This window comes from Mercenaria mercenaria, chromosome 1, assembly GCF_021730395.1.
Source record: "Mercenaria mercenaria strain notata chromosome 1, MADL_Memer_1, whole genome shotgun sequence".
In the NCBI taxonomy this organism is placed as follows: Eukaryota; Metazoa; Mollusca; class Bivalvia; order Venerida; family Veneridae; genus Mercenaria; species Mercenaria mercenaria.
Genome location: NC_069361.1, coordinates 111,153,987 through 111,259,680, shown reverse-complemented (window position 1 = coordinate 111,259,680; position 105,694 = coordinate 111,153,987). Strand labels below are relative to the sequence as shown.

The following is a 105,694-nucleotide window of genomic DNA, read 5'->3' as shown; positions in this document are numbered from 1 at the left end:
AAAATTCATCTATAAATATGTTTATCATTTGCTAAAAAAATGCCAATAATCAAAATGGTGGGCTAGCTGTTTGTGTCAATTTATACTTATAATAAACGCATAATCGCTCTCATCGGAAAAACATTTCCCACTTCATCGTCGTAATTACTATCTTATCAGACTGTTTCATTCGTAATATGTGAAATAATCATCATAATAATCAAGTTTTATTTAAATAGTTATTAACTTTATTAAAACATAACTGTACCAAATAAAAAAGAAAACATTATCTAAATATGAAATACAATGTACATACAATCATTAAGTGTACATTAATGAAACAAATCAGGAAAAATTGTTCTAGAGAATTGTTGATTTCACAAAAAAGATGTCTCCCCAAAACACTAGTCAAAATCTCTCACGAGGTCCCAATATTTGGAACTAACAACATTTGCACCAGAGAAGACAGGAGTACTGGATTTTTGGATCAAATGGAGACCGCGAATACCATGCATTGTATGGACAGGTGGGTCGATGGTCTAGTGGTAACACGCTTGATTGTCAATCCAGAGGTCCGGGGTTCGAATCCCGGTCCAGACACTGAAAATTTCAGAGATGCTCTTGAGTGTCCCCCACCTAACTAAAAGGTCTGTACTGGTTCTTTCTAGGAAAGACGGCTTCGCGTATATCGATGATATACATCGGGAACGTTAAAGAACCAGATTGTCTATTTGAGCTAGGCTAAGTTAGCCGGACATGCCTGTACCTAAAAAGGATTTATCTCTATCTGTTCTGGGGACTCTGTGTCTGTACTAGCAGTGGATGAATTTCGCGCCCTGCGCCCTGTGTGGCTGCGTTTGCTATATGTAAAGCATATTTGAACGTGTTTATCATAAGAAGGGGCTATATTAATCTGGTATAATAATAATTACACAACTGTTCTATTGTTCTCTGCGGGTTAATAACCAAAATGAATATCTACATACCATACCTGCGCACGTGCATAAGTATCATATCATACCTGCGCTCGTGCACAGGTACCATACCATACCTGAGCACGTGAAAAGAATGTAAGATGAGTTCAAACTGTAATGTTTATTTAATGCCATGTTATTGTCCGTAAGTATTGACCTGACACTCAAGAATATTCCGTATATTTTCCGTAAATTGATTCTCGGTGTCTGAAGTTAAATAGCGATATAAATATTGCGTATATATTACTTTATAATTTTCATGTCACATGTGCAAATAGCTGTGCCGACAAGACGTTTAGCTGCTAAACTGCATTTCGGTTCAACTCCTGCATACTGACCATTTCCCCCCAAATTTTATGGGTAGAAATATTGCCATATTTATTGGATCAAACATTATGGTCTATAAACGTTATGGAAAATGCTGAATAAAACATATTTAAAAGTATCTTAGATAAAGACAAAGTATTTCTCACCAGCGTTTCCTGAAAATGAATACTAGATCTACAAGAGAAAAGAATCAGATTTCGTGAAATATGTTACACAGATAGTGTAAGAGTAAAAGTAATATCAATAACAACATTACATTGAACTAAAATAAAATGGTCTGAGGGGATTTTGAACTCGTGGTATCGTGCGTGGCAGTCAGATAGCTACCACTATGCCACCGTACCATTGGTTATTTAAATTGGTTATTTTAGGATACAAATATTTCGTAAAATAATGGAAACCTCCGAAAATACTGGTGAAGATTAATGAGTGCCAGGTCAATACTTACGGAAAATAGACAATACCTGCGTCAAGTAGCATTTACAAATGTATACTTCTTTTTTAAATATTGACCTTTGAATCACGATCGTCATGTTTTCATCTACAAGATACATTCACGGCTCAGTACTTAACAGGGAGGAGTAGAAGAAGAAGATAATCATTTTAATTATTGTTGTTCGATGATGATGATGATGATGATGATGATGATGATGATAACGACAACGACCACGACGAAACCGTAAATGCAGAGTCCGAAACTAAGTTTATCATGAAAATGTTTTATAAGCATGCAACCGAAGTGTGAAGTTGTGCATTAAAAGATACAAAAAAAAACTCCCAACAAATAATTGGTAAACAAAAATGCATTTACATTGGCGAATTAGCAGAACTTTCATAAACTTTTTAAATATCATTTTACGTATTTCTATTTACCTGCTGAAGTTAAAGTAATTCCAAATATAATTTATTTTCTGACTGGGAGAAGGAAAGACTTATAAATAAATGAATAAATAAACAAAAACTAACAAATTAAAATGACGTTGTGTAAGTCAGTTATTTACCTCTTAGATCGGTGTTCATGAAATGAAAATACCCTCGCTCGTGCGGTAACACCTCGAGCGCTACACGCTCTCGGTGTCACGATTCGCACGAGCGCGGGTATTTTCATTTCATGAACACCTCCTACTCGGTTAGTAACCTACACTCATTGTTTTGCATTTTTGTTTAACAGCTTTCAGTACTTTGTCCCTATAACACTTCCAAGAGACTGACATTAAATTTACTAGAGGTGTAAGCCTTTGTACAACAGTACTCTTTGAGTTAAAGAAAACGGAATACAAAACCTTTTTGACACTTTTTAGTAGTTTTGTTTTGCAATTATTGGCCTATGGTCACTTTTCGCAGTCACTGTCTGTTGCTACACTGTGGCACATAAAAGTACACGTATATCCAGGTCTCATCTCCTTTTTGGAGTTGTGACATATACGGTCGTCTAAATTTGAAACTCTTGGTGAGAATCGTATAAGGTCTCAACGTTGGCATGCCAAGAGAAGACGCTATCTCGGACACCATGTACCTGTCGTATTCATCAGTAAGGCGTACAGCAGCAGTGGTCTTTGATGTTACCGCCGTTTTGGGCCTGTAAGGACGAGCCCTGTCCTTGAGAACTGCCTGACCATTTTTTTTTTTAAAAAATACGTAACCTCTTGTAAATAGTTTTCTCTGATACTCCAAACTTCCCATAATGAAGTATGCAGTTCACCATTCAGTTCACTGAGTATCTGCGTTCCAGGAATTTCTAAAGAACAACGTAATTTAAGGCCGTATGCTAGAATTCGGGGCAAAATTTTCCCCAATAACAGAATTTCTTCAAATTTTAGATATTGAAGGACAATCATCTAGGAAACAAAAATCTGCAATAAAAATCATAGGTCACCGTTATTGAAAAAGTGTTATCTGCCTTTGAAATTCTATTTCATTGTACTGGGAAAAAGTTTGCCCATCTCATATACAGGAAATTCTAACATACGTCTTTAAAGTACGTGCTCTAATTTCAGGTTTTTGTTCGCTTTTCATATATCAATGTATTTTGCTTAGAGTACATTTGTACAAGTATATGATTTCAACTGATACAAAACTATATATCTCAGAAATGATAAAACAGTTTTCAACAAAACTTTTCAGGATTATAAATGAATCATTCATGTATCATCCATACAAAACACGGGTTTCTTGAGTGTCAAACTTCCAAGGAAATGCGCGATATTCATTATTTTTAGAATGGCCCTCGTAATATTGTTAAATATTTATCCTGGTGTGGATTGTTCTTTACAAGCTGACGATTTTGTAACTTGACACCGTTCAAAAATTATGAAAATCATTGAAAGGCAACTGCAACAATATCTAAATAAACTTCAGACATAAATATTATTTTGAATTTTCAGAGAATCAAACTAATTGTGTAAACCTCAAGATGACCCAAACTTCAGAATCAGATGGGACACTTGGAAGTGACGAATTGATTTCAAATTTATAAGCCATATTCTCTACAAGGAATGCAGTTGATTCAGTAGCTTCTTGAAAATATGTTCAAAACAAAACGGTCGTTTCACTGGCACCAGATCAGAAAGAATATGCCTCTGTACATGTTATACCCTACCCCAAGGTATTCTATAAGAACTGTGGTTATGAACGGGAAAATATACTAACCCATTTCAATCGCGCATTTCATACCTAAAACACGTAGTTCGGTAAATGTATACTATGGATATTAAACAAGCGGTAATTTATCTTCTATTGTGTACCGGTCACATTTCTTCGATACTTCAAATCTTATAAAAACAACGCATAGATTATAGTTTTTTCAACGTTACACAAAAAACTTGTTTGAACTTCCCTGGTGAAGTTCCGGTATAGATTACAACATCATTCTGATTGGCTGATGTGAAAATGTATGTCAGTCGTCATTTTACTACATGTGTACGCTAAAATAAGCAGCATAATGTGCAAAATGAATTAAATAAACATAACACATGTATACCAATGTATGATTTCAAATTCAAAGTCATATCCAAGATGAATTTCATTCATCACTTCGAGTTTAATTATAAAACTGTGAATATTTTGCATTCTGTTTTTGTTTGTTTACATTTCGCCTAAAATGTGGCCCCAAAGTACAATTAATTTCCCATAGGGTTACATACAAATATATCAATGCAAGGCTTTGACACAATGTTCTGAAGACAAATGCAAATACCTTCTCTTTAGAAATCTATCCAAGAGAAACACAAAAATCACTTTGAAGTGACCTGTTGACCTGCTACTTTTCTCCTCACATCTGTCAGAATGAATACTGTATTGCATTTTTACAAAGTGAAGCGGTCCAGCCTACTTTTGTACAAATCCGCAGACAGTCATTTGCACAAGAAACCATGATTTTCCAGATTTTTTTACCCCTTTCACTTCATTTACATCAGATCTATAAAATTTGGCTACTTTCAGAAGCTCAGAATATCTATTTACAATCAAATCCATCATGAAATGAGGGACCTCTTTTCTCTCGGATACACTTCCTTTAGTTGGGTAACGAAGGGCAGGTAACTATACCTTGTTACCTATTTAGACCTATATGTCTCTTCAAACTAAAAAATATTTTACCAGTACAATCTCAGATGTATAGCAAATTAAATCTGAAAGTTACACATTTGTTGAGCTATGCACTAAAATTTGACTGCTTCCAATGTTACACATGGTATCGGTCAAATCTGAGCCAAAAAAATTTCGCATACTTTTCAGATGAAAAAAAACAACGCAAAATACTATAACTTTTTTGTTTGATGAGATTTTCACCCAAAATAAAAAAACAGCATGTTTCCTTATTATACATCTATCCAAATTAAGAGCCACTTCAAGTCTGATTACAATATCACTGTTCCAATTTTAAGGAAAACTATTCATATTACAAAAAGCACGTCAAAACGCATAGTCTACTCACACGAAAAAGTAAAATGTGAACTAAGAAAAATCCTGTAGCTGTCAAATTTGCCCTTTTAAAGCAGCCCAGCATGTGGCAAATATGAGAATGAATAGCTTTTGTACATATATGTGTCATATACTTTTCAGTGATCATTCATTTATGGCTACCCTAGGTAAAATGAGCCAAACAGCTCTGAAAAGTCCAATATGTGAGCTTACTAAAAAGCTTAGGAGTCTTTCTGGAATTAATATTTCACTCAAATCTTACAGTTTATTGGCATTCAGTGCACTCTCTACATGAAACATACACACCATGACCATTTACACTACACAAAATCTTACATTGTGTATCACAGCTGAGCTTTCTGACAAAAACAGCCCCTATCTCTATAAAGAATGATTTTAGAGTACATCACTGCCTGCTGAATGTTCCAAACTGGCTAAATTTCTGCAAAAACCTTAATAAATATCAGCCTGAGAAACTACAACTGGTGCTCCTAATTTTTCCGGTGAATAATATCAATGGAAGTGACCCTTCGTGTGGTCGAACCAGGATCTTCGGTGTGACTGGAAGGCCTGCGGCCGAACAACATCTGAAATATGAGTCAAGCTAGTCATAATTTCTTAGAATGAATACTTAATCAGTTTACATGATTGTATGTATGTGCAAACTATAATTTCAAAACAATCTGACTGCAAAGAAAGTGAGAAATGCGAAAGAAGTGCCCATCAAAGCAACTTTTCTATGGATATTTATATCACAATCTCCTTTCCCCATACTGAAACTGTCATAATCACATGATAATGTAATATAAAACCTCAAATTCAAGTCTTATACATGTAAAATGTGTCATAACAAACAATCTGAATAACAAAACTATCAATCACAAAGCAGTCTGTCCAGTCTCCTTGCTTTACTGACTGCTAGATCTGAAACAATGTTTACTGTTTTCAGATAAAATTGGCTACAATCTGAACTGAGTATTCACACTGGGAATACAGCTTACTGCATCAACTACCATGTACAAATTCCTGTCCAATTTCATGGTAACTGATTATAAATGTGATCTCACTACCACACATGGTGTACAAAGTAGTCATTATGGCAAAACTGGCTGAGATAATGTTATTCCAGTACATTTCTATTTTCTAGCTTTTTTTTCGCTTGCGGGTGCAATTAAACGAAGTCTATTAAATTTTACAAAATCTCAGAAAGTACCTGATCTAAATTAAAAGCATCTAAAAAGGAATTATTTACCTATTCACAACACCGAACAATTGTCTTCGGTCAAATCTGAGAAGCTGTAGACATATATGTACAAAGGCGGTCAATCCCCGTCTATGCGACAAACTTCACATTGTCCGAGCGCTCTCATTTCAGGTTTTTAGGTACTAAAAGTGTAAGAAATCCAACAAAATAAGTAAATATACAATCCAGAGATATCATGATTTATGCTCAATTAAGCATTGAGGAAACCAATATGCAAGTCTAGTGTGTGAAAATCTGCCTGTTTTCCTTCAAAATCAGTTAAAATATGCCAATTTCAGGCCTAATCTGCTCAATTTTCAAGTCCTTGAACTGATTTTTCTTGCACATATCATGATTACACATATTTTTCTATTCAGACTGTGTGTACTGTGTAAATTCAAGTGACCAAATGAGCAATTTAATGTAAACAAGAATAGAAAAAATACATATCTGACTTTAAGTCAGATTTCCTCGGCCGCAGCTCAAATTTCTAAAAAATCAAGAAAATATCACATCGCGGCTTTTGTAATACCCCATTCTGTTTTACGCATACCGGTTTAAAACAAAGAACTTATAAAAATGCATTTCATGCATGAAAACCCACAAAATTAGAAAATATCCAGAAATATGTAAACTGAAAGTAGGATTTTTCACATTTTTCAAGTACATGTATACTTTTCACCCAAACTGAAGCAATTTCAGCAAATGTAATGATTAATCTAAATATTTACCAGATTTCTATGCTTACCAGCCATTTACTGTCAAAATTTTAGCCTTGTATAATGAAAAATGACAAAAATATTGACAATTTACTTTCTGACAGTTTCCATCATATCAGGCCCCAAAGTACAATTAATTTCCCATAGGGTTACATACAAATATATCAATGCAAGGCTTTGACACAATGTTCTGAAGACAAATGCAAATACCTTCTCTTTAGAAATCTATCCAAGAGAAACACAAAAATCACTTTGAAGTGACCTGTTGACCTGCTACTTTTCTCCTCACATCTGTCAGAATGAATACTGTATTGCATTTTTACAAAGTGAAGCGGTCCAGCCTACTTTTTGTACAAATCCGCAGACAGTCATTTGCACAAGAAACCATGATTTTCCAGATTTTTTTACCCCTTTCACTTCATTTACATCAGATTTATAAAATTTGGCTACTTTCAGAAGCTCAGAATATCTATTTACAATCAAATCCATCATGAAATGAGGGACCTCTTTTCTCTCGGATACACTTCCTTTAGTTGGGTAACGAAGGGCAGGTAACTGTACCTTGTTACCTATTTAGACCTATTTGTCTCTTCAAAACTAAAAAATATTTTACCAGTACAATCTCAGATGTATAGCAAATTAAATCTGAAAGTTACACATTTGTTGAGCTATGCACTAAAATTTGACTGCTTCCAATGTTACACATGGCATCGGTCAAATCTGAGCCAAAAAAATTTCGCATACTTTTCAGATGAAAAAAAAACGCAAAATACTATAACTTTTTTGTTTGATGAGATTTTCACCCAAAATAAAAAAACAGCATGTTTCCTTATTATACATCTATCCAAATTAAGAGCCACTTCAAGTCTGATTACAATATCACTGTTCCAATTTTAAGGAAAACTATTCATATTACAAAAAGCACGTCAAAACGCATAGTCTACTCACACGAAAAAGTAAAATGTGAACTAAGAAAAATCCTGTAGCTGTCAAATTTGCCCTTTTAAAGCAGCCCAGCATGTGGCAAATATGAGAATGAATAGCTTTTGTACATATATGTGTCATATACTTTTCAGTGATCATTCATTTATGGCTACCCTAGGTAAAATGAGCCAAACAGCTCTGAAAAGTCCAATATGTGAGCTTACTAAAAAGCTTATGAGTCTTTCTGGAATTAATATTTCACTCAAATCTTACAGTTTATTGGCATTCAGTGCACTCTCTACATGAAACATACACACCATGACCATTTACACTACACAAAATCTTACATTGTGTATCACAGCTGAGCTTTCTGACAAAAACAGCCCCTATCTCTATAAAGAATGATTTTAGAGTACATCACTGCCTGCTGAATGTTCCAAACTGGCTAAATTTCTGCAAAAACCTTAATAAATATAAGCCTGAGAAACTACAACTGGTGCTCCTAATTTTTCCGGTGAATAATATCAATGGAAGTGACCCTTCGTGTGATCGAACCAGGATCTTCGGTGTGACTGGGTAACGAAGGGCAGGTAACTGTACCTTGTTACCATGTGCACACTGTCGTGACCTCTAGACCGGATGTTCATTAGGGAAGTTCACGCAAGTTTTTTCTGTAACGTTGACGAAAGCATAAAATATGTGGAGCATCTCTGCAATATGGAATATTGAGACAGTCAGACTGGTGCACGATGGAAGATAAATTATCGCTTGTTCAATATACTAGGTACTCATTCACCGAACTGCACGTTTTAGGTGAGAAATATACGATTGAATTGGGTTAGTGCACTTGACCATGGTTCTTATAGAATACCTAGGGGTAGGGTATAACATGTACAGAGTCGTTTTCTTTCTGCTCTGGTGCCACACTGGGTCGTTCAATATTATTATTATCATAGGCCAAATAAAAACTGATTATTCAAATCAGTTTATTTCAAAGCATACAGATATGTCAAGATTTTCTATTCTTAAAGGTCACCATAACAATAGTTGAATTAATTTCTTCTCTGCATAAATCTTAGCACAAGTACCAGTAGTCCCGCAATAATCAGCTCTGATCCGGCAACTACAAATGTGACGTCATAATTCCCGGTCTTGTCGAATAGGAGCCCTGAAAATAATATTGCACAGTTCATTCCTTTTCACATTAATGTCAGATTTCTTAATCCCTTTTAAGTTATGTTCGTCGGAACAGTATGCTTTGATTATTAGACTTTATGAGACTAGGGGGCGTGATAGGTGTTGTACATTTTATTACCTCTCATGAACAGACTCATTCAAACCGAGTCTGCTATTATTGGTGGCATTCTATGCTTCCAAGGGATCTTTTCACAGATTTTATTATTTATATTACCTAACTTGCAAAGAAGGCACGAAATTTTATTAACCAGTTTCGTGTTTTAACCGTTGAATCCAATCACTGATGTTTTTACAAGTAGACTTTACCAGCCTTATTTGGTGACCGATGTACCCTTTCGTATATCCAGCTTTAAAATTCTAAATTTTACACTTGTAACATTTCATATAAAACAAGAAATACTTTGTTTGTAAGATCTAACTAAATCACTCGTTTTTACGCACTCGGTCGTGATTTAGTTATTATGCCTCCGAACTCCTGTCTATATTTTATTAACAGATCAAATTTGGGAACATAATTGTTATTTCGTAAATAAAAAAGTCGTCATAAATTTATCAAACTTATACAAACCTCCTATAGGAGTTGATGCTACTGTAGAAAGGCCAAGTGCAAACAGATATAAACCTAACGATTTGGCAATCAGCTCAGGCGAGAACATGTCAGCAAGTACAAGAGGACACATTGCAATATAGCCACCTAAAATACAATATAGAATAAGAGTTTAAAAATAATAATTTGGGCCGCGCCATAAGAAAACCAACATGGTGTATTTGCGATCAGCATGGATCCAGACCATCCTGCACATCCGCGCAGTCTGCTCAGGATCCATGCTGTTCGCTTTCAAAGCCTATTGCAATTAGAGAAACTGTTAGCGAACAGCATGGATCCTGACCAGACTGTGCGGATGCGCAGGCTGGTCTGGATCCATGCTGGTCGCAAATGCACTATGTTGGTTTTCTCATGGCGTAAATCGGGGGCCAAATGGGCATTATTTCACTGGTGGAATGTTTTTTACATAAAATAAGATACTTTTTTATGCTTATATTCGCATGTTTTAGAGTGGTTTACTTGAAAACGAAAGTAGGGTGTTTATTCTGCGGACCGCTTTCTGAAATGCGGCAATATGAAGGTACCTAACTTCAGTTGACTTGCATTTCATTTATTGGTATATAAGGCTATATACCAATAAAAGAAATTGTTCTTTGTTTCATATAAAATTCAGCTACTTCAGAACAATTTTGTTACAGTTTCTAGTTTTCCACTCCGTCGTATACCTATTTTTCACAAGATATCCATACATTTGCTTCAAGAAAACGAAAAGAGAAAGGGGTGTTAAATAGTGTGTGGTGAAATGCAAGTCAGATACCCTCATATTGCCGCATTTCAGAAAGCGGCCAGCAGAATAAACACCCGACTTTCGTTTTCAAGTAAACAACTCGAAATCATGCGAATATTAGCATGAAAAGTGTCCTATTTTATGTAAAATTCATTCCACAAGTGAAATAATGTCCATTTGGCCCCTAATTTACGCGCAAATGCGCGAAAATGGAAAAATGAGGATCTATTTATTCGGGACTTCTTCACCACAGAAGCACATTTTTGACAGCAATATAACCTGAAGTCCCTCATTCGTAGCGTCCGTATCAGTCAGAAATAAATTATGTCATAACTATCCTATCTGTTGTTATACTGACATAAATCTCCACTCAACAATAAACCTCAATTTTACCAATGCAGAATCCGTAAAGTGACGTTCCTACAATTCTTGTGGAAAATGTCTTTAGCAGATACGACAACGCCGTAGATACTCCAGCCAGAAGCAATAGCAGAGACGCCATAACTATTCTACTCATAAATCTCCGATCTGCTAACCAACCGAAACAAATTCGACTCGCAGTATTTGCTATCCCTGAAGAAAGCAAGCACTTATATAATTATTTTGTGCATAATGCATACGGGTGAATAATATTTACATAACATCTGTTACTTTTTGCATAGGGCAAAATGTTTATAGAGAGTCTGCTGAATTAAAGAGTCTAGTGAATTAGAGGACACGAAATGCCATTGAAAGTTTGTCTCTCGTAGATTGTGAACGTATTGAAATTTAGGTCGTACATAGAAGATGCTGAGGGTCTGATTTCTTTGTATTTTATTACAGTTAGGCATTTGCTATTTATCATAACTATCTGCTTTGCGTTATGGTTTTTGTTTTTTGTTAAAGACATTATGAAGGCACACAACTTAAACACCATCACACATACATATTCAATACAATTTACAAATTACAGCTTTTTCCAGTTTAGTGAAAATTACTTGCCTATTGAAGATGCTAGCCAAGATGCCTCGTATTTCGTCATTCCTAATTCCATAGCCCGATCTGCTGTCATAGTAATGACAACCGAAAATGCAAGATGAACCACCACCGTGGAGAGCAGAAATATCCAGAATCTAAGATCAGCTAGAAGTGATGTATCAAATATTGACTGGAACATTTGTTTAAGTAGGACACTGTCAGGTGATTTGTAAATTTCCCTTTTGCCCGTATCACGTTTGATAGCGGACTCTTCTGGTTCCGTTTCCATTTCAAAATTGTTTTTATCAACGCTTTTGCCAATTTTTACTTCTCCGGTATTTTGGGTAAATGGTATGTGTTCGCAATTATGAGCATTTGGAAAATTGTCAGGTTTTATGGTACTAACAGTTTCTTCTTTAAAACATGTGTTTGGACGGCCTGTTTTCTCTTGGAAAGGAGCCAACAGAAAAAGGCTGAATACAACACACTGAAGGCACATGCCTGCTTCAATTAGTATAGTACCTCTCCATCCATATTCTGCTATCAAGACACGCGTGAACTGATTAAAAGCAAAAGTCCCGACTCCTACAATAATCATTGATAGACCGTTGACAAATTGATAACAGTGTTTCATATTCATAAACTATTTTAACATCTTTAAGGGACTTATCAAAACACTTTCGGCGAACAATAATTTCTCTCAAAAATCCATAAAAATTGAGTACTTTCAAAGTGACTAGTGGTACAGACTTATTGACATAGGATATTTGCAAGATATTCTTATATATAACCAAAAATATTGTGCTAAAGGCAGTAAACCGTTGCAACGCTTTTGAAATAATGCAGAAGGTTAACATTCCTTTTGCATTTTTACTAATAAGTAACTTTTATTTTCACCCACTTTATCATTTTTCAGTGTCTTATATACATTCTATTCCTAACATGGTGGAAATGAACATGTTGAAAAGTTTCAACCAAACTAGGGGCGAGTAGCTTTAAAGTGTTACCTACTATATAGGTCTGGTATAAAATATCAAAAAATAAAACATGTTACGTTAATAGTTTTAATGTGCAGCAGAGGTACTTTCAGATTCAGAAAGTATGCGATATGGCCACTTGAAATCATTATCCACCTATTTAAGTAGTTTGTAGATAAAAATTCAACATACCAGACCCACACAATGTTATTCCACATGCCAGACCACGCCGTTTGGAAAAATGTTGTACAGTTATGATATTCCCTGTTAGATAAATGCATCCTAATCCTACACCTGAAAGATACAATTTTCAAATAAATTTACGACCAAGATGCCCAGACTTGTGTCAGTATAACTGTCACTGAATATAATTGTCTTATATGCTTATATCATAGCTAGTATAGTGATCAAATTAAATATCTTAGACATATAATGAAAATATATGTCTATGTATATTACAGAGCTTTCCAAAATTTAACTAAGATATTCGACTTCTGTTTAAAATAATAACATATTATGAAAAAAGGTTCAAAATGAAGTAGAGTGTATGAGACGTTCTTGAAATTACGAGCAAAATAAATATCTTGCACGGGTTTTACATGTTTCTAGTATCGATTATCATTTGTATAATTTGTTATCTCGATATCAACTGAACTATATTGTGTTAAAAATAATGATGATATTCAGTAGCATACCAAACCTGCAAACGGCGAAGTTTAGAATTCGCTCACAGACATTTCACTTACCACCAATACAGCCGTAGAAAATGTACAGGAAGTAGATGCTTGTAGCGAATGTACTGATCAAAAGTCCTACGCAGGATAAAATAGATCCAACCACAGCAATAACGCGGCATCCATACATGCCACAAAGACCTCCACAGAAAGGTCCTGAAATAAAATCGTTATCAAATAAAACATACTAGATCCTTTGGAAGCAAAGAGCGCAAGTAAGAAAATTGATAGCGAAGTGTTTATTAATGAAAACTAGGTCAGTTTTTAACAATTAATCTGTTTTAAGTGCTGAATGATGACGTGCATGTAACCCAATGTTCTCCTGAAACAATCATATACCGCGATATACATTTATACGAACCGATAAGACCAGATATCCCAATTAAAATTGATGCGACCAAAGCCGTTGTTGCCCGATCATTGTTGAACTCTTCTATCAGCTCTACCATCAAGTTGCCAAATGAAAAAAGTATACCGTCTGTGATCACGATGAGACAGAAAGATGACAAAACAATAATTGGACCATATCCACCATCTACACGTCTGTCTGAAAGGTCCCACTTCATCCCTCTAAGGGTAAATATATAATAATTTTATCATTTAGTCTTAATTAAAACTACATTTAAGTGTAATGAGAAAACTTTCTAAAAACATCAAATTTCAAATGAGAGCTTTATGAAAAATATTTAGAATAGAATATTTAGGCTGTCATACAGCTCAGAATATCCCTTCATAATTCATCAAAATAAACGTTGTATTAAATCAGAATATTTAATCATTCGCTATAAATAAATGATTCAAGATGGTCTTAAACATGATAATGATTTTGTTTGAATGCATAAGTATAATTCGAGGAAGCGCTATAAGCTGGGGTCGATGCAACGTGTTTTGGTCCGTTTAAATTTTAGGCGAAAGCAAAAGGTTAGATTAGACAAAATGGCTGACATCAGTACCCGAACAAGATACATGGTTAGTATTTTTTAATTATGTAATTTCAACATTATTGCGGTTATTTAATCTATGCATCGGGTGGACACATGTTTCAGCTGTGTGATGCCGTTTCTACAAGGAAGAACTATGTCGTATAAATAAAGTTATTGAGTGTAAACCGACAACGTTCGCTTTCTCGCCAACGAAATGTTTATCAAACAAGAGGGCCAAGATGGCCCTAGGTCGTTCACCTGAGAAACACACCATAATACACCATAACAGTGTAAACATGTCTGACCTAGTGATTTCATGGAAAAAAATATTCTGACCAATTATCATTAAAATTGGAGCAAAAACAAATATTTTCTTTGATTTGACATAGTGACCTAGTTTTTGACCCTAGATGGCCCATATTCAAACTTGACCTAGATTTCATCAAGGCTATCATTGTGACTAAATTTCATGAAGATCAATTGAAAAATACAGCCTCTATCGCATACACAAGGTTTTTCTTAGATTTGACCTAGTGACCTAGTTTTTGAACCCAGATAACCCATATTCGAACTTGACCTAGATTCTATCAAGGCTATCATTCTGACAAAATTTCATGAAGATCAATTGAAAAATACAGCCTCTATCACATACACGAGGTTTTTGTTTGATTTAACCTAGTGACCTACTTTTTGACTACAGATTACCAATATTCAAATTCTACCTAGATTTCATCAAGGCAATCATTCTGACTTACTTTCAGGAAGATCAATTGAAAAAAACCAGCCTCTATCGCATATACAGGGTTTTCCTTTGCTTAGTCCTGGCTTCCAAAACTCTAAATGCCGCTTTTTTATATTTTGTTTTTTTTATAGTTGCGGCTTTAGAGTTTTAGACCAGGCCTACTATGAAACCATACCAAAATAAAAAGTTGTCCAACTTTTCGTCGCAAACGTAGTCAGCTGAAATTTTGAACGGAGACGTATGGGTATCTTGATAAAGTAATCACTTCTACATCAGTTAACACCATCAAATTCTGCAAGCAAATCTTACAATAAAATCGCCGATTTTTACAAGTCACTGTTAGATCAGCATCATTTCGGCGGCCATTGTTGTTGCTACATCGAGATTCTCGCATGACGTAACCGCGCGAGCCGCTAAAAATATACATGTAGAGCACCTTGTAAACAAAAGAAATGATTTATACATACAAGTTTTCTTAAGGATTTATCTATGAAAGTAATAATTCAAATCAATTTCAATAAAAAATAACCATTTTTCCAAGTTTTTTTTTGCCACCGGGATGCTGATGCAACTACAAATACGAAGCGGCACATGTGAGTGCTCTCTTAGCGGTTCGCGCGGGTGAAAGGTCAGTCTCGTATTTCAAAGGAGCAAGATGGCGGCGTAGAGTAAACGTTTCAGACCAGTTTGAAATTGTCAGGTAGTTCTGCCATCAATTACGGGTTTTAAAACGTAAACTTTGTCACAATGGTAGATTTTACTATATATTAACTGATCAGAAAGTGCTGCTGCCGATTTCTTTTAAAATGTACAAACGCGAGCGTGTCAGATTTCTAGCACGATTATTGGTATGATTTCCCTACGGAGTACACTTCAGCACTCCCGTCCAAATCCAGTATATAAACCGAGAGCGCTGAAGATCTTAAGCTATCCTTTGATTTGACCTAGTGACCTACTTTTTGACCTCAGATGATCCATATTCAAACTTGACCTAGATTTCATCAAGGCAATCATTCTGACCAAATTTCATAAAAAATACAGCCTCTATTGCTTATACAAGGGTTTTCTTTGATTTGACCTAGTGATCTACTTTTTGACCCTAGATGACCAATAATCAACCTCAACCTAGATTTTATCAAGGCAATCATTCTGACCAAATTTCAAAAAGATCAAATGAAAAATACAGCCTCTATCGCATACACAAGGGTTTTCTTTGATTTGACCTAGTGACCTAATTTTTGAAACAAGGTAATCCATATTCAAATTTGACATAGATTTTATCAAGGCAATCATTCTGACTTAATTTCATGAAGATCAATTGAAAAATGTAGCCTCTATCGCATACACAATGTTTTTCTTTGATTTGACCTAATGACCTACTTTTTAATCCCAGATAATCCATATTCAAATTTGACCTAGATTTCATCAAGACAATCATCCTGACCAAAATTCATGAAGATTAATTGAAAAATACAGCCTCTATCGCATACACAATGTTTTTCTTTGATTTGACCTAGTGACGTAGTTTTTGACCCCAGATGACCCATTTTCAAATTCTTTCTAGATTTTATCAAAGTAATCATTCTGACTAAATGCATGAAGATTAATTGAAAAATACAGCTTCTATTGCATACTCAAGGTTTTTGTTTGATTTGACCTAGTGACCTAGTTTTTGACTCCAGATAATCTGTTTTCAAACTCTCTTTAGATTTCATCAAGGTAATCATTCTGACCAAAATTTCTGAAGATTAATTGAAAAATACAGCCCATATCGCATACACAAGGTTTTTCTTTGATTTGACCTAGTGACCTAGTTTTTGACCCCAGATAACCCATTTTCAAACTCGACCTAGAATTCATCAAGGTAATCATTCTGACCAAAATGCTTGAAGATTAATTGAAAAATACAGCCTCTATCGCATACACAAGGTTTTTCTTTGATTTGACCTAGTGACCTAGGTTTTGACCCCAGATAATCCATTTTCGAACTCGACCTAGAATTCATCAAGGTAATTATTCTGACAAAATTTCACGAAGATCAGTTGAAAAATACAGCCTGTATCGCATACACAAGCTAAATGTTGACAAACAGACGACAGACGACGGACGACGGACATCAAGCGATCACAAAAACTCACCTGAGCATTGCTCAGGTGAGCTAAGACTCCATCAATTTGGATCTATTTTGGTCAGGTAATCTTTGCTTTTTATAGTTTACATCATGTATTACATGACTAGAAGCGTCAGATCTTATTTTATTAGCCATAGATGCATTAAGCCGCATCGCCAAAAATGTGGCGTACGAATGCAAAAAATGTTGGTTAAGCTTGATGTACGCTAAAAATGGTTGATTTTAGATTAGTTGTGTACATATATTTTGCACTACAAGGGTTATTTTATGTATTGAGAATAAAAATTTGTTAAGACCTAGGGGATTTCAAAACATATATTGGAAGTTGAATGATACACTATATATTGCGTCAGCTTCGATTATGTTCCATTGTTACATGTATTCCATTGTGTTTTAGTTTTGCCTTTTAGTTTTTTTGTAATTTATTTTGTATGTTTTTTTGTTTTAAATTCAAATATGCAACGTTACAAGAAAAAGTCTAGACTAACACTATACTTGAAAGGTCAACGGAAACGAAAGACTTATCATCTTCACCTTCAAAAACTTCTCCATTTAAACTAACATACGTCTGTGCCAAAACAAAGTACGGGAGCTGGATATAAAATTTAGTTTTTTTGTAAGTTCTGCATCAGTATTTAAGGTAGTTCTGCACGTTTGGATCAACATTTTTTCTACAATGTAGAATTTGATTAAACTCTGATTTTTCAAAACTTTAGAATATACCTAGAAAATTCAGCAAATAAAAGAGATAGGGTCGTGTGCTTGATATTTTGCTAGACTGATTTGAAATAATTGAGCCGGGGCCTCTGTGGCCGAGTGGTTAAGGTCGCTGACTTCAAATCACTTCCCCCCCCCCCATCGATGAGGGTTCGAGCCTCACTCGGGGCGTTGAATTCTTCATGTGAGGAAGCCATCCAGCTGGCTTACGGAAGGTCGGTGGTTCTACCCAGGTGCCCGCTCGTGATGAAATAATGCACGGAGGGGCACTTGGGATCTTCCCCCACCATCAAAGCTGGAAAGTCGCCATATGACCTAAAATTGTGTCGGTACGACGTAAAACCCAAGCAAAAAAAATGAACCTCATGCAATATTTCATAAAGGGAGTCTAATGGAAAATCATAACTTTCATAACATTATCACAAATAAATTTTTTCTACAATGTAGATTTTGATGAAACTTCTCACAGTTACAAGTAAACTCATTGCCTATCATTTGATGAAATAAAATGTATAGGTCTGTGTGCTTGTTTTTATGATATTTCACAATGATTAAAGTGGACCTGACATTTCACGCAAATATTAAGACATTATTTTGAATCGTTTAACGTGTCATATGTTTTAATATCATATTTTGACTTTAAAGATATAGCAACAGTGCCATTGTAATAATTTTATCCACAGGTTTCGATTAATTCATAAAATTATTTTCATTTCCGTACGCGAATCCAGACTTTATTCTATGTTTTCTGGATAAAAGACTTTACGCCATCACTTCCGGTTTATCAAACGTGCAAAACTACCATAAAACGGTAAACGATAGTACTGGATACATGTATGTGTTGAAATGTAAACTATTTGCTTGTTATTCCTACCGCTTATTCACACTTTATTTGCCTAAAAAACATATTTTAGGCGTACAGTTATGTTATGGAACCAGTAATCGTACTTACACTTTGTGAATGCGTTTTCTGGATATACTGCACAAATGAGTGTCACATTTTTGTAATTCATTTTGTCAAATAGCTTGTTTGCAGCATTCTTCACTAATCATAATTCATATGTCAAAGGTCAAAGGTCAATTAAATGTGGTGGTCGTTTTAAAAATCGCCCTCGACCAAATTTCAATTTTTTGGATTTTAAAGTGTCAAACAAAAGCAAAAATGGATTTATAACATTTAATAAGTATAACCGAGATGTGTACATATGTCCTCAATGGCAAATCATAATAAACGTGACAAAAACGGAAGAAAAGCAGTCAAGATAGTATCCCCGATTCAAACACCGCGCGTAATGGCGGATCACTACCTGATCAGTCTGATCAATATTCGTCTGTGGCAATTAGTGACCATATAAGAGACGCTAATTCTGTTCTTTCTGGAAAATGGAGATACAAGTGACTTAAATCCAAACATATTGAACAATTCAGTTTTTGAGAGTGAATCTGGACTTACGGGGAGTTCACAAAGTTCTACGGAGATGGAGTGAAGCCATAATAATAAGATTAGCAATTCACAAGGTTCACAAAGCACTGATACGGCAGTCCCATCTAATTTTGACATAATAATCTATTTGAAACGCATTGAAGGTAGAATTTTTCATGTTGAGAAAAATTTAGAGACGCTTGAGTCCAAAGTTTCAAAATTTGACGTCGAACTGAAAAAAACTATGGAGTTACATACAAGACAATATAAAAGAACATGATGAAAAAATAAACAAAGTTTCCGATAGCGTCGAAAATCTGTTGTTAGCGTTGGGACAAGCCAATGATCACATTGAGTTCTTGGATGCGGAGAAGTCAAAAATTCGAAGACAGGTTAACATATCTCACTTCTCAGTCCATGCGTAACAATTTAGTGTTTAGTAACATCGCTGAGCAGAGAAATGAAAAACCTCAGACAACGGAGACAAGAGTGCGATCCTTCTTCTTAATTGACAACATGGGTCTAGAAGAATATTACGTTAAACAAATCCCCATAGAACGTGCACACAGAATGGGTGGTCCAAAGTCTGAATCAGATAACCCTGGAGATAGGCCGTTATACGCCTCCGTTGTTGGTCAACCTAGCCCACCACGTAACGGTCCGGCCATTTGGTTCACGTGCTCCTAAACCACGGAATATCGTTGTTAAATTTACGTATTTCAAGGACCAGAAACAATTCGTCGTGCTAAATCCACACTCACAAACACTATTTTCCATGTTTTTGAACAATTTCCTAAGGAGGTTGCTGACGAACAGCGGAAATTGGTCCAACATATGAAACATGCTCAGAGCCAAAACAAGAAATCCTGGATAAGTTATGATTCTCTCTACGTGGACGGTTAGACTGTCACTGATTTGACTGCTCTTGAGCAATCTATGAAGGCTATAGGTACAGGTCCTAGATCAGCTGTGCAATTGGCTCTACGCGTCGTACGAGTCGATAGGGTGACGCGAGGGCGGATCTTCGGGTCCCCTCTTGGAATGTCCACGGGTTCAGCAGTGATAAACTGGAAGACAATGAATTCATCAGTAAAATCAGTAATTATAACATTGCGTTTATATATGAGGCATGGACTAATAAGAGCTCTTGTATTGTTATAAGTGGTTATAATTGCTTCAATTTTTATCGAAAGTTTCAGCACAGACGGGCTTAACGTTGCAATGGTGGCATAGCAGTATATATTAACGAGCAGATATTTACGAAAGACCGGTAGTGACTTCACACTTCAAACTTCACACTTCACACTTCAAACTTCAGACTTCACACTTCATACCTCACACTTCAAACTTCAGACTTCACACTTTACACTTCATACTTCACACTTCAAACTTCAGACTTCATACTTCTCACTTCAAACTTCATTCTTCAGACTTTACACTTCACACTTCGCACTTCGTAGATTAAACTTCACGTGACTTGACGTCATCTGCTTATTGTGTATTGGCATAAATGTGTATGCCATTTCTTATTTGAGTTTTAAGTATTATTGATTGTGCACATTTTGAATGTTCTAAGAAAATAAACGACTTGTCGAGTTTAGATTATATCACTTGTTGATATTCGAAAAATAAGGAGAAATTCACTGTCTGTCGTCCGTCCGTTCAAAATCTTCTTGAGAAAAACTATTGGGATAATTTTTAAACAATCTCACGGGAATGATACATGGGTGACGCACATACAAATTGCTAAAACAATTTCATTCAATGCAGAAATGTGGTTGCCATAGTAAACGAATGGAAATATATGTTTAAAAATCTTCATGTGTAAAACAGAAAGGCATAGAAATTAGATATATGGTGTGTGGCATTACCTAGCGGTCGTCTAGTATTAAAGGTATTCAAATTATGCCACTGGATTCAAAATTATCCCATCCGAGGGCCAGTACTTTTAAACGGACTTATAAAGGAAAACCTTTTTAATATCTTCTTCTCTTACAGTATATTATACTCTATGATATTCATTCAAATTACGCCTCTGGAGTCAGAAGTACCTCAGCCATAATCATTATTCTACTTCATTATGCCAAATCTCGGTAATTCCAGGTTATTTTAAAAATAGAAAAAAACGCCCGAAAAAGACTTCACTCTTCAAACTTCAGACTTCACACTTCAAACTTCACATTTCAAACTTCAGACTTCACACTTCAAACTTCAGACTTTCTACTTCACACTTCATACTTCACACTTCAAACTTCACACTTCAGACTTCAAATTTCACACTTCAGACTTTGCTATTATTTGTATGTATATTAAGCATTATATATATGAAGTGTGAAGTGTGAAGTTTGAACTGTGAAGTATGAAGTTCGATATCACCACCGGTCTTTCGTAGATATTCGATGATATTTCAATAGAACGGAACCATCACGACATTGTTATCTGGCTTAAGCTAGATAAAATATTCTTGAATCTTGAGGAAGATATTTACTTAGCTGGGGCTTACATTTGAGTAGAATATTCTCCGGCATATAATGTTATAAACGTTGACTTTTTTATTTGATTCAGTCAGACATATACGAGTTTGATGCTGCGATTTTAACGTTAGAGTAGGCAATTGTTCCAGGCATGACTATATTGTATGTGGCAGAGTGGTAGAATTTTTAGATGATAGTGACTTTACTCCTGATATACCTATGCCAGAACCTCAACACAACATGCAATACACATGGATTAAAACTTCTCGACCTGTGCAAATCTACGTCATTGAGAATTACTAATGGCCGGTTACACGGTGATATAAATGGTGTTTTTACATATGCAAGCACAATGAGTCAAGGTGTTATAGATTATGTATTGTTGAATGCAAATGATTTTAACTTATCGATTCTTTTCAAGAACACCCATTTACAGAGTGGTCTGATGACTCACCACTTTCCTTTATAATTAAGTGTAATCATACTAGATTTACAGTAAATGGATACAATTGGAATCCATTGTTAGCAGAGCAGATTAGAAGTAATTTATTTGCATAACTACCCGAATTTAACCGAATTGTAAACAGCTTAGATATAAGTACACATGAAACTATTTACTCATGTGTACAAGAATTTTTGAATATTAGTAGTATATAACAATCGGTTGGGGAATTTGCCTGCGAGGCTGCGAGGCTATCACGTGACCCTATGACGTCATCGCGTGGGTGCGGGGCCAATGCGGGAAAAACCCGTGACGTCATAGCCCAACCCTAATATAGAACAATAAGGGCAGCCGCACCTTCCGATGAGTCATCGGGTCAAGGTCACCCGGTCAATGCCCTAGAACAATGGGGAGTCGCACCCAACATTCCAAAATAACAATAGAGAGTAGGTAATTTCCATAACGTCATAGGTCGCACCCAACATTCCAAATAACAATAGAAAGTAATTAATTTCCATGACGTCATAGGCCGTACCCAGCATTCCCATAACAATAGAAACTAGGTGAGTCAATCGAAAATTCCCATGACTATACCTTCCCAAAACAATAGAAACTAGGTGAGTCAATCGAAAATTCCCATGACGTCACGGCCGCATCCAACATTCAAGGCTCCGAATAACAAAATGACTCACGCCACTCCCCGTTTTTTCCCCGTGACGTAATGTAATTTTAGCAATGACTCACGCCATTCCCCGTTTTCCACACGATTCATCAGACACTCCTTAATTTTGTCATGACACATTCCGGACTTATTATAATTTCTTAATCTATTTTCTATTGTCCTATCATAATGGAATTCTTAATCGTATACAATAATACTTTATATAAAACGAAATATGAAATGTAAACAAATATCTAACCCAATAATTGTTATATCAATACCCGCGGATCAAATAACGGAATATTAACGATCTTATCGTGTTCCGTAATTGACTGTGTAAGAAATTTCAGCCCGTGTCAATTACATTGTAAGCGATGAGGCAAATCAAGCCCTCTCTAGTATATATAAACATTAAATTACAATAGTAAAAAGCTCGAAATAAAAAACCAGTTAATTTAATAAAACGGTATAAGAACCACGATATTATTGAACTCATTTAGAAAATGTTTTTAAAATTTTTATTTCCCATGATATCTCAAATACCAGATAATTATAGGTAAATTTAAATTTTGACACGCACTTAGTGTCCTTTTAATTACCGGATATTTTGTGGCTATTGAGAGATCAAAGATGTGATAACCTACCTTAAGAAGTATAAGTCAAGTTACACCGTGTGCGCGAGGCGTGAACATGGTATCGATGATCAAAAACTTGATATACTAGCAAAACAGTCAACGACCTTGTAGTTTTTATATTACTTTATTTTTAAACATTTTAAGGCAAAGTTTCAGTCTATTCATAAAACACGGTGGTATAAATATAAATGCTTTCTATGCTGTCCAATTTATTTTTTTCATATTTTACATTAAAATTCACTTTTAATTTTTCTATTACACATAATAGCGTTTGTTATTTTCATTTTATTTTGTCTTTATAATTTGGTCAATATTAATAGCTGATCTAGATCAAAGTCACGCCTACAATTTCATGAGTTTAGCAAAAACTAGAATGTGTCTGTAGGACACAGGGTGTGCCCCCCACTGGTACATTTGTCACAAATAAGGGGAAATCATTCAAATGTTTGCAGTCTTATTGGGGTATAGCCTCAAAAAAATATTTATGAAATGGATTCATTATTCTATGAGCATCACAAACAAAAAATCCACTATTTTGGCTATTTCAAGGGCCATAACTCTGTAATAAATGCTAAAATTCTCAAGAAGAATGCCAAGTATGCAAGGTCACATTATGATAAAGACTCAAGCAAGGTTTCATGAATTTACATTAAATACTTTTTGAGTGAGGCACATAATTAGGTGAAAATGTGCATTTATTTGACTATTTCAGGGGCCATAACTCTGAAAATAGGTGGCGGACCCAGATGAAAAATAGGAGGTGCTCAAGTTCATATCATGATAAAGATTTAAGCAAGGTTTCATCAATTTATATCAAATACTTTTTGAGCTAGGCGGGTCACAAGGGGAAAATGTGCATTTTTAACTATTTCAGGGGCCATAACTCTAAAAATAGGGGGCGGAGAAAGACGAAAAGTAAGAGGTGCGCAAGTTCATACCATGATAAAGACTCATGCAAGGTTTCATCAATTAATATCAAATACTTTTTGAGCTAGGCGTGTCAAAAGGGGAAAATATGCATTTTGACTATTTCAGGGGCCATAACTCTAGAAATAGGGGGCGGACCCAGATGAAAAATAGGAGGTGCGCAACTTCATATCATGATTAAGACTCATGCAAGGTTTCCTGAATCTATATCAAATAATTTTTGAGCTAGGCATGTCACAAGGTGAAAATGTGCATTTTTGACTATTTCAGGGGCCATAACTCTAAAATTAGGGGGCGGAGCCAGACAAAAAATAGAAGGTGCGCAAGTTCATATCATGATAAAGTCTCATGCAAGGTTTCATTAATTTATATCAAATACTTTTGAGCTAGGCGTGTCACGAACTTCGGACGGACTCACGGACACACGGACGGAAGGACGGACGCACGGACAAGAGCAAATCTAAATGCCCCCACCACTCATGGGGTGGGGGGGGCACAAAAACGGATATCGTTTTAAGTGAAGTGTCAGGCGCACAGGTTTCACTAAATGCGACGCGTTTGTTTCATCTTCCTGCTTTATATGTATTTCCAATTCACGAATTTCTTTTCTTCTCACAGGTAGGTAGTAAGGAGCGTCAAGTTTGTAATCCCACCCATTTTTCTTGTTTTTCTCAAGTCGTCGCAGCAAAGGACTAGCTGTTCCTTTCACGATACTTTCGTCACAAATATTTGAATACACGTAAAGTCCGTCACTAGATTTCGATCTCACTTTTTCCGTTGCGTGAAACTCTATTAAAGCCATTTTCCATATACCTTCTAAGTATATAGGCTCATTCAATTGTATTTTGAAATGGCTAGTATCGTTGTTTACAAACGTCACTTTGTAGATAGATGTAAATGTCACTCATCATGTTGACTTCCTCCCAATGGAACTCCTTCAAGAAAATGATACCGTTCTATAAAAAATGGTACAATGTAAAGAATAAATGCATTTACTAGTCTTATAGGATATAGTATATGGTTCAAACCTATTGATTATAAGGTAAAACACGCGACAAGTTCTATAATATTGATGTTTAATCCTCAAGCTCAGTAGACTGTAAAATAGTATCTGCTTTAATAACGTCAATAGGAATTATACCTGGTATAATATTAACCCCTTTGTCGTCTGCTTCTTTATCAATCAATCAATGAATGCAATCCATTCGCTTCAGCTGTCTAAGGTATTATGATTATCAAATATACAATTTAAGCGTTATGAGATATGTCCATATTTTCCTAAACACTTGTGTACTCTTTTTTCACCAAGCAGTCACTGACCTAAACCAACTATCCAACGGTATTTATATTCAATCTTATAGGTAATTCTGTGACAGATATTGACTAAAACCCTTTACAAAGTACTTCAAAGACAACTGTGATAACTGTGTAATTTCAGTCCATTTCGTCGTCAGTTTCTTCGTCAGTTTCATTTTCACTGTTTTCACTCTCAACGTCATCGTTATTATTATCTGCCCTTTCGTTATCTTTTATAAGGTGTTCATCCAAGAATTCTTCAAAATAATGTTTAAATCTCTTCAATGCCAGATGAATGGCACGTTCTAGATCCAATTCTCGCTCGAGGTATTTTTCGACAGTTACCGTAATTTTGTTATGGAGATAACCGTCTCTCAATTTAAATATATAGGAGAGTAAAACGCCATATTTCAGCATAAACACCTGTATGTCTTCTTCTCGCAGGGTTTTATTAGCCTTTGCTTTAGCTTTTGTAACGGAAAGTCTTTGCTTTACGTATTTTTCCACTTTTTCTCGCCATTCATTTTCATTATGTTGCCTGGTAAACTTTAAGATTTTTGTAAACTTCGTTTTCATAAACCAGGTATTCGACGGAGTCGTTGCTGTCCTCGGAATCGTATTTCATCCTTTTAGTGGGTAAATAATCTTTGTCAGGGAATGGCCGCTTCATTGGTTGACCTTCCTGGCACCAACATTTCACGTGATTTTGAAGATCGTGTACAGAGTCAAACAGCAGTCCGCCATCGTCGCAAGCTTTTGCTTTGTTCGCCATATCTTCCGAGTTATTTACAATCAGCACGGGTGGAGATTCTATTGAAGAATGGTTTAATTCGTGTACCTTTCCTTCTTTTATAGTTTTCTGTAAAGACTCTGACAAGAGATTGGCTAATTCAGGTTGTGTTGAAACTCGGTCTAGCCATGTTACATCGTGTCTCAATCGATCATCTTCTTTTGTGAAAGGCTTAAGAGCCACACGGATGTTTAGTTGCCTTTTCAAAGCTTTTCATGAACCTGTCTGTATGGCCCGGGTACATTTGTCTATCCAATGCCATGATCGATTGTCGGTCTACGGGGTTGCTAAACAGTAAGATATAATGACAATTTCTTCGTTGTATAGGATCTTTGTTTCCAAACAAATTCTGATTGATAGAAATCACTGATAACGATCTATGATGCGACCCTTCTGTGAACAAGTCCGTGATTCGTTTATCTTTGCCCGCTACTGAGAATAAGTCGTCCAAAATAAGCAAGTTATTGAGTCTAGGATCAAAGAAATCGACATCATCTTGGCCTGTAAAAATGCCCTGAATAAACTTTACTCGTGGTAAAACTGAGCTTTGAATTATTGAATACAATGGCTGCCATCGTTTATACAACCACACTATTCTTTGTATTGTTGGCTGAATTCTAGCTGTATGGTTGTGCAGCAAATCTTTGACCGTTGATGTCTTCCCACATGCTAATATATATATACATTTGTGAATACAAAACTATCCTTTGCAATTGTTTGTGTTTATACATAAAATTAAAATAAGAGAAACTAATGCGGTTTTGGTATATAAATTTATGTAACATTCGTACCTGTTGGACCAGGGATAAACATGGTAAATGGATGTTGTAACAATGTCATAGGAGGATCCTATAGTTTCTCACCTAGACTCATCTAGTTTCTATTGTTTTGGGAATGCTGCGTGCGGCCTATGACGTCATAGAAATTAATTAATTTCTATTGATATTTGGAATGTTGGGTGCGACCTATGACGTTATGGAAATTACCTACTCTCTATTGTTATTTTGAAATGTTGGGTGCGGCTTCCCATTGTTCTAGGTCATTGACCGGGTGACCTTGACCCGATGACTCATCGGAAGGTGCGGCTGCCCTTATTGTTCTATATTAGGGTTGGGCTATGACGTCACGGTTTTTTTCCCGCAATGGCCCCGCTCCTACCCGATGACGTCATAGGGTCACGTGATAGCCTCGCAGCCTCGCAGGCAAATTCCCCAACTGACTGTTAACTACTACTATCATTATTAAGAATATAGCTGAGCCATTATCACTAAGTCATTAAATCATTAAGTAGAAATAAAGCTAGTGGTATGGACACCTTTTTAAATGAGTACTTTATTGATTCCTTTAACATTTTAGCAAGTCATCTTGCAGGTATATTTAATGCTATCCCAAATACTGGATGTTTCCCACAACAATGATCTGAGGGTGTAATTGTTCCATTATTTAAGAAAAAATACCCAAACGATGTTAACAATTACAGGGGCATTACACTAGTAAGTTTTTTTTTGCAAAAGTTTCTCAGGTGTACTAGATAACAGATTAAGTTCTTGGATAGAAAGAACATGTACTAAGTGATAGCAAATTTGGCTTTAGGTCTGGAAGGTCCACTATAAATGCAATATTTGTCCTAAATGCTGTAACACAGAAGGTCTTACATGAAAAAGGTCTTCGACAGCGTATACCTTAACGGTTTATGGTTCGTTATTCAAACCTGGTGTAAAGGGGAAAATGTTAAATGTTAGAAGAAGCATGCACAATAATGTGAAGTGCTTATACATTTTCAGGATTTTTTGAATGCGCAGTTGGGCTCAAACAAGGGGAAGTAATGTTCCCTTTATTATTGTACTGTTTGTAGAAGACTTAGAGCTATTTCTTCAGAGAGACCAAACAAGTGGCTTGACAATAGATGATATTACTTTTATTCTAATTCTATTTGCTAATGACATGGTAGTATTTGGTAATACTCCACAAGACCTTCAAAGTAACCTTGACAGATGAAAATGTATTGTGATAAATGGGGATAGTAAACTAAGGCAATGGTGTTCGGAAAACGTGGTAATTTGAGAGGTGATGAAAAATGGTATTATGATGGCAATAATCTTGAAGTGGTAAATGATTTTAACTATTTGGGTACTGTTTTCAATTACACTGGAAACTTTGCACCGACCTCAGAAAATTTAGCTGGACAGGGACTAAAAGCCCTAAATGTACTTCTTAATAATGTAAAGAAAAATAAACTAACACCCAAAATCATACCAGTATGTCAGTCGTGCGACGCATTTGTTTGATCTATACTTAGTTACGCAAGTGAGGTCTTGGGTTTCTCAAAGTCAAAAGAAATAGAATGTATACACCTAAATAAAAGCCTATTAAGAGTTAAGTCCTCAAGTAAAAACATGGGCGTGTATGGTGAACCAGATTTCCTTTGTATGTAAATAGATATGCAAGAATAATCAAGTACTGGTGTAAAGTTATAAACTTAGAAATTATTACTGTAACTACATTATATACTGTATTAGTGGGGCAAGCACAACAAGATAATGCATAATGCAAAAAAAAAAACAACTGGGCTAACAGTGTAAAAAACGTTATTTGACAACTGTGGTTTAAACTGAGGGTCTTGCATGTTTTTGTACAAAAATGGAAAAATGAAATTGATAATTCTAGTAGTCTTAGTCTTTACAAGCATTTTAAGAAATATGTTATATTGGAATCATATTTAGAACAGTCTTGTAAATTCCGCATTCCGCTGTGCAGGTTGAGACTTAAAGCCCACAATCTAAGAATTGAAACTGGTCGTTATGGACAAAACAGGATTGAAAGACACCAGCGTTATTGTACGATCTGCAATTCGTTAGATTTAGAGGGTGAATACCATTTCATTCTAATTGCTCTGCATATCAACAGTTAAGAACACAATATATAAATGTAAATGTTTATAGAAATCCTTGTGTCATGAAGTTTACTGAACATATGGAAAGTACAGACAGAAATACTATTAAGAAATTGAGTCAGTTTGTCTATCATGCTTTTCTTCTTAGAAATACATAACAAAATATTCAACACCAATGCCATGTCAATATCTATAGGTATATAGTTTATAATTCTTTAGAGAAACAAAGTGTATATTATTATTTGTATCATTTCATACAGTGCAGCAGTGTGTGCATACCATGTTGATTTATAACTTATAGTTACCTACTATTAAATTGTATACTACTGTAAAAATTCTGGAAACAATCAACGGCAATATTAATAACTACAAATTATTATAGTACTTTAGACCTGCTGATAACAATACTTACAGTAACCTAATCTTTTTCACGTACTTCGCCTTTCAACTGTATACATGTATCCGTAATACATAGCAAGATAAAAATTGTTTTTAAATGTGCACTTTATCAATTTGTCTTGATGATATTATACTGTGAACATATGAATTATATTATTGTATGTTTATATTTATGTAATAAATCTACTCTTCGTTGGATGTATGGTTCAACCAAGAATCAAATCTGGTGCATACAGTACGGCAATAAGTTACATAACTGTCAACGCCTATAAGAATACAAAATGCGGGCCATGTGACATTTTATTTCTCATTTACTACAACTCTTTCGTAGCAAACCTAGCTAAAATCTTAACAAATCGTAGCATATATATATTGTTGCAACATAAAAATTACATTTATGACAAAAATCCCATATATAACATGTAAGTAATAAACAAGTTTACCTGTTCTCGATAATTCCGTTGTCAAATGGTCCCATGTTAAGTGTGCTGATCGTGGCCAGGTAGATAGATAGATTTATTTCTGCATACAATGTAAAATTTCATGGCACCATATAAAACATACAAACAAAAATGAACAAAATGTATGTTAAATACAATCATGTCATCAACATTATATAGCAAAGGATGACACAAAAAAGAGATAGAAGAATCCCTTATTTCCATTGTGGTCCTTGGCATATAATAGGGTATGACATAGGAAGACATATCACAGGCAAATAAGAAAGACTAAAACTTATAACAAAAATATTGAAAAACTGGGTAATATCAAGCAATCATTGCAAAAAAATGACAACTAGAGGATTTATATTAAGTCTCTTAAAGCTTAATATAACAATAAATTGGTAATAAAAATGTATCTACAAATGAGGTTGCAAGTTAATCACCTAATCTCATAAAAGTACATAAAAAATGCCATGACTAAACCAAAATTGACTAGAATGAAATTTAAGACTAGCAGAACGCGCAATGCTCCGCTAGCCAAAGCAGGAAATAAACCTATCAAATAGTATACAATAGTAATACTGAAACTTAGAAATGATACTTCTACATTAAAAACTTAAAAAAACAAAACAACTTTACATTACATTGAACATGTGCTCCCTTAGTTTTAGTTTGAAACTCGACAAAGATGTGCAGTCCCTCAAACACTGAGGCAAACTGTTCCACAAGATACAGCCAATGTAACTGGGTCAACACTTCACCTTGCCATTGATTGGTCATCCAATTATACTTACAACACAACATCGTAGTACAGTTTCCAAATATGGTCATCAATCTCAGTCAATGAAATAATCAGTCACGGCCGACCATGGTTCGTGGTTGTTAGTTCTTGAGCATGCGTTAAACACTGGTGGGAGGGTCAGCTGTTGGATTAAAGCCCTGCTCCGCAGCTATTCAAATTCTATTGTGTGTATGCAACCCATGATTACAATAGGTAACAATTAACGGCCACACTTTAGCACGCAAAACCACAGATATTTTATATAGAATTTTATATAAAATAGATTCTATTTTGACAGGTGTCACTGTTCATAGTCAGGATTTTCATGTTTTTTTCAGTGACAATTTAAGGTTAAAAGGTAGGACTGGAGCAGGTCTTTAATTCGAAATCTAATTTACACCAACGTAACACAGGGGGTCGAACGGGTTCGGATAAGTTGACGTTTTAAGCGAGAGCTAAAGGTTAGTTTACTCAAAATGGCGGATATAAGCACGTAAACAAGATACAAGGTCAGTATTTTTTTAAGAAATTATATTATTTGAACATTATTGCGGTTATTTAAACTGTGCACCCAGTAGACAAATGTTTCAGGTGTGCAATGCCGTTTCTACATGGAAGAACTATTTCGTATGTAAAAAGTTATTGAGTGTAAATTTACAACTTTCGCTTTCTCGCTAAGGAAATGTTTATCGAAAAACCCATCGATTTAGATCTCTATTTTCGTCAGGTAATCTTAGCTACTTATATTTTACATCATTTAATACTTAATTGGAAGCGTGTGACCTTTATTAGTCATAGATGCATTACGCAGCCGCATCGCCAAAAAAACAAAATTGGTGTACGAATGCAGAAACGTTTGTTAAACTTAATGTACGCTCATAATGGTTAGTTTTATATTAATTGTGTATATGTATTTGGTACTACCGGGATTATTCTTCGTATTGAGAATATATATATTTGTGGAGATTCATGTATAATACCTTGTTGACCTTGACATCGGGTATAATGGGTCAGGCCCCTGCACATACTTTGTTTGCATACTGAGCTATGTTAATATTAAGTTACAGTAAAATATAAGCAATAGGTACAAAGAAAAACAAAAGGTTTCCGAAAAACTTTAAACAAGAAAGCTCACGCCCACGCCGGAAGGAGTAAAATAGCACCCCTTTTTCTGAATAGTGGAGTTATAAATGGAGAAAAAAGCAGTTACTATAATGAATTTACTGTAACTCATTTTTGCACGGCGCATAAGTTAATGAGTAAATTTTCAATAATTAAATCATATGTAATACAAGTATACGAATGAATACTAGAAACTTAAAAAAGAAACATTTACTCAATCTACTCAGTAATCATTTATGAAAACGGTGATATAAGTAAAATTAATACATTTCACCAAACGTTCATCAAATCAATGGCTTTCTTCCACTATAACATTCATCAATTAATGTATTAACTTCACATGTTGAAAATCCCCATCAAATATATTTAAGAAATGATTAATAGCAAAACAGTGTTCGCACATTATTTTTACCCGATGGATGCTTATACCCGTAATAATTTCACAAGGGCGGAGCCAGATTTTAAATATTTTTAACTGCGTCAACGTAATATTGTTGTGAGTATTTAAGCATCGCTGGTCATAATAAGACTTTATCATATGTTTGACGTCGCAGGAGTATAAAAAAAATCATTACATAACAAACGCTCATAGAACATGAAATGCCCACCCCGCCTTGATGCATTCAATTAACTGCACGAGGAACAAAAATTATTTGGTCACTGTTTGATGGATATTTGACAAACTGACAAACTTACCAGTCATAAGTGACTTTCGTAACAAATTTAATCTTAAACCAAAGCATTCTCTAGTTATTTTGCAAAAAAAAATACTATTCTGGTTCAATGTGACCTCGACATGTGACATACTGACCTAAAAATCAGCAGGTGCCATCAGCCGGTAAAGTTCAACGTATCTATTAAATTTCGTCATCCTAGACCCAAGCGTTCTCAAGTTATCGTCCGGAGACGGTTTAACTATTCCGGGTTACTATGAACTTGACCTTTCACCTAATGACCTAAAAATTAATAGGACTCATTTGCTGGTCATGTTCAACCTCCCTATTAAATGTCCTGATCCTAGACCCAAGCGTTTAAAATTATCATCCGAAAATTGTTTAACTGTTCCGGGTTACTGTGTTCTTGACCGTTGACCTATTGTTCTGAAAAATAATACGTATCATCTGCTGGTCAACATACCTATCAACTATCATGGTCGTAGGCCCAAACGTTCTCGAGTTATCATCGGGAAACCGTTTAACTGTTCTAGGTCAATGTGACCTTGACCTTTGACCTACTAACTTCAAAATGATTATGGGTCATTTCCTGGTCATGACCAACCTACCTATTAACTTTCATGATCTATGCCCAAGCGTTCTTGAGTTATCGTGCAGAAACCGTTTAACTGTTACGGGCCACTTTTTACTTTTTTCACTTTTGTGACCTTGATCTTTGACCTACTAAAAGAGTCATCTGTTGGTCATGACCAATCTTCTTATCAACTTTCATGATCCTATGCTCAAGCGTTCTTAAGGAATCATCCAGAAACCGATTTGTGTACATACGGACCGACATACTGACCGACCTAGCCTTCTTCGAGGCTAGGTGGGGGGACATAAAATTGATAATATACTTATGTAATAAACTTTTCACGTCGACGTCATTTAAAGTATATAAAACGTAATGGTCAAATTAACTTGTTTTAAATACCAAAGAAAGAAAACTTTCGGCAGGAAAAACTAGCATGTGATAAAAAGAATATTACATTTGTGAATTTCCGCATTGCATTTTTAAAACTTGTTGAATAAAACTGATAAAATGCTCCACAGAATCTCGCATTTGATTCAACTCGGTTAAAAAAATCAATATGAAAATACACTCTATATAACTAAATGCAATGCAGAAATATATATTAAGTTTAGCTTTTTCTTGAGAAGTGCGGGAGCTAGATATAAAATTCAGTTTTTTATATAAATTCTCCTTCAGTATTTAAAACGTTAATTGATATTACCAGATATGTGTTGAAATGGAAATTATTTGCTAGTTATTCCTACAGATTATTCACAATTTATCTGTCTTAACAAACGATATTTTACGTGTACAATTACGTAATGTATCCAAAAAACGTACTTACACTTTGTGAATGCGTTTTCTTGATATAATCCACACGTATATGTCATTTTTTTTTGTAATTCTCTTGCCATATAGCTTGTTTGCAACATATCTTGACTAAAGTATAATCTCTATGCGTCATTTAACGGTAATATTTCATGATTTCAGATGGCGTGTCCACGTGTTGTTTGTAAACACAACAACTTTGGCATTCAATAAATTTTTAACACGCTTTATCGCGCGTTGTTATAACCTGTAACATTCTCTCCAATGTAGTAGTCACACGATGCACGGACGACTTTATTATTTGAATTAGCACGCTTGACAAAAATATGTAAAATGAGCACTTACCTACTTCCACCTTTCTGTATCGGCTATTTTAAGTCAACTAGCCTTTAGCTCTCGCTTAAAACCTCAACTTGCCCAAACACGTTCGACCCCCCGTAACAATAGACCTATTTCCGTGCGACCAGATGTACCAAGCTCCCATTTCTTTACGTTTGTACTCTTTGTAAGAATTCCGATTAGCGGTAAACATTTAACACGTCCTAGTAGAAATCGTGCGAGAAGCTTGGCTCATTTATCTTATGAGCAATATATCTGTAAAGTAAGACATCGGAATAAGTATGTACATTGCCGAACACTGAAGAAGTTTAGTTGGTGCAGCGTTAATCTGGTCGGACAATATCAGAAAAGAATTACATTAGTATTATTAAGTTTATTATTCATATTATCATGTTATGAGCGAAGCTACTGTATATGTATTGTGCTTTATCTTTTATGTGTCAGATTTGCATACATTATACGCTCTGTGCATTTGATATTATAAAATTCGGCCAAACTTCGGTGCTATCCGTATGTTTTACGGAAATAAATTTTGGTTAAGTGTCTAAATATCATTGTTAGTATTGTAAGTGAGACCCGTACCAGTCGTTCGTGTCGGTGGCTCGGTGGTTACAACATATGGCTAGTGTGCGGGAAATCGCTGGTTCGAGTCCATAAGCGAGAACATTTTTTATTTTCATTTTAGTTGTCTAATGTAATATACTGAAATAAACCGTGAATAAAAGTAATAAAAAGAATAGAAATTTAAAAATAGTGATAAAAAATAATCGTAAAATACAATGGAAGAAATATTGGATAAAAATGTATATGTACCAAGTGTTTGTAAAAAAAGCCCAGACACTACACGGTTTCGATCTTAAGACCTCGAGGTTTCAAGCTATTGACAGTGACCACTGAGCTATCGTGACTTTCGTACCTCCGTATACACGCTTTAAATTTAAACCATTTTAATTGCAGGTTACTTTCCGTATACTGTACGGAATGTACCGAAAATCAACCGAAGATTAAAATATTCTGTGCACCGACCATGTAATCAATATGCATTTTGACAGGTCAATAAAATAGTAGAATATATAGGAGAAACTGTTTTAAGAAACCAGACGTTGATCCACCCTCATTTATATAGATAGTTAATCTTTGATTGAACTTTATCTATGGCTGTATATATGATTGTATATTGTTATAGACCAGAAACTGTAACGTTTAGAGTCTCGTAAAACATTCTTCTTCTTCTGCTTCTTCTGTGTCATTTAACGGTATCATTTCATGATTTCAGACGGCATGTTCACGTGTTGTTTACAATCACAACGACTTATGCATTCAAACACTTTTTTAACTAGCTTCATCGCGCGTTGTTAAAACTTGTAACATACTCACCAATGTAGTCTTCACACGTTGTGCGGACGATTTTATTCTTTAAATTAGCAGACTTGAGATAAAATAGGTAAAATGTGTACTTACCTACTTTCACTTTCGCCTATTTCCGCCATTTTGTCTTAACTAACCTTTTGCTCTCGCTTAAAAATTCAACGCACCCAAACACGTTCGACCCCCTGGACACGTAATGACAATTGGTCGTTCGTATCAACTGCAATCCGGAGAATGTCGAAATCGCATTCGAAGAAAATGTTACCGTACGGAATCTGCCAAATGTCATTACTTTAAACGTAAAGTAAAGTCAAACAGCCGCGCTGTAAACATGTACTCATATTTACTCATATTGGCACCTATAGTAAAACCTAGCGCAATTCGACCACAAACATTGCTAGTAACTTGGTGTTACATTGTGAAACATATGAGGAAGGGTAAAACAGATTCGAATAAGTAAGCATTTAAAGAAATAAAACTACATCTGACAGTTTTCTGAAGTAACTGAGAAAAGTGCTTAGAACTGTTGGAAAATGAATATTGGGAGCACATCTTGCGCTGTATGTCGTCACGGACACTAATTTTTTGAAAATGGTTTCTTATCCAAAATTACCAAATCCGCATATTTGATCCGAGATCATACGATACTGATCCAGTTTCTCAATTGAACAATTGTAAGTGGTGTTGCCTGGTGTCGGGAAGAGAAGATGGGTTGCTTAAGGTTATGATATGAGGCGGTATTTGTTGGAAAAGTATGGACACTCTTGCCAAAGTAAATGGAGAGAAAAATACGAAAAGCTAGAAGGCAATTTTTAATTGCACGACAATTTCCTAATAATTATCGGATTAATCTAATCGGAGAGAGATGAAAATCGGACCGATTAATCGATTCCGCTTCAGCCGTTCAATTCTTATCACTAATATTTAACAATTAAGATATTAACTTCACATGTAGAAAATCCTCATCAAATGTATGTCTTTACACTATTTTACATGATGAGCGGTTATACGCTGGGTGTAATAATTTCATGTGGGCGCAGCCCAATTGAAAGTATTTCGAACTATGTATATACGCCCGAGTGTATATTTCTTGATGTATACAATATGGCGCTAAATATCACGTCGACATGACGTCAACATAAAAATGTTGTGATTATTTAGCATTGCTAATCATATCAGAATTGTAATTTGAGTAATGCAGAAATGGTATTTTGTTTCAAAAACTTCCGCTTTTTATTAGGAGTGCACACTTAACTTGTGTTTTGCTATATAGGTTTAAGAGTGTCAACTTTTTTAAACCTAATTCATAACAACGTAAATTGCATAAACATTATGTAGTAAGTTTCCATATTTTCAAATCTAGTATACCTTTAAAGGTAGAAATAAAATTTCCAAAATCAACTGTCCTTTTTGGAAAAAGATTAACCTAAATACAAATGACAAAGAAAATGAAGGCCTTAATATTAAATACAAATTGACACCTTTAAATTTACAAACAATGTCTTATCATGTAGTAATCATATAGATTTCTAAATTGAAATTCTAAAAGGCACGACACAAAAAAGAAACACAAAACACACACACACACATTTAAGTTTTAAAAGCCCGCCGAGTGTGCAGACTTGAAATATGATTGCAGTCTGATTAATATATATATATATATATATATATATATATATATATATATGCAACAGTTTGGCGGGTTGATAACCTAACCAGTCTTTCTGGATTTAGTTCTACCTGCTCTCTGCACGTAACTGTCAACACGGGAGCTAAATATAAAATTTAGTTGTTTATTGTTGTTTTATTTTATATTAAATTCGACATCAGAAACGATATTACCAGATATGTGTTGAAATATAAATGAATTGCTTGTTATTCGTATAGCTTTATTCCCACTTGATCGGCCTAAACAAACCATATTTTATGCGTACAGTTATGTTTAGAACCAATAAAGTTAATACTTATACTGTGTGAATGCGTTTTCTGGATATAATTCGCGAGTGAGTGTCACCTTTTTATAATTCATTTTGTCCTAGACTTTGTTTGCATTTGTCTTCATTTTAACATGGCTCGATTTGATTTACAGTTAAAGAAAGAAGGAAATCAAGCTCTGTACATTTAACAAATAATCAAGGCCTTCGAGTTGTTTATCTTCTGATTTACCACGGTTCAGAATTCAGATGCGTAGGAATTGAACCACGAGGGCGTTAGCCCGAGTGGTTAAATACCGAAGCATCTGAACGATGAACCGTGGTAGATTAGACGATAAATAACAAGAAGGCCTTGATTGTTTTCATTCTGACATGCTCATTGATATTTTTTAATAGATATTATACTGGACTTCGTTTACGCGCGGAGTAATGTATCGAACGTTATGCGGCAATATGACGTCATAATTGACGTCATAATGCTCTTTTACCAGTCCGCGCGTCAACAGTTGTTTATATTGCAGAATATATAGAGCTTGATGTTCTTCTTTGCTTAATTGGAAATCAAATCGAGTCATGTTAGAATGTGCGATAAACAACGGTTGACACGTGCACTGGTAAGAGAACATTATGACGTCAATTATGACGTCACATTGCCGCATGACGTCGATATATTATTCCTCGAAAACAATCAAGGTCATCGTGTGATTTATCGTCTAATTTACCACTGTTCATCGTTCAGATGTTTCTGTATTTAACCACTCGGTCGTACGCATCTGAACCCTGAACCATGGTAAATTACACAATAAACCACTTGAAGGCCTTGATTTTTTGTTAAATAAATCATAATCTAATGTCATTTAACGGTATTATTTCATGATTTTAGATGGCGTGTACGCGAGTTGTTTACAAACATAACAACTTATGCATTCAATAACTTTTCTCGCATTGTTAAAACTTGTAACATACTCACCAATGTAGTGGTCACATGATGTGCGAACATCTTATTCTTTAAATCAGCAAACTTGAGATAAATTAGGTAAAATGTGTATTTACTTACTTTCACTTTCGCTGATATCCGCCATTTAAGGTTAAATAACCTTTCTTTAACGAGCCCAAATACGTTCGATCCCTGCTCTGGTATGCATCTTTTGTATTTTCAATAAATTATTTCTATATTTTGACAGACACATACATTATCGATATTGCAATCGTATTGACAACAGATATAAAATTGCAAAAAGAATTTATATCTTAACTATTACGTCGATAGCACATGTTTACAATACCGATTACCAACTATTTTTTCCATTACAAATTCTTCACTGAAAGTCCGAACTTTCACTATCTTTTTTTAATAAATATTAACCACATAACTCGTAAATTCTTACAATTAAATTGTAGAGTTATTTAGAATTTCTTACCTTAAATCAACAAAACGCGTATCTATAAATGCACCGTAAGTTATAAATAACCACCAGATTATATTACACTTTAGGTTGATATAGTCATTAATACATATGCGTTTCATAAGCGGTGTAATGTTATTCAAAGGCAGACGTGTGTACAATTTAAGGTAGTTCTGCACGTTTGGATACAAAAAATCTTCTACAATGTAGAATTTATTTAAACCTTGATTTTTCATCACATCTGAATATACTTTAAAAGAAAATAAGCAAATAAAAAGATAGGGTCGTTTGCTCGATTTTTGGCCAGACTCATCAAAATATTTTGGACTCAAATAAGTTTTCATAATGGAAGAATACTGGAAAATTACAACTTGATAACGTTTCCGTACACTGACACTGTCAGTCGTAATAAACATATTGCCAATAATATTCCGCGTGCTTGATTTTAAGATAATTTCCCAGTAAAATGAATATATGTCTCAATAAGTGACCTCTACTTGAAAAGGAAGATACACCAAGGGACATAATTCTGTCAAGAACACATATTAGAGTCATTGGGATTGTTACTAGACATACAGATGATGATGGTAAAGATATATTTTGAGTTTCAAGTCATTATCTTGTATAGTACCAAAGTTATGTCCAGAAAACGAAGTTTGTCAAAACATATACGTATGAAAGGAGCAAAATTTGGTGAAAAATACAAATCAGAGTTATTGGGATTGTTACCACATATGTAGATGATGATGATAAAGATACATTTTAAGTTTCAAGTCTTTATCTTATATTGTACTAAAGTTATATCCAGAGAGCGAAAATTGCCAAAAAACTTAAAGAATGAAAGGGGCATAATTCTATCAAGTATACATTTACAGTTATTGGGATTGTAACCGCACATGCAGATGTCGATTATGAAGAAATATTTTTAATTTCAAGTCATTATCTTTTAAAGTACCAAAGTTTAGTCTATTTACGAAGCTTTCGAAAACAATTAACATGAAACTATTTCCAAGTATAACAACTTTGTGACCTTGGCCTTGGGTGGAATGGGCTCAGCCCCTGCATATACTTTGTTTGTATGCTGGACAATGTTTATATGAACATACAGTAGGATATAAGCAATAGTAACTATGATATGACAGAAAAACAAATGTTGCCGAAAAAGTTTAACATTAAAAATAATAGAAGTATAACATCGAGGCGACCTTGACCTTATGTGTAATGGGCAAAGCCCCTGCCCATATTTTGCTTGTATGCTGGACAATGTTTATATGAAGTTACAGTAAGATATAAGCAATAGTAACAAAGATATGACAGAAAAACAAATGTTGCCAAAAACTTTAACCTTAAAAATCATTTAAGTATAAGCAGTCATGAAGGCCGTCTCACTGGCTGAATACTCGGCAGAAGAAAACTCCTAAGTCGTCTTTCTCACAGATGCACTGTCTGTCATGGAAGCTCTGATCAACAATAAAGCTCCGCAGCTAGCCAGGAGAATGCAGAGCTTGAGTATAACCTGCAAAGTAGCACTTCAGTGGATTCCATCCCATTGTGGACTTGCAGGCAATGAAGAGGCAGACAAACTTGCTAAGCAAGGAGCTCAGTCAGAACAACCAACAAAACCTGTGAGTTACAAGGAGAAAGTCACCGCCATCAAGGCACTAATGAGACCAATGATAGAGGAAAATGCTTTTCATCTCCTTGGTCGGTCTGAACAAGTGATGCTGGTCAGGCTTCGCTCAGGGCACAACAAGCTCAATGCTCACATGTTCAAAAAATAAGACGGGCATCATCGCAAGCCTGTCAATGTGGTGAGGAAGATCAGACTTCAGAGCATATACGTCAGAGATGTAAAAGGCATGACCAGGAACGAGCTGCGACTTGGCTGATAGATAACTCAATCCACCAGAAACTGTATGGAGGCACTGAGGATCTGCGGCAAACCACAAGTTTCATCGAGGCTACTGGTCTGACAGTGTAGTATAGTCGCGAACGAGAAGAAGAAGAAGATTCAAGTATAACACCTTGGTATCCTTGACCTTAGGTATAATGAGCCCAGCCCCTGCACATACTTTGTGTGTATGCTAGACAATGTTTATGTGAACTTACAGTAAGATATATTCAAAAGTAACAAAGGTATGAAAGAAAAACAAAGGTTGCCGAAAAACTTTAACATTAGAAATAATATAAGTATAACACCTTGGTCACCTTGAACTTGGGTATAATGGGTCCAGGCCCTGCACATACTTTGTATGTATGCTGGACAATAATTATGTAGAGTTACAGTAAGATATAAGCAATAGTAACAAAGATATGAAAGAAAAACAAAGGTTGCCGAAAAACCTTAACATTAGAAATAATATAACACCTTGGTCACCTTGAACTTGGGTATAATGGGTCCAGCCCCTGTACATACTTTGTATGTATGCTGGACAATGATTATATAGAGTTACAGTAAGATATAAGCAATAGTAACAAAGATATGACAGAAAAACAAATGTTGCCAAAAACTTTGACCTTAAAAATCATTTAAGTATAAGCACTCATGAAGGCCGTCTCACTGGTTGAAGACTCGGTAGAAGAAAGCTCCTCAGTCGTCTTTCTCACAGATGCACTCTCTGTCATGGAAGCTCTGATCACCAATAAAGCTCCGCAGCTAGCCAGGAGAATGCAAAGCCTGAGTATAACCTGCAAAGTAGCACTTCAGTGGATTCCATTCCATTGTGGACTTGCAGGCAATGAAGAGGCAGACAAACTTGCTAAGCAAGGAGCTCAGTCAGAACAACCCAAAAAACCTGTGAGTTACAAGAAAAAAGTCACCACCATCAAGGCACTAACGAGACCAATGATGGGGGAAGATGCTTTTCATCTCCTTGATCGGTCTGAGCAAGTGATGCTGGTCAGGCTTCGCTCAGGTCACAACAAGCTCAATGCTCACATGTTCAAAAAATACAGACTGGCATCATCACCAGCCTATCCATATGGTGAGGAAGATCAGACTTCAGAGCATATACGTCAGAGATGTAAAAGGCATGACCAGGAGCGAGATGCGACTTGGCCGATAGATAACTCAATCCACCGGAAACTGTATGGAGGCACTGAGGATCTGCGGCAAACCACAAGTTTCATCGAGGCTGCTGGTCTGACAGTGTAGTGTAGTCGCGAACGAGAAGAAGAAGAAGACCTTGGTATCCTTGACCTTAGGTATAATGAGTCCAGCCCCTGCACATACTTTGTTTGTATACTGGAATGTTTATGTGAACTTACAGTAAGATATACTTAATAGTAACAAAGATATGAAAGAAAAACAAAGGTTGCCGAAACACTTTAACCTTAAAAATAACCTCAGTATAACACATTGTTCACCTTGAACTTGGGTGTAATGGGTCCAGCCCCTGCATAAACTTTGTATGTATGCTGGACAATGATTATATGAAGTCACAGTAAAATATAAGCAATAATAACAAAGATATGATAGACAAAATCTTTAACCCTAAATATAATCTTAGTATAACACCTTGGTGACCTTGACCTCATACATAATGAGCCCATCCCATGAACAGACTTAGTTTGTATAATGGACAATGTTTATGTGAAGTAGGATATAAGCAATAGTAACAAAAATATAATTCTCTGAATAGTGGAGCTAAAACAAATAACGCTGTCGTTGTAATTACCTTCCCCGATCATTTTTGATCTCCTTTATCAGCAATACCATCAAGTTGCCAAACGAGAAAAGTATGTCGTCTGTGATCACGATGGCAAGACTATAGTTAAACCATATCTCCCATCTACATGTCTGTCTGAAAGGTAGCACTTCAACCCTCTCACGATAAAAATAAAGCAAGAGCGCAGCAATGCGGAGCAATCTTTGATAGTTGACTGGGACCAGCTAACGATGTTGCTAGTAAGCACTGGTTATAGTTTAATATTTGTCACGGCTAAAATAGCCGGACACGAAGTAAGTCATATGATCTTTGACCGCTAAGTGTGACCTTGCCCTTGAACTGAGTGATCCGAAGCATGCACTCTGTACGTCGTCTCGATGTGGCGAACATTTGTGTAAAGCTTCTTTGATATCATTCCAGGGGTTGAAGTGTCACAGAGTGGTCACGAAATTGCTAATGGACGTTCGGACAGACGGACACTGGCGTCATAACATGCGAGGAAGCTACTATTACCGTTTTTTCACATCTGGTATGACGCGACTGGGGACAAACCCACGACCTCCGACACTCATAGCGAGCACACTACCACTAGGCTACCAGGCCGGCGCATGACCTTTGAAAACTATTACAAGCGTTGTCCGGATAGCAGACAACAAAGAAATTGTAAATTTTCAAAAGGCCAGAACTCCATGGGCATGTTAAATGTATGTAAGATGCGGAGTGATCTGGACAAGTCTTTCGTTATTGAGATAAAACTTCAAGCTTTCAAAGAATTTAAGATAAAAACCTCGAATTTTTAAAGATAGAACATATTAAACAATTTATAAATATGAATTCTGTGAAATTTTTTTCAGTTCGCAAATAATGTCAACTCTTGCCTCCGTTAAAGGATTTTTTTTACTTAAAGCTCTTGTACTATCAAGACTTTAAGACGATAAGGATACTTTTATTGTGTGTGCACTAGCTTATATATTTAAAAACGTTTAACAATTTGATAAAGTGAAATATCTCTCTGTATTTTATAGCGAATATCAAATGACATAATCACATTGATCTGTAGTACCAATGACTTTTCATTAGTGTTACACAACTACTTATTTTGTAGAAAGATAATCTTAATACATCGATGTCCTTACAATATGCACAAGTTCAATTCATAGAGATTCGTTTGTTTTGGGTTTAACGCCGTTTTTCAACAGCATTTCAGTTATGTAACGGCAGGCAGTTAACTTAACCGACGTTCAGTACGTAATAGATACCGACCGAAGTGGAGGTATGCGAAGCCGCGAGGTATTTACACTTTGCACGGGCTCAGGTTAGTATGGCGATGCATACCGACACTGAGGCTCGGATATCTGATTTACCGCATGATCGTATACAGTACATATGTATAATATAGAACAGCAGTCGATGGTTATGACATGCATAAGTAAAAAAAGCTTTGGACATTATCATTCACACTAATCAGGTTGATAAATTACTATGCATGCTTAATCTTTACCGAAGTGCTTGCTGCTAACTATTATTTCGTATTTTCCTGACAACATACAATTCGTTAATAATGCAAATCTACACGAACATGTGAACGCAAAGCAATCTCTGTTTCTTACTCAACAGCCAGTCCGCCTTCTTAATTCAGTATGCTGACCACAAGACTTTGAAAAATATGTCACAAGTTCGTTACACCATGCGTGACTTGTGTTCTCCTTAATTATTTATCATAAAACAGGTGTGCTTGGAATTGTTCGTTCTAGTATCTATCATGTGGAGAAAATGTCAGTTGCATACGGAGAACAATTCAATACTGGAGCAGAATCCATAATAATGTGTTACGGGGTAACTGACTGCCGTTCCATGAAACTTAAAAGCCCGCCCGCTTAGCTCAATAGGGAGAGAGCAGACGTACAGATCGCGGGCAGGTCGTGAGTTCATGCGTATGTTCTCTGTGACGATTGATAAAAGACATTGTATCTGATTTTTTTTTTCCTCCACCCGTCATTCATGTGAGGAAGTTGGCAGTAACAAAACTGAAAAACTTTTGAATAACGGCGCTAAACCCAAAACAAACAAAGCATAACCGTTACAGATGAAAAAAAAGATATTGTGTTTAAAGTGTAACAAATCTGCTAAACAATCACCTTTCCTGTAAGTTATCGTTTGCTTAAGAAATAAGGCTGGGAGTATCTTCAAAGCAGAATTATGTTGCTCAGTAGATTTTTTAAAAACAAAATCTCTCAATATTCAGCATTAGGGGACATGCCTTCAGAAATTTTGACCAAAGTATTTAAAACACATGTCAAAATCTAGCAAATTTGCCGACAATACCAAAATATATAGTATGATATAAATAAAAAAAAATATGTTTACATAAAATGTGTACCGCGTTTCCATCGTAATAGAGACTTTGACTTCGCTTTTAGCTCCACTAGGAGAGGGGGAGGTGGGGTGGGGGGGGGGGGATGGCTATTCTACCCGCCCCGGCGTCGGTGTCGGCGTGACCTTTCTTGGTTAAAGTTTTTCGGCAACCTTTGTTTTTCACATAACTATGTAACTTCACATAAACTTTGTCCAGTACACAGACAAAGTAAGTGTAGTGGCTGAGCCCATTATACCCAAAGTCAAGGTCACCAAGGTGTAATATTTAGGTTATTTTTAAGGTTAAAGTTTTTGGCAACCTTTTTTTTTTGTCATAGCTTTGTTACTATTGCTTATATCGTACTGTAACTTTACATAAACATTGCCCAGCATACAAACAAAGTATGGACAGGGACAAGGTCACCAAGGCGTTATACTTAGGTTATTTTTAAGGTTAAAGTTTTTCAGCAACCTTTGTTTCTCTGTCATATCTTTGTTACTATCGCGTATATCTTACTGTAAATTCACATAAACATTGTTCAGCATACAAAGTATGTGCAGGGGCTGGGCCAATTATACCAAAGGTCAATGTCACAAAGTTGTTTTACTTGGAATTATTCTCATGTTACTTTTTTTCGAAAGCTTCGTTTATACACATATCTATGTTACTTAAAAATATTTCTTTATAATCATCATTTGCATGTGTGGTTACAAACCCGATAACTCTAATTGTATTTTGACAGAATTATGCCCCTTTTGTACTTAAAGATTTTTTTTTTGCAATCTTTGCTTTCTGGATATAACTTTAACGCAATATAAGATTCGGACTTGAAACTTAAAATGTATCTTTATCATCATCATCTGAATCTGTGACAACAATCCCATTAACTTTGATTTGTATTTTTGACCAACTTATGCCCCTTTCATACTTATTTTTTTTAACAAACTTCGTTTTCTGGACATTTCTCTGTTACTATATACGATAATGACTTGAAACTCAAAATATATCTTTACCATCATCATCTGCATGTGTGGTAACAATCCCAATAGTTCTGATTTGTGTACTTGTCAGAATTATGCCCCTTGGTGTATCTTCCTTTTAAAGTAGAGGTCTCTTATTGAGACATATATTCATTTTACTGTCAAATTGCCGAATAGTGGAGCGCGCAGTCTTACGGACAGCTCTTGTTTCGCTTAACTTCACTTCATAATTTAGCTATATTTTATCATTTAAATTTACAAGCAGTAATAACTAGTACAGACATTATGTACTCTCTACAGTTTTCTCAAGAAAACAGAGATTAACTTAATTTCTGTTCGATTGCTTTTTGTTTTGTTGTTGTTGTTGTTTTCCTTAGTTTTTAGTCATTTTCCACATTATTTAAACAACAAAACGGAGGTCAGTTAACCTAAACAGTTTTCAGTGATTCCACACTAGTCACAAATTTACAACGGCCGAGTAGATAAGTTCGCTGGCTTTGTATCTCTTGCTAATAACCTCTGTGGGTTCGAAACCTTGCGAAAAGTTAATAATTGTTTCTTCTCAGAAGCCGTCCAGACGGCCTATAAAATATCGGTGGTTCTACCCAGGTGCCCGCTCAAGATGAGCTTATGTCCGGAGGTTATATGACCTATTAATGTGCGGGTAAAATAAAGTGCCTTACACATTCATGTACTCGAATGTGGAGAACGATTACACACTGTCATCTTTTAAATCGAGCCTGGGATCGAAGCTGCAATCTCTGGATGCAAACCACTGTCTTTTACACTAAGCAGGTGTGTTTACATGATAAAACGAAAATTTTAAACAAATGTTGCACATGATGCTAAATTTACTCGTCAGACTGTCTCTGTTCATATTCTTTTCTGAAGTGTTATATTAAACAGGAAAATCATCCGCGTAGTTTTCTACATAATTAATTTGAAAATAAAACAGTCGCTTGCAAAGCACGAGCGCAGGTTTTGTATTCCAATACTAATCTTGTAGTCAGGTTAGTATTTGGTTACCCACCTGCGCTCGTGCGCTTTCAGGTTAATACGCTCAATACTAACCCGATCAAAACAAAGGAACCATGCGGTAAAAACCTGTTCTCCGCAAGTAAGTGTCAACTTCCCCACATGAATCAGAGATTGAAGACGAATGATTTCAGACACAATATCGTTTATCAAATCGTCCCGGAGAACATACACCTCGCCCAGGGCCTGAACTCATGACCAGCGATCCGTAGATCTGCTCTCGCTCTCCGTATTGAGCTAAGCGGACGGGCTCAAGTCAATGAGATACATTTCTGTGTATGTCTGCCATATCCCTAAAATGTAGAAGAGATCCTGACATGGATTTCGAGACGATCAAGGCGGCAATAATGTACCCTCCCCCACCTCAACTAACTATAATAAAATACAAAGAAATCAGACCCTCATCATCTACTGTGTGCGGCCTAAATTTCAATATGTATACAAACTTTCAATGGCATTTTCAATGTGTCCTCTAATTCACTAGACTCTCTAAATTCAGCAGACTCTCTATAAACATTTTGCCCTATGCTAAAAGTTGCAAATATTATGTACATACATGGGCGTAGAAGCGTGTTTGACTTTTGGGGGCGGGGGCCAAACATTTTCGACCGGCGGTTTGTGGGGCGGGGGGGGGGGGTTAGCGGCAAGGTATCCTCTGTGCATTATTCGTGACAAAGACTCAAGGCCTTGTGCAGGGATTAATTGGGCCATAGGCCCCTCAAACCTTTATGTTTTAGCAATCATTGAGTTATTCTGATGATACACATACGACTAGGCACTGAACTGTCTTAATCAGTCATATTATGTATTGTTCTAATTAAGTGTGCCATTTTTTTACATTCTTCTGTTGAAGCCCTGGACATACAATCAATTAGCACTGATTTGTCTAATTGTGGTATAAAGTTGTGGAAATATCATTTCCTTTGAATGGACAGTGAAAAACAAAAAATACATAACGTTTACATGCGTAAACAGGCTTAATAGTTAGGCCTACATTGATTTTGCAGACGCTCAAACCCGAACTGTAGTGATTGCGCTCAATGATATATTATTTTTATAAAATGTAAACAATTCTTGGTGTGGCGCGTACAAATTTCAGTACTCGCACTACGGAAAGAGACATTTTTAGTCAGAATACAAGGGAAGGCCGAATGCAAATCAGAAATCAGGTTGAAAAGAATTATATGATGCTAAGTAAAGGTTATATTAGACTGCAATTTATATTTCTTTTCCAAAATATTCGGGGGGCCAAACTATACTTTGCCCCCCCCCCCCCCCTCTCCTAGCTTTGGGGGGGGGGGTGTGTGTGCCTAGCCCCCGCTGCCCCCCCCCCCCCTTGCTCCTACGCCTATGACATATTATTCACCCTTATGCATTTTGCAAAAAATAATTATATAAATGCTTGGTATCTCCAGGGATAGCAAATACTGCGAGTCGGAGACCATTGTATGGATGGATGGGTGGGTCGGTGGTCTAGTGTAACACGCATGACTGTCAATCTAGAGGTCCGGGATTCGAAACCCGGTCCAACAGTGGAAATTTCAGAGATGCTCTTGAGTGTCCTCCATCTTACTAAGAGGCCTGTACTGGTTCTTCCTAGTAAAGACAGCTTTGCGTGTATCGACACGTTAAAGAACCAGACTGTCCGTTCCAAAGAGCTAGGCTAAGCTTGAACGCATTGTTTTGCATTTTCGTTTTATATAACAGCTTTAAGTACTTTGTCCCTGTAAAACTTCCAAGTGACTGACTAAACTTACTGGAGGTGTAAGAATTTGTATAACAGTACCCCTTGAGTTACAGAAATCAGAATAAAAAACCTTTTTGACATTTTTAGTAGATCTAGTTTTGTTTTGCAATTATTGGCCTATGGCCACCACTGTCTGTTCTAAACGCGACGCGGTGGCACATTAAAGTATACCCAGGTATCATCTCCTTTTTGGGGTTGTGACATATGCGATCATCTAAATTTGAACATTCTTTCATCGTTTCTTTAGCACATTTGACTCTATTGACATTTTGCTCATCGGTTAAAATGTAAGGCACACACTTTATTAAGCCCTAGTGCTTGGTGAGAATCGTATGAGCTCTCAACGTTAACATGCCAAGAAAAGACGCTATCTCGGACACCATGTATACCTGGCGTATCCATCAATCATAAGTCTAACAGCAACAATTTAAATTGAACGTAAAACAATACATAACATACAGTGCTGCAATAAATATGCATCTTTAAACATGCCCGTTACGGAAGAGATAACGTGTTCGTAAATTCCAGTGCGACATTCAAATTTCATACATGAAAGTTTGGCCAAAGAGACATGACAGATCTGGCTCAGATTCAAGAAATGTATATTTGTCTGACTATTTTCTCCATTGAAAAGTGATTCAGAACTTAAAAATTTTCCTCACAATATAGTTACGGAGGTGAGATAGTTAGTCTGACTGCATTGATGTTGTCCTTGTTTAGTTACTGCGCCCAATATGACTCCTTCTGGTTTCAGTAATGTCCTCGTCATTATGTAATACTTAAAACTTATATATATATATGAATGAAAATGGTTGAAAAGATGTTAAACCCGAACACACAAAAAGCGTCATATTTAAAAATGCTTCAAAAAGGCACACACTCTTGGGTCCTAGATGGGCATCTAACGTAGGTTCAGAGTCAGCACACTTTCAATTCACTATGAGTATATATAGCATGTGCTAACTTGCTACGTGTAATAAAGGACGAGTCGCCGGGTTAGCTGCTGATGATTCCATTTCTTTTTTGGCAATGGCAAATTTCGAGTTCATGGCGATGGCATGTTTAAACAAGATATATTAGCGTTTATTAGACCCCTTTGACTTAATTTGCAAGGTAAAGGTTGTGACCTATCACGTGCGCTAAATGAAGCCAATAACTTTATTAGCATTTCGAAAGTCCTTGATCTAATCGTTTGAAGAGTATTTGATAGATCTGTTAAAATAGCTTATTAAATAAATATATTGTCACAAGGCCACAAATTGTCGGTAGACAACAGTTCAGAGCAAATTCCAGCGAAAATACAACAATGACTGATCCCTTTCCGATGAAAAATGTCTCCTTTCTAGATCAGCGATACCGCATTATACGCTTTGATTTCCAAATTATCTGGAAGACGTATTACAATGTACCTATCTCCTACGAGGGAATAATGACTATCAAGCAAAAAAAAAACAAAAAAAAAAAACGTTGAAAACAAAATCAAAAGTGTCATTTTCACATGACTCAGCAATGGAAAGTCAATTTGAGACAGATGTCTCTCAAAGAAGGGTTTGAGCTATGCGACAAACATGAATGTCATATTCCAGCTGATTCTGCGTTTGCCTTTTGAGCCCTGCGTTTGTGACGAAGCTAATTAGCTCTTAGACGACTAAAAACTTGGACAAGAATGACTGACAAACGGCCTTAATGTTCGTTCCAAAAATATGTATACATAATAATACTTCATAAATCACATTGCTTCTAAGTTTTTAGTGTCTTTGATATAACATTGAGATAACTAGAAAACGCAGGAAATCGCACATATACCGGATCCGGATGAGTATGCCCACGTACCCTCCTACACTGCATTGGTCAAATATTTGTCTAGTTACGGTACTCTAGTATTTCAGTAACCGGTAATGTTATCGTGCCTGTCTCCAGTTATTTGCCACAGTAACAGGGTTCTGATCTATGGATTTAGTTACTACTTATACTGAGGTGTATGATAAATGAATTCTTGCATAACAGACGGGGATTTCCGGTATTTTTACCGGTGCTGGAAAAATTCATCTTACACCCCGGGGTGTAAGATGACTCTCGTGTTTTAAATTACGTATTACGAACTACATATATGTAGAAGATTTATGTTGTTATTTATATTTTATTTTGAAAAACGGAATAAAAATCCAGCACCTTGACAGTTCCTCTGTGGTCCTGATAGTATATTTCTCGATTCAAAACACGTTATTTTATCAAAAACTCATAACGTTACACTGCAACTGATAAAACAAAACCGGAACTAAACATTGTTATTTGTCTTTGAAACGTCATGACGTCTTTCCTGTTTACGGACGTTGATTTCCCGCGCTTTGTTTAAATACGCTGCTATAAGAAATAGTTCTTAAAAGAAAGCCGTTCGACTGATTTTATTTTTATTATTATATTTTGATATCGGTATGCAAGAAAAAGATTCTGTCACTGGTTATAGGTGCAGATGGAAATATCCGGCTCTCGGGTAACTGTTTAGGCGGTAACTCGGTAGGAACCTCGTTACCGCCTGAACAGTTACCCTCGAGGCCGGAAATTTCCATCTGCACCTATAACCAGTGAAAGAATCTTATTAGTCCCCTACTGGTTGAAAACCAGTTTTGGGGACTATAGGAATGCTCTTTTCCGTCATTCCGTCATTCCGTCTTTCCGTCATTCCGTCATTCCGTCATTCTGTCATTCCGTCATTCCGTCCGTCCGCAATTTCGTGTCCGGTCCATAACTCTGTCATCCATGAAGGGATTTTAATATTACTTGGCACAAATGTTCCCCATGATGAGACGACGTGTCATGCGCAAAACCCAGACCCCTAGCTCAAAGGTCAAGGTCACAATAGGAGGTCAAAGGTCAACAGGGCTTTTTTCCTGTCCGGTCCACAACTCTCCCATCCTTGAAGGGATTTTAGTATTACTTGGCACAAATGTTCCCCATGATGAGATGATGTGTCGTGCGCAAATCCCGGACCCCTAGCTCAAAGGTCAAGGTCACAATTGGAGGTCAAAGGTCAACAGGGCTTTTTTCCTGTCCGGCCCATAACTCTCCCATCCATGAAGAGATTTTAGTATTACTTGGCACAAATGTTCCCAATGAGGAGACGATGTGTCATGCGCAAAACCTGGACCCCTAGCTTAAAGGTCAAGGTCACAATTGGAGGTCAAAGGTCAACAAGGCTTTTTTCCTGTCCGGTCCATAACTCTCCCATCTATGAAGGGATTTTAATATTACTTGGCACAAATGTACCTCATAATAAGACAATGTGTCATGCACAACTTTCAGACCCCTAGCTCAAAGGTCAAGGTCACACTTAGCAGTCAAATATTAACATAGCATGAACAGGGTCTGTTTCGTGTCCGGTCCATAACTCTGACATTCATTAAGGGATTTTAATATTACTTAGCACAAGTGTTCCCCATGATGAGACGACGTGTCATGCGCAAATCCCGGACCCCTAGCTCAAAGGTCAAGGTCACAATTGGGGGTCAAAGGTCAACAGAGTTTTTTTCCTGTCCCGTCCATAACTCTGCCATCCATGAAGGGATTTTAATATTACTTGGCACAAATGTTTCCCATGATGAGACGACGTGTCATGCGCAACACCCAGTACCCTAGCTTAAAGGTCAAGGTCACACTTTGAGATCAAAGGTCAAGAGGATTTTTTTCCTGTCCGGTCTATAACTTTGTCATGCAAAGCAGGATTTAGATATCAGTTGGCACAAATATTCCCCTGGATGAGACAACATGTCATGCGCAAGAACCAGGTCCCTAGGTCTAAGGTCAAGGTCATATTTAGAGGTCAAAGGTCAAATTAAAGAATGACTTTGTACGGAACATTTCTTCTTCATGCATGGAGGGATTTTGATGTAACTTGGACCAAATGTTCACCACCATGAGGCACCCTTGTTTTTAGAATTACGTCCCTTTGTTGTTACTATAAATAGATTTTATTGTAACTTTTTTATTACTGGCGGTAGAGAAAAATCGAGACCACTTTTCTGTGGTACAGCATGCATGTTACATCCAATTTTTAGGTGTATTTTGACCTATCTCTACCTGGTAAAGAGTTTCTTGTGGACTTATATTATTATTTTTTTTTTTTATCTTTTTTTATTTTTTTTTTTTTTTAAAGATTAATTTCCCTTTGTTGTTACTATAAATAACTTACATGATAACATTTTTATAATCAGCCAAAAAAATTCAATATGAAAACAACTGTGGGTTTTTATATATGCACATTTTAATCCAAGTGTGTTGTTATAATGTTATAACATATTGTATATGTAGTACAATATTGTTTATACATCTTTGACAGATATCAGTTCATTATGTTATACTGCAGTAGAAAAAATTAGGTGCCTTCCAGTAGGGGACTTTGTATTGCATAGCAATACTTCATTCACTTGTTATATTTTGACATCCTTTCATACAACAACTTGACGTCAAAATGATATGAGCGGTTAAGCCAGGAATCATAATTAATCACAGATGCATAAGAACATAAATTGGATGTTCTTGTGTTAATTAATAACTACTTGAAACTAGTCTGTAAGCTTTTTAATTTGTGTATTTTGGAATATAACGGAATCTAACATACGGCAAACATGTTTTAATGGCATGTTCAATGTACAGTCATGACCTTACATGTTAACCGCGCAAATTTTCTTTTCATTTGCTTCAGTGATTTAAAACCAACTCTGCACATTTTACCTGCATAACGTCACGAGACAGTAAATAGCTAAACAATGTTTTAATACATTTAAAACAAAGAGGTTTTACTCGTGCAGAATAAGTTTCTCATGGGCGTAACCTGAGTGAATAATTCTACGCGACGTATAGCAGATTCTAAATGCTAAATGGTTGTGCTAAAATATATATCATTTCGATTCTTTTATGTCTATGGCAGCACTATTTCATGGCGCATGTTTGACATCAAATATTGAAAGCCTTCCTAATTAGTGTAACACCATCCTGTTATATCATTTCCTTTCTGAAATGTATTTTATTTAAAACAGAGATCAAATATAGCAACACTTTTTTTCGGCGCCTGCGTGGCGACGTTAATATTGCTGTGTTTAAATAAAACTACGAATTTTAGTTTAAACACTATTTATTGATTACCTTATTAACATATACACAATACAATATATATATAATAAAAACATGCTTTAGTAGAAAGCATTCAGCTTATTTAAAACTCTCTGCTGTACATATAATAATTCTCGATTATCTATAAATCTTATTCTTCCAAATTCAATTGTTGTTCCGTACCATTTAATATTTTACATTATGAAAATACAAGACATGTTTCACTCTAAAATTTCTCTGAATATACTCACATGTAAACATTAGTATTATTATGTGTAAAATTTAAATACATATAGTAAATACAAAATGTATTTCAATTATCATCTAACAGGCAAATGTAACATTGAACTGCAAGTTCATATAAATCTAAGATTTTTATTTCCAACTAGAAAACGTACAGCTAACGTATAGCAACAGAGTGATCTCTTCTGTTACAATTAATAAATCTGTACTTAATGTCATGGCACACTTAAAACAAAGAAAGGATCGTAGTATTGGATTTTCGTCCATTTCGTTCAAGATCGGATACTAGTATATAGTATTAACTTATAGCAATTGAGTATTTCCAGCGATTGCATTAGATTTGATCAATTCGAATAAAAGACGAAAACGGTTATGCTGTATTTGTTGAAAGAAAACTAGACTAAAATTCCAAGCATATTCATCTTTAAAACTTCTACATGCAAGGCAGACAAATAAAATATAAACTTGATCAAATTCGGTATATACAAAACGAAAACAAATCTTGCAATTGATACAGAATAAATCCAGAAAATGAATTTTATCGTTTTCCATCATTCACCGACAAGTAGCCATAAAGTCTATACACTGGCATGATTCCCTATTCAGTCATCGTGGCCTTTTTTGATACAAAATATCTTATACTGTTGTTTGACCATCATCACAATACACTGCCGTCCATACTGTTTGTTGAAATTTGAAGCACGCACTGCCAAATGAAAAAGATATTTCGAAGGCGTCTATGCGAGATGACATATCTTTCCGTGTAAGTTTGCTAAGACTATCCAACATTAGGTCCACTTATGGCCAGTAAAACGGTTCATATTATAATACTTAGAGTATACACCACGCCGTGTTCATAACTAAAAGCAATAGTGTGATAAAGATATATACAGAATTTAATTTTCAACTGATACATTTAAACTTGTGTTTTTGTTTCTTTATAATTGGGCAATACTTTTTGCCTGCATATCAAACCATGACAAACAGAATATACCCGACCCGTAATACAATGTATATTACATTTTACAGCCATATGCTTTGCACTTTTCTTTTAGAAAATAATCAACATTAGATGTCCATACATTCGGCTCGTTCCAGACTGCTTCATGACTTAAATGCGGTTTTTGCAAAAGGGTATATATATTATTTTGATGTATATATATATATATACACAGGTACTTTTAAATCTGTATATAACTGAAAATATATATTTATTTTGACTCCCATTAATGGGAAATCTAAACAAACGATATAAACCCAGAAGTAGTCTCTTGTTTTTAAATATTTTTGGTCCTGTTATACCAAATTTTAATCTTACTGCATTTATCAGTACACCAGTATTATGTGATACAAACGTAAATTCATGTAAATTAAATCGTTTCTTTTATATTATTCTCTGCTTAGCAATAATATCACATATGTCAGTAGTTGTCTATTTAATTACTCCTCTGGCATCTTGGCATCCAGTATAACTTTTACTTTTTCTCCTACAGAGTACATCCCAATAGCGAAGTATCGGCTTCCGTATAATGAATATAATCTGTCTCCAGTCTAAAGAAATATAAAAGGAAACATATATGACATAATCAATGAGTTAATCTTAAGTTATACACTAATAGTTTATCAAAGCAGACACGCACCATCATAAGTGACATGCTTTTGACGAAGTTTTAAAACTGTGACTATTTGGACGCATTCATTTGAATAACTACCCGATTTAGTACATAAATGAGCCATGCCATGAGAAAACTAACATAGTGGGTTTGCGACCAGCATGGATCCAGACCAGCCTGCGCATCCGCGCAGTCTGGTCAGGATCCATGCTGGTCGCAAAGCCACTATGTTGGTTTTCTCTTGGCGCGGCTCAAATAATGGTTTACATTTATACAACACTGTCAAAAGAACTCAAACAGTTAGGCGACTTAGTTAAGTCTTAATTCAATTCGCTTTACATTGAAAGAAGACACGATTGCTATGGCCATGATTTCGTTATATGAAGGACATTTTCTTTGTTATCTTTCTCTTGTTTGGTTCTGATTAAGAAATACATGGATATATATCAAATGATTAACAAAATTGTCAATACTTAGGTGATTTCATAATGACTGTGTTATTATGTATTGGCAGCCTCATGTTAAAAGGTAGTTTTTCTTAGAAAAAAGTAATTTCAAACTTTCATTTTTTGTACGATTCTTTTGCCATCACGTTATCATTAGCATTTTCTTATACAGTTCGAATATGCCTTTAACAAAAGTTAATTAGAATTACAGAAAAAGCTCTTGAGGCAATAACAACTTATTTTCATTAAAATTCATTTCTAGAAAATACTCACTATTAATACTGCGTACATTTCTAACTAAGATTTTGCTATTTTGACTGCATGGGTCCTGCCGGACCACTGATTTTGTTCAATTAGCTAAAATGTAATGAGTTTCAATTCAAATCATTTCAAGTATCTATTGGTTTAATGCATAAAAAAGCTTGGAGACGAGTTGTAAAATATATATGTAATGTCCTCGCCGTTACAGTAATTGCAAAACACTGATACAAACAGATATAAGTCATTTCGTCGTTAATACGGTAGTCGAAATACAATGTTATAGACTGATATAAGTCATGACGTCGCTTGTGCAGTAATCGCAATTACACTGTTATAAAAAGATGTAAGATATGCCGTCACTGGGACAGTAATCGTAATACACTGTTAGAGACAGATGTAAGTAATGTCGTCACTGGTTCAGTAGTCACACTATTACAAATAGAGATAACTCATGTCAACACTGATACAAAAATAGGAATACACTGTTAAAGACAGATATAGGTGATGACGTGTTATAAACGATAAAAGTCATGTCGTCACTGGTAAAATAATCGCTATACAATGTGATAGACAGATATATGTAATGCATAAGTAGTATACTGTTACAAACAGATATGTCATGTTGCCACTGGTACAGGTACCATAATGCACATACATTGTAATGTCTAATCGCAACCACTGTTACAAAGAGATATAAATGATGTCGTCACTTATACTGATATCGTAATACACCGTAACAAACAGATATAAGCGATGCTGTCACTGGTACAGTTATCGTAATACACTGTTACAAACTGATATATGTCATCTTGTCAATAGCACAGCTATCAAAGAAGAAATCTTAAACAATCAGATAGGAGAAGTGTTTCAAATGCTTAGAGAGTAATTAATAAAGTATTTAAATAACTATATTGACTGAAGCTTAGAAAGGAGAAACAATGTAAAACTTACTTAAAACTTATCTTAAGCAAATACATATTGTATGGTTTTGTACAGAAAAGTAAATGCTTTCACCATGAGGAGAATACTATCAAGCTAAGCGGTGCCGAGGTTTGCATTATTTCCCAAATGTTGACAAAACGAGTTTACTACTAACACAAAAAAAACCCAACCCAAAAACAAAACAAAAAAAGTAAAGAAATAATAAAATAATGTTCACGCGTTCATTTCACAAGTTAACGTTGAAAGTTTTTAATAGGAAAATATCTATTTTTTCGTATAATGATATGGTTCTAACCAGTTACTTTGTAAAACAACCAAAATAAATTTATTTTTTCGGAACTACATTTTATTTCCTTTCATACAACGCATTGTGATGAAATAAGATTAAGTTGACCTCAATTCGCTCTAGATCATACAAAGAAGGTACAATATAGTTTCAATTTTTAAAATCATTGCTAGTCATCATATATCAAAGTGTCACGACAATCCTTCTATAAATATATTGAAAGGGGTCTTAAGACACAAATATAAATTTCGAATTATCAAAGTAGTTCTTTTTTTTATAACATATAGATCTTACTTAACGTATTCACAAACATGATACAAATAACTTATTTCAAAACATTTTACAACTAGAAATAATCAGTCATTATCATATCAAACAAAAAATATTTAAACATATAGAAATCAGGCTGCTTGTTATGCTCTTTAAGTTTAAGTCTTGAAGTATTATGTAACAGAATAACTATCTATATGTTACACACTGGTTAACGTTTGGTAGATATCGTCAAGGATGTAGAGAATTGTCTTTGTAAGAATTAAAATAATAGATCTCCAAAAGCGATTTTCTCTTAAATAAAATCTATGTTCTTACGTTCAGATGCGTATTATTTTATCTTTTGGGCAACGCTCTCTTGATAAAATTCCTTCGTGTCACAACTCCAAACAATGATTTTATTTATCAAGTAGTCTATGCCATCGTGAATTACTACTGTTCAGGATTTAGAAAAAACAGGAATAGTATCATTTGGGCGAGTAGTAAAATATTCAAGCATCCAAACGTTGAACTGTGAAATTAGACGACAAACACTAAGAAGACCTTGTTAAATTTCATGCTAAAATGCTCATTGAAACATGACGACAAAATAATGTTAAAATTCGTCCATTCTGGGTAATTTTGTAAGACGGTGAATTTGTTATGATAAACGAATAATTGAAAAAACAGTAATTTTCAATTAAATCGTGCGTTTCCTAGATTGTGATTGCTTTCGGCAATTTGAAGTTTAACAAAAATGTGTTGTTTTCTTCTTTATTATTTGTCAATTCGTACAATAATAAGGTTGGTATCTTTAATGATTCAGTTTGAATATGTTAGTTTTATGTTTTCCAGACACAAATTTTCAAGATAACTTATATACTTATACAAGTGACTGTTTAGGTCATTTTTTGATAAAGCATGGTCTGTTATGTTTTACTTTTATATGTTAAACTTTTTATTCTTGCATGACATCAAAATTGTTCAAGTTCTAGTTACCATAAATGTATGACAAAAGGAAGAATGCCTTATAGATCTGCAACCAAAAACTGCAAACAAGAACTGAACGCACCCGAGTGAACCAAGTATATTACTTGACAGAATAATGTCAGAACATACATTGATTAATCAAATCACGACACAAATTGCTTAACTACTTCATAGCATGAATAAATATAAGCCTAAAAGAGATAAACTGTTTACATGCTCCACATCATAACAATTCCTTACCGTTCTTCCGTTCCTTGTAAACACAACCGTATACCTGTAATATTCAAAGGTACGTATGGAAATCTTATAAATTTGATCCGTAATTATTTTCAAATTATATATTCTGGTAGAAAAATGCCCCAATATTCGCGTACATTTTGTGTATTAAAGCCGAAGTAATTAGTTTTGTATAAATGCTGTCTCTAGACTTTCTGTAAGTATCGCTTATGATATCTTTAAGAAAAATGTATTAATTTCATTGTTAGTAGAAAGCGTTTGGATTAATACATTATAAACATATTATGATATCAAACCGTGAACACAGCAGTTGAACCTATTGTCTAAACGAATATGGAAGAACAATTTCATAACCTACAGCTGTTCATCGCGAACGTTTGTTGAACTATTTCATACATGACATGCGGCCGATTGGTTCGTCGGTACGAGCTCCAAATTCCCATACCATTTGCAAAAATATACTTACTTGATATTTGTATTAGTGGTAGGGGTGGGCCTGTTTGAGAAGTTAACATCCTATAATTCTCTCAAAAACATTAATCTTTCTCGGCAAATCTGGTGGTTTTGTGGATTAATCTAAGTTAAATCAACGATACAGTTTTAGCAATGCTGGCTGTGCTACGGTTCAAACCTTCTTAGTCAGCAACAGCTCTCTAAGGCATAAAACAGGTTTGCAACCTTATAAGATCGCTCCTGAGGTTTGGTGACATCTTATTCACTCAAACATTGTAAAAATGCAAAAAGAAGACATAATGTACAAATCAGTATTTGGCCCAGTATATAAATACTCGAACAATTCAAAATTTAACAAGTCGTAGGGCTCGAACCGGGTTCAAAACCCTTCATAATAATAATAATCTTATTTTCAACGTACGAACGCTACCCTGTCATTAGACCACTATATGCCATCCCAATGAGAAAAGGAAACCAATGTTTCTGACGCTGTAATTTCTATGTAGCGGAGTAACAATATTACTGGCACCCTTCTAAAGTTTAGAGTTTCAGTTTAATTTATTGTTTACTTTTACGAATCATTTTTTTTCTGATTGCTTGGCTGTTGAAATAAATAGTACATGTTATTACATGAGTGTCTTTTCATTAAACGAGTTGCATAAAATTATAAAACAAATTATATGCAACGACTTCAATAAATGCAATGTGGAAGGACACAGATATAATATTGTTTTTAATCATATGTCAGTTTTTGCTGCTGAAACATCGAAGTTTCTTAATTCTTCACCCATTGTAGATACAAGTAAATTCGACCAATACCTTTGTAACGTTAAACGTTAAAGCTTTATTACCTTTGAGTAAAACCAAATTTATTTCACTAGCACGACGTCATAGATATGATAAATATGGTCTCTTTTACAAATGTATATTATATGTGCATGATAATTATATGTATATGATTCATATGAATTAAATGTTACCACGCAAATCTTTAATGCAACTAATAAAAATAATGTGAATTGAATTTGTAGCTGCATGTCATCTACATACACGGGAGTAATAAACTGACATCATTCAATTTACGCGCATGGAAGTTACAATTTGTTATCTTTGTGAATGGAATTTTCATAAAAACGTTTGAAAATTGCAATAGGGCAAATTTATAATGGCGGATAATACTCTCCGTAGAAACACGTATTTTAGGATTTGTTTATAATTGCCCCACCTTTTAAGAAACACCCCTGCAACGACACGCAATATATTTTGATTTGTTCAATATGCTTTGAAAGATATTGAGGCAGTTGCGTTATTTATTAAAAAAAAATCGTATTTGATTCAACTATGATGTGTATGTTTATGCTACTTTATGAACCTAAATATCTGCAAATAGATACAATTAAAATAAAGTGTAAAATATCATACCCATATAATCTGCAACCTATTCTGTCACCAACACTGCATTTTCGTCCAAACTTTATCCCAGAACCACTTTCATCATACAACCTGAATATAAAGATTTAATAATAAAAGCAACAGAATATGTTAGTTCAATGTAGCAAAAGAAACTTTTAAACGAATACCACTAAACCAATAGTTTTGTTCCCGCTACGTGTATAGGAAAACTTGTCGTACTCAACATTGTCATATATCATGTATAAAAGACACATGAAACCATATCTTTAGGGCGTAGCTAAAGTACTACAGCAGGTATATTGTAATAATGTTAACCATATAGTGATGTACACAACAAATATCCTAGGTTAAAATCACTCGAGGATGACATATGACATTGATACTTGATCTCACGTACACTAGTGATAGTTTTAGCAAGAATCAAGGGAAAGGTGGTCGTGAATACTTAGTGTGCATTTGGTTATGATACTTAACATTTATTCTAACAAGAGGGCCAATGGCCCTATATCGCTCACCTGAATGATATTTGTATCTGTGGAAGTATATCATATGACATACGTATAAACAAACGGACTGGGAATAGAAATGCCTTTGTACTGCATTCTGTACCATTTACACAGTGGGGGAAATCTGAGTACTCATTAATTATGAAGGCAGTGGTGTCGAGTTAAAAATTATCTTCTACTTTCCCCCTTTGGTGTCTATGTTGTTCATTAGAACTGTGTGCTAAATTTTGAAAGATGAAAAGTATGTGTCACAGTTTTTCTGGGCTGTACAGCACAGTCACAATAAAGAGTAAAGCGTTCAGTGCCAATGTCAAAGATCATTTTATGTATTGCGGTCATTGCTAATGTCAAAGACCTATCTAAATTGTCAAATGTTCTTTTATTTTACCATATTATGCCTAAATACAGTGAGGCCCTTTCAGGGGCCATAACTCTGGAACCCATAAGGGGATCTGGCCAGTTCAATAAAGGAACCAAGATTTTATGGTGATACAAGTTGTGTGCCAGTTTGGTAAAAATCAAATCATAAATAAAGCTGCTACTTTGCAGACAAGGTCAAAATAGCTAATTTTGGCCCTTTCAGAGGCCATAACTCTGGAACCCATAAGGGGATCTGGCCAGTTCAAGAAAGGAACCGAGATCTTATGGTGATACAAGTTGTGTGCAAGTTTGGTTAAAATAAAATCATAAATGAAACCACTATCGTGCAGACAAGAAATTGTTGACGGACGCACGGACGCACGGACTGACGACGGACGACGGACGAAGGGTGATCACAAAAGCTCACCTTGTCACTATGTGACAGGTGAGCTAATAAAATAACTCTGGAACCTACGATTGGATCTGATTTGTCATGGAATCCAAGATTTATTGTTGTTGAAGATATTTGGAAGTTTGTATCAAATAAAACCATAAATGAAGTCTCTATATGGCTGCAAAAGCCAAAATAGCCAATTCTTGACCTTCAAGGGGCCATAACTATGGAACCCATGATGGAATCTGGCCAGTTCAAGACAGGAACCAAGATCTTGTGGTGATACAAGTTGTGTGCAAGTTTGGTTAAAATCAAATCATAAATGAAGTTGCTATTGTGCAGACAAGGTCAAAATAGCTAATTTTGGCCCTTTCAGGGGCCATAACTCTGGAACCCATTATGGGATCTAGCCGGTTCCACAAAGGAACTGAGATCTTATGGCAACACAAGTTTTGTGCAAGTTTTATTAAATTCAAATCATAAATGAAGCTGCTTTTGTGCAGACAAGGTCAAAATAGCTAATTCTGGCCATTTCAGGGGCCATAACTCTGGAACCCATAACGGAATCTAGCCAGTTCAAGAAAGGAATCAAGATCTTATAGTGATACAAGTTGTGTGCAAGTTTGGTTAAAATCAAATCATAAATGAAGCTGCTATTGTGCAGACAAGGTCAAAATAGCTAATTCTGGCCCTTTCAGGGGCCATAACTCTGGAACCCATAATGGGATCTGGCCAGTTCAATAAAGGAACCAAGATCTTATGGTGATACAAGTTGTGTGCCAGTTTGGTAAAAATCAAATTATAAATAAAGCTGCTATTGCACAGACAAGGTCAAAATAGCTGATTTTGGCCCTTTCAGGGGCCATAACTCTGGAACCCATAATGGGATCTGGCCAGTTCAAGAAAGGAACCGAGATCATATGGTGATACAAGTTGTGTGCAAGTTTGGTTAAAATAAAATCATAAATGAAACCACTATCGTGCAGACAAGAAATTGTTGACGGACGGACGGACGGACGCACGGACGCACGGACACACGACGGACGACGGACGAAGGGTGATCACAAAAGCTCACCTTGTCACTATGTGACAGGTGAGCTAACAACAGTGTTACTTCATGAATGATAGCATTCAGTCCTGACTCCGCAATCAAACATTTTTAGAATTTGCTTTAGTTAATTTGATCCAATATAAACTTAATAAAAATCAAGGCTTTACAATAAAGACGTTGAAAAGTGCACAAAATATCTTATCTACATGTTTTTTTTTTGTATTACTTATGAGGCTGTGTGATAAAATAATTTATATTTTATTTATATAGAAAACATAAATAGAAGATACACGGGTTCATGATTGTATCTCAGTAAGACTACTTACCTGTAATATATTTTGTTCGCAAAAACTGTTATAACACTACAATTGTCTGTCATTGAATGTGTCTTATTATACCACACATAAATTCCCAATACAATTTCACCATTGCATCATTGGTTTAACTATAATACTATATCATATTCTCTGTTGATTTAATACCGCTAAAGCAAACTGTGTTTATTTTGGTTTTCTGCGCATGAGTTTTTATTTTTCATATCTCCTTTTGGATATGATACATTTGCATTGAGTTAAAGACTGCAACAATTAAATTTGACTAGGCGCTTAATGCTATTTACTTGCAAAAAGGTTATCTATTGACAGAAAAGATTATCACAAAACAAATTAAAAAATAAAAGTATTACAGCAAAGTCGGAGTGTGACCTCCGGTCAATAACGGAAAAGAAGATCCTTCCTGTGTTATGTCTTTAGCCTTTAGCCTGCTGCCGGCAAGTGATTCTGCCTTTGCGACCAGTGCAGACCAAGATCAGCCTGCACATCCGTGCAGTCTGATCATGGTCTGCACTGTTCGCTATTCAGTCAGTAAATTTTCAGTGAACACCCCTTCAAATAATACATGGTACTGTCCTAATTGAAAGATGGACCAGTCCATTATAGAAATTTAGCAGGGTAAAGGTTGGTTAACTGGTAATATTCTACTTTTCATTGATTATATCAATAATAACTCATTTAACCCAGCATGTGGAATTTCCAATAAGTGTTTAGTCCCTTATATAATTTCGGTATCAAATTAAAAATGACATTCCTCAAAGTGTGAAATGATAATTGCACACCTCTTCAAATATGAAGATGCCTTGTTCGATATTCCTACATCATGCTGTAAACATTGTTACATATCACATTTTTCCGAAAAGAAATATGAATATAATGTAATAAAGGAAAGAATGTGATACGGATAGATAACAAAAAAAAAAGAAAGACGGTCACTGTTTGTCACACATGCGATGTGATATTCTATGGAAAAAAACGCACAAACTGTGTTCTGTAATATTACAAAGAAAGCGATTTACACAAATAACTAACCAAGAACCGTATCTTCTAGTCACACAGGCGATGTGATATGTTGCAAAATAAAACTTTAATATGGCAATGAAAGAAAAACGTACAAACTGTAATCTGTAATATTACAAAGAAAGCGATATTGACAGATAACCAAACAAGGACCTAACTTCTAGTTACAATGTTAATTTGAAAGTTGCAAAATCAAATTTAATACATTTCTCTCTGAAACATTGTTCAAATTGTGTTCGTTTAAAATAGACAGAAGGTGATAAAGACATACAAATAAAAGGGAATATCCGAATATACAAACCTCTACTGTATATCTTTTCCTTAAGTTCAAGTTAAATATAGAATCAATAGCATTGTAATTATAAATCACATGTGTATTGTAAATGCATTTACATTATGTACATACAAACGTTAATCTAATATTTCTGCAGTTGGTATCATGTTTTATCTAAACAGTAGTATCAAAATTCATTTTTCTGTTAAAGTGTACAACAGTCAGGCTTGATGAAGTTGTTACAAAAGTATTTTGTCATTGCTTCATCGTATTTTAAGTAGTCAAAACTAAACACACAATTATATTGAAACGGAGAAAAAAAACGTTATACACTTGTCCTAAAAATATGAAAATCAACATCTTTCAAATTATATGACATAACAATATGTTCTTACCAATAGTGCCACGTTGGCCCAAGCTTAATATTTCTATTTCAAAGTATTGTTGAGAATTTGCGCGTTCCTTGTCGACAAACAGCCCAACATCACCACTTCCATTATCCACGTAACTGCAAAGTGTCATCATAGCGTTTAGGTCACAATTTGTGTTTGTACTAATCCCCAATGATAACGTGATTCCCGCACAAACGCGAGGACGTATCCATTTCATGATAACTGATAAACTCACAAGTCATATTATTTGACAAGTGAACTTTAGTATTTGTTTTATTTCAAGTGTACAAAAAGTATACTACAAAATTACTCAGTAATAAATAGATTGATGTCTGACATTAGAACTAGAACCTACTGTATAGAATTAAGATTACAGATATTGATGAAACTTTCCTGTATTTCTTGATAACAAATTATTACCAGTTTGGATATTTAATATTCTGAAGGATTATTTGAAGGATTTACTGAAATTTGTGGATTTAAAAAGTTATCTTTGAAGAGAGGAATTATAATTTTTGGATATTCTAAAGTTACTTTTGAACTGTGTGAAACATTGTGGAATTTATTCTGATTTGATTTAAGTTTGACCTGGACAGGATTTAGACTATTTACACATATTATTGGAATTACGGCTCTTTGACATTTTTAAAGGTATTTGTATTATTGCTTAAATTCATGAATAAAATTTTGTTATAGTCAATAGTTGCTGGTTTGTCTTTCTGTTACTTTTATTTACTGTAACAAGAGATTGTTACCCTCTGAAGTAACATAACAAAAACTGCATTGTGCTGCTTTGAAGGGTGTAAGAAATTGTTATCGGTTGAATAGTTTCAATTTGCGTATGAATATATGGAAGTGCAGGATTTTTTTCCTTCTATGATAGCGGCCGTTAAAAGGCCCCTTCCTTCCCCTCAAAAAATTATCTTAAATCATATAGATTCCCCCAAAAATTGACTTTACATCTGTTTTTTTATTCCCCTTTGCCAAAAAAAACGAGATATATTTCCCCAAAATCACAGGCCTGGGCCCCTTCCCCTCCTGGTAACAAGAGCGCCGCCAAGCGGGGCAATATACGCCCGAAAGGTTACATCAGAGGATGGGAGTAAAATTAAAAGAACTTGACTGTTGAAGCCCAAAGGACAGGAACAACAAAAAGAAGAAATTCCAAAAAATAATAATAATAATAATTTAAGTCAACAAAAAAATTCTTACCAGGTAAAGTTATGTCAAAATACATCTAAAAATTGGATGTACCATCCATGTTGTACTACAGAAAAGTGGTATCGGGTTTTCCCTACTGCCAATAATAAAAAGTTTCAAAATAAACTATTTATAGTAACAAAAAAGGGGAGTAATTCAAAAAAAAATTATTGTAAGAGAACAAAAAGGGATCTGCCAAATAAAAACAAGAGTACTGCAATGCAAAGCAATATACACAAAGCAAAAACATATATGACCTTTGACCCCTAAGTGTGACCTTGACCTTGAAGCGAGTCATCCAAAACATGCACTCTGCACGTCGCCTTAGTGTGGTGAACATTTGTGCCAAGTTTCTTTGAAATCCTTCAAGCAGTTCAAGAGTTACAGAGCGGACACAGCAAAGTCATATATGACCTTTCAATCCTAAGTGTGACCTTGACCTTGAAGCTAGTCATCCGAAACAAGCGCTCTACACGTCGTCTCAGTGTGGTGAACATTTGTGCCAAGTTTCTTTGAAATCCTTCAGGCAGTTCAAGAGTTACAGAGCGGACACGAAACACACTCATATGACCTTTGACCCCTAAGTGTGACCTTGACCTTGAAATGAGACATCCAAAACATACGCTCTGCACGTCATCTCAGTGTGGTGAACATTTGTGTCAAGTTTCTTTGAAATCATTCAAGGGGTTCAAGAGTTACAGAGCGGACACGAAATTGCTAACTGACGGACGGACAGACTGACACCGGGATCATAACATAATACGTCCCTTCGGTCATATAAAAAACATTGAGTGTTTAAAGTTTGGACATTATCCCATTTGATCCACTTTTCGCATGAAGACACGATGAATGGTAACAACTGTGATAAATCGAGGATACTGACCACTTAAGGGATCCGCGTTGAAGTCAAGGAGGCAGTAAACATTTTTCAGTTGTTATCGTCGAATTGGTCTTACAAATAGGAAGCAATTTTAGGATTGAAGTGCACATTTGTACGTTAAAATAATGATAATTTCTAGAATTGAAGTTTCAGTGGTAAGAACTGAGTTTCGGTCATTGATAAAAAATTAGTTGCGTAGCCGTGATCTTAATATTATGACGTAGTGACTTGCAGATGCGAATACATGCCTTCGTTGAGCTAATTTAAAGCGGAGTTGTCATCTTAGCAGGGGCCTTAGGAAACTTGGAATAGTGAAAAAGGTACGGATGGCACATACATTTTAGCTTATTTTCCGATTTTACAGTGGTACCGGAGTATGAAACAGAATATCAGTTGGTGCTATCGTTTGCAGGGAATTTTCTGCAGCGATTTGAAAATTGGCAAATAAAGCGTTTTTTTCTCATCAGATTTCGCGACTGGGTGAGCACAAAACTCATGTCTTGTAAAGATAAAAACTAAATATTAGACATGTATTGCAGATGCTTTGTAATGATAGACATACAGTCGTGTTAATATTGCAATATATTTATTTCAGGTGTGTGGTTACAGACTTTGTCTTTCAAGTTGACTTATTGAAAGTCAAGCAGGCGCCTACAGTCCGAGAAGCTTGTTATACTGTGTGGAAAACATTTTTAACTTAACTTTTCTTGACATATTCTAAACGTCTATATCTTCTTATCTAAGATTTACCTGAGATATTCTCCATCAACAGCAATGTTTCTGCAAATCAGTTGTCTGTCCAGCAAGGGCTGTAAATAATTACACAGACATAAACTCCCAAAGCAATCCCATTCTTTGTATCTAATGTGTAAAGTGTATACATATAGAAGGATAATTCAAGTATTGAAGGATATTTAACAGAAATATCACTGGAAAATGTATGCAGTCTACATCGTAACAGAAATATTTCATAGACCCTCTTTACTCAAAGGAAGACAAATATAAATTGTTGCGTTAAGTACAGTTTATCAATCTTAATTATTCTAAATTAATGAAAAAGTAATCTATCAATGGTACCTGCAAAACATAACAGCACAGTAATGTGTTCAACAGTCCTTAACTTGTTCCCAATTTTCAATATTTTTGTCGCTTGACGCATATACTTTTATATAGACAACAGATTCATTTTTCGTTCCTCAACATGTTTCCCTTTGTGAAATGTACCTAAGTTTCAAAAGGTCGTCTTTTGATAAATTTCACTACAGAAAAGGGCGCATTTCCCCCTCCTTCAAGGGCATGTCTAGATTTGATCATTACATATTTTTTTTCTTCTCAAATCACTGATTACTGCCCAAATAAAGGGTCTGCTTAAATTATACTGTAAAACATGTAATTATGCCTACTTTTATCCATGCCCTGAAATAAAAATTACATGGTTTGCAGGAGATTAAATATTTTAGCGAAGCTGTTTTCAATTTTCCTAAATACTTTGCCAGGACAATTCTACTCCGGCTCAAATAACTATTTCAGGAAATGACCCCGTATTTTTTCAGACTGTGAATACTATTGGTGTGACTATGCATATATCTAAAATTTGTATTACCTAACATTTTAGTTGCTTTTATTTTTAGCAAAGGTGCCTCAACTGCGTTAGCAGCTATTGTAACATTGTACAATTTTGAACACTTGAATCTTGTATATACGTAAAACCACCGCATTATCAAGTTGGGTCCTTACCAGAAATTTATTTATTTATTTTGTTGGGTATAACGTCGCACCGACACAATTATAGGTCATATGGCGACTTTCCAGCTTTGATGGTGGAGGAAGACCCCAGTTGCCCCTCCGTGCACTATTTCATCACGAGCGAGCAATTGGCAGAACCAACGACCTTCCATAAGCCAGCTGGATGGCTTCCTCACATATAGAATTCAACGCCCCGAGTGAGGCTCGAACCCACATCGATGAGAGGCAAGTGATTTGAAGTCAGCAACCTTAATCACTCGGCCACGGAGCTCCCCTAACCCTTACCAGAAAGGTCATTGGGTATTCTTACCAACATAAACATACTAAGCAAGCAACCGGCTTAAATGAAGTGAGGTTTTAAAATTATTCATGGTTGCCTAAAATCATGTTGTCATCATACTATTATATTTCTAAAAATTGTTTGTGACAATGTCATAATGACATTATGGCCCCTCTGTATAAAGCAAAATGTCTCAGGGAAACAACGTTATTCTAGCATTCATCAAAATGGGAGTCATTATGTTTCTATGGCAACGTAAAACCAAATGGAAGATATAACTGATCGTTAGATATTTACTTCAATTTAACAGTTTTTCTTGACTCAGAAAAAATTCTACTTTTTGAAACAAAAACAAATGAAAACGTCATACTTTACTATTATGACGCACTGTTTGTAAACTGTTTTGAAAAATGCTAAGTCAAGAAAACGAAATGTCTGAGTCGGGAATCGAACCCAGGCTGCCCAACAGTCTTGACCAATACATTAGAGAGGTACTTAACGATCTTCTAGATAGAGCTTAATTATGAAGGCGATTTATCTTTGGTACAATAACTTTTAGTGTATCCCAAAGGCCAGTCTCAGGTTAAGTTTTATGTTTAGGTCAGCTTTTCTCCTAAACTATCAAAAGCTATTGCTTTAAAACTTGCAACACTTATTCACCATCAATAGCTGACAATGTATAGCAAGAAACATAACTCCATCCTGCTTTTTGCAAGTATTATGGCCCCTTTTGGACTTAGAAAATATCAGATTTCTTGGTTAAGTTTTGTGTTAAGATCAGCCATTTTCCTAAACTATCAAAGCTGTTGCTTTAAAACTTAAAACACGTGTTCAACATCAAAAGCTAACTCAGTACATCAAGAAGCATAACTCCATCCTGCTTTTTGCAAGATTTATGGCCCCTTTTGGACTTAGAAAATATCATAAACTAGAAATGTGTCTATGGGACACAGATGCCCCCAACACATGACAATAAAATGACCAATTATTTCCTAGTTCAGAGGCCGTAACTCCTACAATACTGAATGAATCCGGACGCGAAACCCCAGATGCACAACTGCACATGCTGACCAACTTTCCTGTAAACTTTGGTAACTCTAGGTCAAACACTTTTGGAGCTACGTGCAACACAATATTAAAATGACCAATTTTTAACTAAGTCAGGGGCCATAACTCCTACAAGACTTAATGAATCTGGACACGAAACCCCAGGTGCACAACTGCACAATGCTGACCAACATTCCTGTAAACTTTGGGGACTCTAGGTCAAATACTTTTGGAGCTAGGCGCGACACAACACTAAAATGACCAATGTTTACAAAGTCAGGGTCCATAACTCCTACACGACTGAATGAATTCGGACACAAAACCCCAGGTGCACAACTACACATGCTGTCCAACATTCTTGTAATGTTTTATGACTCTACGTCAAATACTTTTGGAGCTAGGCGCGACACAACATTCTCGGAAGGACGGACAAGGGCAAATCTATATGCCCCCCACAAAGGTGGGGGCATAAAAACACACGGGTAGGACAATATTTCTATTATACAGAGACAACAAAAGAAGCGTGTGCATCCGCAAAACGGTGCCCTTGCTAAACAATGTTTTAAAAAAGCAGACACTAGCATATTGTTATACCCCAACTAAATAGAGATTTTCAACTTACTTCGACGCGGACTGCGGACAGCGGACTGCGTACTTACAGTAGGGGTTTCCTCAAAATATTTAAAGGTTCGCAAGAAAAAAGATACCTATGGTATATATGTTTCTTTTACCTATATGTGTAGTTATTTTTGCCTTCTCAGTTAGTGTATTGTGATATAATTATCTGCTAATACAATACATACGTTTGAAAATATATGGATAGTAAACAGGCTACATTTAACTCTCGTAATCGCAATTTTCAGATGTCATACTCTATTATTTTTAGTTCATGTCACATTTAAACGAGTCGGCTACATAAATGTCTACATGTAGGATGCCTCTAGATTCAGCCTAATACCGGTACTCTGTCGCATTATACTTGCCTTTAACATGTTCTTCTAATATCCGTATGCTTTAACATTTTGTTTTGATATGGAGACATTTCTTTTGCGCGACGCTAACGACTTCGAACCCCCAGTGCAACGATAATACTTCATCTTAATATGTTCATGCATTAAAAAAGTCAACTTGAAACGTGGATTTGAAGATAACGGCGATTCCTATATAAAAAAAACAGTTTGGGTTTAATTTGTGTCCGTCCATACGGTTCCTAGACTTGTATTTCCTAGCAACAACATAAGAAAAAAACAGTACAAAATATTATTGTGAAAAAGAAAAGATACATTTTGAATAAAACAAACGTCCGTTTAATTTTTGTTGCATAGTATAAATACCGTGTTCTCGCAGACTTCTGTACTGAAAAAGTCACTGTTTTTCATTAATTTTGATAACTGTAGAATGTTACATAAAATCATGAGAAGTTTAATGAAATATCTTAAATGATTTAGTTCAACACTTTGTCAAAACATACGGGAAGCATGTTTGAAAATTAAAAAGAAAGAATATCCTCTTCATATTAACATGATCTGATATCAGATTTTGAAAAATGATCTTGATTACTGAGATCACGCCAAGACTGAATTCCTGAGCTTCTGTTTTCAAAACATTTTGGGTCTCAGTTGAGTTTGATAATGAAACATTGTCATTGATATCAATATTGCATGTTAAAATTTAAGATTTAAATTCATGATTATTTTCAAGTGGCTATTCAGTATGGATTGTCAGTCTCAACGTGAATCTAGGGAGAGGACAACCTTAAGCTTATAAAGCTTCCTGTCCAGTCCTTTATTATATATTTGTTATCATGCTGTAAAAATATTGCAAAATAAAATATGTATAAACCAACGAGAATCTAATCTTTAAGTACCATCAAAACTAGCTGTCATCTTTTCAATCTAAAACCCAGCTGAGACCGATAATTGTTTTGGAAGAAAGGGCCTGAGAAGCGTCCAAGGTCAAAATTCCGATCATAATTCAAAAATGTTTTATGGCCAGTAAATGCATAGAATTGTCAACGAGATTATATTTTTGAATTTGTCAACTCCTATGACGCCATTTGAGCAATTCTGTGTGGTCATCTGATACAACAAGCTTTGAAGTCGAGACTAGCCTTTTATCATTATTTACAAAGCCTTTTTAGTCGAACACATGCAAAAAAAGGGGTATGTTTAGATACTTGTCTTCAGGGAACTTGAACAAAGACGTAAACTCATGAAAACTCAAGGTCTATATTGGTTTAAAAATTCGTTATGTAGCCATCACGTATATCATGGTAGGGTGACCGGGAATACTGAATGAATTCAGTATCGTATAAAACTGAATTTGTAGGGTTTGAAATGGTTAAGAATATAATAATACCACGCGCGCCATATTTTTACCGCGATGCATTACAATGTCACGCATCGTACCGTGCATATTCAAAATTGTGCGTCGCACAATAGCATTTCAGCGTCGCGCGTGCTATAATACGAAAGCGCATGCTCCATATACACTTAATACATTTTTGATACCAAAAATATTGTTGTGATCCTCTACCGTAAGGGTCGGTGAACCTCTTGCGGCGCAGGGGAAGAGTGTCTTTCTCCTCACCAGAAGGTCATTGGCTCAAATTCTGGTTTATAGGGTATGTTGATCGTTGAATCAACAGCTGTTTTCACTGCTAGCAACTACTAGCTAGAACCTCACGAAATTGACAGCAAGCATATAAATAAATTGCAGCACTTCAAATAAAAAAAAAGGTTTGCGATACAGATCCTCTAGCTACTTGTTCATAAATACGGTAGTCGAAAGATTTGAAATATACATTAATCAAAAAGCGATATAAAAGGTAAAAGGGTGAAAAAAATTTAAAATGCCCCCATACTGTTAAGAAAATATATTGGTAATTCATATACAATAAAACGGATATTGATAAATCTTATAGCTGTCTTTTCTCAGACATTTTAAATGAAAACAGTATTACGGCATTAGAACCGGATGCTAAATATGCAACTGTTCAGTTATACATATACAGTTTGAGAAAACCCCTATAGTTAGTCCGTAGTCCGTGATCCGCAGTACGCGTCGAAGTAAGCTGAAAATCTCTATTAGGAGATACTAAATCCTTACAAAGAAATACTAAGTTGGTTTTATTCGACGAAAGTGATACTAAGACGGTTCCATACCAATTTAAATTGACCTCAGTCATTAAAAATGCTGTTTGGTTTTGGAAACATTTTATTTTTTCTGAACTGATTTCTTTTTATCTGAAGAGCTATATTTTTTTATTAAAAATCGACTTGTTCTTCCGCTCTTCTTTGACATATTTTTCTAACTCTTTATGTAAATGCAGAGCAATAGTTGTCCACCGGCTTAGTATTCAAACATGAAACTAAGATAATTCAAATTGTCAAATTAGAATAATGTAATTGTGTAACAACTGCTGAATATTTTTAAACAAAAGTTTGGCTTGGTATGTGTAGGTGGTTATGTTAAAAATCATGACAGGAATCTAATCAAATTGCTGTTTCATCGACAAAATCCATACGTTCATCTGAAAAAGTGTTTGTAAGTTTTTTATACATTTGAATTCTGCTACATCTATACTTCTGGTCTTAATTTCAAAACTGGAAGCCAAATACATTTAAAAAATGAGCTCCTCTGCTGTAAAGCGTGCGATTGTACAATAATAAAAACACATTTGAGAAAAAATGAACTCACCTGGGATTTCCTGGGCACGGGGCCTTGAGCTAGCGGGGTTCCTTTCTTTGGTCTGATTTCTCCTTTTACATCTTAAAAAGATAATCCTAAATTAATCGTAAATCAACATTTAAAATACAATGTATTGTATTGGAAAACGTGTCTTTTAAGTAATCTGAGTATATATAACAAACTACAAATTATTAATCAACTAACTGGATTAACTTCACTATATATTTACAACTTCAAACTATTTTGGAAATTGGGTCACTGATATAATTACTTGTTTTAACAAAATCAATAGATAAAAAGGTCGAACTACTGTTAAGATATATATCATAGATTAAACATTCAGTTTATTTTATTTAAAAAGGCGATATATTAAATTGTTTAATTTTTACCAGTGCAGATATTTCTATATTGATTAATATAATAACTTAAAGTTAAAGGATAATTTATTCTATTGAATAATGAAGAATAAATACCCGTTTCATTCCTCCCCTTGATTTTTTGTATACTTCCAAGTTGTTTACCATCTTTTACGGAATGCTCTAGGTTGTTATTACGTTGGAACTCGTAAATTTCAATTTTGTTTTTGTCCTGCATGCTGTCAAGTTGTTCTCGAAGTTGATTCAGTTTAGGTTTTTGTAAAACTGAACTTACAAAGAGCTTTAGAGGTTGATCAGTCTGTGACTCGAAAATTTCAGTCAAGCGAGATATTTCAATCATCAAATCTTCATTTTCCTTTTCTAACTCATCCATACTCTTCATGTCCGTCGCCTTAATATTTTGTCCTTGCTTTAATATGGCATTTGTCAGTTTATCGACATGTAAAATCATTTCTTCTTTGAACATGTTTACATCATTGAGGAACTTTTCATTGATATCTTGAGCTAATTTCTTGTTTTTCTTAATAGAGGATGAAATTTCTTTCGCTTCCCTGAGATACTTGTCGGCTCCTTGGATCAGCGTTTTGAACTCCTGGCTGCCTTTGAACACTCTCGCCTTGTCATGAATGTACTCGACTTTGCAGGTTTTATGTTCAAGAATCATACATTCACCGCAGCCAACTTGCTCGTGTTGAAAGCAATAAAACTTTATCATTTCACTGAAGTGCTGATCGCATTTCTCTAAATCTTCGGCCTGTTCTTTCGTTACAACTGTCTCGTCAAAGTTGGCCAATGTATGTCCACGATTTAGCTTCCATATTCTATGTGTATCAAAACAAGGTTTACATATGTGCTCCTCACACCCACTACAAAAGCCATCAGCGCGCGTGGATAATTCACGTTCTTCACAAGGCTTACACATTTCTGTTTTACAAAATACTTTCCTCCCTGATACCTCCATATTTAAACCATTCATGTTGAAAGATATATCGTAATCTATAAAGTCCGAGTTAAGCGGCTACTTCCTTGACTGGTGCGTTTACAGCAAGAGAGCAGGGAAGCGAAACTGAAAGTACATCAGTTTAATATTTGTATAACTTGACTGAACTTGATTTATTTTGCATGTATAAATGCAGTTTATTGTCGCTAACATTCCATTAATGCGACTGTGTATTAAATGTATCAAATATTAAATGATATCAAATCAATAGACTTTCAGATTAATAACGAGCATAATTAAAATATACTTTTCTTTCTCTGAAACAAAGTGATCTGTATAGACCACTTACATCGTTCATTTAAACTATTCGTTTGACGAAGATCGACTATAAATATTTAGCATAACACTCACTATAAGTACCGCACAGTGTTATGGCGTTTTCATTTTTAGCAACATGTAAATAAACCATCAGTACTTAGCATTGTCTTTTAAAACAAAATATATTGAAGGTAAGATCAATAGTTGGCTTGATGGCGCAGTAGATTGAGTGGATAGACATAATAATTTTGTAGTGATAGTTTTGATGGTTCGAACCTTGCATCCGTCATTTTTTATTTTATTTTGCATTTAATTTATATACTTTGTGTAAGTTTGTTTGTCTCTAATTTCCAATTTATTCACGAAAGCCTAAAAAACTTTAGATCATATTAAAGATGAAGCGTATTTAAACATGATTACGTGATAACAGTGACATAATATATAAGCTGGTGAACAAGTTAGTATTAGATTAACAAGTTTGTGTTGTCTTCGTTGAATCGTATTGAAAAAAAAAACGAAATTAAGTACAGTTTTTAAATACTACGGAATCGAACTCCCGACGAAAAAGTATAAGACGGATACCAATACCGCTCGGCCAACGAGGAATTACTATCTGCAGCGTAAACGTTGTGTATTGACTTAAATTTTTGCTATAGTTTTGTTTGTTTACATTTCAAAGCGCCTTATTACTATGCGATACCTATACAAAGAATTAAAGTTACTATTTTCAAGAGAAATCCGAAAAAAACAGTAAGTGGGCATTGTAGCTAGTCTACAGATCATCGGTCGGGCAGTAAACATATGATACAGGGAAGAATGTGTAATTTGAAGCTGAGTTTATGATTTATCTCTTATGTTTAGGTTATAGGAATAAGGTCAGTACTTCGGTCCCTGGTGTAGTCGAAAGAAGTCCAAGGCAAATAGATATGTTTTTGTTTTTAGCGCATTTTCATGTGTTTAAATCATATATGTTCATTGCTAGAATGCAAATTGCATGAAATAAGACGGGTTTCATGTTTAAACTCCAACGATGGCAAGTTTTTCAAATCGTAAACGAAAGTTGGAGTTTATTGTGCGGACGAGAGCAAAGATGCTTCTTTTGGGGGTCGGGGGTGGGGTAGCAAACCACCACTGACTGGCATCTGTGTAGTAACTATTTAACCGTCTGTATTTGTTTCTATTTTTCCGTCAATTTAAGATAGAAATTTCATGAAAATTAGGTATAGAAAGAAGTTATGTTCTATAAAGGTGCGTACTGTGGTCGTTTTTATATGAAACAATGACTTATTTAGATAAGTGGCCTTTAGCTTTAGAAAGGGATCAGGTGTTCTTTCGGGACATTTACGCTGAAATAGGAGGACCATTAGTATCGTGATTTAAGCATAACCAAAACATGTGTTTTCCGTGTTGATTTCTTCTGATTTTACCTTTGCCTGCCTGAGTCAAATGGAGCACGAAAAACATTTTACTCTGCATTCTTAAACACGTAACATTGCTAACGTTCAAATTAAAACATATACACATGTATGCACAAAAATCTAAGTATGATTATTTCTGGCTGTTTCATTTATCAAGACATTGATTATTGAAAAATAAAACATTCTGAACTTTCTTCGAATTGATAACACATAAGAAAACAAATATTTATGCTTTCTATTGAAACTTCTCTTCAATGTTTAGCTACAAAAGGACCATGTATGGTAAGGGGTATTTTGGGCCCCCGATCCAATTTTGTTTTTAAATGCATCATTACATTATAAAATATGTCTATTTTCTTGATTTAGTTGCCAAATATCTGAATAAAGTCAGTATTTAAAAAAACTGATTTATATATACATGCGTCCAAGTGTGTGAATATTTGGTTTATGAGGGGGTATGCTTAAAAAAGTGCCATACTGAAGTTATTATTTACTTAAATTAGAACTTTACCTGATCATTCATTGCTAATACAGTGTGCAATTCATTTTGACAATAATTACAACTATTACTCAATTCATAGATTTGCGCGTTTCTGGTTGGCTGCTTCAGCACACGTGACCAACTTTCATTTCTCAATGAAGCTATCACGTATTCATTAGATCTAATTAATATGCAAATGAGTCGTTTGCCGGCGTCCATGACGAAGAAATTAATGCGCGTAACACAGGTACTCCTAATGCTTGCATTTCAGTAAAAAGGTTGCTTTTTTTTTCAAATAGGAAACAAATGGAAGAAGTTTTTATTGTTGTAATTATAAGAATTGAATGTATTTTTCTGCGGTTCATCGATGTGTGAACTGTCAGGAAATTTACATCTAATTTTTACATAAACACCTTCGCTGTTTATGCAAATTAGGTGTAAACTTCCTGACAGTTCATACATCGATGAACCGCAGAAAAATACCATTCAATTCTTAATTTAATACCCATTATAATACTTGAAGAAAAAAATATAAAGGGAGATAACTCTTCTTTTACTCAAAACAGCTGAAAAGTAAGGTAAAAATTGTATTTTCTCATTTTTCCAAAATAAAGAAACACCGAGAAATGTTTATTGTTTTATATCTATTTTATCTTAGTTTGTGAGTTTAGAACTTGTCATGGTTACAAATCTAATGACTTGTTACCATGGTAACAGAAAAAGCATCCATTATTTCTCCCCAAATACTCAAGTTTGGTTTGAGATATTAAAAAGAAACTTCTATAGGTAAACTATAGTAAACTATAATAAGACAAATGTGTTGGTGTCATATGGAGTCTGTCTAAAATAAAAACAAGAGGACCATATTGGTTCTAGATTGCTCACCTGAAATACGATTGAAAGTACCCTCCAAAACGACCTTAAAACACTCGAAAAGTGTCAGCTGGAATTGGATATGGAATTCAATTCTTCCAAGTGTCAAGTTATCCGCGTCAAAAGAAGGAAATATCCTATTCCCTCACAATACCACCTGCATAATACATTACGAGGGTTCAACGCAATAAGGGCGTAACTACATTTTTGAAAACTTTACAAGAGAAGAAAAAAACTACTTTGTTTTCTTCTGTGTTCAGTCACATACAAATTTACCAAAGTTTTTCACTTAATATTAGACATGTTATATGAAACATTAAACAACATGAATGAAATTTGACAAAATAACAGTATATTTTAAAATATTTGACTTAAGCCCTTATTGCATGATTTTTCATGTAAATCTGGAGTAATTTTATATGCAAGATGGGCGTAAGTGGACTTACGCCTTTATTGCAGGAAATTTTCTGTTGAAGTTGGTAAAATTATGTCATGCAACAAGGTAGTATGTACAAAAAAGTAAATACAACTACAGCATACTAGCACTTTATACTCATTTTAAATGAAACATTTAAGAACATAATTGAAACTGAAGAATGTAACAGCCTATTTTAAAGTATCAGACTTAACAGCAAGATTTTTTCATGTAAATCCGGGGAGATTGTATTTGCAAAATGGGCAAAAGTGTTCTTTTGCAGTAAAATTTCGATTAAAGTTTCTGGTGAATTTAATATTTTTTTCACGTAAAATGGTATTACTATACAACAGAATAGAATCATAAAAAATAATTTATGTCTGCATTTTCTTTAATTAAACTTAATATTACACATCTCATTTTTTTTCCTCCAGACCTGAATGAATATCTTTCTATTTGGCACTATAATAAAGGGAAAACAACAACAACAAAAAAACTTTAAAATAGCAAATCGGTATATAGGGAGTCTATCAAATATCAAATAGGACAAATGAAATCTGTCAGTCACTCTATTTCTTAAATTTCAGTCTTGCAAGCTTTATCAAAGACAAATGACATTAATTGTATATCTGACAAAATGAAAACACCACAAAATACAGGACATGACACACAGGAGATGGCCTCAGTTACCACAGCACAGTAACAGCATCTTTGCTGCATGTTATAACATGGCAATTTTCCTTGCCTATTAATTAATAAACTGAAACGGGGAGCGGTAGTCTAGTGGATAAGGTGTCAACCGCTCATTCAGGGGGTTGTGGGTTTCAGCCCCACTGGGGTCACAACCATGACCTCTCATATGACACCAGTATTGGATTTTCCAGAAGCAGACACAAGAGTGGTTCCAAACTGAAAACAAGATGTGTGTATAAAGGTCACAGGTGCCCCCACCTCCTGTCACTGTACATAATTATTATTATTATATCAGATTTATATAGCGCCCTTTTCATGATCAATTTCACGTTCAAAGGCGCTTTACATAGTTCCAGTGCAGCCACACAGGGCGCATAATTCGTCCTCTACTAGTACAGACACAGAGCGATCTGACCAGAGGGACAGAGTGAGACAAAGCCCCTACGACAGAGAGATTTGAAATCAGATACAGGCTTGTCCGGCTAACTTAGCCTAGCTCATTGCGAATAGACAGCCTGGTTCTTTAACGTGCCCAGTGTATGGCACTGATACACGCAAGGATTGCCTGGGTTCCTGACCAGTACACCTCTAGTTGGTGGTGTGTGTGTGTGTGTGTTCGGGTTTAACGTCTTTTTCAACAATTTTTCAGTCATATAAACGACGGTGTCTACTTGTAGCAGTGAGCACAATGCCCAACTTTATAGTGCTGCCTCACTGGAATATCACGCCGTAGACACGTGGCATGATACCCCACCCAGTCACATTATACTGACACCGGGCTGACCAGTCCTAGCATTATCCCCTTAATGCTGAGCGCCAAGCGAGAAAGCTGCTAGTACCATTTTTTTACGTCTTTGGTATGACACGGCCGGGGATCGAACCCACGACCTCCCGCACTCGAAGCGGACGCTCTACCACTAAGCTACCGAGGCGGTCTAGTTGGGTGGGAAACACTGAAAAGCATTTCTGAAAATTCCAGAGTAGCTGCCCAAGATCGAACCCCCGACCTCAGAATTGGAAGGCCAGTGTGCAAACCATTGGGCTATCCGTCCACCTATACATCATGGTTTCATGACTCTGGGTGAAATATCTTAGATACATGCAACACAATTATGATAAATGTTTCACCACTTTATATAATGTGTATTTTTCGCTAAGTCAAAGACCATAACTCCTGACTGGCTGAATGAAATCCCAAACAGAACACCCAAATGTACAAGTTCACATGTTATAACAATCCCCTGATGTTTTCTGACTCTAATTCAAATACTTCTTGAGATACAGGCAACACAAACTTGTTTGCACGTATGCATTTGTTTTTACTTAATCAAGGCCCATAACACTAGTATGACCAAAAGAAATCCTGAATGAAACCTTAGGTGCACAAATTTCCATGCTGAATAATATTCATCCTCTTTGACCCGTGGTCAAATACGTTTTAAGATAAAGTGTGACACAAACTTTTATATTCATTTTATGCATATTTTTTATTAAGTGAAGGGCCATAACTCTGGTCTGGCTGAATAAAATTACAAACAAAACCCAAGGGGGCAGGCACAGAACTTCTGAATAATAATCCTGTAATGTTTCATAATCTCTAATGTCAAATACTTTCTGAGTTACTGTTATATGACACAGACTTAAAATAAAATGTTGGTCAGCTGTGAGAGATCCAAATTAAAATACTAGCTAGGTGCACAATTTCACTTAATGGAGCTTGATGACACTTTGTAAAATACCTTTTTTGAGATATGCACAACATAAATTTGGACGAAAATACAAGGGCAACTCAAAGTGCCTCCATCCAACTCTTGCTCACGAAATTTTGGATGGCTCAAAAATCACACAGTGATTGTAACAATGTTAATACCAAAATAATCTGTATAGTTGCAGATTTAGCACGCCTATCATTTGACATATTCCATCTGAGCACAATGCAAGAACCACAAATTGGTTTATAAGTAAATATAAGAAGATAAAAAACGCCCAGGAAATTTGCTGAAATGGCATAGAAAATATGTGGTAAGTACCAGTATACAAAACAAGAGAACAGCCTTGCGGGTGCAGACGCTCATCTGATTTTATTGTCTCTGTATAATAGAAATATTGTCTACCCATGATTTTCTAAGTTCAAAAAGGGCCATAATTCTTGCAAAAACAATTTAAAATTACGGTACTTGCTTTGCAGAGTCAGCGAATACCTTCAGCAAGAATTAAAGCAATAGCTTTGACCTTTAAGGAGAAAAGTTGACCTAAATGCAAAATTTAACTAAAAAAAAACAAACAAAAAAACTGATATTTTCCTATTCCAAAAGGGGCCATGATTCTTGCAAAAAGCAGGATGGAGTTATGTTTCTTGCTGTACATAGTCAGTTACTGATGTTGAACAAGTGTTGCAAGTTTTAAAGCATGCGGACACTGACGCAGACATTGACGCCTATCATGCGATGACAATAACTCATCAATCTTTAAAAAACAAAATCAGATAAGCTAAAAAGCTTCGAATATTACCAAACTGGCATCATGTATTATTATGTTACTGAATAATACAGTCACACTTACATTTCAAAGAATGTATGCTGTATGTCTTAGGCTGTGGCTGTTCACTGTAAACTATAGCCTGAAGTACTGGCTTTTGATGTATGACACCTTTTTGATTTTCATTTTATTATTAAAGTAACTGAATTTTAAAAAAAAATTGCAATTCTACCTCATTTTGAATATTTTGTTTCTTTTGGTGCCATACAACTAAAATTTTGGTACAGATTATTGAGGAGTGTTTCCTAGGCCAGACGCCTTTCATGTATTATCACATTTCATTGCTGGACTTCCCCTTTTATATGTATAATATGGAGTTTCACCTACAGTTTTCGTGGACTATAATCCTTTTGCAATACTGTACCGAGTAAGCAGGCACAAGTGTAAAAATCTTCAAGTAATTGGTACTGCAATTTATTTGTTTTCAAGAAAATCATTTTTTAACTCCCTTACATTTTTCAAGGGCATAAAAATATTTTTAAACCATGATACAACTTAAAAAGCCTGCAAGGATATAGAACATGGACTTACTTCGACCATGGTACAACTTTACAAAATTCAAGGAAATTGAAATATTTCCTACCATGATACACCTTTAAATATCTTTAAGAAAAAGGATACACCTTTAAAAGTCTTTAAGAATACAGAATATAAACTTACTTTAATCATGATACACCTGAAGTCTTCAAGAATAGAGTATAGCCTTTTTATAACCTAGCCCAATTAATATTTTTAAACTGTTAATTTTGGATAAAATGTTGATATATTCATTTTATTTTACGAGTATAGAAATCTTTCTATTTGGCAATAATTATTGTGGGGCAAGTATGGCTTTCACTTTGAAAGTATTGGGCTATTAGTGTATTAAGTAGCAGTAAGATGAATGGGGGTCTATCATTTAACTGTAGCTAAATTTGATATTAACATATCCATGCACACAGGATGAATCTACCATTTGTAAGTACTGACTCTCATAAGCATAAAAAAGCTTTTCTTGACTTCAATGTCATAAAATGTGACAATACTACATTTACTTTAAGGGTCATGCATCAGGATAATGCCATTGATACCTTATGATGTCATCAGTATGTTATATTATGACATCACAGAAATTATCTGATTACACAAGCCTGTATTGCAGGATAAGATATTAAGACTACTGGATACATTTTTGCATGCAATAAGGCAGTAAGTCAACTTACTTCCATATTGCGACCAGCAGGAAGTTGGCAGTTAGCAGTTGCAGCAGTTACAGCAGTTAACTGCTACAACTGCTGGCAGTTACAGCAGTTAACTGCTACAACTGCCAGCAGCTACAGCAGTTAAACTTAGCGAATGTATGAAATGTCAATTACAAAGCTGAAAAATAGTAAGAATGTAACATCTATACAATGTATACAGTTTGAAGTAGCATAAACCTACGGATCACCGGAAGTTTGCACTGGAGTAGTACTTGCAGTTTTGCTGCTTTTAGGTTTTAATAGCAGTTACGGTAACAACATTCTTTATTCTATTACTGTTGTAACAACAAACATTAAATTAACAGAATCCATGTTACTACTGTATTCCCAATTTTGAGGGCGAACCATATGTAGCTACGTTTATTTTTGAAATAAGATCTAGCATAAACATATTTTAACATAAAATTATATAAACAATACGCAGAGTATAGGGCCTACACCTGCGAAAGAATTCCACGAGTCTTGTCCGAGTGAATTATCCACACAGCGTGTAACTGATTAGTATTGTTTGGATAATTAAAACATGGTTCCGCTGATTATTATTTCGAGCGATTGTAATATGTTTTTTTAATGTAAAAACGTAGATGGAAGAATGGGGAAGCACTAGTTCACGTCTCACTTAAGGCACCAAATATTGTAGGTGGACACGTCACCGTGCAACATGTATTTGTGCTAACAACGCTGAAAAAACGTAGGAGTGCGTAGAGTGAGTTCTATCCTGCCTACCTAGTAATCCATACAATGTGCGTAAATTAGCTTTTAAGTGTAACAAGCCTTTCATGTGAAATAGAAGATTAAATGTATATAAAGCAGCACTCTTTATTCGTACCTGTTAAATGTAATTTTCATATTAGAATCAAACTATCATGTATTGCTTCAGCAACGGATTGTCAGTATGCCAGATACCTAATTACAAAATGTGCACATATTTAGTGCTTTGTAATTATACAGCATTAAAAAGCATTGTTTTTTTCAGAAACATGTTGGTTCATGTTGTAAAAATATTACAGTTTTAAATTGTTGCGACATCAACCATTTCTGTCAATTCAGCATACAACGCCAACATCATGTCTTTGGTACTGAATTAATAGAATTGTTGTGTCTAATACCTTTATAAAGAAAAAGACCTCAGTATGTTTAAATTGTAGTTACATTAATGTAACTGTTATGATATTACATTGTTATAGTACGTATAATATCTTGTCGGAACAATGTTGTCTTTCCCCCCCCCCTAGTATCGTGTGCGCGGAACTAATGTGTCAAGGTTCCGATTTCACTCGTTATAGTTCCAATGTGGTTTTGTCTTTTGCCCGGCATTAAAAGATAGTCCCGACTTGAGATCACATGGAGTTAATTTTGGCTAGTGATTGATTAAAAAATCTTTAAACGGGGTCAATCTCAAGGTGTTTGCCTTTCGATCCTGGGGTTGTAGGTTCAAGCTCTTATAGGGTCGCGACAACACCTTAATCTTACTTTTTTTCAAGGAAGTGGACATAATAAGTGTGAATCTTTATGACAATTAGGGTGAAAGAAATAGATAAAACGGGAGACCATGTGAAACCCAGTAGGAAATCATTACTACTACAAAATCTAAAGTAAATTATACTTTGGTGATGAAAAGCGCATCTGTCATCATTCTATTTACCTAGACTCATTTTATTTATATTATTATTTTGTGTGTGAGGTGTGTGTGTGTGTGTGTGGGCGGGGGGGGGGGGGGGGGGGGGGGGCGGTATTATAAGAACCTACTAGGCGAATGCTATTTAGAGAGAAAACCTGTCCTTGGAAGTGAAAACATGGTGTCTTCAGTCAAAACTACACGACGATTATCCCACTGGAGAAACATTACAAATAAGCAAATAAGCAAGTCAAAAAAGGGGAGAGCGTTCCCGGCCAAACACCAAAGTCCACCCTTGCTCGGAAACCAGACCTTAACCAGGATGGCCACCACCCGGGCGTGTCGGGCATCCACCCTCTCTACAACGACCACCCGGTGGCACCCCAGTTTCTTCTACTGTTGCGGGACTGGACCCCGACACCGAAACTCGCCATTTTACGTTCTGCCCAGACTTTGACGCACGCTCACGAAAAAACCAGACCTTAACCGGCATGGCCGCTATGCCGGGTCCGCATGCACGGACCCCCTCTACAACGCCCACCCGGTGGCACCCCAGTTTCTTCTACGGTTACGGCCAGGCAATCAACTGCTGGAGGCGAAATGGCGTTTTCGGGCGTTCCCGGCCAAACACCAAAGTCCACCCTTGCTCGGAAACCAGACCTTAACCAGGATGGCCACCACCCGGGCGTGTCGGGCGTCCACCCTCTCTACAACGACCACCCGGTGGCACCCCAGTTTCTTCTACTGTTGCGGGACTGGACCCCGACACCGAAACTCGCCATTTTACGTTCTGCCCAGACTTTGAAGCACCCCCACTCATTTCGTTTCTTGTAATACATTATGTTTATTCTTTTTACCTCTCCTTTGTTCAATTATAATGATAAATAACTACTTGAATATTAATGCATGTAAAATGCATATACGTGTTATATATAAATTTAGTGCCCGGGACACATGCGAAACTATCAAAATCTTTTCAGTTTCCACTTTGAAATTTGGAATTCCCTACTTTCGTTTTAGTGAAAGATGATTATATAATGAATTATACATGAATTAATTCCCTTTTATTCTGAAAATTTAATTACATTTGTTTCATAGCATATAATACAGTTTGTTAGAATTACATATTAATAATTATTCTAAGAGCAATTTTATTTCTCTTTAAAATATAAAAGAATTCTGATTATGTTATGAGTAAAATATTTATTACTTATGAATATGTTAATATGCTAATTTCATACCACTTTAACTGTTACTTAAAGTTTACATAAATACTAATGAAATCAAAGCAACCAGGTCAGCAACTCTGACCCAACGTCTAGCATATTTTTCTGTCACAAATCCGTGGGTTACGGGCAGCCATTTTCTGTCATAACCCAGCTGATCACATAAATTTCTACATCTAACCTTTACCCTGCTGAATTTCTAAAAAGGACTGTTCCATCATTCAGTTTGGGCAATACCATTTACTTTTAGAAGGGGTGTTAATGAAAATTACTGACTGAATAGCAAACAGTGCAGACCATGGTCAGCCTGCACGGATCTTGGTCTGCACTGGTCGCAAAGGCAGAATCACCAGCCGGCAGCAGGCTAAAGGCTAAAAGGGTACAGGCAGCCCAATTCTGTCATAACCCTTATATAGTATATGGTACATTATGGGTTACGGACGGCCCTCTTCCGTCACAACCCGCAAGTTCTTAGCAAAGCCTCATCTCTGAACTGTACCTAGTATTCATGATTTTACTTGTCACATTTTATTTTATGATGTATTAACTTAGCTGTTCGCTATTGTTCAGGGTTTTGTAAATATATTTGAAAACTGCTATTCAGCTTGGAGTTTACTTGGTCTAACTTTAGAGTAAACTTGATATACCCAGTGTACGAACCTAGGGTAGTAACCACCCCGCTGAAATATCTGCTCTTTGGAGCTATAGCATGGCTGGAAAGTTGCATCCTACGTGAAACTTGAGTGAACTGGAGGGTTGCTAGTTAAGTGCATCATACAAGATCAGCTTAAGTTGGCACTATTTTAAGTCTGAGCAGATGGAACGGTTACAATTATAAGGGAAGGCAATTCCGAGGAATTCTTTCTGATTAACTTCCCTTTGATGGACTATAATACAAGTAGCTGTAAACTGCTGCAACTGCCAGCAGTTGTAGCAGTTAACTGCTGTAACTGCCAGCAGTTGTAGCAGTTAACTGCTCCAACTGCTAGCAGTTCTAGCAGTTAACTGCTGAACTGCTGCAACTGCTAACTGCTCACTTCACACCGATCATATTGCGCATAAAAATCAAGGCAATCTGAGATACGCCCTTATTGCAATATCAAAATAATGATATAAATAACTGAAACATCTAGTTTAAATTTTCACAGAATATAAATTAGGTCAAAATAAAGTGAAAAATCAAAAAAAGTGATTTTTGGTAAAATATGTAGATACGCCCCTATTGCGTTGAACCCTCGAAATTTACTAGAATCTGTCGCCTCAACAGAATACCTTGTCGTGGATATCTCAAACGATCTGTCGTGGGACGCCAATATAAACAGGTCAACCAAAAAGGCAAATCAAACTCCATGGCATATCAGACCCTCGTCAGACCACAGCTGGAATATAGTTCCGAAGTCTTGTCTCCATACACACAAACCCAAATAGACCAAAATAGAAGCGGTCCAAAGACGGGCAGCACGTTGGGTCTTTGGTCGCAACTCCAGTGTCACTGACATGCTGTACAGTCTAAAATGGCGCAGGCTAGATCTCCGGCGCCTTAACACCCGACTTTCTCTAATGTATAAAATGTCAACTCAAATGAGTGCATTCCCCATAAAAGATTATCTCATCTCCTTAACAAGGCAATAACGCCGTTATCATTAGCTGTCTTACAGGGTAATCTCTGTCACCATTGACTATCTCGAATATTCCCTTTTCCCCAGGACTATAGTCCTGTGGAAAAATCTTCCACCTGACATTCCCTTCCTTCCAACCCTTGAGCAGTTCAATGCCGCTGTTTGCAGTATTGAACATACTTCGCCATAACCTTGCTCTTCATCCCTGTTTTTATTTTTCTAATCACAAACAACTGTTTCTTTCCCTTTTATTTAGCTCGATTTTCTTTTATTTTCTACTAACAGAATTTTGGGGCTTGACTCGCACGAAAGTGTCTACGTCCCTGTAAAGGGCTGGTCAGTATCGGAAGATAGATATTATTGGAAAATAGTTTGTATGAGCGATTAGAACAGGACCTGACAAAAAATATGAAAGGAGTTCATGTGACTTTTGCCCAAATTCGCTCAAAACACACATCCAAGGGTACACCCATGCAAAAGCATGGCCTTTGCAAAATATACTTTTTATCTTTGTCAAATATTTGCCATTACCTTTGCAGAACGGTTGTAGCACATGACTGCTGAATATATTCCACAGACGAGTAGAATTGGAACGAAACGTGCATCTATTCTGCAAAGCTTTTGCAAAAATACACTACACACACAGAATGCAAATACATTGCAAAGTGATACAACTTACATGCAAATAATATGCGAAGTATTTGCAAATACGTAACAAGTAGCAAGAAATGAATTTCTGGGGTTCAAAGAAAAGAACTTTGTTTGATATCTGAAAAACAGATGAGAAGTCACAAAACCATTTTCAGTTTAAATAACTATTAAAAATTAATCATTGCAGTGATCATTCAGTAACAATAACTAAAATCATGTATGTAAGTCTCAACAATTGCTTCTGTACAAAGCATTTTATATAACTATCATTGTTTAACATTACTTTTTCAAGATCAAGATCACATGCTGCAATTCTCTGGTTCTTGGAAGTGCATTATCCTTAATCAACAAAGTTTATATCCAGAAAAAAATAATCAGAATAATATGATCTGTGTAACACAAAAGTTAATTTGCATCACCAAAATATTTCTACTACATGATGTGTAAACATTTCCTAACAATATTTTCAAAAATCCTGGCATTTGAATGTAGACCAATCGGAAAACAATGGTTAATTACTTCCTGTACCTAGAGTCTATCAGGAACGCAAATTCATCTGTGTTAATTATTTGCAAATGCTTTGCTCTTTCATTGTGTACAAAGTGTTTATTTGCAATACCTTTGCTAACAAAATGAGCTAAGTGTTTGTTTGCAGATGCTTTACTGTCTGCTAATTCAATAAAGTATTTGTTTGCAAAACCTTTGCATTCTGTAATTTATCTAAGTATATTTTTGCAAACCCTTTGCAAAAGTCTGATGCAAATACTTTGCAATCACCTGGAATATAGTTTCTGAGAAAACAAATATTTAAAATATATTCTGCAAATACATGACAAAGGGTTAAATGTGTATGGGCAACAAGATCTTACATAACAATTTTAACTTTTCAAAATATACATAATTAAACAATCCAAGCCCTTTGCGCTGTGTAGTTTGATAAAATGAAAAATAAGACAGGAAAGGTTTACAATATTAGTAACAAGGTACCAAATATATTTAGTACATTGTAACTCAATTATCTAACAAACATACATAAACAATATGAGATTGAAACACATTACTTAAACATTTGACCCATTTTGTGGTGTAAAAGAGCATAATTATATACGATACCATTTACTTCCTGTTGCAATTCACGTTTAAAATAAATGGTTGTCTTTCATTTTATTCAAGTGCCGCGCGACGCGGTTTTTAAGTATATTTAATTGTTCAGTTTTCTTCTTCTTAGAATACCACACTTGTCTTCTTTGTTGTACTATTTGTCATTGTTAAAGAAAATTAGTCCATACGGACATTTGAAATAGGGATAGGACACCAGCACTTGAGATGCATTGTGTTTAAAAGCCGTTACTTCCAGAAAGAAGAAATCCAAATTTAGTGGATTGTTCTCGATATATACGAAATATATGGAGGAACTTCTTTGTCTATTGCTTATACTTAATCTTAAGTATCAGTTAAGGTCAATAGAGATGAACCAATCGTGCAACACTGGGCATTTCCGTATTCTCCGGTAAATACGCCTCGTGTATAGCTCCAGGATACACCAACGCTATTCGCCTGTGTTAAATGTCTGTGTTCTTCGCGTGAAAGTAACAAATTATGGTATCCGTCACTTACATGAATGAAGTTGAATATATCACGTTATTAAATCGATTATTTATTTATACACTTAACATTTACCAATTTTGTAGGGGTTTTTAAAATATCAGCCCTGACTAACCAAAGTTTATATTTTCAAAATACATGTATAAATAAACAACAAAAATGGCGGATGGCGTTTTTTCCAAACACGGAAGTAAACTTTGATTTCTAAAAATACGTTGACTGTATCACCAAACGAGTCTTGATAAAAAGTAATTGTTCAGATATTGACATGCAGAAAGCATAACAACTGTAACAATGTGTCTAAGATTTGACAAAGGGCTATTCCAGGAATGATTTTTGTTATAGATATATCAGACCCCGCAAGGATAGATAGGTAGGTAGGTAGGTAGGTAGGTAGATAGATAGATAGATAGATAGATAGACAGACAGACAGACCACGGAACGCATAGCCATAGTCTATTATACTCAATTTAAAGTAAACCCTGGGAAAGAAAAGACCAAGGTCCCTGCTCGAACTGGGACCCCAGACCTCATGGTACGTAGGCGGAGACTCTTACCACATCGCTTTATTGTTAACCTTCCAGCAAGGCTGTTGGAAGTGGCCTGTAAACCTAAAACCTACTATCACTGCATATTTTTGGACCAATTCAAAGGGTGGGAGCATCTGTTGTCCAGGGAGACAGGTCTGCCCTAGGTGAATTCTTGAAACAGTTTGTCCGAGGGTTTTTTTCCGGCAAAAATGTTTTCCAATCTAATTGTGCATATCAGTAGATGAGCCAATAGGGTTGATTGGTACCATCTGGGGGGATTAATTTTCATAGTGATTTTTGGAAAGGCATACAACCCTGGAGTAAGATAACATGTAATAGCAATGTATCGACGGTAGCTTTTGGTGTGATATCTTCCTGTTATATGCCTACACTAAGATACAAGTTCAGGTGAATGAAAATATCCAATGTAGACATACAAATTATGGAACATATGCTATTCAGTTTGAGTAATTGAAGTTTTGTAACAAGTATTTAAGAACAAACAAATAAAATATTTCCTTAATTCTCGACATTTTTGGGTTTGCTTCGTTGAATAAATGTTAATTAAAATAATGATTATAAAGAACAAATTAATTACATTGACAACTATAAAGCATAATTACAGTTCATAATTAGATTTTCTTCAGATAGATATTAGACCTTGAGGTACCATTTCCCCATGCCTTCCCTAAGGAATATTTAACATTATGTTTTCGGAAAGTACATACTGAATGCTTTTTATTCCTACATGAATGCCGTCTAAACGTTAGGGCTTTTGTAATTTACGGGACATTTAATATGTTTCCTAAAAAAAATTTAAGACGATGAAATAGTGTTATACAATGATTAAGAAAAAGTGCACTCTGACGTGTATTAACAATCTTATTTAACCATGAATTGAATGTGCTTTAGAACAAGATTTCTTTCACGTACCCGTTAACATCTTAATTAGAGTAATTTACGTAACAGTGATTTTATTACCAACATTATAGATATTTTACTCGTACTAATAACCCAATGACCAAAATGTTTATGATTCTTCAATATGATTGAAAGTACAGACAGAATAGTGTTTCTCATAACTGTATTTTTTTTTTTTTTTTTTTTTTTGCGGTAGTAGTAACTTGTCCATGATGTAATCTCCGTATAAGTTTGTATGTTACCAAAATGTTACAAAACTGAAATTTCTGAAGTGAAGAAAATGCCCTACACAGATCGGGAAAAACTATAACATTTTATAATAACTATACATAATTTGTGTTGTTGAACTAGATATTTACTAGAATGCAGTGAATCACCATCTCATTTCAATAGTTGTGCGAATTTTACGTGACAATAATAATGTGTTACCAAAATCAGTACAAACCAATTATAAATGTTCAAGAACGTAATTATACATGTATATATTGTAATACATTTTAGAAATAGGTTTTAAACAAATAGAAAACAAATAGATACTCATTGGAATACCATGGCTTCATAGGGACAGAATCATTCTTAGTTTAAAGGTTAGAAATCTTCTGACACTTACTTATTAACAGATGACACATTTATTCAACCATAATTATTTGACCTTCAACCGATGTTTATGTAAACAAGTAAAGGAACTTGCTGACAATTAAAGCCTTGAAAATCTGTTAAAAGTCCAACAGCGTTCAATGAGTGCCAGCACTTCAAAAGTGTCAAAGAGAGACATCACGGAAAAGTGCACACTTCTGTATATACTTTATTGATATCATCCATGATATACTGGCATTATTAAAGGCCACACATGTCAACGACCTGGATGTGCATGTACGAGTCTGGCACAAGTTGTGCACACTATAATTTGCGACCAATCATCTAAATGATGCAATGTATACACCTGCTTATCCGTTAGTTAATACTTATTTGTTTCAGCTCGATTGTGATGATAGCTTCAAGCCTATCGGTATCACTCTGGCGTCCGCTTCATGGAAAACCAGTACTGGTGTCTAGAAAAGTCATGGTTGTGACCCAAAGGGGGCTCGAACCCACGACTCCTGGATTGAGCCCACACCTTATCCACTAGACCATCGCTCCCCTCTCTGTTCCTAATGATGAATCTTGAAGTAACCCACCCTTGTGCAGAAAAGCTTTTGAGGAGTCATGGCTTCAGTGTGTCTAGATCAGCCGTACCAGCATCACAGAATGCTGTAAAACTTACTAAAGAACAGACTATCAACCTTCATGCCAAGAAAAAGGGAAGCATCATAAGTTTCAGCAGAAAGTACTCTTCATTCATTGAAAATCTTGATTTTATGGTAACGTATTTTACTGTATAAAAGTACCATTTGGTATTATTCAGATAAAAATGTTTACTGTTTAAGCATAAGAACATTGATACAGAAGTAGGCATGAGTATGCACCTTTTAGACAGATCAGATAGTAAAACATCATGTTTAAACAGGGTATTTCGTGTTCGTCTACACGTGTATTGTCATGTAAATTACAATAACAACAAGGTAACTTTGATATCAAAAACTAATTGCCTGCGAATATCTGTCTAATTGTAGATTTAACATATCAAAACTAGTTCAGAAATTGCTTTGATTTAATGATATTCATACTTTTCTGTTCCATATCATTTAAAGAAGTATTAATTAATTTCAAACAAATAGGTAACGCACATTAATATGCCGTAAATTACAAGTGCCCCAACAGCCAATGACAGACAACTTGATTTTTTGATATGTAGAATTCTACTACCTTATACTCTATGTATTTAAAGATGTCATATTAGTTCAAGAATGAGCAGAAAAGCTTTCTAACTGCATATTATAAAACAATATTTGTGTTCTTTATGTTTAAGCACTGGTCTATGTATGTCTGTAATTGCAATCACTAAACGCTAAAGAGGCAATATTTCAACAACAGTTCTATAAAATACATAAACTGAGCAGTTTGTCTTTCAATTTCCAAGAAAATATAGTCAAAAATAATAGAGAACCATCAGTTTGATATATAAAGACTTCTTATGTATAACGGAAGTTTAATGAAAGTGTATTTTGGGGTGGGGTTACTGCATGGTTAATAACGCACAAAAAGCTACCACCATTGCAATGCTATCACATAGTTTCTGAATTATCAGATGTTTAATTATCCAAAAATAGCATTGAGCTTTAATCCCCTCGGATGGTACCGCAAGCCAAAATTACTGGGTCTGGCTCATCGACTAGATCGCAGATACTATACAAATACAACACTTGGATAAAAAAAAGTCTTAAAACAATTTTTTAACCATAGTAATATTATGATACATGAAGTTATCATTAGTGAACGGCAAGTTATTTTATGAAACCATGACTGAGTGGGTGGATGAGTGAAAGACACTTTGGTGATTATTACCTGACAAATGTTAGAAACAAAATATTGCTCTTGATAACTATGAAGTATGGGTAATCTCTTACATTCATATAGTAAGACTAGTAAAATTAAGGAGCAGCTGCCAGTCACTCATAAAATTAGATTAAAAAGTGAACAAAAGTGAACATCAACTAAAGTGCTCAGCACTAGGACTGGTGGTCCTTGATTTATGAATGTTAAGAATTGCTTGGCCACAGTTTCTAGCTGTCCGGTTAACCAAATGTTTGCCTGCACCCTAGCCGTACAGTAACCGGATGCATAGCCTAGCCTGTAAGGTTTTCCTAGGCATTTGGTGTAATAAATCAATTTGTTTATGAACACTCAACAGTTAACCATTTATTCTATTTATCTTATTTTGTATGCCTAAGATAGCAGTATTTAACTGTATTACAAACACAAGTTCAAACTAGAAACTCAACAGGTAAAATCAGAAGTGTGACAAAGAATTGCATGTAGAAATGAAGTATCATATTGCATTGTTAGTGAATATTTTAACATAAATTGAAATACAAGTAATTACTTTAATTAATATTTATGACAGAAAATACAGCACAAATGAAGTCCCATATACTAGTCTTCAGTAGAAAAGGCCATGGCCTTGATACAAGAATTTATTTACAGTCATGCCTCTTTGGTCTTGTAGTGCTAGGCTCATATTATTTTAAGCTGGCTGATATTTTTCAACCAAATGTAAGTTTATATAACACTGCCTTTATTCAGCATGTTATTTAGGAAATAATGAGTTCTCAAGTGTGGTTTATCGTAGAATAACCCGTGTTTTAGTTCTTATGCGTAAGAATATATCACGAAGGCCGTAGGCCTGAGTGATATATTGTTTCGCGTAAGAACTATGATAAATCACACTTGGGAACTTATTATTTCGATTCTAACACGAGATACCAGTATCAACAGTGTTAGAAAAAAATGGTAACTACTTTTTACGACCGTGCTATGCACCTGGATCGGATGACGTCATTGCACGCGAGTGTTTTATTGCAGAATAACCCGAGATAGATTTTGATTTACATGTATGTAGGTTATTTGCTGGCCGTGTTAGAATTGTAATTAACGATACGTTTGCGGTTTCTATTAGTTGACCAACAGAGTTTTTATAACATAACAATTGTCCTTACTTCAGCAGGCAACCAGTAGTAAACAAAACATGCACGCTTGACAATTGTTCTATCTTAGCAGGCTATCGTAGTTAAACCATGTTTGACAATTGGCCTTATTTAAAGCCTTGCTTCGCGGCTATTCAAATTCTGTTGTGTGTATGCAACCCATGATTACAATAGTTAACGGCCACACGCCACACTTTAGCACGCAAAACCACAGGTATTTTATATAGAATTTTATATAAAATAGACTCTATTTTGACAGGCGTCACTGTTCATAGTCAGGATTTTCATGCTTTTTCAGTGACAATTTAAGATTTAAAGGTAGGACTTGAGCAGGTCTTTAAGCAGGCTACCAGTAGTTAAAACATATTTGATAATTGCCTTTACCTAAGGAGGCTACCAGTAGTTAAACCTGTTTTCTTTACTTAAGCAGGCTACAGATATGTAGTTAAACATGTTTGCCAGTTGTCTTTACTTAAGCAGGCTACAGGTCTGTCATGCCATGAATTCCCAGTCCAATACTACTACTTTATATTTCCCGCAGTAGTGCACTATGACAATTCTATATCTGCATGTAGTTCTCGTGTGGCTATCAGTGTGTAACAATATCGCATTCGCATTAACCGTTAATAAGTAGGCTATAGTATTTATATTTAACCATCGGTATTCAAGAAATTACTTGAAGTGTTAAAGGCCCACCACGACCTAGTGACCTACTTTTTCTTCCCACATGAACTTGGTGCAAATCATTCTGATAATACTGGTATAATACAGCTGGTGGACAATTTAAGCTCTCCTTGAATTAATGTGTTTTCACAGCTTCATCTGCAAACTTATTCAGTCATTCTCTTCTCAGTATAGTTTTATAAACATAGAATAATAATTATCTTACACTGTAGAAACAAAGTGTGGTTTAAACGCACCTAATTCATGAAGTATCGTGCATACTACTACATTAATTTGATAATATATTTAGACTTTAAACACTTTATCTTGGCCTTATATAATATGTCACTGTCAATTTGTAACTAGATACTTGTTATTTCTCATTTTCTCCATGCAAAGAATGTATAATTACCATCATAGAAATACAAAAGAATACAGTTATTTTGTGGTGCGTCTTTAAGTTAACTTGACAAACAGCCACTACTGACCTTAACATTTTATAGGAAAAATACAAGTATACATAACTCTCAAAACATACTAAGTATTTAAAATTGAACCTCAAACAAGAGAGCCGTTACTATTAGTGACAAACGCCCCCGAAGTGTGCTCAAGAATTCTACACTTATCTGCGCAAAATATGCCAGAATAGTTTAGGTATGAATCATTTTGTGACCAGATAAAAAAAAGTTCTCCAAAGGTAACCTTGAACTTAAAGATAGGGGTCTGGGTCTTGAGCATGGCACACCAACACATTATATGAAACAAATGTGACAATAAATTTTAACATTCATTGATAAATGGAAGATTTATTGACCGGACAAGAAACATACAATGTTAACCTTTGACTTTTAAGTGTGACATTGACCTTGAAGCTAGGGGTCTTGGTCTTGCGTCATCTTAATATAGGGAACGTCTTTGCCAAGTAATTTTAAAATCTCTTCATCGATGGAGGAGTTATGGAACGGGCAAGAAACAGACAATATTAACCTTTAACCTCTGAATGTGAGCCTGACCTTAGAGCTAGGGGTCTGGATCTTGCGCATGACATGTTTTCTCGTTATCGGGAATATCTATGTCAAGTAATTTCGAAATCCCTTGATGAATGATAGAGTTACGAACCAGACAGAAACAGACCATATTAACCTTTGACTTGACTTCTAAGTGTGACCTTGATCTTGGAGCAAGGGTCTGGGTCTTGTGCGTGACACATTGTCTTATTGCGGTAAACATTTATGCCAAGTTGTTTCAAAATCCCTTCATGGATGACAGAGTTATATACCGGACACGAAACAGACCTTATTAACGTTTGACTTCTAACTGTGACCTTGATCTTGGAGCTAGGGATCTACGTCTTATGCATGAAACGTCGTCTCATTAAGGTAAATATTTATGCCAAGCTATTTCAAAATCCCTTCATGGATAGCAGAGTTACAGCCCGGAGAAGAATTTTACGGACGGACGGTGCGATTTTAGTATGTCCACCTTCGGGGGCATAAAAATCAAAGAACTTTCTGTAGTGTAAATAAAAATTTATTTGCTGAAACATCGTTTAAAAATGTAAGGGAGTTATTAATAAATAGAAAAAAGCCTAACATTATCAATTGTTTAAGTCAAAATTCGCGAAAAAGATATATACTTAATTACTTAATAATAACAACATAATATATTAAGCTGCATTAGCTCACTTACAACTATGCTTTGCACGAAATGTCACGGGTCAGAGGGTTAGGTAGACTGGCTGTACTAATCACAATAACCTGGCGCTGAGTTAACAAACGGTAGGGACTCTTAAGTGGTAGTATGTTCATGGCATGAGTTACACATGTTTGCCAGTTGCCTTTACTAAAGCAGGCTACAGGTCTGTAGTTAAACATGTCTGCCGGTTGCCTTTACTTAAGCAGGCTACAGGTCTGTAGTTAAAATATGTGTGCCAGTTGCCTTTACTTAAGCAGGCTACAGGTCTGTAGTTAAAACATGTTTACCTGTTGCCTTTACTTAAGCAGGCTACAGGTCTGTAGTTAAACATGTTTGCCAGTTGCCTTTACTTAAGCAGGCTACAGGTCTGTAGTTAAACATGTCTGTCAGTTGCAATTACTTAAGCAGGCTACAGGTCTGTAGTTAAATATGTTTGCCAGTTGCCTTTACTTAAGCAGGCTACAGGTCTGTAGTTAAACATGTCTGCCAGTTGCCTTTACTTGAGCAGGCTACGGGTCTGTAGTTAAACATGTTTGCCAGTTGCCTTTACTTAAGCAGGCTACGGGTCTGTAGTTAAATATGTCTGCCAGTTGCCTTTACTTAAGCAGGCTACGGGTCTGTAGTTAAACATGTTTGCCAGTTGCCTTTACGTAAGCAGGCTAATAGTACTGGTACTGATGATAAACCCGGACAGATGATAAAGTCGACCACCTTGGAAATATTCGATTGCAATCGGTTGTTTATAAAATTGAACACACCATCTAATAGTATCCACTTACAACACCAACTGGTGTAAACAAAAACAAAATTGGTAAATATTCTGTATGAATAAATGACATTTTTTTGCGCATGCTCACTGTCGACACATGAAGGCCTGCCATTGGGTCACTTTTCATTACTTGATCAGAAATGACTGTTGCAGCTTTTTGGGGAAAGTTTCAATTTAATACTGCGAAGAAAATTTTGTAAATGACAAAGTGGTCGAATTATTTAAAGTTTTCAGCAAATGTCAAGCTTTATTTTCATACCGACCATTGATTACAAATTGCAGAAATAAAAAAGTTACAGGTAGAAGACCTCATTTTCTGTTCGGGTTTATCATCAGTACCAGTATTTAAAACATGTTTGACAATTGCCCTATCAGTAGCTAACAAAACATGCTTCCAGTAGTTGACAAAACATGATTGACAACAGGATACCAGTAATTGACAAAATACGTTTGAAAATTGTCCTTACATCAGCAGGATACTGGTAGTTAACATACAAGAGCAGTCCGTAAGACAGCCAATGCTGGACTATTCAAATTGTTGTCCCAAAAGCAGGAAATTACCCTAAATGTTAAAATATCTATAGTTTCATCTGCATTAGTTTTAGAGATAGTAACTTACTCGTACATGCAAAACTTTAGCAAGAGGTTTTTAAGTTCAAAACGGGACATGTTTTGCAAAATACGTGTCAGAGTTACGGGACTGGATACTATCACCTAGTTTTATAACCCCGAGGACAAGTGTGAATTTTCAAATCAATATCTGCATTAGTTTCGGAGATAGTAACTTGCATGCAAAACTTAAACCTGGATTTTTAGTCCAAAGGGGGGCATAATTTGCCAGGGTGAGTAGAATAGCTCGGACTATTCTTCGAATAGTCGAGCTAAAATGCTACCAGCAGTTGACAAAATATGTTATTAGTAGTTGACAAACATGATTGACAATTGTCATTTCTTCAGCAGGTTATCAGTAGTTAACCAGGTATGTTTGACAAGTGTTCTTACTCCTGCAGACGGACAGTAGTTAACCAGGTATGTTTGACAAATGTTTTTACTCCAACAGACGACCAGTATTTAACCACATATGTCTGACAAGTGTTCTTACTTAACTCCTTGGGGCCGAAATGCGACTAAAGGCGCTATATTTTCTACCCCTGTAGCGTCGATATCCGACTATACGCGCTTTATCAGGACTCCCCAGGACGGCGATTGACGAGTATAGTCGCGGCACCGAGATCATGCTGATTGCATCACATACTTGTTAATTTTTGATAACCCTGATAAAAGCAAAATTATTTTGCATACCGGCTATTATTTCTTAGATGTTATAATTATTAATTATGCTAATAATTAGTTTCCTTGTTAAAATAAATGTTTGTAAATTTTCGGTATTAAAAGGAAATAAAAAAGACGAACTCCATTGTGTTTCGTTCATACTGTATTTCTAAAGATTAAAATAATGTCGGCTGCCCGAGAATTTTTTTAAATTGAAGAAAATATTCATTATCATGCTGATTTTGATGTATCAGTCCGTCGGATGATGATTCCGACGATGAAATTTCATTATCAGAGAAATGAAATATCCGTACACTTACATCGCATTAAGTTCAAATGGATAAAAATAACAGCAAAAATGTTTCATACATAAAAATGTGTGTAAATAAACGCTTTTTGTAAATTAATAATTCTTTAAAGATAGGTGCAAATATTACAACTTAAATGTCTCAGTGCGTGTCACACAACGTTTGTGTACACGTTTAGATATAAATTATACATCAAAATAAACCATCGATATTCACTCAAAAATGGGTGTTAATTTTGAGTAATGCTGATGTAAATACTAAAAAATATAAATGTTAATCATGTATTTCTATTTATTGGAATCTAATGTATTTACATTTGAAAAAGTAATAAAATCGGAAATGTTCAAATATTTATTTAACGCAATAGGTGTGTAAAAACGATGAATGTTTCGAAGTGAAATTATAATTCTATTTGGATATAACTTACGGACGAAAGTGGATAAATATAAATATTTGTTCAAACTTGGAAGATTTTATAAGTATAGTTTAATTTACACCCATGTTAATAATATTTCCACGCATGATTTCAATTGAGTGCCTGCGAGTGTGATTATGAGAAAATCAGATTATGTTCTTCGACGTCAGGTGGTAATTCTTATCTCGCCGCAGCATGTATATTATGATATCGGCCTCAGGGAGTTAAGCAGACGACCAAAACTTAATCACATATGTCTGAAAAGTGTTCTTACTCCAGCAGACGACCAGCAGTTGACAAAACATGTTTGACAATTCAGTAGGCTACTTGTAGTTAACCAGATATGTTGGACAAGTGTTCTTACTCCAGCAGACGACAAGTACATAACCAGATATGTCTGACAAGTGTTCATACTCAAGCAGACGACCAGTACTTAATCAGATACATCCGAAAAGTGTTCTTACTCAAGCAGACGACCAGTACTTAACCAGATATGTCTGACAAGTGTTCTTACTCAAGCAGACGACCAGTAGTTGACAAACATGTTTGACAATTGCCTCTACTTCAGTAGGATACTTGTAGTTAATTAAACATATTTGACAAGTTTTTATTCCAACAGACGACCAGTAGTTAACCAGATATGTTTGACTGATGTTATTACTCCAACAGACGACGAGCAGATAACCAGATATGTTTGACAAGTGTTCTTACTCAAGCAGACGACCATTAGTTAACCAGATAGGTCTGACAAGTGTTCTTACTCAAACAGACTACCAATAGTTAACCAGGTATGTTTGACAAGTGTTCTCACTTGGGTAGTTTATCAGTAATTGACCAAGTATGTTTGACGAGTGTTTTTACTTCGGTAGGTCACCAGTAGTTAACCAGATATGTTTGACAAGTGTTCTTACTTCTGTAGGTCACCAGTAGTTAACCAGATATGTTTTACAAGTGTTCTTTCTTCAGTAGGTCACAAGTAGTTAACCAGATATGTTTGACAGGATAACGTATATTATTCTTTGTCATGCGCTGGTATTTTATTATAATACAGACTCATTTTGACGAAACTGATTGAAATGTAATATAACTTCAATGTGGATATGTGTTTTTGCCATACGTAGGGTACGCATGCGTGCCATTTTACTTCTGTAACTATGGAACGGACAGAGTGAAAATTCTTCTATTAATATGTTTATCATTTGCGAAAAGAATGACAATAATCAAAATGGCGGGTTAGCTGTTTGGGTAGACTGATACTTATAATAAACGCATAATCGCTATCGTCGGAAACAATACATTTCCTACTTCATCGTCGTTATTATCATGTTATCAGACTGTTTCATTCGTAATATTTGAAATAATCATCACAAAAGCGCCAGAACCATCGTTGCCAGTCATCATCACTGTCAACTGTTGAATAAATGAGACAGTCACAAGTTTTTTTTAAATCTTTATTAATTTTATTAAAACATATCTGCACCAAATAAAAAACAAGAGGGCCACGAAGGCCCTGTATCGTTAACCTGACCTATTGACCTAAAGATCATCAAGATTAACATTCTGACTAAGTTTCATTAAGATATGGTCATAAATGTGGCCTCTAGAGTGTTAACTAGTTTTTTCTTTGATTTGACCTAGTGACCCCAAATAACTCAGATTCGAACTTGACCTAAAGATCATCAAGATTAACATTCTGACCAAGTTTCATGAAGATACAGTCATAAATGTGGCTTCTAGATTGTTAACAAGCTTTACTTTTGATTTGACTTGGTGACCTAGTTTTTGACCCCACCTGACCCAGATTGGAACTAAACCTTAAGTAACCTTAAGGCCATTAAGATTAACATTCTGACCAAGTTTCATAAAGATATGATCATAAATGTGGTGTCTAGAGTGTTCACTAGCTTTTCCTTTGATTTTACCTGGTGACCTAGTTTATGACCCCACATGACTCAGATTCCAACTTGGCCTAAAAATTATCAAGATTAATATCCTGACCAAGTTTCATGAAGATACAATCATAAGTTTGACATTTAGATTGTTAACAAGCTTTACCTTTGATTTGAGCTGGTGACCTAGTTTTTGACCCCACATGAATCAGATTCGAACCTGACCTGTCTGGTTTGACATTTAGATTGTTAACAAGCTTTACCTTTGATTTGAGCTGGTGACCTAGTTTTGGACCCCACATGAATCAGATTCGAACCTGACCTAGAGGTCATCAGGACAAACATTCTGATCCATTCCCACGAGTTTCAAACTTAAAATTTGGTCTCTAGAGTGTTAACCTAGTGACCTAGTTTTTGACCCCACCTGACCCAGATTAAAATTTGACCTAAAGATCATCAAGGTTAACATTCTGACCAAGTTTCATTAAGATACAGTCATAAATGTGGCATTTAGAGTGTTAACAAGCTTTTCCTTTGATTTGACCTGGTGACCTAGTTTTTGACTCCACATGACCCAGATTGAAACTTTACCTAAAGATCATCAAGATTAACATTCCGACCAAGTTTGATTAAGATAAGATCATAAATGTGGCTTATAGAGTGTTAACTAGCTTTTCCTTTGATTTGACCTGGTGACCTAGTTTTGATCCACCTGACCCAGACTTGAACTTGACCGAAAGATCATCAGGATTAACATTTTGTCCAAGTTTCATTAAGATATATCATAAATGTGGCCTTTAGAGTGTTAACAAGCTTTACATTTGATTTGGCCTGGTGACCTAGTTTCTGATTCCACTTAACCTAGATTTGAACTTGACCTAAAGATCACCAAGATTAACATTCTGACCAAGCTTCATGAAGATACAGTCATAAATGTGGCCTCCAGGGTGCTAACAAGCTTTTTCCTTGATCTGACCTGGTGACCTTGTTTTTGACCCCACCTAACTCAGGTTGAAACTTTACCTAAAATCATTAGGAGAATCATTCTGACCATGTTTCATTTAGATATGGTCATAAATGCGGCCTCTAGAGTGTTAACAAGCTTTTCCTTTGAGTTAACCTGGTGACCTAGTTTTTGATCCCGCCTGAACTAGATTTGAACATGATTTAAAGATCATCAAGATTAACATTCTGACCAAGTTTCATGAAGATAGAATCATAAATGTGGCCTCTAGTGTGTTAACAAGCTTTTCATTTGATTTGACCTGGTGACCTAGTTTTTGACCCCAGATAACCTTATATCAAACTCGTCCAAGATTTTATTAAGGGTAACATTCTGACCAAGTTTCATTAAGATTGGGCCAAAACTGTGACCTCTGGAGTGTTAACAGTAAAACTGTTGACGACGGACGGACGACGACGGACATAGGGCGATCACAAAAGCTCACCTTGAGCACTTCGTGCTCAGGTGAGTTAAAAAGGAAACATTTTCTAAATATGAAATACAATGCACATACAATTATTAAGTATACATTAAAAAAACACAAGAAAAAAAGTCTAGAGAATTAATGATTTCACAAAAACAGTTGTTTCTCCCAAAACATTAGTCAAAATCTCTCATGAGGTTCCTATATATGGAACTGACAACATTTGCACCAGAGAAGACAGGAGTACTAGATTTTTGGATCAACTTGAGACAGCGGAGACCAGTCCTTGAACGTATTGTTTTGCATTTTCGTTTAACAGCTTTCAGTACTTTCTCCCTTAAATTTACTGGAGGTGTACGAAGTTGTACAACAGTACCCTTTGAGTTAAAAAAAAAACAACTAGCTGAGCAGATTAAGTCATTTATTCGGGAATATACTGCATTTGGTGATGCAAGCATGAAATTTGGCATGTATACCCATCTGAGCCTAATTTTTTCAAAAAGCCCGTTAGCCACTTGAAAATTCAAAACGGATGGCCGCCACAGGAAGTTGAGTTTTGACTTGAACAGACCTAAACCGAGTTCTTTTTTTTTTTTGTCAATTTTGAGAAAACGATATCTTTTAAGATGTCTTAAGAGTGCAAAACCTATTTTTGATACACAAAAGACTGGTTTCAAAATCCAATATGGCGTCTTTTTTCGAGATGGCCGCCGATTCATGTAAAAGAACTAATTTGCCATTAATACTGACATTCCTGGTTAAATCAATTTTAATGTTACAGTCGAAAAACATATTTAGAGTGTTGAAGGCCAGTTTTTGTCCCGCCTGCGACTTTAGGAACTGACGGCGGACTAAGGCGTAGCTTTTCCGGCGGCTACGACAATGACGACGGCGGTGGCGTCAACGTTTTGTTTATATGTCAAGTTTTTTTCTCAGAAACTACTCTGTTTATTAGGTTGAAACTTCATACATGCCTTTGTCGTTATTAAGCGCTGTACCAGGCCAAGTTTCATAACTTTGACATACATTTTAACAAAATTATCACCCTTTTTAACTTAGAATTTTCAACGTTAAGTCTTCGTATAAAGTCTTTTTCTCAGAAACTACTAGGTTTATTGGGTTGAAACTTCACACATGCCTTCATGGTCATTAGGCACTGTACAAAGCCAAGTAACTCTGACATGAATGTTAACAAAATTATCCCCCTTTTAAAATTAGAAATTGTAACGTTAAGGTTTTGTGTCTTAACATGAAATATTATTTAATTATGTCGCTTTATGGCCATCACTGCTTGATTAGAACTTGTGGTCTAACTTTATATAATGCGAACATTTTTAAAATTAAAGTGTATATAGCAATCCACGTAGACACATCAATTTGGATGAACAAAAGACCTGCTTTGTGTCATAGGTGAAACAATGCAGATCTACTGTACTTGTTTCCTCTGAAAGGCATGTCTCAAGACTTTATATTTTAGCCAATGAATTGTCACATTTGCAGCTGTATAGATCTGTACACGGGAGTCCAAAGCGGATAGCATTTACACCTACCACAACATTCTGTTTTACATGCGCATTTGGTCAGTTCTTTACAGCTATCTGCAACTGGTGGAATCGTTGTCCAGTGTATCTGCCAAAGGTCACCTTGTTTCGCCTATCCCCATTCCGCAGGGTTCTTAACTTCCATTTGGCAAAACAATGCCTGTCCCCATATGCAATCAGCGCGGTATGCAGCGCGCTTTGTGTGTTCGGCAAGGGCTACTTGAGTTGGGGGAATAGCATCATATGAGCTCTGTTTTCGGGCAAACATGCCCAGCCTGAC

The 105,694-nt window shown here is 35.4% G+C and overlaps 2 protein-coding genes and 1 non-coding gene across 13 annotated transcripts; all 3 read right to left on the bottom strand.

Annotated features, from left to right (window-relative positions):
- Window positions 1-204: 204 nt before the first annotated feature.
- On the bottom strand, window positions 205-39,172 carry LOC123526506 (monocarboxylate transporter 13-like). Of its 10 annotated transcripts, none has more exons than XR_008366600.1 (10): window positions 30,183-30,949; window positions 13,648-13,856; window positions 13,299-13,442; window positions 12,745-12,846; window positions 11,600-12,160; window positions 11,012-11,191; window positions 9,853-9,978; window positions 9,176-9,255; window positions 6,454-6,587; window positions 205-5,788 (listed from the first exon to the last, which is right to left on the bottom strand). XR_008366600.1 is itself a non-coding variant. In XM_053520629.1 (10 exons), the coding sequence occupies exons 3-10, from the start codon at window positions 13,850-13,852 to the stop codon at window positions 5,693-5,695; spliced, it is 1,494 nt and encodes a 497-aa protein (XP_053376604.1). In that variant the 5' UTR covers window positions 13,853-13,856; window positions 34,486-34,734; window positions 35,062-37,350; the 3' UTR covers window positions 205-5,692. The 10 variants fall into 10 exon arrangements, 8 of the variants coding, with proteins under 8 accessions (XP_053376604.1, XP_053376585.1, XP_053376599.1 ...); XM_053520629.1 differs by lacking the exons at window positions 6,454-6,587; window positions 30,183-30,949 and adding exons at window positions 34,486-34,734; window positions 35,062-37,350; XM_053520610.1 differs by lacking the exon at window positions 6,454-6,587 and adding an exon at window positions 30,977-34,471 and having other exon boundaries at window positions 30,183-30,261.
- A 16,309-nt stretch (window positions 39,173-55,481) lies between these two features.
- LOC123526538 (E3 ubiquitin-protein ligase TRIM33-like) lies at window positions 55,482-76,072 on the bottom strand. Of its 2 annotated transcripts, XR_008366599.1 has the most exons (5): window positions 74,861-76,072; window positions 74,397-74,467; window positions 61,225-61,305; window positions 59,353-59,386; window positions 55,482-55,876 (listed from the first exon to the last, which is right to left on the bottom strand). XR_008366599.1 is itself a non-coding variant. In XM_053520598.1 (4 exons), exons 1-4 carry the CDS (start codon window positions 75,738-75,740, stop codon window positions 65,516-65,518), a joined length of 1,155 nt encoding a protein of 384 aa, XP_053376573.1. In that variant the 5' UTR covers window positions 75,741-76,072; the 3' UTR covers window positions 62,210-65,515. The 2 variants fall into 2 exon arrangements, 1 of the variants encoding a protein (XP_053376573.1); XM_053520598.1 differs by lacking the exons at window positions 55,482-55,876; window positions 59,353-59,386; window positions 61,225-61,305 and adding exons at window positions 62,210-65,660; window positions 68,375-68,433.
- Window positions 76,073-80,762: 4,690 nt separating this feature from the next.
- On the bottom strand, window positions 80,763-80,834 carry Trnas-cga (transfer RNA serine (anticodon CGA)). The gene has a single exon. It is a non-coding gene; the product is annotated as a tRNA-Ser (tRNA).
- Window positions 80,835-105,694: the final 24,860 nt, after the last annotated feature.

Excerpts from the sequence above, each read along its gene's own strand:
- LOC123526538 (XM_053520598.1), bottom strand. The coding sequence starts at position 75,740 with ATGAATGGTTTAAATATGGAGGTATCAGGGAGGAAAGTATTTTGTAAA. Across the intron at positions 68,434-74,396 it reads CCGTGCCCAGGAAATCCCAG|CCCTTGCTGGACAGACAACT; the intron begins GTGAGTTCATTT and ends AATTATTTACAG. Across the intron at positions 65,661-68,374 it reads GTTGATGGAGAATATCTCAG|TTACGTGGATAATGGAAGTG; the intron begins GTAAATCTTAGA and ends GACACTTTGCAG.
- LOC123526506 (XM_053520610.1), bottom strand. The coding sequence starts at position 30,217 with ATGGGACCATTTGACAACGGAATTATCGAGAACAG. Across the intron at positions 13,857-30,182 it reads AACGGAATTATCGAGAACAG|AGGGATGAAGTGGGACCTTT; the intron begins GTAAACTTGTTT and ends ATTTACCCTTAG. Across the intron at positions 9,979-11,011 it reads ACTTTACGGATTCTGCATTG|GTGGCTATATTGCAATGTGT; the intron begins GTAAAATTGAGG and ends ATTGTATTTTAG.